A 117,874-nucleotide genomic window follows, 5' to 3' on the forward strand; every position below is an offset into this window, starting at 1 on the left:
TCCTGTGCGTTAGAGGAGAATTTGTGTTTGATTGGTCTAAAACGGGTCTGGCGGCGGGGTGTTAACGGCACGGCGGCTTGAAGGTTGTAGAGGTCAGCGGGGGTCATGCACACACACTCACACACATACTTTTCTGCAGTGTGTTTGGATTTTTTTTGGCATTGATCAGTGAAACAAATGCAGAATTTAAAGAGAGATTGTTCAGAACACTAAATGTAAAATCAGGAGTCCCTCATTTATGCCCCGTGTGTTCCAATTGTGGATACACACACACACACACAGACACACACACAGCGTATCTGTCATACGTGAGAACATATATGTGTGTGAATGACATGAATATCTGTATTCAGAACTGAACGTACAGCACGTCTCAGTATATTACACGTATATGGAACATACTGTATGAAACTGTACACGGCATCTTTATATATCTGGCATGTTCGTCTCTGATATCACTGACAGACGATGAGGAGGATGATGAGGATGATGACATGTATCAGTTGCAGACGCTGTATGTGTTGAACATAGACCAGTACAGATACACAGGATGAATATGAATATGGAGGTTCAGGGCGACAGAAAGTGGCTTTAGATGGGATTAAAGAGTGTGTGTGTCACATGTTCAGGTACGTATGCAGCATGCGTACATGTGTAAGACGAGCTTCCCCTCTATAGGTAGCTCCTTGTGCGCTTTAATGCCTCCACAACAGAAGTGCAAACGTGCCGAGCTCAGCAGGACCCGGCCGCTGATCTGCACAGCAAATTCAGCAACAAAGAGTCGCTTTCAGCTCGGCTCACCGCTGCCAGGGTTGGAGTCTGTCAGCCGCTATGGGAGCCAGCGCCGTTGCCAGGGCCGACGCTGGAACGATGCTCGCCGTGCGCCCCCGACCGCACTGCAGCTCCACCTGCATCTGTGGTCAAACACACACACACACACACACACACACACACACACATACACACACACACACACACACACACACACACACACACACACACACACACACACACACAGCCCCTCGGGCCCACCGCATCACTCCAGTTTGAAGGTGAGTGGCAGAGATTTATATGGCAAGCTCAAAAAGACCAAAAGTGTGAGTGTATGAGTGTGTGTGTGTGTGTGTGTGTGTGCTCTCATACTTACCTAACTCAGCGTCCCTGAGGGTGTGTTTGGCTGCTTCGGGCCCTTCAGACCTCCCTGTCTGCTGTGTGTGAGCATGCGCTGTGTGTTTGCATGCATATGTATACGTATGTGTTTTCTGTTCCAACGTGTGTGTGTGAGGACCTCCCTCCTGGGTGTTAATTGGCCTGGACTCTCCCCCATTAGGTGCCGGACCCTGGCCAACCCCCCCACCCTCCCCCCGCCCCTCTCGGAGCCTCTCAGCCACGTTATTAAACTCTGTGGTTCATGAAACAGCTTCTCGTCCCACCTTGGCTTGTTTTCACTCGATAACTCAGGTCACTTTTTTTCCCCTCCTCACTCAAGTTTTTCTGTAAGTAGAAATGTCAGAAAATGTCAGAAAAGTAAGCAAAAATGTTTTCTTTTTTCCTTTTTCTCCCCTCACAGCGCAGCAGATTTTCTCCCAAAACATTCAAGAAGAGAAACGACTGAAACATCAAAGCTTCTTCATCATTTACTGCCTGTAAGAACAAAGAGGAACCAGGACTGAAGCTGAGAACCTTCACATTCTAACACTGAGGACAGGAAAGGTACGAGTCTGACCCAGCAATGCCAACATGTACGTTTCTATACATTCACTAACTCTGTCTCGTCTGTCTTTGTCCCCGCAGATGTTGGCGTCTCTGGATGACCTGCAGGGGGTCTGAGTCTATCGTAAACAAGTCCAAGTCCATCATGGCCCCTCATAGTCAGACCACTCCTCTTCTTCATCTCAGTCGGTCAGATACATTACTGTGAGGAAGTCTAAGGCACAAAATCCATGAAATTATAAGAGTCTGAAGTTGAAATGTTGACTTAAAGAGGAAGAAACTGAACAAAATGCATTCAAATCTGTGAAAAGTTTCCAATTATCGATCATATTCTGACTGTGACTCTTTCTTCAGACAGGTGAAGAGGCTGTTGACCTGCTGACCTGCTGACCTGCTGACCTGACTGGATCATCTCATGAATGTAAGTGTGAGACTCCAGACTGAAGTTGTGATCAAACTGACTCACTAAACTTCTTCTTCTTCTTCTTCTTCTTCTTCTTCTTCTTCTTCTTCTTCTTCTTCTTCTTCTTCTTCTTCTTCTTCTTCTTCTTCTTCTTCTTCTTCTTCTTCTTCTTCTTCTTCTTCTTCTTCTTCTTCTTCTTCTTCTTCTTCTTCTTCTTCTTCTTCTTCTGCATCCAGACCCCCACTGATGATGATGATGATGATGATGATGATGATGATGACTGATTCAGCATCAGCATCATCTTGGCTCTTCCAGTGACCCTGAAACAAACCAACAGGGATGAAACTGAACCTCTGCGACGGAAGTGATAAAGGAAACAAGAAGTCCATCAGAGTGAGAGCTGAGGCTTATTTCATGCCACATTTCTTCCTCTCTCTATCTCCTCTGCTCTATCTGTCTTCCTCTTCGCCACAGTAGGAATGTTAATGTCCCGTTCCAGCTGGCTGAAATGGTTTCTCTCTGTGTGTCTCTGTCTGGGCAGGGGGACATGTGAGGGACATGGAGTCAATATTCTGATATCGAGGGTGACTCTGCTCTTCTGGGGGATTACAACGGCTTTAACTGGCGGATGAAGGGGAAGCAAAGTGGTAAGTGACATTTCTGGTCTGGGAATATGGCAATCAGCAGCGTGGACGCCGGCCAAGTCCCCGTCCGGCCCCCCCTGCCCCCCCTGGCCCCCCTCCGGCCTCGGCCAGAAAATGCTAGAAAGGCCCGGGAGAGTGTAAACAAACGCGGCGCTGGCTAGGCTGGCCGGAGCGGGGAGGGGGGAGGGGGGGGTCGAGGCGGGTGGGGTGGGCGGTGGTGTTGGGGGTGAATGGTGCCGGTGAGGGGGTGTCCAGGGGGACAGATCTGTTAACCATCAGTGGCTGCGTTTCATCCTGCCGCCCCTCTCCAGAACCTTCAAGGGAGGCTTTGTGTACCTGCTCCACAGACAGGAGCTGGGAATTTGGGGAACAGGAAACCAAGGCTAGCCCCCCCCCCTCCCTCCCTCCGTCTCTCTGCCACCCCCCCATCTCACCAATACCCCCCCCAGCACACACACACACACACTATATTCACCTCCACTCTGAATCAGCATGTTGTACAGTAATTCCACACACACAAACACACACACACAGAAACAGGACAGGGAGACATTGTCTTGTCCCTCTGTGTCTCTTCATAATCTCTCCTTTCAAATTAAAAGCCCCAGTCAGGCAGCAGGAAGCAGCAGAATCATGCCGTCCTGCCTGCTGTGGACCAAATCAAACCGCACACTGGTATTTAAACCCAGATCCATAATTCATGATTCCTTTCTACGAGCGATGGCCGAGGTTCACTATGTTAATTGTTTCCGTTCGGTTCAACGAGCTGTTCTGGACTTTTTTTCTTTTCCTCTGCAGCCAATGCCAATTCACATCAGCTCTTAGCTCAGGACGAGGATATTATTCCTGACAAAAAGCTACTAGGCCTATTACTGTTACACGCCCAGCAACGCCGTAATGCGGTGTGAATGTACGAGGGAAAACGTGTTTACGCAAATCCGATCACCGCATCAAACGTGATCCCCCCGTATGAAACGTGTCATGTGAAATATCCACAAAAGCCGACGTATGTATCTGTGCTAAACAAAAAGCTTCAATAAACAACTCAGGTGCAATCCAATACAACAACGCCGCAAACGCATCGTCCGAACAAAATGGATTATTTGGAGCTTCACAGGGGAGTATCAGATGCATGGATACTGGGTTGGGTTACTTTATGTTGTAAGGTGTTCCTATCATTTTGCCCCCCCCCCCCCTTACTTATAGAGGATGTATATGTGTGTGAAGTACACCCACAGTTTAAAAGAGCGTATTCAAATGTATTTTAATGTATCAGCTAAACTCATTTCAGTGCTTTTTGGATCAAACCTAAACTTTATTTTGTATTTTTTTGGGACAGAATGTGAAGCAGGGGCGGAGTTGAGCAAAAGGCAAGAAGGGCTGAAGTGAGACGGCCCCCCGTTCATCACATATCTGCTTGCAATAGTTCTATATTTGCAATTATGCTTAGATATAAATTTCAAACCAACCGTTCATTCTAACTTGTACCATTTTATTCTATACTTGGACCCAAAACATGAACGCATTAATATTTAAGACAAACTTGGGTCATTTGGTCATTTTGGGTCTTTGATTACAACACCTGGGCCCCAAAATCCCTATGTCCACCCCTGGAAACTTGCTCATTGTCCGTCCATTGTCTGGTTCCTTATCGCGTCCTTCTCTCGCTCATCCTGACCTGCTCGCTCACATTCTCCCTGCTTCTCCCCCCGGGCAGAAGAAGGACTCACGCTCGCTGTCTCATCAGGTTAATACGCAACGGCGGCGGCGGCGACGAGGAGAAGAAACTCTCCTCCCTGGCACGGAGTTGACACGGATCATAAAGGGTTCATTGTGAATGCTGACTTGTCTCCCAGTATGCTAAATTAAAAAATGGGATGTAACCTAATCCGGGATGGTAGCAGAGATAAGATCTGGAGTCGGCCTGTGTCCCTGCAGGCCCTTCTGCTTCTACGCTACACCGCAAGGGAAGGCAGTGCGGTGACAAGCGGTGTTCAGGAAGCGGCTGAACACCCTGCAGATCCACAGATTATATTTTTTTGGCGAATAAATTCATTCCTGAACCTTAAATTACATTTTCACCTCCTCAGAAACGTCTGCGCTCCGAGCCCCGGGCCCTGTGTGTCTGACATGGAGGGAGGGGCAAGGAGGAAGTGCAAGGTGTTAGCTGACGGCAGTACCAGCCAGTGATCTGTCTGTCTGTGTGTGTGTGTTTGTGTGTGGCACGATGCGCGACATGTTACATGTATGTCCGCACCAGACATGGAAGGTGTTTGCGTTTGTGTATTTTATGTGCGGTATCTGTAGATTTTGCGTGTTTGTGCGTGTAGTGTGTGTGTGTGTGTGTGTGTGTGTAGCGAGAGAGTCACTCTGCAGCACCATGACAACAGTGGGGCTGTCTGATCCTCTCTCTCTCTAATTGTCTGTGACCTCGTAACCGGAGACGAGCTCTCAAGGCAGGAGGAGGGCCTTTCACACGGCAATCACTTTTGGATTTGTCCTCTATGCAACTCCTGAATACCACTGCCAACAAGAGGTGTGTATGTGTGTGTGTGTATTTTGTGTGTGTGTGTGTGTAATTGCAGGTGAGACAACAACAAAAAAAAGACTTCTTAAGATGCAAATCCTCACTGATTGGCAGTGAGGTTTATGTAAGGCAGCAAGGTGTGTGTGTTTGTGTGTGTGTGTGCGTGTGTGCGTGTGTGCGTGTGTGTGTGTGTGTGTGTGTGTGTGTGTGTGTGTGTGTAATTTGACAGTGGAAGCATCGATTATGGACAAAAAAGTGACAAAATATGTAATATATACATTAATTTTAGGGATCAATAATGAGCTTCATGCCTCAGTGACACACACACACACACACACACACACTGTGAGCTGAAGCTTCATCTGCCTGTTTGCTTGGAGGCGAGACGAGGACAGCTGGTTGAGACATTCAAATCAGTCATTTGAATAAGTAAAAGTACGTCTGAAACCAGGCGGAACATGCTGATGAAGACTATCAGAGCCATGACAGCTCTGTGTGTGTGTGAGGAAGCTCGGAGGAAAGAAAATCGGTCCCATCGGTCAATTTAGGACGCGGCAAAGTCTCCTGAACCGCTGTTAATGATCCCATGTGGCTGTTGTTCTTGTAGTTGTTTTTGTCATTGTTGTTGTTGTTTGTTAGGTTCCTGTAGAAGTGTCCCCTCCCCCCTGCTGTGCCGTGTATGCAAAACTCTGTCTGTCCAAACCTCTTCACCCCCCCGTCTGCCCGTCTGTCTGCCTGCCCGTCTGCCTGTCTGTCCTCTGTCTGGGCCTGTGTGATGTCCCTGTCGTGCTGCACCATAAAGGGCCCTCAGTAATGCTCCCCTGTCACACACACACAAAGGTATTACGACCTTAAACCCCCCCTTCCCTCTCTTCCTCTCGCTCTCTCTCTTCCTCCCTCCCTCCCTCCCTCCCTCCCTCGCTCGCTCGCTGGCCGACGCCACTGGCAGCTGGGCCTAGGGGGAATAATTTGATTTTGGGGTATTTTACGCTGGAAAAGAGGCTTTCTTCTTCGTCTTCTTCCACCGAGCCACATTTGCGCTCCTCGCCTCCGCCGCCCCCTGAAAAGACTTTACATGACATTAGCACGTTTCAGAGAGCATTACGGCCTGAAAAGAGATTTGTCTAGACAAAGACGCGGTTTATTTGTAGTTAAAGCTTCATTTCCTGCCCGTTCCCTCTCCTGCTGCACTCTCTCTCTCCCCGCACCTTTACCCCCGCCCTCCCCCCCTCCCGCTCCCGCTCACCCCCGCCGTGACTCCTTGCCCGCGCACAATGCTTGGCGCCCTGACAGGTAAGAGGATTTCAATTAGTTTAGCTGGGAATGGGCCCCGCGAAACGTGATTAATGAAAGCAATTAGTCTCTGTCATGTCTTCCGCGCACTCCTTCTAAATCACCGGACCGCTCTTCCTCGCTTTGACGCTAAGAGCAAATTACATCACCCGGATCTTCTGTCTCTCGGCCTGTTTATGAGCTCCCCACAGCTCGGCGGAGAGGGAGAAATAGAAAAGAAGACAGAAAGATAGAGAGAGGGAGAGAGCGGGAGGGAGAGGGAGAGGGAGGGAGAGAGAGAGTCTGTGTTGTCTCTATTTTTACACTCTGAGTGAACACAACTGTCACAGTGATATCCAGCCAATCAGAGGCCAGTTTGTTAACGAGCTCTAAATTAATCACCCCCCCTCACTCACACACACACACACACACACACACACACCAATGTCTATCTCTTCCTTGATTACAAACATGGACTATCCACAGCGTCGCACACGTCGGAAACGCTACAAACCCCTTGGTGGCGATTACCAGGACGCCATTTCAAACTTCGCCCGGAAACTCTCAACCCCCCGAAATAAAACAAAATTGAATAAAAGGGAATTTTACAGCGGAGCAGATAATGTTTTGCTAGCTGCAGGCTGCAGTGGACGACAGCCAAGAGTAATCACTGCCCGCTAGGAGGGAAACGGGCCCACCTGCTCCAAAACCGCCCAGTGCAGGCCTCCTCCTCCTCTTCCTCCTCCTCCTCTTCGTCTCCTTCTCGCAATTTTCTCGTTTTCTCGTCGTAACTTTACGGCTGCATCCCACCCGTCTCGCCCACCCGTCGTCTGTCATCCTCTGCGGCTCTGTCGCTTACGTTACAGCGACATTACCTCACGCCGGCGTCTCAGAGAATATAGGGAGATACTGGATCTCCATAGAAGCAGAAGCTCCCCATTGTTCTGCCTTTGTTTACTTTGTTTCTGTCAAGTTTTTGCCCAAATCTAACAAATCAACATTTCGGGGGGCATTCAAAACGGCTCAGAGGGCCTTTGACACCTTAAAGATGGTCGCATTCCATTCTGTTAGTTTTGTGAACAGTCCAGTTTTGCGCCATATATAGGCAAAGTCGCTGATGTTCCCAGCGTTCCTCTCGTAGCGTTCTAGGAATCGATTATCGTGACTGTTGACCCCTGAATCTGCTCGAGTGTCTCTCTCTGGTTGAAGCAGAGGTGACGGCCGGTTAATCCCAGGTTTAATTCCCTCGCTATAAACTTGGCGGGATTGTTTCATCTGGCGAAAGGTTAATCTGCTAAATCCTCCTCCGGCTCTTCTGCGGCCCTCGCTAAGGTGCGTTAGGGATGATATGGCTTGCATATTTCCATGTGATCCTATTTCTTCATTTCCTGTATTGGCTGGGAGCGAGGGAACGGCACAGACTGTAACCGGCCAGACATTCTATTTCTCACCCTCTCTCTCTCTCTCTCTCTCTCTCTCTCTGTCCCTCTCTCTCTCTCTGTCTGTCAGACGGAGGATAACACTTTGACAGGTTCATTCCAATTGGAAACGGGGATGATTCCGTCTCTGGCAGCCTCCTTCTCCCGTCTGCTCCATTGTTCTGCACGCAGAGCCCAGAGTCCACCTTCTAATGCGCTGTTTTTCAGACTCGCACACATTCCTGAGCATGTCTATATGTGTATGGTCGAGTGTGTGTGTGTGTGTGTGTGTCTACGCTGCATGTTTGCATGTCTATCTGCAGCGGCGTGCTCGTGTTGCAGGGGCTTGTGTGCCGTCTGCTCCTTCCTGCTGCAAATGGATGTTCCCTACCAAAGTGTCCAGCTTCAGAACGGCGAGATCTGAGGCCCAAAACACGATTTAAACACGAGTTAAACCTACGAGTGTTTCATGCAAACTGCAGCAGCGACCTGTTTGTATACATTCATTGCATGTCACTGTATATGAGATGGGCTCACTTTATGGCATCAGTGAGATTGTGAGATTATGATTCTAAATCTGGTCATATGGGAGTTTAAATGGATTTTGATGGACGTGTCTCATACTGCAGTGAAGGGCCGCCATCTGGGATCAACAACAACAGATTCATCCTGGCAACTCCGTATATGGATTAGATTAGATTAGATTAGATTAGATTAGATTAGAATAAATTGGATTAGAATAAATTGGATTAGATCACAATAGAGTAGTTAGATAGTTACTTAGTTAGCTAGTTAGATTAGTTAGATAACCAAGAATATGAACAGTTGTTAGAGTTTGGTGTTAATTTGTAAAAGGGACAACAATAGAACAAAACTGTGAGATTATTTCAACCTGTTTTAAAAGCAAATCTACTTATTTAAGGGATTTAGCAGAATAAGAATCAAGAAAACAACATTACATTACATTACATTACATTACATTACAGTACGGTCATTTAGCAGACGCTTTTATCCAAAGCGACTTCCAATAAGTGCGTTCAACACTACATTAGATCTCTATTTTGGATCAGTTTCTTGACACTTCTGGCTCAGAGTGAAACAGCACAGCTTCACTTATTTGGAAGAAAATGTTGCACTTCTGCTTTAACTCACGAAATAAAAACAGAATATGGCGACAGAATCGCTGCTTTTGGAAATCAAGACGGTGGCGCCAGATCCGTCCCTGACACGCGGTTCACCTTAATTTTGAGGTCAGGCTCTGCTGCGACGATCTCGTTTTCCTCGACGTCGGAGCGTTGCGTCGGATCAGACGAAGGGGGGCGGAGTTTGGGGGGGGGATTTTTGCAGCGTAGGTAGATCCCTTCATCTCACCTCTCTGTGCTCCTCACCCCATCACTCACGGGATGGAAAAGCCAAAAAGCACCGCACACACACTCTCTGACACACACTCTGATCTTTCTCTCTCTCTGTCAGACTCTCTCCCTCTCTCCCTCTCTCTCGCTCTCTGTCTTGTTGTCTAAGGTTTTCTTGTCACGGAGCCAAACTCTAATTGTTCAAAGCTCTGTCAGACTCCAACGCTTTGATATTTTTCCCAGGCTTCAAAAGAGGCTTGACAATGGGCCTGTGCCTGCAGGGCGCGCAGAGGTAGCCAAGACTATATTAGTTATCACGGATTCTTTATGTCGCTGGCACGGCTCGGAGACTTTTACTGGGTGGAGGAGGGCGTTTTCGGAAGGAAGCAGACTTGTTAGTGGTTTCTCAGGCGGCTTGTTCGATGCCCCAGGTTGTTTTTTGGGTTGTTTTTTTTCTGCGAGTGACTTTCCAACGCCTGCGTAGGTAAATATCAGGGCGTGACTCGGAATGGTGGCGTGTCTGTTGCATGTTAATAATGACTGCTGCAGGCTGAGGTTTTTTTTCCCCCCCTGTGATTGGCGTCGGTTCTCTGCGTGCTTGTCGGTGCTGCGCGCGTTGTAAAACACATCACCGCACGACCCGCTCCCTCCGCAGCTCGGGGTGTGAGACGGTTAAGCGTGTCGAGGAGAGAGACCGCGGCGGGTAATTTGTAACAGATTTGACTTTGGCAGCGCTTCAGTGGGTTTGTGGAGACGGAGCTACCGCAGAGACGTTTGCACTTTCCCTGGGAACTGTCACTTGTAGCATTCTCAACCAGCTCATACCTCCACCAAGGCCTGGTACACGTTCCTAGCCCTACTACCTGCTGTCCTATCACATAGTTTACTTCAGTAGATTGGATTCAAACACTTATTGACCACGTTGTTGATCCGTCACCAAACACAATGACCTCATACATTACAAACAAACAAACAAACTAAACACAAACCAACCTGACCTCCATGTTGGCAGCAATCCCATACAAACGAAAAACTAAGAACACACAAAAGTTGATAATTCCCTATAATATTTGTGTATAATGTCTTTAATTTAAAAATGTCGTATTTCTCTGCTGTTTCTCTTCTCTTATTGGATTACTTGAAATGTAAGTCTGTCAGGGGAACCGGCGCTTAACAACAATAACCATTAGATTGCGTTACGCTTTCTTGTGTTTTACTCCGCATAACATTAGTTCACTTTTCACACAACACTGATCCAATTTCTGTGTTTCTGTGTAACAAGTATTGTTTAGTGTGGAGGTTGCCAGCAGCAGGTTAGCACCTACTCAGCCCTGCTAACATGATATGCATTCACCTCCATGGGGGATTCGCTCCACACGTTCTATTTATGGATGCTGAGTAAAATGACACTTCGCCCTCAAACCCCTCTGTCTGAAGGGAAAAATGGGACGCGCTCCCGTGTAACATCGACCAGGGACACGCCGGGACATGTGACGGACGGAGCGGGAGTCCGACATACGGCAGACATGTTAGATGGTGTAAACAAACCGCCAAATCTGAGAACAGGACTGGATCATGCTCACAACTACTCATGCATTCTCAAGCTCTTAAGGGCTGTCATGGAAGGCCTGTGTTCAATTATCAGGAATAATCAGAAATCAACGTATGTGACTTAAATTTACATCGTCAAAAAATGAAGGATTGGCAACATTTTTGATCGGAAACAGTTGGGAACTCAAAGTCAAATTGTCTATTGATTCATTTCCTCTTTGTCTCAATAGGTGGCGCTCTTTTCTTACAATGCTTCACTGTTACAATAACAAGCTTATCTACCTATTTTTAATGATTTTGTCTTATCAGTTTGCTATTTTATGTTGCTTGTATATGTTTCAGATCAACATATAACACATTGAATAATAATTGGACACACCTGCAATCAATTAGGTCATCAGTGAGGAGTCAGGCAGCTGGCCAATCAGGACGCAGCAGGCTTGATTAGGAGCACCTGAAACTTATTCACTTGATTAGGCAAAGGAGAAGTGGATGAGCTTGTTTTTGAATGTTAAAAGGTTTCAGAATCGACCCATAAGATAAAAAATAATCAGAACACATTCAACAATAGTAATGTGAAGCAGAGGCAGGTTAAATATGTCAAACTAACTTCTCCATTAGTTTAATGATTAAAGTGTAAACGTGTGGAGCACCTTAAGCAGGTAGAACAATGTGTGAAAGTGGCTCTGGTTCCTTTGTTTTGACTGAGTCTCATTCCAGTTCTGTGGGATTTCCTCCAATATCCCAGAGATCCCATCGGACGGTGGTGGGAGCAGAAACGAGACGTTCACTCACTCTCGCAGAAATGGCACCTTCCGCTGGGTCGGGCGAGGTTTGGCCCGGGCTTCAGAGGCGGCGAGCGGAGGCGGCGGGGATCACGGCGAGGCCTGGCTTTGGCAGTGGCAGCCCGGTCGGGTCCCCCAGCTCCTGTTGGGGCTGGGAACAGTGGGAGCCAGCGAGGGGCTGTGATCAGCGGCCAGCGCTTTTCACTCACTCACTCAGCGGGACCTCTGTTTTTACAAGAGCCACAACGTGACAGGAAATGGGAAGCAAATGAGCAACGATGACTCTCACCAAAATAAAATACATGTAAATTCTATTTTCCCAGGGTAAATATATCTCATAATTACATTTTAACTGATATTCCAAGCTGTGAAATGAAGACATATGATAGATTTAAGTTATAAATCACATTCCAACGCAGAAAAGAACCCACCAGTGTTTCAGGTATCAGATATCAAATCTGCATTCATGTTCAGGAAATGGTTCAGACAGTATTTACACAATAGCTGGCCGTCACGCGCATTACCATAAAATCAGGTGTACAGGCGCCAGAAACAGTATACATGCATACACACACACATGCTGACCATAGATCACTCCTCACTCCTAGACCTACAACTCTTTCCTTCCTGTTTCCTAGTCTGTGTCTTTACCTGAAGGAAGAAACGCTGTTGTTCTGCTTCATAATACATTATTATAGCCGAAATCAATGCCGTCTTGTGGAGAAGTGTGTGTAGTTTGATGATTTTCACGGCTTTGTTTGAATTTAAAGTTTACGGTTGGCTCTTTTTATGACCTTAGATCACAGTGAAACCCCGTTCAAAGGCCTTTGGAGGTTAAAATCTCCATCCATTCCTGAAAATGTGGATTTGGCCGGTGGATTTCTTAATGCCACACTCACGCTTGTGCCATTTCCTCTCCTCCTGTTCCACCTCCCCCTCTCCTATGACAGCCAGTGGATTAATGTGTGTGTGGTTGCCCAGAAGACCCTCGCCTGTACCCTCCCTGCAGAGCCTGTCACACCGGCTGATCTATTCCCCCCCCCCCCCTCCTCCCTCTCGCCCGCACCGAGCTTTATGATGGAAACTGATACAAACAGCGTGATAGGGTTTCGGGATAAATTATTCACGCTTCCAATGCTCTGCTCTGCTGTTTCGGTCCAGGTTCTTAGAGGACGTCCATTTTACAAATGGCCCTTTTTTTAGCCCTCATCCTTTTAATTGATCCGTGGCAAAGACAATACACGTGTGATTGAGCGAGCGAGCGAGCCGGCGGGTGGGCGAGGAGTTGGAGCGGTTAAAGTTCAGCTCAGAGCGCACGGCTTCGCCCCGGGCCGGTGGGCGATGAGGCGGTGCTGGCAGGTCTTTGCCGCGGGGCATTAGGTGCTTTAAGATTTACTGCCTGGTAAATGAAATGGCTGTCGGTGGGTTGCAGGGGCGGCACATCCACCAGAGCACCGGCTAAATGTCTCTACCATCTGCCGGGATAGGCCTTTAATTGAAAAGAATTTCTGGACCGAAAGGGGAAGAGCTGGACCAAGTCTCCCAGTCCCCCAAGAGAGAGAAGTAATGAAAAGAAAATAACTTCTCTCCTCTTTAGTGCCTATGGAAGCCATAAAGAATAACAGGACATGGTGATATAACAGACGCACCGCCGTAGCGAGTGGGTGAATAACTTTCGTATTACGGCCGACCATCTGCTAAGACGGTTCTGGAGCGCGGAAGCCAATTGGATTAAACGTTACGGCCACTTTGCTCGCCGCGGCTTTTAGGACTACCTTCAGGTGGCAGTTCATAAAGCATTTCTTTGTCAGATTTATTTAGACATGAAAGATGTGTTTTTACTCTTTTCGTCAGACGCTCGCAGCCCGCGCGCCGACTTTCAGAGTGGGATTTTTCTTTAAACAAACAGGCGGAGGAGGGAGGGAGGGGAATGGCAGACGTCCTGGAGGCCATCGAGGATAACTGATGAGTCTAGCAGGACTGAAAGGCAGAATAACAACGCTCACCTTTAATGTGGCTCATGCCGCGGGGATTGGTCGAATCCCAGACACAGCCGGCGTGTCTGTGTGTGTGTGCGTGTGCGTGTGCATGTGCGTGTTTGCATGTGAATCACCAGAGGATCGCAATCAAACTGCGTTATTTCACCAGTTAAATAATTCTGATTGTGTGATATGTTTGGATTTGGGGGGAAAAATTATGGGTGAAGTAGCACATCACAGCTTCGGCGCGTTCATGTGGCACACGCACACGCACACACACTTGCAATATTACCTTGTGTGATGAGCACTTTGACAGTATGCATGTCTACTCGCGGGGCCAACTGCTGAGCTGGCTTCCTCCGTGACAACCCTCCTGGCTCCCAGACCGTTCAACTATGTGAGAAAATATATCATTTACATCCAAAGGTCCTCTGAAATGTGCTGGAGGAGCCACTTCCACTCTCAATACGCAGTTCACATGACAAGTGCGTACACTGGATGAGGTCATCGGCTAAATCATTCTAAGCACCCAAAGGAATCGCCCACACCCAAGGTAAACAGATATAGATACTAAAGGTAAACAATAAAGAGAGTCAAAGTGTAGGCAACATCAATGGCTAATACTGTGCTGCTGCTGCGGATGGAATAAAAACAAGCGGTAATAATAATGATTTTAATTTTTTTTCATCTATTTTTCCACGTCTCTGCAAACGTCAGCCGCGTTGAAATTAGCAGGCGAGGCCCTCGGCGAACACACATCCAGCGTCTCCTGTGTGTTTTGGCATTTGTTGGTTTTGCAGGCATCGCAGTGGCGTCCGCACATCATACACAGACATACAGGGCGTGGAAACACACACTCACACACACACACACAGCTTGTGGTTTTTGACCAATATTACCCAATTGGTCCAGAGATGGCATGTTCCAGCATCACATGTTGCTCATGAGGCAGGCGATGGAGAGAGTGGCGAGGCTTCCATGCGTTTCACGTTTCTGGCCTTGATTTTAGAGTTAATGGAATAAGATTTGCTCATAGCGAAAGCCGCGAATATGAAGGAAAATGTTCCTGTCAAGCAGAGCTGCGAGTGTGTAATCAGATATGTCTCCAGCCTCAAACGCAGCGTTGGACAAATTGCACGCGGGTAAACCATTTCGTTAGAACAATAGCCAGGAATAGGCTGGGTGACACGGGGTCCGTCCCTGCGTGTCGGCGCGGGTCACCGCTTGTCCGCTGACACGGAGCCCTTTTAGATCAGGTGACAGCACTTCATAATATTGACACATTCACAGCATGAGGCGTGTTATTCAAGAGGTCACTGCCGCCGTGATATACTGTACACACCTGACACGGCGGAGACTAATATGGAAACGGTGAAGCGCCGCTGTCACGAGACAAACTGGGCCAAAGCTGAGCCATGCAGATGTATAATCTACAACGAACGTAAACATGTTTGAGCGCGTATAGTCTGATTAATATGCGTATAAATTGTTGTTCATTTAGGCAATTAAATCCTTTGCTGGAAGACTCTGGGTCAGATACATGAGATTGGACCCAACCGTGGTTGTGGTCTGTCGAATGCAGTGTTGTGTGTTATCGCTAGAAACTGCAAAGCGACTAACCTACTTACCAGAGGGAGAGTCAAGGACAAGCAGGACGTTTGCCAAACTTTGTGCAAAACACACACACACACACACACACACACACACACACACACACACACACACACACACACACTCTCTCTCTAACTCTCTCTCTTTAACACCCTGCTGTGTCGTGTCGGTGTACATATCCCATGATGCATCACTCTCCACGCTCTTCTAGCTAATTAACCTTGTAGGAACTCCAGCGTATGAAAACCCAATTGTTTTTCCCTTAAGATAGAAGGAATATTTTCCATTACTTATGAATCCGATGATGTTGTTTTGTTGCAGCTGCACTCATTTTCAGACACAGAAACATTGACGCATTGTTTTCTTTTTCCTTTTCTAGTCTAGTAATGCTGACGGCTAAATTCTGTCTGTCAGCGCACTTAGCCAATAATAAAACCGTACTAACATCAACAGTCGTGAGGAGAGGCTGAGCTACATCAGGCTTATTAAGTGTTTAGAGGATTGAAGGTGGTAATTTTTTTGCAGCACTTAACTGGTATTATTTTATGTCATTGTAAGTATTTATAATCACTGGACTGACCTTGTTTGCACTTGTAGAAAAGTTGGGATTACCTCAGAGCAATTTGTCAATGTTTGGAAGGCAAATAGCGTAATTATGATGTTGACGGCCCGGCGATGAGTCAAACTCACACTGAAACCTTCCAATTATGTGTGTGAGGTAAAGTGGCCTCAGCCAAAGCCAATGAGAGCAGCCGCAGCTCCGCTCGTCTCCTTAAGCAAACACGCCGCTCAGACATCAAGAGGAAACTTCTCTGTTTGAGCACGTCTGACCTTTAGCGGGCTGCGTCCCAGTCTGTGCCCACCGAGTGCCTCCCCGGCCCGGACCTGCACGGCCCAGACATTTCGCAGTAATCACTAACACCCACGTGAATTACATCGTAAACCTGGCGTGACCCTCGCCCGCCACCGGGGGCTGAGCCGGGCTGATCTGCGGCGCGTGATGGACAGATCAAATGCTGGGAAGAATGTCGGAAAGCTAAGATAAACAAAGGTGTCGTTGATGACAGCATGGGGCATTTTATGAGAGGGAGAGAGAGCGGGGAGGCGTGATTGAGAATGTGTGTATTTATGTGTGTGTTACAGAGAGAGAGGGAGTGAGAGAATAGCATAGGCGGGGGCCCATGTGGGGCGAGCAAAGTCTGTGTTATGCCGTGCCACGGGGCCAGCTGGCAGGGCCCAAAGCTGGCATGACAGAATGTGACAGAGGATCCGGAGAGCAGGGACTCGGGGAATCCCGACACAATAATGCTGATGGCAGGGGCCAAAGCCCAGATTTAATCACAGCTATCACCCACCTGCCAATAGAAAATTACACAACGGATATCAATGGCAGCCTCCCCATAGCGCTGAGCCCCCAGCAGAGTCTCCGGGCTGGACCCAGCTGTCAGTCACTGGGCTTTAATGGTGCTTCCAGCTTCCACACTAAACAATGGCAAAGCTATGCTGAGCGCTAACATCACCAGAAATAAGGGAACGGGATGATGAGGTTTGGCAGGCGGCTCAGGATGATTCCAGCGTCACAAACAAGCATCGCCGACATTTTGTTGGAATAGAAAAATGGATTGGGAGCCAGTAATGTAGTAAATTATGGCTTTGTTGCTTTCCCTCGGCGTCTGATGGGTTGCGCAGATATATTTAGTCATGAAATACAAAAGGAAACATCAGGAAGTGAATGGGAATTTAGAAGGCGACTCCAGGAATATTTCAAGATCATTTTTGAAGATGCTTTTATGATTATTTTTGTCATTTTTTGGAAGCAGCACACTAATACAAATGAAGAATGTGGATATATTTCCTAGATAAATAAATAAATAAAATGAAATAAAGCATTTAGCAGATTAGTATTAAAGTCTTTTATTTCCCTTTAGACCAGTATATCTGTAATACAAACACATCTTGTCTCTGCCTTGTTCTCCTTGATGGAGGTATGCACCATTATTTCATCTCATATCCATAAAGTTTAACTCTTTATTCTGTCTGAAGCAACTTTTCATCCAGACTCATTCCATCATTTTAACCTGATATCACATGAAATCCACATGATTTAATTATCAGTTAAAAGATTTAAATGTAATGTTACAGAACTGATTGAGTTTCTGTGCATAAATGATGAATATGTTAAATATTTCACAACCACTTTGTACCATTTATTGATTTTGTATTATCATCAAATAAGCAGCAGGGACTTAGATGTGTAAACGTGCAGAAACGTTCCGGTTGTTTGTCTAGATTGTATAATATCTATATATACTCTTAGTCGCGTCACGTCTGCTTTTTCTGCCTTGTCAGAAATCAAATCAAGTCCGATTGCACCATGGAGTTGTCGGCGCAAACTCTGATTTTAACCAGAGCTGTTTAGTGTCTCCGGCAGGCCTGTTTCAATCATACGTAATCATATACATACACACTCATTTACACACAAACACACACACACACACACGTCTCATCAACTTAGTCAGCAGTGCTCAGTCTTGACAGGTAACGGTCCTGTGGTTAGGATACCAATCAGTCTCTGAAAATGTTTACGTTCTAACCGTGCTTTGACTCTCAGGTGCCCCTATATAGATCCCTACACCACAATTAAGATCTATCAAAATAAGAGTCATTTTATATACAGGACACACACACACACACACACACTGATGCTTCCCTTTGTTTCTGATCTCTTTCTATTGCATTCATTCCTTTATTTTCACTTGTTCCTCAGATTAAATCAGCCAAAAACTGACTTAACCGCTCACATAATCCTGATTTAGAGCTTTTATCTCGGTTTGGGTGGACTGCGTGTGTTTACTTGTGTGTGTGTGTGTGTGTGTTTATGCTTCTGTGTGTTGGAGCCTGACAGCTATCATTGCTGACACAAAGCGGTTGTTTTCTGAGGGCTTTGCTCCGTTTCATGTTGTAATGGCTTCCCTGTGATGGCGGAGGAGACCTCTGCTCCGCGCGGCTCTCAGCCATGACTCCTGCAATATTTACATGTTTACGCTCACAATTTCCATCTGTTGTTTCTGGAACAATCAGCAGCGGGGGCCTGGAGTAGAAACGCGGGGAACGGCTGTAAGTCGCACTCAACTTGGGTTACATGATTGGGAGGCTGGGCCTGATTATGCTCGAGGAGGAGGAGGAGGAGGAGGAGGGCGAGTTTTCTTTCCTTCAAGGCCCTCTCAAGGTTTCTGACGGCGGGCTCAGGGGATCGGCGCAAGCTCGGGCCTCAGAGGGAAGCGCTTCGCTCAGGGTGAGATCAGTCACTGCAGGCCCGTTAACCCCGCTCACCCCGATTCAACCGGCTCGGCCAAACTCGCTAATGGATTTCAGATACATTACCTCAATCGATCGCAAAAAAAAGTTCAAGCGTGCGCCAAAAACATTTTAATGTGACCGATTAGAAGAGAAATTGCTTTGTTTTCCCCCTGCAAGGAAGTGATGTGATGGAAAAACAAGATTAGGCTCAGAATCGTCCTCAAGATAAAAAGAGATTCCTCTAGGTACCCAAAGTCCAGAGGAGGTACTAAGGGTCAAGAATGAGGATTAAATATGAGAGTAGTTACTTCAAAGCTTCCTGATAGATGCCATGGTAACAAACTAGTGTGCAGAGATGATGTCATATCTGCACATCTGCATACTGACACTGATTCATGTCTCATTTGATGCTTTGTTTACATGAAGATCTAGGGATTGTATGTGAGTTGTGTTTGAGGGAAGGTGTATATTTTTTGTGTAAATAAGGCCTTGTGAGGTAGAATTCCAATAATTGCGCAATAATGAAATATTCCTCTATTTTACCTTCACTGTGTGTTTTGTTTCACCACTCTGTCTTTGTATTCAGTGTCTTATAAGCCACTAGATCAAATCAATATTAGGAATCTGTCAATGTTTCACCAGCTGGTAAAGTAAAGATGCATTAATCATCAAGTATTGATGGATTTCTAGGATAACTGGGATTTAAATATGATATAATATGTACAGTTATGTGCAATAATAAATGTCTCAGTGATGTAGAAGAAGGCAGTTCAATGGTAAACAGTTCATCTAATACCAAGAATATCCAGAGAGTAACTTCATCTTATCAAAGTCTCTGCAGTTACAGTTACCTGCTATAAAAAGAAATGCTAAATAATCATTTAGAAGCCGAGAGGAAACTATTACAACTAAGACGTAAAGTTAACCCCCCTGAGGAAAAGTGGGAGCCCGAGGAGAAAGGGTGATACTGATGAGTGTGTGGATAGAGGGAGAAAGAAAGCAAAGAAACACAGGCGGGATGAAAGCGTGCGCGGGTCCCCAGTGATGTGGCTGCAGACGTAGCGGGTTTCCAGCGTCAGCCTGGCCCAGCGTCGGGTTTCCCCCGTGCCGGAAGTGGCGCGTTTCCCCTGGCGACAAGCTCTTCCTGCAAAATAAAGAAATCATTAGAAAGATGACAGCTGGGGGCCAGGCAACAGAAAAGCCCAGAGGGTGTGGGGCGGGGGTGGGGCGGGGGCGGAGGGGTCGGAGCTGCCACCCGACATTAGCTCGCCCGCGTCCTGCCTCGCCGTCACCTCCCCTCGGAAGGTAAACAACACGGCTGCGACGCGGCCCTCAGACCTGAGGTGCGTCTAAGTTGCGAGGTCTCTGTCATCCTCCATCACTTTCTTACTTTTTCATTCTCTATCTCTGATCTGAAGGTGCTTATCGAAACACTTTGTCTCTCGATAACGTCCCTCGGCGTCTTACACTCCCACAGGATGATGGGGTGAGCGGGCAAGGGAGGGGAGAGAGAGAGGGAGAGAGAGAAAGAGAGAGACAGACAATTATTCCAACATGTGAAACCCCCCAAAAAATCACACGTGGTAAGTCTGGAGCTGAAGGGGGTTCGGGTTGGGGGGGTTGGGGGGGCCTGGGGCTTGGCGGTGACCCCTGACAATCACGGCGTGTGGCAGCCACACCGGGAAGGGGCGCCTGTGTGCGCCGGCGCGGCCTTCTGGGAGACGCACCCCAGCCACATTCCAACCCCAAAGTTCCTCCCCGAGCGTTTCCTCCGCAAGTCCGTCGCGCTCACTCGCGTCTGCCAGGACGAACGTAGCCGGAGAGCCGGAGGACTTAAGGGCGCATTAAGAGAGCTCTGCCGAAAACCATCAGTACTTGACCTCAGCTGAAATGATTACACTGTAAGGAAGATATTTCAAAGTTGATCCCTGAAGATAGTCTCATCTTGTGCTTAAAGGCCTACAGGGGATGAATGGATGCTGCTCGTGGAGGGAATGATGCCGTCCTTGCGTTTAGTTGCTTGTTATTCCAGGAGACGTCTGGTTCAAAGCTGCTCCGCTTCCATTTGGGTCTTTGCCTTCATTGATAACTTTGAAAAAACAAACTCATCAAACGTTCTTTGTTCTGCCCGTCGAGTTTGTGTTTCCACTTTGTGACGCTTTCGACTGCGCCAATCAAAAATGTGTCTTATACTAATTATGAAACATCCTCAAGAAGAAGGAGGAAGATATTTGGCAGTGAAGCTTCATCAGTCAATACTTGTAGCTTTGATGTTTGTGTAACTTTTGCTGTTAATACTTATTTGTTTGTGCTTCAACTATTAAAGTTCATGATATAGAACCTCACACACACACATACACACATATACACACACGCGCACACACACACACACACATTTTCATCAGCCATCATTCTGTGTGTGTGTGTGTGTGTGTGTGTGTGTGTGTGTGCGTGTGTGTGTGTGTGTGTGGTGACCAAAACTTGTCACAGCCTCACAGACACCTCCAGGTGCCATGACTCTGTTGCCATGGCGATTAGGAGCGACATAGGTTAACACCTGCTGGCGCTCACTCATGGAGATTAATGTGGCTGCTCAAACAAGTCACACATACACAGACACACACACACACACACATTGACAGAGAGAGAGAAAGAGAGAGAGAGAGAGAGACTAAAGCCCTGTCCCCTTTAATGGGCACTGAAAGAAGACAGGCTCCATCTCTCACAAACAGGACCGACTGGGCAGCTTGGGGTCGACGCGCCGCTGCTGCAACCATTACCATGTGCTGCTGCATTTAGACATGCAGGCCCGTGCATAAGCAGCAGGACGGCCTCTCCCACCGCCCGCCGCACTGTGACAGACGGCCCGAGTGGCTGCGTGAGGTCACCGCCTTTTCTCCCTAATATCAAATTGCTGCAACTCGTGTCAGGAGGTCACGGTGACTGACAGGCAGACAGATTGGCTGTTTGTCGGGTAATACGCGTTTTACAGAAAGACGCAGGGATGGAATCATCAATCAGACAGCGAGAGAGGCAAAATCAGGAATTTTGGGAAGTCTCCACATCTTGTTTTGATTCTTCTTTCTGAGGAAAACAATCGGATCAAGCGCCATGTGCAGCGGATTATTAGACATGTTTCATGATATCTTGACTCCATTTGTCCTAACAAGTTACTTAGTCTGTTTTTCAGCGTGAAACAAGTCTGAGAAGTGAATTGGAGCGATATCACAAACATTTACGTTGAGAAGAACAAGATGGTTCTGCTCATTCCAAGACGGAGACCGATCTGAAGCATAAGGAACAGCTGAGTCGCTCTGAAATGGAGAGTTGTGGGAGTGAGAGTTGCACTTTTCATAAATTATCATTATAATTATAGTCAATCCATTCTTTTTATGAGTGTATTTAATGTTCAAAGATGATGTTGAGGTGCGTTTGTCTTTGGTGGAGGTTGGTGCTCCGACCCGAGGGGCTGACAGATTAACGACGCAGCAGATCCGTGCAGTCGGGGAGTCAACATTGCATGTCCGCCATTGCACGACAAATCCTCAGTGAAGCAGGACGATTGCAGTTGATCTAAACTGTTTTGAGACTGTTGACACACTGTGGCTCATTTCCATGGCCACTGAGTGTGCCAGAGCGCAGTGTGGTGGCTGGGCCTTATTTACACACACACAAATGAGGCCCCGGGCCGTAGAGGCAGACGTTGCCCTGATGGGCAGCGTGCCAGCACCTGCATATGACAGTACAATCATTCTGCTGGATGTTTTCGCCGTCTAATCTCAACTCTCCAGGCTGACGTCTCCCAGCTCTACGACAGAACAATGATGTAACGGCGTGCCGTCTTGCTTGTAAACGTCTCCCCGGGTGCGTGGCGTTCTCGCCGCGTCGCCCCCCTGAACCCCCGATTCGCCCCTGAATCCGCTTCGCTCCACAAATGGTTTTCATCGGGCTGCACCGCCCCGAGCGTCTCTGGGCTTCCATGCCAGGGACACTAAGCCCTTAATGATGAGGGGATGCTGAGGTAAGACAGGTACGCTGACTTCCCTCCTAAACTCTGATGGTTTTTGGACTCTAACTCCCCTGGACTCCACGTCCATCTGGGCCAAATCACTCACATGGTACTATTTATTTGGCCTGTTAGAGACTCAGGGATAATCGGACCCCCCTGTTTTTCCCCTCTTTTCTTTTTTTTTCCCCCCCTTGTCCTAATAGCAATTGATATGCGCTATTAGAGGGTATCCACTGTGTAGTTTGTGCTCACATGAAAGCGGTGGTCTGTTTACAGAATTCTAAATGATTGGGATTTGGAAAGCATTGTCATCACGGTTAAGACCAGGGAAAGGATACGAGGCACTTAATAACAATGAGGAAAAAGATCCTTGGGTACGCTTCACCGACCGGGCAGAATGTGAAGCAGAACCAGCGCCAAACTCGTACGCTGACGTCTAACCAGTCGGCTCTGGATTGGCATGTTTTCCTCCGACATTGATTATATTCACTGGGGAATTTAAGGAAGTCAATTATTTTCTAATGACTTGAGGTCCTTAGTCAAACATAGTTCATCAGCCAGAGGATACTTGGTTTGTATGTTTTTATAGCAAACTCATTTGAACTCAAAATACAGTAAAACTCATTCCAAAACCGCTCCAACCAGTGTTATTAAAACAAGCTTATTCTGGTTAGACTGGACAGTAATATTTCATTTTTGAGGAGGGTGCTTCCCATCAGCTAAATCAAACACTGCAGGAATGATAGTCATAATAACAGTGTGTTTCCATAAGCGGCATGTTTCCCTGGATCTCCTGTGCCAACTGTGGAACTCTTTAATACGAGCAACATGGAGGATCTCAGCCTGTTTATGATTATCAACAATATGTCGCTCAGCATTAAATGTGAGAGGAGCTGTTGTCAGAGCGCTGTCACGCTATGCACTGCCACCATAATGGACCACAACAACAATGCGGCCTTCAGTCTTTTGTGGAGCAGCCCTGTGGGCCGCATGCACTCACTCCCCACTCCAAAGATCCAGAAATATTTGTTTTGTTTTTTTGCAACGGATCGGGCCCCCGTCGTTTCCAACACTGCAGTGGAAGTAGATGGAGGAGGGACGACGACAAAAGCTCAGAGGTGTAAAAATAGCCCGGAGGAGTCGGGATGCATTGTTCTCCTTCTCAATACGGAGGGAGGAGTGAGAGGGGTCGAGGCTGGGAATCACCCCGAGGGGCCAGGGCGGAGCGGCGGAGGCACGCTAAGGAGACAAAGTCCAGGTGACATCGCAGTGTCAGTGTCGCCCATTTATGCAACAGCCGGGCCGTATCGCTGACGAGAAACCCTGCGGGCTTTGGGTCTGTGTCAATGCGAGTGTGTGATCCTGACACGGAGGGAAATAGTCAAAGTCTTCAACACAAACCTTAAGCTTTGAACAATGTGTTTCTTCTATAAGATCCCACTTATTGTAGAGAGTAAATGTTGCCCCTTTCACCTGCTGATGGACGTGTTTAACCTGAGCCATTGTTCCTTTAAATGGACGTATGAGAGTGACGACTGAATTACTCATCTGAGAATCTCCTCTCCTCCAGGATGAACTCATTCTAAAGGGGACGCGTTCTGCTTTTTGTTTGCTTTCTCTATTGTATGAAAGTCAGGAGTGTGTGTGTGTCCAATATTGCTAAAGCCAAACACAACCCATAGGTCCTGAACTGCGCCGAGTGCAGATGGTGCACGTTACTAACAGGGAAAGACTTGGAAGGATGGAGCATTTTCTTTGTTTACTGAGTTTAGACGCGTTGCTCCGACAGCAGAAAAAGCAGCGAGTGAAGCAAAGCAAAGCAAACACTGAGCTCAGCCCGACGGGGTTCTTTCGCTCACGATGCAAGCAGGTCACGTGACATCATTGGAACCATTCATGGCCGAGGGGAGGGTGTTGAGCCCCGTGAGAGACGTTAACCGCGGCCTTGAGCGAGTGTTTGGCCGCGTCACGGGTGCAGCACGGACACAGCGGAAGTGGAACAGTCACGTTAAAGCAACGCCATGGCTTCAAAATAGCCCAGAAATAAAAATAAGAGGTTGGAACTCGGGTTTAGGTCTCTTGTGGGAGGGAAACGTTTTGTGATGACACACACGCGAGAGGCGTTTTTCAGCAGCAGTCAGTCCTGCAGATGACAGATGACCACTGGGAGCTCTGGTGCTGCCGCTGTCTGTCTCAGGTGTGAGTCTTCTCTGTTTGGAGATCCAGGCCGGGCTTCTCTCCAAACGCCGCGGTGGTCGTGTATTTTCCTATGACGAGGTCGACTCTGGAGTAATGGCTCCATTTAGCAACGATATTCCTTAATGGAAACAGTCTAATTACGACCGCAAATAACCACAAGCCTTCACAAAGGATTAAATACACAACGGTAGAAAAAAGGCAGGTATACTATTTTCCAAATGATGAAAAAGTGAAACATCTGCAGTTCGAAGCAGGTTAAGGGGGAAAAAATGAGGGAGAGAGAGAGAGAGAGAGAGAGAGAGAGAGAGAGCGAGAGAGAGAAATGCTTTGTCACTTTAGATTTCACAGCGCTAGCTTGAGCTCGGAGGCGGCTGGTTTGGATTTCAAAGGCTTTTACTTCCCCGGGAGAAGACAAAAACAAATATTTGTTTTGCGGTTTATTGTGTTTTAATATGGCAGCGAGACGAGACACAAATTGAAGACAGAATAAAGCAAAAGACGCAGCTGCTGAAAGAAGCCAAAGAGATCCGTCTACCTCTGACGACGGCGGACAGGCGATGACTTAATCTCCCTTTGAGGAAGATTTGATATTTTGATTACTACCCAATTTGATTATTTGACTTGTAATCTTTTGAGTATGTTACCCAGATACAGATTTCATAGGAAATTAGAGCTTTGTTCGCTTTCTCAAAGATTTGCTTGAATTAGCTTGTTCTGTCCTTTCAGCTATGGCCTCATTTCAATCCATTCTTACTAGTTAGATGATCTCAGATGTTAGAAGAACGTCCTCACAAACTCTTAAGACTCAAATATATAAAACAGAAACTCCCTTTCCCTCCAAATGAATAACAGCATAATCCCCTCTACTGCTTAGAACATTTCAAAATAAGGGCCCGGATAGAAAACGGAATCCAAACATCCGTGGTTATTATTAGTCTCAGGCAACAGTAAGAGGCAGGTAGAGAGAAATGAGGTCACTGGGGACACTTTGATTGTGAGTGAGAGGCTGTGATCATCACTCATCACCAGTCGTTACACCCCTGTCGCCACTGTTGGTTAAACCCGCTGGCTGCTAAAATTGAATCTCAAGTTGTGTCCTATTTTGGTTGGAGGAACAGGTGATGTGCTTGGCCCCGGCGTGTTCCCTCGCCTCCACACCACCCCCTTGGGGCTGTTAGTGAATGCAATGACAACATAGTTTTCCAAGAAAAGGAGCAGAGCAGCAGTGCAAAGGAGGGCTCCGCTCTACAAAGAGATCAATGCCTGATTTGCCTAGCCGGAGCGCTGCAGGATCGTGGCACGCATGGTTGTGTTTAAACGTGGGAGAGAGACATGTTTCCCATGAGCACGTCAATAAAAGACATTTGTCTGTGCTTTTGTTTGGTAAAATAATTCCATTTTGGACGGCGCGCAGTAATCAGTCCAGCTCTGTTTAATTTGCTGTTGGTTTGCGTAGCGCAGAGCTGTCTGTCTCGCTTTGTTGGCCTTTGTTGACAAATGCTTGACTGACTTGAAAATACTCACTCAAATTAGGCAAATCCTTTGTTCCTCATGCGTCGGGCCCTGACACAGAGACGCACGGGCCGGGGGAAGCAGAAAATATCACTGTGACCATCAAAGTCAATCAGAGTTGGACTGTAAATCTGCAGAGTAAATTCTTTATTCCTCTGGTTTCTAACTGGAAGACAAACAGGGACAAAGGAGCAGCAGCACACCTGGGTTCACCTTCGCCCTGCACCTGCCTGCCTGCTCTCAGTGTAAACTTCTCCCAACCCACCATTTACATGCAGGTTAAATCTTATTCAAATGCTCCATCTAAACAGGGGAGCATTTCAAAACATACGGCCTCAACTGACTTGTGATTATGCGTCAATTTGTATAAGGTCTCCACAGACGCAAACATGGAAATAATGGCATTAATGCTGCAGTCAGTGGCTGTCTGGTTGTTTATACTGTCTGTCTGTCCCTGAAAGATTGCATTTTAAAGTTTTGAATGGATCAAAAGATGGTAAATGTGGCGTTTGCTGGTTTTAAATCTGTCCCTGGCAACCGCAATTGTAAATAGATTGAATAAATAACTTTCCCTGTACTCCCAGCAGGGGTGGGATTGAGAGAAATAATGCGGGATTGCTGTGACAAAATAGTTGTTATTTCCCTGGCAAAGTATCTGAAAGTTTCCTACAATTTTGCACTTATTTCTATCATTAGGATGATTAGGGGGAGAGCAACAGATATGCACAGGCAAATTATGCTCCAATCTGGGATGCTTAGATTTGAATACCAGCATGCTTAACTACAAAGACCACGCTAGGCAACAGCATGAATCACGAGAGGGAGAAATAAGAGGAACGGAGCATGCGGCCAAAAGTTCCACATCCTTGGTTTCAGGGATACAGAGCAAAGTGTAGTGTATGAGTTGTGTATTCTGTGGAATTGTGAAAAGTTAAGGAAGCCAAGAAATCACATTCTGGTTGCGCTTTTGCTTCATTTTCTATTGTCCACAATGAAGAAACTGCTACGGCAGCTGCTCTTTCCTGTGAAAGTGATCAGGTCTTTATGGCTCCCGTCGCTGCTCTTTACAGATCCGTTTCCCAGAGGTATTTGACGGGGAGAGCCAGAGAGGGAGGAAGTGTGGGTCCTCAGCCCCCGTGTTAACAATGGCTCTCCTCAGACCCCCCGGCCCAGGCCCAGCCAGTCATGAAACACCGTGGAGATGTTATTGACCTCAAGGTTAACTCTCCTCAGGTAAGCCTGGGAGATAATGGACAAAGAGCAGTTCTTTTACAGGTGGAGTGACACGGCATATCCGCGCAGCGCAGCTCCTCTCGCATTGACAGATTTTCTAATTCACTGCAGATTCCCATAAAAGTGGGTGGCCAGGGCCAGGTCTCCCCCAACAGAGGGCCCATTCATGCTGGGTGGGATAGGGGGCCTGGCCAAATTAACCTGGATTAATTTAAAAGAGCAAAGGGTCCTCACATCCGAATAAAATGAAGATCAATAAATTAAGCGTCCGGGTCAGGATGTCAAGTTGCAGCGATGATCGACTGACATACAGAAAGCTGGATTCTTTGGCTGGGAGAGGGAGAGAGAGAGAGAGAGAGAGAGGGGTAGATGGAGAGAGAGATCCTTAATTACTTTATTCCAAGGAAGAGAAGTGCTTCCATGCCTCTCTCTTTACATGCTAGAGTTGCGCTCCCATAAACACACTCATGTCAGAAAAGAATGCTCATTACTTCTCTCATTTGGCCTTGGGAGCAGTTACTTCAACAAAAAGTCATCAGAGAAACCACACACAGATTTTTTTTCAAACTCCACAGTAAGAATTAATACCTCTGCCAAGAACGTCATGTTTTCACCTTTTCCATTTTTTTCACAAAACTTGTTGGATTCTAATTGTTTCTATAGTTATCCTCTCTCTTTAGGTCAGTCTGAGTGTTTGGAGGAGGTATGGGCTCAAACGAGTATAATTTACGCCATTCAAGTGATATATTCCCTCAATTATAATCAGAACTTCGTCAAGGCTTGAATCCGTTCGCCTGTAAAGTTAGTTGAAATAAAAGACGGCCCTGTAAAGAATGAAATAGCGGACGGCTCCTCTGTGGCGAAGCATCAAGACCTAAACCTGAACCACGTCATGTCATTCACTGCACGATCAATTATCCAGTAAGGGCAGCCTTGTAAGGAGGCCATCTCATCATGCAGCCATTAATATCTAAACAGTGTCTGCCTGGAGATGACATGCAGGACAATGGAAAGAGGGCCAAAGAAATGACTGAGTGGCCCGGGCCCAAGCTGTTAGGAGATTAAAACCACTTAAAGACACAGGGGCCCGGTATAGCTCCAGGTGGAACGCTGACATCGCTGATACAGAGATTTGGCTTTTTTTTCTTCATGGTTATCATATTTTAAAGTCAATTTAATTTCCATTATTTGACACGGAGAGCAGAAAATACGGTGGATTTTAGTTATGGGAGATGTTGAAACTCCTCCAACTCTTCCCATGTGGAACCTTTAGCATTCAGAGCACGTGTGCTTTTATTTTTGGCATGGCATGGTGATATGCTACAGTATATTTTACTCCATTCTTTCACATTCTCCTGTGTTTCTGTTTCATTTTTCACTCGTCACTCCATGTAACAGCTTTTGTCTCGCATGCAGAAAACACAGAGCGGACAATTTACCTACGTGAAAACCTGAATTGGGGGAAATTTCCTTACGTTCGCATATGAAAACTGACACTAATCCAGAATATAGTTTTCCATTTCTGGATTGACGCTAACAAGGTTTTTTTTTAATAGTTGAATTTCCCCCCAGCTGTCAGCTTTGATGCCCGCACAGTGGCTGGCCAAATGAAATACCAAACCTGTTGCTGAGGCAGGCTTCGCAAATATGCCAACAGGATACTTCCTCAGATTAGCAGGGCTGTTTACACAGTCCCCTGGTAATCTGGGCCACAGGGGACATACCTGTACTGTGTCAGAGACCCAGCTAGAGTTACACAGTGGGACCAACCAGCCACAACGGCCCACATCAGAATACGATCCAGAGGGTCCAGGGGGACTGGCCTGGCTCCAGAGGGGTTGGCACTGGGTACAACTGGCCTCGTCTCCCCCTGCCAGACAAGGGAATGAGCAGAGGGGTGGTGTGTGTATATCTGTGTGTGTGTGTGTGTAAGGAGGTAGGAGGCGTACTGGCTGCCACCTCCACATCCTTCCTTCCTGTTCGTGTTTTTTGGGGACATACTTTGGTAATTGGCTTGTCCAGTGGCCCATATGCTCAGGTACATCCATACACACATCATCTGCAGGGAAACTTTCACACACACACACACACACACAATCGTGCAGGCACGAGGACCAAGCTTTCCGGGAGGTTAAAAAAAATGGAGCTGTGCAGTATGAGGCTGAGAGAGAGACAATGACAGCACACAGACAGGAGCATACTGGTGTTATTGTGCACTAAGGGGAGGAGGGGAGTTTTAATGGAGCCTAAAGCTGATGGACAGATAATAGGAGACAGTTCAGTCCATATGACTTCTATGTATTATCATCAAATGTACACACATGCACGGACATGTGTGTGTGTGTGTGTGTGTGTGTGTGTGTGTGTGTGTGTGTGTGTGTGTGTGTGTGTGTGTGTGTGTGTGAAAGTGAGTGCTGTAGACGGTGTCCTTCTCTTAGTTGCCCCCACTCCCAGCTGCTTCCCTCCACACACAGATGTCTGAGGACAATAGACAGGGATGCTCACCACCTGTCCACCTAAAAATACACACAGACACACACACGCACACACACACACACACATACACACACCCAATCCCTTTTCTTTTCCGGCACACTTACAACAATTGTTTTTCATTTGATAAAGCCCCAGAGGAAAGAGACAGTATAACATATAAGGTAACAGAAAGGAACACACACACACACACACACACACACACACACACACACACCCACACCCACACATGCTTTCTTGATGATGTCTCGTTGGCCTAAATCTGACCCTAGTATACTGTTTGTGTGTGTTCTACTTTGTAAGACTTTGACTCACCTACATTTATTCAAAATTATATGAATTAATACTTCAAATAAAATAGTAAATCAAGAAAGTAAATTGAATCAAGTAAATTCTATTTGAGGTATATTTTTCTTCTCTTGAATTAGTAAATTGATTTATGTAAAGGATTTATATATTTCCTGGTTCACGTCTGCTTTACCTTTGTCTATTTTTTATCTATCTATTCATCCATCCCTCTGTCCGTCCATCTGTCTGTCCCTCCGTCCGTCCGTCCGTCCGTCCGTCCGTCCGTCTGTCCATCTCTCCATCCATCCGCCCTCTAACCCGGGCAGCTTCCAGAGGGATACGGTACCAGCAGTCAGCAGTGCAGCACACAAAGCCTCCCTTTATCACACCGAGGGGTTCAAACTCAGAGTTCACTTTTCACAGGCTTATCAAGATCTTCTGCAAGCGTGCTGAAAAGCCACTCCTGCAATGTAAAAAAACACCCCTGGGATTTCACAAACTAACCCCCTAGTATCCATCTGACACACTGTTTTCCTACAAATACGCTTAATTCCAAGTCGATTGCGGTATTGGAGAGCAAATACGATAGAAGAGAAACATCAAATACAGCAAAAGTCTGCAACCTTTGAGTAAGAGAAGACGTGAGAGATACAAATCTGTTAATAACAATGAAGGTGATGATGATGATGATGATGGTGATGGCATTAAGCGGCCCACCCTCCCTCCATCCAGCTCCCCGCCCCCTTATCCCTAATGGGAGCGCAGCTACAGGGCGTGTTGGGCGAGCCAGTGAGCGCAGAGGATGATTCTGGAGTAAATCACTTGTGGAAAGGTGAAATGTGGCCAGCACGAGTCGGCCCTAATCCATGCCAGACATGTGCAGAACACCAGAGGAGCAGGTGCAAACAATTGAAGCAGCTGTCAGTGAGCTGCCGTGATCTCTTTTGATATCTTAATTGTTAGTCAATCCAAGAGCAATTTTGGCAACATTGCTGTCAGCCCCGGGACTTGCCCCACTCAGCTCCCATCTGTCAGGGGCTCGCCGGGGTCTGTAGCCCCGCCGCTCTCTCCCTCCTCGACTTGAGGGCCCGCGTCTCTGGGATACGTGTCCGGCCCATCCAGCATGTCCGAGGGAAATCGGGCCTGATTGCTGCCATTTCCGCTCACTTTGGCGGGTTGGGTCGGGGGAGCAGGCTAATGCTGATAATTGCCACGTTTCAAAACTACTGGAATCCGTCGGGCCTCCCACCCGACTCTGTCCGGCCCTGTCCCGACCCCCTTGTCGGTTCCATGTTCCTAAACATTGTGATTAGCATAAAAGCGGAGTGTGTGTCAGTCTAGATTCAGGTCTGGGATGTGAGGCTCTCCAGATCCCCTCTTATGGAGCCGTTAGGACAGGGGGGCGATCAGGAGCTGCGTGGCTTGAGGTTCACAGATGTGAGGCCGAGCAATCAGAGAGCAAACCGCACCATGAAACACACAGAGAGCAAAGGAAAAAAAGCTTTCACCTCAAACAACTGCGTTATTTGACTAAACTGACAAATTCAACCTTGAGATTGTCAACAGACACTGAAAAACACACACACGCAGGGGCCGACACACACTCGCAGACAGCCGAGGGGCGTCATTATAAAGAGATAAGTCACGGTGCAGTGACAGTGAGTGACCTGGCTCGATCCGTTCCGTATGAGGTGAGGCCTGACTCCGGGCCCAGTCTGACCCTAGCCTTGATTTATGCGGCCCTGGTAAGCCGGGGCTATTTGAGGGCCCAGTGAGGAATGAAAGTGTTAACGGTGGGGTGTTGGGGAAGGTGGGTGCTGAGGGGAGAGTTATAAGTTTTCTCAGCTGAGTGCCGCCCGAGCTTTGGGTTTCTTGACATTGTTTTCATCCTGGAGGAGGAAGGAGAGAGAGCAAGGATAGGTAGGGGAGAGAGAAAAAGTGGAGGAGGAGGGAGGCAGAAGGAGTGGGAGAGGGGGGGTGATGGTGTGGGTGAGTGGGTGGGGGGGGTCCGTGGAGCCCACAGGCTTGAACTCCACAGCTGAACCGCTGACCCCGACCATCCATCAGTGCAGGGGTGTGACAAGGCAGGGGCAGGGGTATGTGACAGGAGGGGGGGGGCCCGGGGGCGGAGAGGGCCGGTGACGGGGAAGAGAGAGAGAGAGGGGACGGAGGGGCTATAATGGGGTTTGGGACATGGGAGGGGCCCCCGTCACTGGGGAGGAGGACGAGGAAGGAAAGGCCAGTGTACTGTAGAAGGATGGAATGGGTTAATGGGCCGGGAGAGAGAAAGAGAGCAGGAGAGGGAGAGAGGGATGGGGGGGGGGGTCGACACAATGACATAGGTGTGTGATTTATGCGTGTATGTTGCCCACTCATATTGCAACAAATCATCTGTGACAAAAATGTAAATGATGACGACTTCCCTGAGCCAGGAACTGCATTTTTATACTGTTTCCACATTTGTGAGCTTTAGGTAGAGCTCTGATAACTCCAAAGGGGCGACTGGACCCTCCCTGCCCCCCCCCCCCCCCCCCCCCCCCTCAAGTGGAGGCTCCCGCTGCCAGCTTCTTTCAGCTGTTGCCTAAGACTCACTGTCACTTGGCTCCACACACACACAATAAATGGCCAGTGACTCCTGGAGTGGATCTCAGCATCCGTCCTCAGAGGGGCTCTGGCCCCCAGCCAGACAGCCCGAACTGGGGCCCCTGTCACACTGACAGACTAGAGCAACACTAATGGTTAACTCCGAATAGAACCCAGAGGAGGAGTGTATCGTTTTAATACGATCCAGTTTGGAACTCCATAACACATATTCCAGTTTCATTAGGGTCCAAAGATGGAGACGTGTGTCGGCAGTATCAGAAGTTATAGAGGTGACTGTGTTTGCTGCCTGACACTGTGTAAAAGAGTGTGTGTGTGTGTGTGTGTGTGTGTGTGTGTGTGTGTGTGTGTGTGTGTGTGTGTGTGTGTGTGTGTGTGTGTGTGTGTGTGTGTGTGTGTGTGTTGGGTGGTGGAGAATGAAAGTTCACAGCCCTCCCAGTTAGGTTATGGCACTGCAGCACGGACAAATCCATGAGCAAGCGAAACCACTGTTTTAAATAGCAGGTATCTGGTGTCAGCGCGCCCTGAGAGAGGCCCGCTCCTCTCCATCAATATGTTCCTTTGCCCTTGTCTGCTCCTGATATCTTTATCTTGTCAGGCCCTCTCTCCTGTATGTTCCACCTCAATGGCTTCCGTCTGCGCTCGCCCCCCCTGTCCCCCCCTGTACAGATGGGCCGCCGCCGCCCGCAGCCGCCGCCGCCGCCGGGGCCGGGGTCCACTGTGGGCCCTCAGAGGCCAGGTGGCAGAGGTGGGGCAGGAGCTGGGGAGGGTGGGGGGTTAAGGTGCAGAGCTGAAGGCAGTCTTATGTCAACCTGTAGTCTACTGGGGCCTCATTACACAGACGCCAATGGAGAAGCTTTTAGAGGGTAATTAGAGCATTACAGATAGCCGGGGGAATAAATGAGCGCTCCCGGAATAAATGAGATGTTAAAATGTGCTGCTCTTTTTTTTCCCAGGTAGTTGTTCATTTGGGAATATTCTGTTTTTCCCTCGGAAATTGACAAATACTGTTTATTGATATCTGGGAATGCAACAATGTGTTAATTTCCCTATGTTGGTAATTTTAATTGATCTGTTTCTGTCATAAATCCGTTTATTCCGGTCGTGTCGGTAGGAAGCTTCCGGCGCTCTTTCCTGTAATTTCCAGCTTACTCCCCGAGATGAAAATGGGAGCTGGATTGTGGGAAATGACAGATGCGGAGCTCTGGAGGGCCAATGAAGAGGTCATATGTCATCACGGGGTCGCACACGCCCTTTGAGCTGCGGGGCCGGGAAAGGAGAAGGGAGGGGGAGAAGGGAGGGGGGGGGTCGCCTTCCCACACTATACCTGGAGAGACCGGGCCTGGGAATGCGGCTCCCCTCACCTGTCTGTCTCTCATTCTATCTGTCTCTCTGCCTCGACACGGCCAACCTCCCAAATTAAACTCATATATTTCCATTAAGAACCAAACACTCCTCCTCTATCGTCCACGCGTTTCTCCTTCACGTCTCTTCTGTCGCAAGGTCGGAAACAAACCCTGCCACTGCAGCTTTATCAAATGTTAAACCTATAAATCATCGCCACCATCACTGCCATGTTCCTCTGGCTGGTATGTCCTGCCCCGTGTTAGAGTTTCTGACAGAGCGGCGCCTGCACTATATTTCATCTCGCTCTCTCTTCCTGTCTCACTTGCTTTCTCACTTTCTTCCCATCAATTCTCGTCTCTTGCCGCAACCTGCAGTGCGTGTGTATGTCTACGTGTATGTGTGCGCGCGTGTGTGTGTGTGTGAGTGAGAGAGAGGGAGAGTAACTCGGGGCCTAGTGTGTGTGATTTTTTTTTAATAGCTGTCGGTTACCTGCTCACATATGATACCCCTGCAGCTTGCTGGGGCAGATGGCTATTACTTTCCAGTTGTGAAAATCAAGCTTAAGCAAACATGGGCAAGACTGGGACTCGCTGGACCAAGTGTAGTATCACTCTGATAGATAGTATGGGTCACTGTTTGTGTGTGAATGTGTGCCTATGTGTGTGTGTGTGTGAGAGAGAGAGAGATGAGGGCTGATTCTCTGGCGTCTGTCATGCGCAGCCTATCCTGTGGAAATCATTAAGTAGGAGCACTAGGCCGTCACTTCCTGGCAGAGCATGAGAATGAAGAGATGAAGAGCGTTTATCACTTTCCAGGACAGGTGGGGGGAATTATGGAAGGACGGGTTAAATAAGTATTAGTGTTACACCTCAATCCAGCGTTTGATTCTGCTTTAAAATACGCAAATATTTGGAATTTAAAAGAGGATTTGACTTCAAGACATTCCTCGCTATCTGTTTCTTCTTCTACGGTTGCAACAAAATATAAATTACAACTTTTTTATAAATCCTACAAAGGCGAGCGGCTACCAAGTGTGTTTTTCCAAGCTGTTTCATTAATTGTGAGTTATAGTTGGCCACTTCATTTTAGGGATGAAACCCGAACGTCTCGCAGTCTTGAAACTCAATAGTCCTTTTAGTGTCAAGGTTGGCTCTGTCCTGCTGCCTCTCTCATGGAATCTGCCGTCATGTGATTTGCCTCCAGCGTCCCAAACCGCCGAGATTATCGATCACTCGGTGTTGTGAGTGAGACATTTACTGTAGCACCGGAGAGCCGTGCGCGGATCACTTCTTCTCTGTAGCGTCGATCGATAGATAATATTGTGGTAAATTATTCAGCCACTTCGACATGACGACGATGTTATCTTCAAATCGCTTTCATAATGATAAATATAATAATTATAATAATCGTAGCAAAAATAATAGTTATAATACGTGGAACGGGGAGCGTGAACATGATAAATAATAAATAATCCAGTCACATTAAATATTAATATTAATTATGTTAAATATGTTACGTATATCACCGTTATCTGCTATTTAATTTACCGTAATGCGGCAGTGATATCGTTATTCTGAGTAATGCATTACCTTCGCTAAAAGTAATAAATAAAAAATGTAAATGTGTAATTTACACTCCTGTATCTTTGCTGTGCGGTTTTTATTTATTAACCATAACGTGTCACAAACTAATTTCAGCAATAATAATATATTGAATTTTATACAGGTTTGTCTTTATAAATCTTAGAAATTATAACGACATAAATATCAGTCAGTATCAATCTGACATCGTAAGAACACACTGACCATACATTTACACGAAGCTGCTTTTGAATCAAAACAATTGACGCTGCGTAGCCACTGCAAGAAAAATATCAACTCTAATTTTGTATTTTTAATTTAACGTGTTATAGTAATTATGCCTCGTTTTTTTATTTAAATGTAAAGTTACGTTTTTATTTTATATCGTGTTCTTGCATTATTAATTTCTTCTTTTTTTTTAATCAGATTCTGTAATCTCGGTGTTTCTCTGTAAAACAAATCTGACCGCTTCAGCAAGATGCGTTTCAATTATTGGCCCAATAAAGCCAAATTAAACAGTCGTGAATTGCCGTAAAGCAGCGTGAAGCTTTTATTAAAAAGGTAATTTGGCGGAGCTGTGTTTGTTTGAGGCCAAATGAAGCGTCGTTGTCCGCCGGCTTCATTAGCGCGGAGTGCTGATGAGCGTAAAGAGTCCGGATCAGGTGTCTCAGTCTGACCGCTGGCCTTCGCTCACGTTCGGTCAGCCGCTGACTGAAACTCGGGAAGGCCTGGACCCAAAACCTCCATGAAGGGAGACGGCTTCCGTGTACGCATACCGCCATCTACTGGTCAGACAGAGTACAGGTCAGACTGGAACAGGCGGTCCAGCGATTTTATATTGTTTCATACTTTAAAATATAGGTATTTACTATTGGTACATACTTTATTAAATTCTGAACACATGCATTATAGTTTATTATAATAGTAACCAAGGCAACTGTTCTGCTTTGGATACATTAATCAATGTTTGTGAGAGAGAGAGAGAGAGAGAGAGATGATGATTTTCCAAGACGTAGATTGTGTTTTGTTTTGTTATTCTTAGTAAAGTAGTAGTAGTATATTCTGCCTATGTACAGTATAGTCGTCTACATATGTGCTTACCCCCTACATGTAATCATCATTGTCATCATTGTCTTTTATGAATTTGCTGAGTTTGATTCCTGTTTCCTCTTGGCGTGTCTTGTTGGGTGAAGTCAGTTAAAGGTGGGCAAACAGTTGTTCACCCTTTAACATCTGTGCTCTCTGCTGATGACCTCACCCCAACCTCTGCATTAAAAAAAACCCAGCAAAGCCAAATACTAACCTAACAATCCTAAAGGGAGCTTCACAATAATCCTGTTTTTGTATGTGTGTGTGTGTGTGTGTGTGTTTGTGTGTTTGAGAGGGGAGTTCCAGATGTGCCTTCCTGAACTCTATATACTACGACTATGACTACGCTCTATACAGTTGAGCCCGGTCGGCTCAGGGCCCTAGAGTGGCATAAACCCAGCGTTTGCTTTGCTCGGTTCATAAAATGATCAATAATAATCATAAGTCAAAGTTACGGCTCGGGATAATTTGTTAATACTGGAACCCCGGGGAGTGTTTGTTTGAGGTCCCTGTTGCCTTTTTAAAAGCAGGCACTTCTTTCTTCCCTTCCTCTGCATTTCTCGAGCTTTTACACAAACCCACTTGGATGTCTTCCAGCTCAGCTCTAGTAGACATTTCCTATAAAACACTAGTTTGTATCACTTCCACTCCATCGGTCAGCTTTCACCCAGCCTCACCTCTGACCAGACTCCCGCATTTCAAACCTTCATAAACTTTCCACAGATTTCTCCAACAACATAAACTCTCAAACATCTTTGGCACAAATTATAGAGTATGATCCTTCTGGCACGGGCAGCATACAAAATAAACTGCCTCTAATTGTGATGCCTTGACCATCTTCCCCCTGACTGTTATTTAGCTTGGCTGCTGCCTGAGGTTTTGTGGTCTCAACCCAAATAGCTCAGTCGGTGTGAGTCGCAGAACACATTATTATTCCCGCTGCCCGCTACGCTGCACATGCTAATAAGGGAGGACCTATGGGATGTTTTTTAAGAACGAGGAGACGGTGATGTCACCCCCGTGCGCTTTATCTGAGTTTGGGATCTGAGCTGGGTGTGGTTTCCTCCCCTCCGAGTGGAATGGTAGAGATTCTGGGGCCTGTGACTGAACCCCGTCGCTCTGCCAGGGAGACCCGCTGAAGGAGATTACTCAGTTTCCACACCTTTGTTGCATTAGGGGGGGCAGTGTGAAAGGCCGTGCACTGTGGACATCCCCGAGCAACGCACGGTGACAGCTGTGGCACCGCTACGAACACGGGCAAACAGGCGCTTTCATTCATCTGATCTGGTTCTGTATTTCTTGCCCTCTAACACGGAGCCAGATTAGTAAAACACTGAAATCTGCTCTAATTCATGTCTGAGCGGAGAACAGATACCAAATGTAGCTGAACAATGTCCTGTCGGAGGTCAACGCATGAATCAAACCAAACTAATGATCTCTTCACACACACCGTATACATGTTGTGTCATTTATTATCAGAGCGGATCAACGGAGCAAATTACAATCACGAAACGAGAACTCGCAATTTAAACAAAGTGGCACAGCCTCGCGGAAAATCATTCTTAACCTACAATTAAAGTAAGTCGAGGTATTTCCTCATGGTTTGGTAAAGAGATGGTAATCTAAGTCTGCAGCTATACTCTGCATCCTCACAGATACGGAGCATGAACTGCTTACGTACCCGCAAGAAGCATCAGATACTAGTGGCAGAGGAAGTACTCCAATCCAGCGCTTAAGTAAAAGTACTAATACAGGATCTGTTACAAGTGAGAGGCTCAGTTCAATCTTTATTATGAGCCGAGGAGGCAATTAGGTTGCAGCATGGGAAGGTGATAGGAGGAAGGCAACACACTAAGATACAAAATCCCCAAAACAGACTTTAATACAGTAAATACAGGCAGAAATGCTGATAAAAATATATGATATATAAGAATAATAATGTGTATTTATGTTCAAATGTTCAGAAAGGCCTGGAATTGTATGAGTAAAACTAAATATGTTCAGTCTTTAGGTTGTTTTCAAGTCCAGTAATAGCACTCAGTGTGAAGAATGAACTGATCAGGTGTGTAAGTATTGATATTAATTGAGAAAGCATCTAAACTCTAAAGATTGGAGGTTTTGACATCATGACAGACGTGATGAATGAACATCCTGACGTGTGAATCACCCAGATCTCCAATTTGGGAGAGTTTGTGATGAATCAATGTCATTTCTTGCTTGGAAAACTCAAATCCCACAACAGGTGAGAGGGTTGATCTAACATGCATGTCATTTTCATCCTTTCAGAATCAGTTTGAAATAGGATTGTTTGCTCTTCTGCTAAATTCTGTTTCCCTAATCCCTTCTTTTTAAAGCTCCTCGGAGAACACAAAAACATATTTCATCAAGTTAAAATGCTCATAAGTTTGTGTCACTCTTAACCGCAGGCCATCAGACGAATGCAGCGCAGTTAGAACGCCAGTGTATCCTCCTGAAACGCACTGGAGCGTAGTGCAATTAATACAAACCTGATACAGACGTGCAGCAGGAGAGGAGGGTTAGACATGCAATAGAGGAGGGTTAGACATGCAGCAGCAGAGAGGAGTGTTAGACGTGCAGCAGAGAGGCAAGCTCGGGGTGAAGCGTAGCTCTTGTTACCTGGCAGAGCAGGAGGGAGGGTGACAGCCACTCAGTGTCCATGCCAGACTTGGTCTGATCCCAGCGGGCGGCGGCGTGGGCGTTCTCCAGTCCCATTTTTTTTATTACCCTGATAAAAATGACCTTCGGGGGGTAATTGTGACAGGCGGCTGCCCCCTTTTTCATACCCGCTGCTACGGCACTGGGGAGAGAAAAATCACATATCGACATTTCTCACACCGCTCCGTCCCTCGCACTCTGTCCGAAAATGCATTTTATGGACGTAACCCCCCCCCCCACACACACACACACACACACACACACACCCTCACCCACCCACCCAGCCACCCTCACCCCCTCTCTCCCATTCACTGCAGATGGGTTAAATATTACATCAAAGCTCCTTTAATGTTTCACAGCGCCTCTCACGTTTCTCCTCAGTATCGAGTTCAAAACTAGTGCAGGCTGCATTTTTACAGTAGATTTAATGGATCAATGTCCATAATCACATTAGCACTGGCTTAACGTATAACAAATTTCACCGTACCGGCATCAAAGCCCTGACCTCTTGTTATAATCAGGCATGGCATCTTTCCCTCCACTCAAGATCTGTGGGGGTCTCCTGATAGTGGGCGAAACAGAAAATTATCAAGGGGGCGATAAGCTGCAGTGTTTGCAGCCCAGAAAGTAGTTGTGTGAGAGAAAAACATTTGTCCCAGATGCTTTGTGCTTGTTTTCATGGATCACCCTGATAATCCTCTTCGTCTTGAGCTTCTATCTAAAACTCGTTTCCGATACTGTTTGTGTTTCTCTCTCAGATCCATCACTCCAATCAGCCAGGGAATCTTTGTTTTCTTTAGACAAACTCTGGTATTTTCCCTAAAAAAAAGAAACAACTACTTCCATAAGAGTCTTCACTCAGCACTCCCTGCCACCACGGCAACAGGCCCATTGGTGAATAATACAGATTGGTGCAAGATTCAAACAGACAAACTGCAGACAAACTAGAATTGATGGCTTCCACTGAGCCGCTCGGGGAGCCGGCCATGACGTCAAAGGAAAAACATGTCGGGTTCCCCCAGCCAGGTTAATCAAGACAAGCCTCCGCTGTGTGTGTGTGTGTGTGTGTGTGTGTATGTGTGTGTGAGAGCCCATTGCTCATTCATAATATGCAATCGTATTTTCCGGCTGATTGTTTTTGCCATACATAGGCTGTATGCATGAAATCTCTGCCCATATTCCTTTGCCCACCGCAGCATAAATAAACAGGAACTCTCTATAATCCATCATCCTGTGTGCTGCGGGAGCGTGCCCAACACAAACACTGCTTCTGTTTTCTATCTGTACGGATGTATGTGTGTGTGTGTGTGTGTGCAAAGGAACAGGGGGGGAGCGGCTGTGTGTGTGTGAGTGTGTGTGTGAGGGCTGGGGATGGGTCGCAGGCTTTTATGTTAGTCCTCGCTGATTGTCCATGACTGTGAAACATAAACCTCCTGCTCAAAATGAGGATTATACAAATGAGTTTCCTCTTTTGTTTCTTTGTCCCGCCGCCTTGGACAAGACGCAGAGTGACCCCGCACGCTTTGTTTCATTAGTCCTACACGCTTTGAAGTCGTCTGGAGACGGCTTTCATCTGAGGTCAATGAGGCACCGGGGGGAGAAACAAACTCTGAAGCGTTTTATCTTTGGTAAATCTTCACAAATAGAGCAGAAGAATACAGGATTTGGACTGGATTGGCTTGGCAAATCTTGAATGATGGAGGCGATTCGTTCCCACTTTTTGATTGAATTCCCGACCTGCCGGGAAGCCAAAAGTGTAAGAATGTGGTAACTCTGTGCAGCTCCCAGGTACGATCACACTCTGTATGATCCCAGCTGCTGCAGTGTGTGCAGAGGTGACAGGATTCTTCACTGACCCCTGTGAACCTGCATTGATTGGCGGCGACCTCATTTTCCAACGAATCAAACTAAGACTAATACTCTGGTAGTCTGATGTTGTATTGATCGTTGTTGTGGCACATCTGTTGAACGTTACGATACGAGATGTTGAGATGAATCCACTGCAATCCTGAGGAATTCTATCAGAAATGCTGCTTCCTTTAACAAACCAATGTACACACACACACACACAGAGGTCATACACAGAATCACATAGAATCTATCTGCTGTAGGGGAATTGGTGCCTTATGTGGGGATTTATTGCAATAATTGACCTCATCCAGTTCTCCTGAAGTACAGATTGACTCCTTTCTTACAGTTCCTCTGGAGCGGAGCGAGCACACACTGTAGTAACAATGCTGCGGCTATTGTATGTAACATAATGGACTTTTACAATATCCTCATTCATGGGCATGAGGACTTTATTTACAGAACTCTGTGAGTAACGCAATGCCACTCTCTGATCACACACACCGGCCCACTGCATGTAATTATCCCTGGCCTGCGCTCCAATCTGTCACTGCCTAAACCCATTTGTCCGTGTGTGTGTGTGTGTGTGTGTGTGTGTGTGTGTGTGTGTGTGTGCTCGTACAGTGATTAAAGAAACTTCTGTGCCATTGCAAGAAGGGGGCTTCTATCACTCCCCGCCCTCTTCGACATTCGGGGAAATTCTCCAAGAATGAGGCGAAGAGCTGATGTCAGAAGGAGCCAGACAGACGTGTACAGATCGCCAACATAGCTAATGCATGTGAGGCGCTGGTGCAGCACTCAAGTCATAATAATTAAAGACATACAGCATCTTAGGGCTTCATTAATCACGGTTTATATAGACTTTGAAGCCCTAATGAAAAACAGCCTGCCTCTGTGGGTTTATTGTGTCTGTACAAATTGTGGGTACGGCGAGCGGCCCCTCCTGACCGGCCGCTACAGGATGTGGTGATGGAAAACAAAAAGATAAGATTTGGTGAAAAGCGGCAGGTTTAGCGATGGTTATGGAGAGGTCAGAGAGCGGCGGCGGCGGCGGCGGTGGCGGTCGCGGCGATGGTGGTTGTTTAACGAGACACAGAGCCGCAGTGTGTGTGAGTGTCTGTGTGTGTCTGTGTGTGCACCTTTGATGCGTTCTGTATTTACCAGAGATCCTCCTTGTCCCTTTGCCGAGCAAGGCCACTGGATTCATCTTTGCAGTGTCACGTACAATGATCTCTGATTGGTCTCTCAGGTTTTCAGCGGGCCGCTCAGCCCTTCTGGAGGTGCATTACAGCCAGATCAGAGTGAGAGATTACTGGGTATTAAGCTCTCAGTGCCAGAAGTGGAAATTGCGAAGTGGTTGTCAACGCCAAAGTTCTCTCTGCTTGTTTTCTCCCAGAGAGAGGGAGGTAATGCTTTCTTCAACACGTTTCTCCCCAATGGGTTGTGACTGGTGTCTGGCAGCGTGATCGGGGTGAGTCACAGCCAAGAGCATGCCGAGCTCAACAAAGACGGGAGGAAGGCAGAGAGCTGGGTGCTCTCAGCCCAGGACACATCGTCTTCTCCCAATAAAACTCCTTCTGGCAGGTTTACGTTGCATTAGTCCGCTGAAACGATGGAAATACACAACATGGCAGCCATTATCCAAACGCCAACAATGAGGCTTTTTGTTTTCTCCCACTGACGAGGAGTCACAGAGAGACGCCTCCCTGAAGGTGCAGTGACCTCCTTTATTGGTCTTGGTTCCAAAGCTGTGATTCTGATTGCTACTTCTAAAGATGCAGATGGTAGGGGGGGGGGGGGGGGGGGAAGCTTTTTGGAGGTTTTGACCTGAAGAGTTAAGAGTTTGTCCATTGGAGTTTAAGCTCCTCTGTGAACTTTATTCTGTGCGGTAACTACCTGGCAGTGATTCATTTCCTCTCCGAGACGAGTTCCCCGCTTAAATTTGTCATTTTATGGAGTGCCTCTGACGGAGCACAACCGACACATGAAAGTTAAAGTGGCCCCGTGGAGTAAACAAGTCAAAAGCTCTGAATTTAGTCGAATCAAAGGAGGCCAAAAAAAGACTCCCGTGCTTATTTTGGAGCCAGGAAGCATCGCGCGGCTGTGGACCCTGCGGTTTGTCAGCGTTCCTCCCAGGTGAGCTCACACTGGGCCAGTCAAGCGCGGCCACCCCTTCCCCTGCGCGGGCCAGGGAGAAATGGCGTCTTTAAACTCTCAGGCCTGACTCATGCTATATTTTTCTGGTAGTCAAAACAAAAATTAGAGCCAGTTTGTTTGCGGCCATGAGCCCACCGACCGTGTTTGTGGTTTCACAGGAGAGGGACGAGTTTAGTCGCCACCTTTAGGCTGCGAAGAATGAGGAGGAGGCAGCAGTAGAGATCAATTAATTAAGGATTTTGTTATCATTTGTCAAAGGCTGGAGAGAGACAGGAATATCAGGTAGATCACTGAAATTATTCAACTTGAAAAGGTAAAGTTACATTTTAAAAAATCGCTGAAATCACACAGTTTATGTATTTAAATTAAATACATCACAAGAATTGTTAGATTTGATCCCTTAAGTTACAAAAAAAGGCTTTTCTCTTCTCTTGTTTCCTTAATGTGGACCAGCAGTGTCCTGGAGTCTCGGTGCGCCTCAAGCTCAGACAAAATCAACCCTAGACAACAGCGCCACCCTGTGCTGAGTATGTGTATTACTGCTTTTAGAGAAGTTTGGCCTTCAGGTGTGAGAGACGGGACGAGAATGACAGAAACCAGCTCATTCTAAACACTATACTTTATTATCAATGTGTTGTCTGTCCATTAAAACTGGCAGATATATTAAAATATATATATTAGTATATATACATATTTATATTAGTAGATATATTAATGATAACTTAAAACATTACATTACATTACATTACATTACGGTCATTTAGCAGACGCTTTTATCCAAAGCGACTTACAATAAGTGTGTTCAACAAAGGTAGATAAAAGAACTTCAGGTCACAAGAAATCGTAAGCGCATTTCCTTCCTAAACCAACAGCTAAGAGCATAACTAGAGCTAGAGTAGAAGTGCAATAAGTTAGGTACTATGATGAATGAGAAAAAACAAAAAACAAAAGGACAGATTAGAAATGAAAGATTAGAAAAACAATGACATAATAATAAATAATAAATATCCCCTTCATATAAAGTATATTCTACACAAAATACAAATAAATAAAGCAATGTTTCATGAATTAATTGGACAATATTGCAGTCGTCAGTTGGTTTAGCCGGGCCACAAGAACATGATGAGTAAGCGGCACTAATAGAATAGGTCATAATAATAGTAATACTAATAATAATACTTATTTCTTAATTCTTCAGAGAAAGTACAGATATACTCTCATCAGGGCTGTATGAAGCGTCTTATTCTCAAAGTGCTTAGTGCCTCCTTTCCTAGGCCGTCCAGCTCATCTGCCTCCTGCCACTTCCCCCTGGGGTGCAGGTGGACGTAGTAGATCATGAGGAACACCAGCCCCAGCACCATACCTCCGAAAATGACACCGCTCACTGTCAAAACTAACTCCGTCTGCATATCCGGCATCAACAAACTAATCAGGATGGGAGTCAGAATGCTTACAGCAGAGTAGAGGATGTAATAGACGCTCATGACCATTTTGGTGTCTTGTCCTTTGACGTTGAAAAAGGTGAACATCAGAATGACTCCGACAATCGCCCTGTAGAACCATTCAAGGCTTCGGCATGAGCAGAACTTTGTTTGGAGGTAGTGAGTCCAGCCTGTGGCGAGCAGCCAGATGAGGGCGAGGGCTATAGCACTGTAGGTGCTTAGTATGAGCAGCAGGGTGTAGCTAAGGATGTGGCTGGTGATGGTGCAGAGTTTGTAAAGGAGGTAGACGACGGTGGGGAGGCCGGAGGGCATCTCCCTGACGTGGGGCAGGGACCTTCGCAGGCAGCGGCGATAATCCACCAGCGACCAGGCGATGTTAAAGAAGGAGAAAGCCATGGAAATGCCTGAAAGAAAAGAGTGATGCAGAGAAACATACACAAACTTATCTTACGCTCTATCTCAAACCCATACAGGTACTCACACTGCAGAATGGAGATTTCACCAAGGCCCAGTGTGATGTACAGCTGCAGAAGGAGCTGAGGAACGCTCTCCAGGAAGGCCTCAAACAGCTTGAGCATGCTCAGATCGGTCGCCAAGCCAAACAGACTCTGGTGCACGTCTCTTGTCTCCTCTTCCGTGTCGGACGTCTTCTTCCAAACCACAGCATAGCCCTTTTTCAGCAGGTGGTAATACCTAACACCGTGACAGACAAACACAAACAAGCTCAGATAATATTCATTTGTTCTCTGTCAGAAAGCACAACATGCAATTGTGCGTGTAATGTCTTGGTATTGGTGGTTAGTCCAGTCTGTAATGCCGTTCCTCGTCCTTTGTGGGGAACCTGCATATTTGACATACTGTACATACTGTAGTGAGTCACACTAGGCGAGCACGGATGTATGGTTGACAGCAGGAATCAGTCTTGCTCATCTAGACGTTTCCTGTCCTGCACGTGATGTTCAGGATCACAGTTTGTATTCAAAGCTCTGATCGGGTCATAATTATCGTCACTTTTGCTTTCATACCTGGTGAACATGCCCAATCCGAAGAGATGGAGGCAGACGAGGCTCCTTCTGGACATGCCGGATACGGACGGTATTCCTTGAGGATTCCCCATAACATCATTCATGTCGTCCTTGTACCAAACATAACTGAAGATCTGTGTCACGAGCAGCCCCGCCAGAACAAACAGAACAGTCAAGCCGGTCCAGATGAAGTGACTGTTCTTAAAATACTGCACTGCCAGTCCAACGTCTGTCCAAATGTCCACCGCGTACAAGATAGATCCAGAAAACGTTAGAAGCCATCGCAGTTTAGTGTAACGATTGTCTGCTGAAACCATTTTTGAAAGGTGTTGTTATTTGTTTAGGGAAATCCCTCATGCGGCCGCTTCTTGCCAAGTTTCGGTTGAAATTCTCTGGAGCTGCTCGTCTCTCTGTGAAGTTCTGCTGACATTTGGTCCAACCTGTGAAATCAATCCAATGTGATCAACAACACTACACACATACACAAACATTTGTTCTCAATTCTGTGCATATCTCTAAGAATCTAAAGGAATTCTGTGCTTGGGGAAACATATCTGCTTCCAAACAACTGCTGCCTCGAACTCTCCCCACCCAGCCCTTTGATCTCCCACATGGACACATTTTGATATGGAATCCAGATAAAGGGGCACATACATATGGAATAGAACATATAATCAATAGGGTTATCAGCAGGAATGATACACTCCCGCCTTGCTGATTCAGACAGCTTGCATAACATGTGTGTTGATCCCAACACCTGTTTCTATTGACACAGCCACAGCAACAGCCTGTGGAGCCTATTACTCACTTTGCATTCTGCTGGTTTCATTATTTTCAACTGATTAATGATTTGCCGTTTGTATTTAAATGACTGGTATTCATTTCAACAGTTTCTAGATAAACATCAGCCCAGAAATAAATCTCAAGTAATCTCAGGTAAACACCCTGACAACTGAAGCTGAAGACAAGATAGAAGATTGAACTTATCAGTACTTACTAGTATCTTTCTTCCATTGCAGATTGCTGTGTAAATCTACTGAAGTGAGCAGTTGTGCACTCTTGACAGCTCTCTTTCTCTTTTCCTTGAAACTCATGACAAGCTCCGCCTCAGTGATGTCACTCTGAACTAATGAAGGCGAGACAGGAAAACGTCATTACATTCCAGATCATGTGCGTGTGCGTGTGTGTGAGTCTCAAGGAGTGTTTCCCAGCAGGAAGCATTCTGGACATTACAGAATCAACTCAAAAGCTTATGAGGATTAACGACTGATAAATGATTAAAATCTGCTTTATTTTTCAAGATCTGTTGTTTCAACAGAGCACATAATATCTGTTAGTACACAGGGTGTGTAGAGTAAATATTCAATGGCTGTGAACACAACGGGTGGGTGGGGTAGAAGCAAGATGACAGAATTATACTTCACTTTCATTTCTATCAGGTAGTAAAGTGACTAATATTTGCCATCACTCTCTCATAAGAGTTTACAATAAGTCATCTTTGTCTTCATTTATGTTTGTTATTAATTATCGATCACTACTAACGATACAATTTTGGGGCTGCGATGTTGTGAGAAATCCAAGTGACTGCTGTATTTCCTCCTGACACCACCGGACATTTAGTAATAGAATAGAATAGAATCTTTATTGGGTCAAATCACACATGCAAACACGTCATGACTTCATTAATAAAGCATAATGTGACTGTGTTTTTCTCTTTATAATAACCTTTCAAGTCTTAAATAAAGAATTCATCCAAAACAATAATCCCTCACATCTGTAAACATTGATAAATTGTCAATAAATGTACTTTGGTCTATTCTCCAGAGGGCCAGTGGTCAAACATTGAAGGATATGTGGATCTGTTATAAACTGTGACAAAGGTTTCATGCTGCTGATCATAAAGCAGATCATATTGTTAAATGAATATGATACAATATTTCTTCAATCATAACCCAGCAGCCATTCGAATAGTAGAATTAAACTCTCTTATACACTCCACACCTCTAGGTTGCGATAAAGAGCCCGATCTGTTCTTCCTTGTGTGTGTGTGTGAGAGGCGGACAGGCGCAGCCGCGTCCTGCGTGGACCCTCCCACTAACACAAGAGTGACACGCCATTCAATCGCTGCCTGGCCCTGTGCTTGTGGGGAAGCGACGGGGGGAATCTTTGAGCTTTTCTTCTCCTTCACTACGATCACAAATAACCGTTCCGGAGCCAGACACCGACACCAGATCAGCACCGCGTCCGAATCCTGTCGCCATGGGGATCCGTAAGAAGACCACCAAGAACCCGCCGGTGATGAGCCACGAGTTTGTCATCCAGAACCATGCAGATATTGTTTCCTGTGTTGCTATGGTGTTCCTTCTCGGGCTGATGTTTGAAGTAAGTACCGGTCCACATGTTGAATGGGGTTCGGATGGTGGGATGGTGTGTGGGAATGCAAAGAAAACACGGTGGAAGGAGGATCTGTGCATCTGATCCCGACTAGACCTGTTCTGCTCTCCTGGAAGCTGACATGGCTGATGTGCTCTTCACACTTCTTCCTCTCTTAATCGAAACTTTTTCACTCCACGTTTCCCTTTTAGTCTAATTATTTCTTACAGCCCGATGTCAGAGTTCGAGCAGTTTAAACATTTTATTCTCTAAATAACGACGCGATCGCTCGTCTCTCCACTTTCCATCTGGTTGCTTCCCATGTTGTAATCGATCCTTCAAATCGCTCAGGCCCGAGCTTTTTATTTGGTTGGTTATATTAACCAAATCAAAGTTGTGTGTGCGCGGTAATTATGCACATATTTCACGTTTGTTTTGCTGATGTTTGTAGAAGTGAGTCAGTGTGAGTGGATGCGATGTTGTGCAACACTTGTGCACGGTTAGTTTCTATGCGTGGATGTGTTACGTGGCAATCACACAACGGCTGTGAGGCTTCATCAGAGAAAGCGAAAGTTAGCGTCAGAGCTAAAAGAGTGTTTGGAATACACACCGATGCTACTTGTTGATCACATATGTTCATATTCATACTGTGTGTGAATGTGTGTGTGTCCGTGTGTTCAACTTTCACTTCAATTTTTGATCAGTTCAAGTCCGTTCACTGAAAATTAGCGCCATTGATATCAAGGTAGCTACAATTACAACTACACACAGTCTGTTTTCCAAAGTAAAACTCCCACGGTTTGCCAGGTGTCAGCGTGAACGAGTCGTGACTTAGATAATGGCTCATTTTGCTTCTGTTATTTTACAACGATAATACCAAACACTAAACGTTTAACAATATTGTATATGTTTGATATACACTTGTTTCCCAGGCGCGCCTCTTATTTTGAAAGGAATATTGTACATCCGGTTTTAAGCTTGTTTGTTAACGTTATGACGCGTCATTCCAAAACACGTTTATAGTTCATTTAATGTTACTACCGAGTATTTATGATCAATCCATGACGAAATGTAGTTAATCAATGTTTACAATCCCACACCAGAAACTCTGTATTAAATAATTAACTTTGCAAAAATAGATTTTCTGACTTTATGCTAAAATCATTTTTAACTAACACGTCATACGGTATGAATTATGATCACAATTCAGTTCTACAGGGGAATCTTTCAACCATAAATGCAAACCTTGAGTGTTCGTAAACATAAAGTATTGCCCATTATTTCCTGTATATTAATTGCACCTTCCTCTTTCTACACAGGTCACATCAAAGTTTGCTGTGTTGTTCATAACCGTGCAGTACAACGTCACCATGTCAGCAAGTGGTAAGTTTAAAGGCAAAATGGAGAGATCGCTCCTAATGAGACGTTATGCTGAACAAATAACTTGTGTACACTATAATTCAAATGCAGGAAGTTACACTTGCTTGAGTATTGTGTCTGGAACAAACGTCTCGTGGCTTAAAGGTTGAGTGCAGTCATGTCTTGGTGTTTCCTGCTGCAAGCTTCTCATTTGGATTCTAGAGCGGTACTTACGTGGCCTTACACAAACCCATTTACCAGCTCTCTCTTTTTTTCCTCCCTTTGCTGCTAAAATTAGTCTCCCTGATTTATAAAGTTCTCTCGTGGCAAGGTTGTGCCGGGCAAATTTGGGCTAAGGTGTAATATAGGCCTCTCCATTCACATCCTGCTCATTTCAAGGTTAACAATTTCTTTGCCAACTTCAGATAGTTAAAGGCACGTACGACCTCGAAGTGTGTTGTGCTGTACAGGCTGGAGGCTCGTGGGCAGACGGATGGTGATTGGGTGCTTATCTGAGAGACCTTAACCACTTGTAACTTATTTACAGCGCCTATCTTATAAAACAAATACAGAGCGCTACCAGAATCTGCATAGTGTATTTTCTTTATTTGTGCGGATTATTACAGATGATTAGATTAATTTCTAAACACAGTCCAATAGTCTATTCATGTATCCTCATGTTATGCCCAACAAACACATGCATCAATGTGCTTAAAGTCATGAATTAACCGAGTCTCTCACAGATCCAGATCCTGAGCTCGTGTAGATAACGATGAACTTTAGAAAGACAAAGGAGGGTTTGTGTAACAGATACAGTGCTGACATGCTGTCAGTGAATCTGGCATTTTAACAGTGGACTCATACCACACAGCAGACACACTCATTACTATACAGCTAAGCATTGAAGTAGAACCATAAAGGCTGAAATGACCAAAGTGAACTAAAACTCGACAATTCATGCGCATGATCGAGGTGAAAAGACTATTTGCCTAAATGCCCCTGTGTGTGTGTGTGTGTGTGTGTCTGTGTGTGTGATCCAGAGGGCCAAGAGGAGCCGGCTGTGAGCCAATTCCACCACGGCATCAAGGACTTGGCCACCACCTTCTTCTACATGCTGGTGGCCATCATCATGCATGCTATTATCCAAGAATACTGTTTGGATGTAAGTAAACACCGCACCCAGGCAATGAACACAAATTCCAAATTGCCACAAACCGGTCTGCAAGTTTCAGTTTCTTTTTCAGAAAATCAACAAGAAGAAGCACTTCTCCAAGACTAAGCACAGCAAGTTCAACGAGTCAGGCCAGCTCACCGCCTTCTACCTGTTCTCTTTCGGCTGGGGCGCAAACATCCTGCTCAATGTATGTATAGCAGCTAATGTATATTCAAATTGCACTGAGCTTATATTCTGTGCAATCTGTTTGTTTACGTACACTTGCACGTCTCAAAAAGTCCCACACTCTTCCTCATTGTTTTTCCAATGTCCGTTTGTTTTTAGGAACATTTCCTGTCCAATCCTGTCAGCCTATGGGAGGGCTACCCACACACACTCATGCCGTAAGTGTGCAATGCTAACGTGTGTGTGTGTCCAGTGCAGATCGTGTAATTTTGCAGTTAAACTCACTACAATATTGTTCATTCCACGCTGGCAGAATTCTTAGTTTTGTATTTGTTGCTTTTATCCAGATTCCAGATGAAATTCTTCTTCATTTGTCAGATGGGCTACTGGCTACACACTCTCCCGGAACTGTACTTCCAAAAGACAAAGAAGGTGAGTGTTTTGAGTGTGTGTGTGTGTGTTGACTGATGGTATTCGCCTGTGTTTTTTCACCCCGAGGGCTTCTTCCTGTTTGACTTCCTTGCTTATATTTACATTGTTTGCTCTTTCTCTAAAACCCGTCTCTGTTCAGGAGGATATTCCGCGTCAGCTTGTCTACATCTTCCTCTACCTGGCCCATATTGCAGGCGCTTACATTCTGAAGTAAGTTATTATGTAGAAAGTTGAGTGCAAAGGAACACTGCAGGGAATCTGAGCGCCAACCCAAGGCTCCCTGTGGTGTCTCCCTCTTTGTTGTCGCTGTGGGTTGTAATAAAGGGGAACTGTGTCTCTGTGTCTTCCAGTCTGAACCGTCTGGGTTTGGTCCTGCTGGTGCTGCATTACTTTGTCGAGCTGCTCTTCCACATCTCCCGCTTGGTTTATTTCAGCAATGAGAACAGACAAACAGGGTAAGTTCTCCTCCCTGGGTTTTGTTTTGCACTCATATACTGCAAATATCAGTGAAGTCGAAGCAGAAAGATTCCTTGAGCTGCCTGTCTTCAATTCAGCCTCGCCTTCTTTCCCCCCTCTTGTCTTGTAGTTTCTCCATTTGGGCCGTCTTGTTTGTCCTTGGACGGCTGCTCACTCTGTCCCTGTCAGTCCTCACCGTGGGCTTTGGCCTCGCCACAGCAGAGAAACAAGGCCTTGATTTAGCTGAAGGAAACTTTAATGTCCTCTTTATCCGGTAAGAGAAATGTGACTGGATGACTGAAATAAATAATGTTGCCTGTGGATTTGTTCTGATGCAAGAACAATCCAGCAAAATCCAAACTGCATTTTCACCGATGCAGTAGTTTTCTTATTTCCTGGGGACAAAAGAAGGTGCTCCATTTTGCAATTTGACTGAAATATTTAGGCCAACCATTCCATCTAATTATTAAAAATGTAACACATCTCTTCCCTCATTTTACCATCCAAGACTTAAACCGCCTGCTTTCCTCTCTTCACTAGGATAACCGTCCTGGCTGCAATCTGCCTCACTCAGGCCTTCATGATGTGGAAATTCATCAACTTCCAGCTCCGCCGGTGGAGAGAGCATGCCCAGACTCAGGTTTTGACAAAGAAACAAGCTCCTTCCAAGAGCAAATCAAAGAAGGACAAAGGTAAGCAAACAAAACAGGCACACAAGAACAAAATGCGTAATAGATGCAAAATGGCCGCGTTCTCTTTCGGTTCACACAACTCATTTTTTGATCCGTTTGCTTGCAGCCAATGGAGTAAACGGTGTGAGTTCCCACGGAGCCGACTCACCACGAGCGAGGAAAGAGAAGTCGTCGTAAATACATTCCCGTCAGCCCGTCCAAAAAGCCCCCCCCCTCCCCGTCCCCCCTCTCCTCTCAGATCTCCCACTCTCACTGTGCCTCAGTGGCTGTATCCGACCACCTGATTCTCCACCTCTCTGCCATAACAAGCATTTCTCAGCTCCCACAGGACTGACCTCTCAGCTGGACTTGGAAGGCCCAGAATGCAATTTTTTTGCTTTGCTTTGTCGCCAGCTGTCCAGCACGCCTTGATTTACCAGTCATCGCTCTGCTGTGCCATTCCGGGTAAAAAAAAAAGGAAAAACCCAATTTAGCAAAAATAATAATAATAAATCAGAAAAAAAGACATTATTTAAGAAGTGCCTATTGATGCAGATTGTTTTGTACAGGGTGTGTAATTTTGAAAAATATCAGGAATGATGACTTCAGTGTTTGTTTTCCCAGAGTCCAGTCATTTCATGCTTTTTCTTCAATACTCCTCGATATTCCAGCTCGTATTTTATCTTATTCTGGAATCCCCCCCCCCCTTCTTGTATTTATCACTGTTAGTGCAGATCCTCTCTTTTTGTCACAGGCTCCTATCGCTCCTTTAAAGACCTCATAAACATTCTCAACTGTTTATGAATACCCATATTTGTTCCATTGGTGAAGGTTGCTTTTAGTCTTGTTATATTTTCCATCTTTACAATATAAATGGCATTAAGGCTTCACATTGTTTGCTCTTCATAATCTTGTGATTTTTCAGCGAGGCACTCTTGAGAATTCTCCGTGGTTTATAATATTGACTAGCCCAGACACATAAATAGATGAAAGCACGGTAGAATAAAGAGATAATTGTCATTGTCCATTTTTGGATCTAGAGTAGAAAAGCATATAAATATAGATTCACGTTTTGTGCTTAACAGACAAATTTGAGCAAAGACTTAGATAGGATTCACAAGTACCATCTTGTGTTTGTATTCAATATAAACAAAAGAATCTATTCATCGTCTTGAAATTACACAGAATCTATTCCATTTCTGTTTGAAGTGCTGCAAATCGAACACTTTATTTTTGAAAACTAAAAAGGAGAAATCTACAAAACATCCATTTGTGCAGTTGATTGAATCCCCATCTTGTACAATCCCTCTTCATTTGCCGTTTTAAGTGGATTGGATCTAAGTATGTGTTTGGCCTGACTTATTATTTCTGTCCATAAGAATCATTTCAAAATCATTGACTCGTGGACTGGGAATAAGAAAAAGGTTTTGTTTGGCTGCGTCCGCTCCTCCCATTACTGACTGCCAAATGAATACTAATCTGATCGACTCTTTATATACTATGTGCTTTTTACTTAAATGTTGCCATAAAAAGAATTTACGAACCCATTTAAAGCAGTCACTTCTTATTATAAAGAAGAAACCTATTGCATTTGTTCCACCGAGTCAACCTTGCCTTCAGCGATCATTTGTATGTGGTCGTCTCAACATGTACTAATGGGATCAGGGTTTATCCTGCAAATGCAAATAACATTCTACAGTAAAAGAGGTAATTATGGCCTTTGGGTGTATTACTATATATGTCTTTGTTACTTGGACAAAGGAGCACCACAACATGCAAGCTGGGCACTCATCAGAGCACATACCTCCACCTATACCTACTATACTGTCCTAAAGGGAAAGGAATGACTTGTATGCAATCTGCATAACTATTCACATCAAAACTGCCTGGGTGAACTGAATCAGCCTCATCTCAGGGTTAAGGTTGGTAGTTGCATTACTGGTCAGTGCTCAATCACCCTGTCCATCAACTACACCACCACCGTTCCTGATGACTGGAGCTCCCTAGGATCCCCTGATGTTTCACCCCCTTCACCTCAGCCCAACCTTTTACCCTGAACTCCAGCCTCCCCTGACGCTCCTTCTTCACCCTGCCACAACCCTTACAAGAACCCAGTGCCAGGGACAAATCTATAGCTATAGTCAGATGGTTGTTTGTAATGCAGACTGTTCTTACAGCGCTGAGCTGAAAAGTAAATATTTGAAATGTGTTTTTAATCCACCTACTAGATTGTGATCCATGACTGTAGTTGTGTCTATGGATGCAGTTGGAACAACAAATATGAATGTAACAAATGTAGCATTATGTAACGCACCATAGCCAGTCTGTTGTAAGGTTACATTCCATAAGTAGCTGCAAGCTTAACTGAACAACGTTTAGTACATCAAGCAGTCCTAACTTTATGGAATTGTTACCTGAAGCTTGTGGAGATTCCTTCACTGGAGCTAATCTCAGGCCCTTTGCATTACAGCTTGCTGACAGGGACAGTTGCTTCTTCTCCGGCATGATGCAAATGCTTTATCCTTGGAAAGGAATTCAGTACTTTGTGGTTATATTCACGTCAACAATAACATTTTTCATGATGTCATAAGGGGCGGTGCTATTCATGTCAATTATAACATCCTTCATGATGTCACTATGGGGTCAATGCAACTGTGACATTGTTTATGATGCCATTCTAGGGGCTGCTAGGGTTGTTCTGTTCATGTATCTCACAATTTAATAATGTCAATAACAAATAAAAGACTACATTTTATGTGTAAGAAATGAAAAGCACCCTATGCAAACTCTGGACCCCTGAACTAATTTAGTTTTTGTCAACACCAAACACAGACCTCAGTGTTAGGATATGTCAGCCACAAGCCACCTGGGGGCGCTGCAGCACAATACTTGATGGAGTAAAAACGTGCCAGTCCGCTCGTCGCAGCCATGGGTAGTTGACCTGACAGTGAGCAAGGCAGCTAAAGAAGTAGGATACGCACTATGCTATAGATTCGTTACATTTACATTGTTGTGTTTGTGTTTAAATGCGGTTTATAATTCGAACGTAACAACCAATCGTCGTCAACTCCTTTCTCGTTCACTGACGCAGTTACTAATCACCCAATCGATTACTTTGATTAAAAATGTACTTTTATGAATCTTTTAGGAATGTGATGGAGTCGCAGTTATACAGTCCCATCTGTAATCTCTTGCAAGCCCTGTAAATCGCGCTGCTTCGTTTATTCGCCTCATTTTATGGGCTGACATAAATCTTTATGACCTACATTTACATTATATATATGTGAGTGTGTGTGTGTGTGAGAAATAAAACCGAAAGACGTGTATATACATGTATAATAAAGGTTTTTTTAATATGTTGTTTATTTTGTTATATTGTGAAATTTATTTGAGATTAATATGTTTTAATTTACCCACATTTATATTAAAAAAGACCACAACAAACACTGCACTTGATTAAAACAGTAACGCTATCAGCGGCACTGTTGGTGTTTTTAAGGTCGATTGTCCGATTAAATGTGTTCCCCCATCACGACTCATCGATTAAGCGATGTTGTCGAGTCAAACCTCGGCTTCTCCGTGAAGATCGCCGTGTCACTGTATTGGTAAGTGGCCGTATGGTTGCTTACGGATCCCGGCGGTAAGTGAGCCGATCCTGCCTCAGCCCCGTGATGTGGTTTGGTGTGGGGGAGGACGAGCAGCAGCTACCAGCCCAGATAAACACTCAGCATTGGTTTGCAGGAGGCAGGAGTAACATGGCGGCACAGTTAGCCAGCAGAAATGTTGTTCCACTACCGCGAAGGTCAGAGCTGCTGTGTGATTAACGGATTTTAACAGCGAGGATACAACACAAAGTATTAAATCGTAAGTAGCTACGCGTGTTGGTGCTTGTTGGTGTGACGGGACGCGATGTTTTCGGTGTGAAATCGTGATCCAAAATCGAGGTCTTCAATCTCGGTTGGCACGGGCTCTCCCTTCGGCGTTAGCATGTTAGCCACCGTTAGCTCCCTTAGCTAAAGCCGCCTGTCAGTGCTGTTTTCTGCAGCGAGCGAACTCAAACCGCACGGCTACGACCCCCGGGGGGAGAGCTCGCTAACGAGTTGTTGCAATTGTTTATGATCCATTTTAAGTTTGGCAATGGCGCGGTTGTGGTGTAAAGTATAATATAGCGTGCATAGTACTTTGATAGGTCATTGTTTTTTTTATGCTGAGTGAGCGAGTGACAGTGCAACACAAACCAGAGAGCGGAGCGAAGTTCGCCTGAACAGCAGTATTACGTTTGTTAGCATGCTAACTGTTTAGCTACTCCGGGCTGCTTGCTTGCTTGCTTGCTTGCTTTGGACGTCGTAGTCAGAAAATGAGTCACAGCGGTTTCTCACGACCATGTGTTCGAGCTGGCTGGCAAATATGTTTGTTTTATTCAACAACACGCTTCTAAATAACGCGTCCCCTTTAGGTAAGTTGACCCAAACGACTCATTTGTGTGTTTAAATAGGACGCAGAGGTCTTATGTTTGCCTGGCGACGTATTTTTAGCCATTTTTTTTAGTAGTATAGCCTCGTTAGCAGTCGTGATGTAATTCTTCTAACCGCGTCACTTGCTGCTTCGTGTAACATTAACAAGTTAGTTCGAATGTTTGGTGAAACTAATTGCGAGAACTTTCCCCACCGACTTTAGTAGCGACTACAGGCATATTGCTGTCGGGAGCCATGCATGCATTCCAAAGGGGGAGGGAAACTCTGCATAATGTTTACACTTTGGCGTGTAAACGCCGTAGAAACCCAGGCATTGCTTTGCGAAAAACCCCGATATTTAGTTTGAAATGTTATTGTCGAGTGTCTATTATGCACACGGGGCTTTATGAACAACACTAGAGGCTCTGAGTGGAGACTTGAGTATGAATTGAATAGATGCTTTGAATGCTAATGCTATGCGAGTTATGGGGGAAACGCTGCTGAGAGGTTTAATTCCTGGGTTGCATTGTTGTTGCCTGTTGTGAGTGCCCTGCTCTCCTTTTAAGGGCTCTCCTGCTTGACTGATTCAGGACTATACAGGCAGACAGCTTGTGCCATTTCAATGATTGTCACAACTCCTCTCTTCCTAATGCCTGAGGAACGTAGCCTGTGGAACCAGTTGAGCAGTTTTTTTCTTTTCTGTTGCATCAATCTGCCCACCTGACGGTGCACACCGCTCACGTCACATCACTGATATGGGGGCTTAAACGGGGGCATGTTGGCCAACTGTGGCTCGGCTCCAACTCCAGGGCTTTTCAGGAGGATGTGATATGCGGTGGTTTCTAGTCAGATGTTGGAATAAGCAAAGCCATAAGTGTGAAGGAGCCACGGTAGGACACATGCACTCACTTCACCTGCATCTCTGTGTTGCTGTTGTTGTGTAATTTTGCAAAGGCTCATACCAGGAGGCTGAATCACATGTTGGGTTCAAGGCATCAGACCTTAAGATATTTGACTTTAATTTGTAGAGCACTGAAAGAGTTTAACCTCTCTCTGTGAATGGGTAGCAGCTAATCCGGCTGCCCTTGGAAGGCAGGACAAGAGGAGGAAATGTGAAGGAAGGAAAATTGCTTCTCAAACTGACCTGATTCCTATTGAGTGTGTGTGTCAGATGAGGACATGGATCTTGCAAATTAGCCCCTGCGCCTGCTGTCACAGTAACGATGCATGTGTTCCTGCGTTGATGAAAGCGCGGCTTATATAACACGCATTCCTACATATTGAGAGAATGTATTTGTTTTTGTTTTAAAAGCTGGATTCAGATATGCTAAACCAAAACCGGGCAATGCCATAATTGTGTTATGCCTGTGTTCCTGGGATCACGACAGCTCAGGAATTCATGAGAGCGTGTGTATGTGCATGTTTAGATAAGGACAACGGGCGAGTGGTTTCTGTAATCATTTAATGGCGTGTTGGGGTAGCATGACCAGGTAGCCCCTCGGTGGTTTACTGCGTGTGACCTCATTGTAATTTGCAACTATAGCAACAGGTGTGTGACAGTAATGACCGCATGACTTGGAGACAATGTCTTCATGTCTCTCCTGCGCTCTCACGCTCTCTCTTGTATTTTGCCCGTCTCTCTCTCTCTTATAGTCGACTTCATATGTCGCCGATTATTGAATTGGGTTAACATCTTGACACAATCGCTGCTTAATATAGAGAGAATGGTCAGTTCCAGTGCATTTGGAGGCAAACCTGACCTTTGCCCTATGATAAGTGGCTTTGTTGCGTCACATTGAGTGATACAGTAATCATTCGACCCTTGATCTCTTGCATACTGCTCCTATTTGATTTGCCGTCTGGTCCTGTCACACTCGCACTGTTGTCCCACGGTGATTCTAATGTCTTTCAGCCCCACTGTCACTTTAATGGACTTTTAAACATGATTATGGATTAATGCCAGAAGTACACTTTGAGTTTATTGCAACCTTATCCGTGCATCTAGCTGTGACATCATCATAGATCATCGCAGGTTTGACCAAATATTAAGATTCTGTGTAATTTATGTCTCTACTGACCCTTGGCTAACTGTAGATTGAACTGCTGCAGAGGTCGCAGCGCTCCATCATAACACACCGGCTCAAAGCCTCCTCAGCTGCAGACTGACAAGAATGATGAAAACCTGGAACGCTCCGATTGTTTTGATCCCCTTTGGCAACGCTTAGTAGTATTTCAGGTCCTCTGGTGTTTTATAGTAATTGCCGGGATTCTGGCATGTTTTGTAACGGGTGCGCACATTTCCCGCCATATTTGGCAAACGCACGTCAGGTATGAATTGTTGCACGCGAGGACGATTCTCACAAGTGTTTTCTGTCCTGCAAGAGTGTGTTTTTCTTTGTGTTATTCAGGTCAAAAGTAGGTGTTGATGCACTCAATATTGCTCCTCATCATTCAGATCACTCAGCCCCATTGTGTTCCAATCACGTCCGTGTGTAATCAATGGGATTCGGTCCGTTAGTCTAACTGATACAACCCTTTTTTCTCCCCGCTCAGATTTGGGCGAATTCCAAATCACATGAGGTCTACAGGAAATAGTAATTGAAGTCCAGTGTGAATAGTGCATTAGGGTTAATTTAACAACAGAACATATTTCAGGCTTGTAACCAAAGCCCCATTAGAATCATAATCACTATTGATCAGCAGGAATGCTCGGCTTCAAATAGCGAACTCACCTCTGGGCTTTTCAAGCCTCAGTACATTCCCCCTCTCTCCCCCCCTATCTCTCTCCCTCTCTCTCTCTCTCTGGAGTATCTCAGCAAATACATTACAAGTCAAGCCGCTACAGAAAGGTGATAGTGATATCGTCCGAACGTGACAAAATTACAGACATTCTAAGGAACGTCTCCTTTCGAGCGTGGCATCAATCACTTTTCCAACATGGTGTAATTAGTTGCGAGAGACACTGTCGCTATTGTTTCCACACGGCTCCCTTTGCGGACCAAACGAAGTTAACTAGTTTGAAACCAGGCAGGAAAAGGTATCAGTGTCTCTTTAGTTTAGTCTGGGTCACTCCAGAGCCACACCATGCCCCCCTGTGCTGCTCAGGCTCTTTAATAAACGCCTAATAATAAAACAACATGTAGCAAATCATCTGGCTTCCCCTCAGGTTTATGTGTTACGGATCATCAATAACAATGTATTGAATGGTACCTGTCTTTTTGCGTCCCTTATGTGGGCCGTAGCGTGTTTTTTGACGTGATGCGCACCGTATTTAACCCCTCCCCCTTGTCTCTATTTGCCTCGTCTCGCTGGGCATCTCACCCTGCTGTCTCTGCGTTGGTGTTGTCATGGAAACAGCCGTGTGACAGGTCCTGGGTGGGTGTGAGGGATGAGCTGCGGGGTAATGGCCAAGTTTTTTTTTTTTTTTACGGCGGATGCAGGGAGAAGGGGGGGAAACCGGCGGCGAAGACGCATCCAAAGCAAAGCAGGGATGGTTGATGAGAGGCTGAAAACGGATTTGGCTCGGGAGAAGAAGAGGAGGAGGAGGAGGAAGAGGAGGAAGTGGGATTGTTTCACTTGCACAGTGCTTCAGAGCGTGTTGTCATTGTGGTGTTTTGCTGACCCCAAATTTACCTGTCAGGAGAATAACTGGGCTGATTAATGGCGTACGGCTCGGCTATAGGATCATTTAGTCATCGCTCCAGCTGAGATCATGAATTATCCACACACACACGTCGTCTTAATCAATAGAAGAGAGCTCGATCAATATAAAGAGAGCTGCTTAGGACAGGCTGGACCTATTTTTCTGGCTTTATTATATAACACTGTTGGATTTCTTGGAGCTTTTGTTTACACACTCCAGGCCTGGCTCAAGGCTTTATGTAGAATTGCATCTTCCATTTCCCCCTCCAATGTCTGTATTAGTAAGAGAAACTGCAAATAAAAAGAGAAATTGTAACGCACAGTGAACAGCAGCATTGGAACAAGTTGGTGGTTTTAGTGTTAATATAGGTTTAGGACTCTTAAGGTTCAAGCTCTGTGGGGCTCAACATCTGTGCTGCTGAAGTGTCCTTGAACAATTCACTAAGCATGTTCCAGGTGGAGGGGGGGTAGGTAGGTTCCAGCGGTGATCAATAAAGATCATGTTACAGTGACAGCGTTGACTTTAGTACACACCGATCAGGCACTGGCGATTTCTCTCCTAACACCAAAACTCACCAAACATCACAGGACGGTTTGGCCCTCGGCGTCTTCACCGGGGGCTCCAGGGATCCTTGAGGCTCCCGGCATTCCAGCGATTTCAACAGCCCACTTATGTAGGTCACCACAGCAAAGTGAATATTGATCTCGCCAAGCCAGATGATATTGTGGTGTCTGCTGCTCATCGCTAAGAAGAAGAAGGTGCCCTCAGCCCGTTTGGCTCAAAGTGTCGACAGAGGTCGCGTGTTTCTCCGCGTCTATTTCCTGCGCACCTAACGCTGATTTGAAAACGCAAAGCGAGGTGAAGTTATTGGCGATCGTAAAGGTTATTTATGTGGGACACGCTAGATGCAGGGGCTGTAATTTGTTCTATTGAGAGGCATATAACCAACCGGTATAAATCAGATTTAAAGACAAGTCTCAGGAGTCTTAAGAGATTCGTCTTGGTCTATCAAGACTAAAGATGGCGGATCAATAAAGTATGAATTGGTATTGTGTCAACGGAGATATACAGCGAGACGGGGAGTGCGGTCGCAGCTAAAAGCCAGGGAGAATGTTCTGAACCGTGAGCTGGTTTCCCCTCTGCTACAGCGTGTTTGTGGCACTGGGTGCTGTTGAGGGTGCAAGCATGTGGTTGGCACGACTCCCGCTGCCCAGGGTGGAATCCTTGGCAGAGAGAGAGAGAGCGAGAGAGAGAGAATGGGATTGAGCAAGGCTGTTTGCCGGAGATGGGTGGGTGGTCCAGAAATATGCGGCGTGAACGGGTTCCCGAGGAAATTTAGGCGCTGTACTCTTCAGACGGAGAGACTTACAAGGGGCGAGAGTGTGTAAGTGTGTGGCACAACGGGCAGAATGCCGGCGTTTCACGTTCAGCCGTCACAAAGCCAAAGCCAGAGGAATGTGAAGATTCAGGTTCAGGCTTTTCATTGTGAGGGTCAAACTCTTTCTCTCCTCTCCCTGTCTCTGTCTCTTCCTCTCCCTCTCTCTCTCTCTCTCTCTCTCTCTCTATCTACGCATGTGTGTGTGTGTTCTCTGTGTGCGCTGACTCAGCACTGTTCCTTCTGTGACCTGTCGTATGGATTCTACTTGCTTTATCTTCAGTGTTCTCATCTCCTTAGTTGACCCGTGTGTTCCATACGTCTGGTTCAGGCGGAGGTAAATACCAGAATTAGGCCCGAATCGTAAATTTAGCTCCCTTTGAAAAGATCAGGCTCAACAGTAGGATTTGTACAAATGCCAGCGTATTTATAGTATTCCTGTTTGGGTTGTTGTTTTAGGTTTTCCATCTGTTTTGTAGGTCTAAATAAAGCAAACTGCTCATCAGTAAACAGTGGATAAAGAATGAGTTTACATCTTTCAGCCAAATCCTAACCTGGTGGCCAAACCATGCATTTATTACTGCTGCATGTCTGTAATAATGTAAACGTATGCACAAGAGAGATGTGCCTAATGTGTGGGATAAGCATATAAATGTGTGAGGCTGAGGTGTTCTGTGATTGATTCAGACACTTTGAGCATTGTTATTGACTATTATAATGATTCTTTAATTTCCAAAACGTCCACTTGCCTTCCCCCTGTTAGAGATGCATTGTAAAGAATCGCATTCATCTACATTTTCTCACATTTCTGGCTGCAGTAACCAGCAGTTGTTTTGCTCTTTTCCCTCTGCCGTGATTCATCAGTAATCAGAATGGATTGTTTCATCACCTATCATCAGGATTACACACGGCTCACTCCTGCGGGAGGAGACGGAGCGGAGAGTGTTCCACTATCATGTAACAGAGAAGTGAAAGAAGAAGTAATGTTAAGTTAAGTCACAACGCCCGGGCGGGACAAATGCACAGAAGGGATAAATAGGATTGTGCGGATGTGTTGTGTAATCGGAGCGTGGGGAGGGCAGTTGAAAGAAATCTATGCATTGCCACTTTGAACATGTGGAGTTAGTGAGAGATGTCGGAGGTCTGCTTGTATTCAGTCAGCGCTGGACGAACCAGACGACTTGTCGGCCTGCAGTTTCTCCTCTTTGTTCCTCGGTTCTCGTAAGTCGGGGGGTTCCTCCTTCCTGGCACTCGGTCCAGCGACACTTTGGCACCTTCTCCTCATGTGCCTCCTTCCACCTCCTGACAAACGGACTCCAAAGCGAGTTTCCGCCAGGGCCGAATGTGAAGTGAAACGTGAAACCTGCAGCGCTCTTGTCCTCCACTTCACCACCTATATAATTTAGTAATGTTTGCGTAATCTACTTGCTTCACATACGAAGGTTTTAAAGGTGTTAGGAGTGTTACTCTGTAGCTTTTGGAAAGACGTTTGCTTTGCTGGATCCGCGCACGGTGACGCAAAATCCCCCATAATGCCGTGGGGGGGGGGGCGTTGCATATGTTTGAAGTGTTTGCCTTCTCAGGTGTCTTCATTCACGTCCGTACTCTAGAGATTTGTGGTTTTTGCACCTGAAGATGCGGCCTGTCAAAACAAACCCACCGCCCACCTCATCTGGCAGCGGAGTAAGGAGAAATAGCGGCGGTGGCGAAGGAGAGAGAGAGAGAGAGGAAGAGCGGCGATGCGTTACAGCGATGTCACCGCCGCTCGGCCTCAGACGGCGGCTGACATGACCCGAATGTGAAGAAGCAAATCAAGCTCGGAACTCGAAACACAAATTGGATCAAATTTAAAATGAATAATTGAACAAAGCGATGAACGAAAGGAAGCCACCGTACTCTTCATCTCTCCCTTCATCGCATCGCCACCATTTTACTTGAAGTTAACATTATGAATCATTAATACCTTCCTGGCCATCGCACACGTTCAAGACAACCGGCTCTGATTCGCTCTTATGTCGTCTCCTTCTCTGCTCGGTGGTGATTAGTATTTTATGAATGCAAACAAATGAATGATATGTTCACGTCTGTAGCGTTCAGTTTCCTGTATCGTCATAGTGATGGACGCACTGTGTCCCTGCAAATGAAGACCAGAGTCCCTGTTTGTCCCAGGCACTTCATCAGGAGTCGGTGCTTCATTATAGTGGAGACGGTGGACTGATTAATTAGACTAAAGTGTTTTTATGTTCTCCATGCAGCAAAATGTACCTGAAACGCCGTGTGATTAGTGATCCGGCCCCGACTGTGACAGGAAAGCCTCGCAGATGAAGCATAGCCCGGCGCCCATCACCGAGCGTCTCTCCGTGACTCAGTTTGCTATATAAAAGTCAAACAGCCGTAGCCGGAGGGTTTACCTGACCTGGCTGTCGCCGAGCGTTTCGGCAGAAGAGCGCGTAAACCCAGAGAATGACGAAGAGGGAGAGAGTGCCGCTTCCCCCCTCGCTCTCCGCTCTGTCTGCTCCAATTACATGTTCCACCGCCAGCACAGCGCTGCTCTTAATCAGGTAATGCCCGGGTTTGGAGTCATGCTCATAAAAAAACAAAAAAGAAGTCCAGCAAAGACACATTATTACTCAGCTCACACTTTGCTTCGCTGGAGCGGAAACGCATTTCCTCAATCTCCGCCTCCGTCCCGTCCGCACCGAGCCGCTTCGGTTCAACAGCGTGTTTATTTGTAGATTGCAGTCCAGACACTTTTGTGTGTTTCTTCGCCGTGAACATGTCACACTGGCTGATAAAGTGACATCGGCGCGTCAGCTGATCTCTTCCTCCCCCCCTCTCTTATCCTCAGTTTCCTGCCGCCGTACAGCCCTCAGGCCGCCAGAGGAACTAATTCCCTGCTCACTGTGACGGCCAGTAAGACAGACACACACACACACACACACACACACACACACACACACACACACACACACACACACACACACACACACACACACACACAACGCGGTCACACTACACATGCAGCTGACATACACAGTCGCCATAGGGATGAACTCCAAATCACTCGTAAAGGAACAACAGCAGTTCTCGCCACATCATTTCTCCCAGTTTAACACTTTTTTTTTTAAATGTCGGTGTAGTTTCATCCACACACACACACACATTCACTTTCTGTTTGTCACCTCTTACAACACATCTTATCAGCCACATTAAGGTCCTCACACTTCCTGTTTACCGTACCTGAGAGTAAACTAAATGAGCTGGCTGTTACTATTTCAGCGTAATTACATATATTTGTGCACAGGGCTGAAGAGGACGATCGGGCTTTTGTGTCCGTGTGCTGATGTAGTCCAGACTCTTTTTGCTACAGCCAGTACATAAAAATGTCCTTCTTGTAACTTCAGACTTCTTTCCCCCTCCTCTGTCACGACTCAGAAGTTAAACTCATAAAACATTCGGCAGCGAGAGTGGAAGTCGATTAAAAGTCATTAAAGAAAAAGTCGGGCAACAGATTTCATATTCAACTTGTATTTCAAAGTGTTGTGCCAACTGTGTGTGTGTGACAGTCATCTGAGGAAGCATGAATGGGATCACAGTGGTTTGCTTTGAATTCTAAACGATGTCATTTCCATTTACGCCGTCTTCTCAGACTTATCGCCCTTTCACTCCCTTTGCTGCCACCCTAAAGGAACTTAATCAGATTCATTGATTGATTATCGGTTAGGAGGATGTTGTCCAAACCTGGTTGCGGACCAAAAGGAGGCCACTGGTTTTCATTAGCCCCCGTACTTATTGAATCCCGGGCCTTTCAAACGGCGCCCAGCAGGGTCTCCATTGGCGTTTAGCCTCTGTGTGACCCGGCCATTACGCTCACTTTCTACACCACCAAATATCTACCCTTTGTCCCATCTGATCCTTATTAGCCGGCTCATTAGCATTGTTAGCCCGGGCCCTGGGTGACAAAGCCCTTTCCCCCGCTCTCTGCCAGCTCCGGCGAGGAAGAAGGGGATTACACCTCCCCGAGTGATACGACTTAGGAGAGTGTATCGCATTCAAAATGCATGAACGTGGAAGTGTAATCCAGTCACCCGCACTTCCTCAAATCTACTGTGTTGGCGTCCAAACCGCTCACACTTCAGTTTCAGTTCACAGGCATGAAAGCCGTCTTGTGAGGGGGGGGGGGAATGTGAGGTTTTTGCGATTGATTCGCTCCTGCGTAATGAAACGGAGCGACGCAACAAGTGGAGTTACATCGACTGCAGCGCGTTCAGGGCCAGCTTGAACTCTTAACCCGATGATCTTTGACCCTTCCCCCAGTAAATACCAGCAGATGGGTGGAGAGCGAGTGGCTTAATGAGATATTCCATGATCCTGTTTCAGGCTTTGGCAAAGGTGGCAGCGTCACCGTGCGAGCGTGTGTGTACAGCTGTGCCGAGCGCGCGCGAGCGCGTGTGTGTGTTTGCCTTGACGTCACGTTAAAAGAAGTTTAGCATTTGGAAAGCCCTTTTCGTTTTCTATCATCTCTTATCTTATCTTAAGAGAGCCTCTGTCGACTATTGTGCCAAGGTCAGTTGCAACATCACACTCCATTGATGTTGCAACCGAAGCTGAGCGACAGACTTGGCAGCGTGGTGGCGTGTGTTTTTGTTTAGGGTCCCGCCGCGTGTTGTTTATCGCTGTTGTGCCAATGAAGAATCACCTTTCAAGGAGCTTCAAGTTCCAGAAGGCGGAAGTAGCGTCGCCTTTCCCCCCCCACAGGTCTTCTCGCTTCACTAGTTTGCACACACAGGTGTATACGCCTGCGTGCTTCTGCTGTGACTGAATACCTTTCACTGTTCTTGGGTCGCACCTGTAGTTTCCTACCAGGGATACACTTCAATATTGCAGGTAGAATAGGCTGTATGATTCTTCTGACGGTGTCTCTGTAGTTTATTAAATCCTGTTTTATGCTTTAAAGTAACCAGGTAAATGTTAGAATGGCCCATGTTCACATTCTGCCCCATATTCTGTCCCCAGCCCACAGATCAACAGGAGGGCAGGGCTGAGACGGCGCATGTGACGGAGCCTTAATGCTCAGATGAAATTCCTCTAAAGGATGAGAACTAAGAGCAGTGCAGTAAAAGGAGGGGAGCAGGCCGGGGGACGTACCTATGAGTTATGCATTTTCATTAAACCGACGAGAACCACTGTGGCAATTAGTTTAGACGTGGGTGCAGAAGAAGGAGCGTCTCAAGGTTTTTGGTATTTGAACCGGAACGTTCCCCACCTCCTCCTCCTCTTTATTTGGAAAGGCTCCTCTCCCCTCGCAGGTTGTTCACACACCCTGAGTATCACTTTCCACTCGGCTGGTTAGTTATGGAGCCGGTTTGCCGGTTATGTCAGCGCATGACATCACGTGACAGCATTCCTCAGGACGCTCACTTGGCAGGTTTTTGCGAGAACCCACCCCACCCCTACCCCTCCCACCCGGGGCCGAGAGAAGCTGCCGGTCTCACCTTTTATACTAGCCTACTCCTGCTACCTGGCTAGCTGTTGTCGCCTTTGCCAAGAAGCCCCTGCAAAGTTTTCTGAGTCACTAGTTGCATTTTTCTAATTATCCAAATGGGAATATGATTTTAATTGAAACCTTTTTCCTTGTCTAATTAATTGTGTGCAATGATTAAAAAGGCAAGATTGTCGGCGTCAACGTAATAGGCTGCGAGGTCTCCGAGGAGACGGAGAGACCCTGTAGACACTCAAATTGCAGCTCCACATTCACTTAATGCAAACCGTTTACGTTGCATTACAATACTTGTTCGGGGCTGTAAGTCCATTAGCAGTTAATTAGAAAGCTTTTGTAGAAAAAGTGCCTTAAGTGAAGTGAACTTGTTGGTGCTTAGACTTGATCTTTCCACTCTGAATGCTTCCAGAATGGCTCACGGCTCACAGTCTTTACACTTGTCAGATATTGCAGTGACATTCTCTCAGATGGGTCTTGGTCTTATTAGAGTTCATGATTGCGTCCTGGCGTTGGTGTCGTCGGCCGCCGCACGTTTCTCTCACTGCTGCGCCTCGTTGTGCTTTTCCACGCTGTGCAACTGTTTGTCCCACCATTGTTGTTCTCTTTTCGCAGGGAGAAGTGGATGATGCCTAAAGGTTTTCTAGCGTTGCCGTCTTGCAGCAATGGCCTGAGGGACTCTCTGGACTGAAACCAAGGTGAGAAGAATGCCTCGGCCAGCTCTCCCTTTACGCAACACCACTGTGCAACTTGGCAGATAAACACCGCAGTCCAAACACCACAGCAAGCTGCACAAAATGGACAGTTGCACACATTTGGCTATTTTCTGAACTTCACTATTTCCATTTAATTGAACCAAAGCGAGACGCACAATTCTTTTTCTGCCTGTATTAAGTTATCAGTCAAAGCGAAGCTGCTTTCCATTTCATTTCAGCAGAATCGCATTGCCAAATAACCTTTTTTTTTTTCTAATTTTACTTCCTGTCAGCTGTTAACATTGGCAAACGCCCTCAGCAGGAAATAAGCTTGTGCCCATTTATAATGTTTATTTACCCGAGAATACGCTGGAGCAGGACCTGGTAGACTGCCGGAGTAACCTCAAGTAGATGAGAGAGGGCTTTGTTTGTCTGCCTGAACAATTCCAGCCATGTCAGATGCGATGTTGACACATGAGCGATAATACTCACCCAACGCTCCACAAGGAAGGGAATGGAGCAGAGAATAAGCAGAATAACCAGTCTGGCAATTTCACAGGATCACATGATAAATATCAACAAGAATTGTGCTTAGAAATGTTTAATACAATACAAAACAAAGTATTCAATCAGATATGTGTTCAGTGTATGAAGCTGTAGGCTGAAACTTTGACCTTTCCACTACGATCTTGACCTTTTGACCAATTTGAAATCATGTTTTAGAAGCAGTAGAAATCATATTTATGAGTAAACATCAAGCTTCTATTCCTGTCTGCATCACATGTCTCCTCTGAATCACACATGGTCACACACACACAGACGTACAGCTCTGTGTTGTGTCCTTTGCTATACTGCGTATCTGTTGGATGTCCCTTATACAATAACAGGATTTCCACAAACGCACCTGAATCTGCGCTCTGGTTCGGCTCTCAGCCACAGATGAATCGCTCGCCGGGTTGTTTGTGAAAGGTGCTTACTTATACCAGGTAATCACCTCCTCTGCCGGGCCCTCTCTCCTCCTCCTCCTCACAGCCAGAGCCCGGCGTCCTCCTCCTCCTCCACCTCCTCCACCTCATCCCGCCCCGTCTTCCTCAGCTTAATGCTTTTATTATACAGAACGCCCTCCCCTTCCCGTCCTGCGACATCCTGAAGTGACTGTCAGCGTTAAAGATTCATGAGCATGATCAGCTTTCAGTAAATGGGGGGCCTGGCTCTTGGTTGCAATCTGGCACTTGAGAGCCATTACCTTGCAGTGATTCCAGAGTGGACCAGCTCCAGAGTGGAGAGCACGGGCGCACGCACCTCCTCCTCCTCCTGCATGTGTGTGTGTGTGTGTGTGTGTGTGTACGAGGTCGGCAGGAGTCTGTTGATGTGCGTGTCAGAGATTCTCCAGATTGTACGTCGGTCCGAAATGGAATTATATCATCTATTCCTAATGAAACTATTATGGAAGGCTTTAGATGTCCTGTTTCTTGCTCTGGTTGTTGTTCCAGTTTCTCTTTGCTGTGTGTGTCGACGTGTCTTTGTTGTTCTACACACGACGTGAGAATGACACGTCGCTGCTTCGTGTGCGTTTTGTTCGAATCGGCCGAGAGCGATGGTTTCGGTTCTTCCTCCCTCCATCTTCCTTCGCCTTCACGCAGAGCCAAACACCTAGAACATCTGGTTGAAGGTAACGTCATTGTCATGTAGGGGGGGGGGTCACTGCAGACCCCCGCTCCGCTGACAGATCTTCGTCCGGATCGATAATGTGTTTTAATTCCTGCCGTTTGTCTCTTAATTCGCTCTGACACGGCCGCAGCATGTTTCTGTGTGTTTTGGCGTTCTCAGCACTTCCTCTCTCACCCATGCAAATATTGAGCTGTAAAAGGAGAAGTGGCGAGTCCTCTGGCCCTCGCCCCCCTGGCATGAGTTTCCTGCTAAGTTTTGGGGGATGAACTCGGCCCATGATGCAATCCTTCCTGCAGCAGCGGCGGTGGTGGTGGTGGCGGCGGCCGCCTATATCTGCGCGCCCATTTCTCTCTCTCTCTCTCTCCCTCCCTCCCCCAGACCCGTCTCACGGCGAGAAGCCGCGTGAGGACAGCTCGCACACGGGTGAGACATTGTCCAGCGCCCCCACGGTGGGTTTGTACTTTCGGGAAGGCCCCCCCCCCCCCCCTCATTATTATAGCGCAGGAGACTTCAAACACTTTGCAAATCAAGCTGGATGCAGTTTAATGCACAGTCATGCCCGCTGCTCTCTGAGCTCCAGGAGCTCTGGGTGTGTCTCTATAATCAAAGCCCTGCAAGCCCACATGATTATAGGAATGGCACACTGGCACTTGGCCCCCCCTCCCCCCTCCCCTCCCCTCGGTTGTTAGACGCTGGCTAGGATTGGTGGCTCTCTCTCCCCCCCCCCCTTCATAATGCTATGACTGGAATGGGTGATTCAGTGTTTTAGAAGCCCCCTCCCCCTGCCCCACACACACACACACACCCCCGGGCAATGTGTATTCAGCTCTCCTGCTTTTATGTGGTTATGGCAGCTGAATTTCATTACAGAAAAATTGTCTGGAAGCCATGAAACATGTCTGCAATGCAAGCCGTGCAGCAGCGGATCTGTAGAAAACGGGAAAACGCTTTCAGGTGCATCCGACGCAAAGAGGCGGTCACGTTAGCGGTTTGCATAATAATCATTTACCTGTTATTGCTTTGAGGAACACGCAGGACCTGTGTAGATGTTGAGGATGCACAGATCAGGCGATGTAATGGCTGAGGACGTTTGCATATAAGGGACGCCTGAACGCCTCATATCTACTTACCAAGTTGTATTTTTGAAGTTGCACGCCTCCGAAATATAACAGGACAGCTTAAAGGAGCAAACGTTGCAGGCAGCGTTGCAGGCAGCGTTGCAGCGTTGCAGGCAGCGTTGCAGGCAGCGTTGCAGCGTTGCAGCCATGCAGCTCAGGTTTCACAGCGGTTTGTAGCTTTGGCAGGCACAGAATCGGACAATGTGCAGCGCTCAAACTCTTATCAAGACTCTTTGGCTTACACACACACGACGCACACAAATAGACAAACAGCCTCAGCCGTCGGCGTGGCGAGTTCGAGTCCTCATAGTGCCGGAGCAAGGCAGTGAGGTAAATCACCTCACTGCGTATTACTGGGATTGTTTAAACAAATCTTTCTGTGGTTCTCGGAGCCCGTGGTACAGTTACATCAGGGACAGAGGTTGGACAGGGACAGACGCGTTTACGTAAACAGAGACCCACATACAATCTTAATCAAATTGAATCATTGCAACACACAATTGACTTAATTTAGCCGATTAGAGAGCAGACGGTGTCGCCGGGCAGAGAACACAACACACTGGTTAGATCATCCCAGGTTGTGACGTGAGGGTGGGAGTGTGCCAACGGTCTGACAAATAACTTCCCCGCGTCGCCTTGTTGAATCTGTTGAGCTTAGTGCAGCGTGTCGTAGCAGTGACGTACCGGTTGAAGCAGCTGAGCCTGACAGGAAACGCGGCGTCGCGTGCGCGGCCCTCCGGACGGAGCGGCAACCCCCCACCCTCCCCCGGTCGTCTCGGTGCTCCTCTGCAGCCAGACTGGGTGGCTCCGGCTCGGTCGCGGAGAGTCTGCTCGCGTGTCACCTAAGATACGGCCAATGACACACACACACATACACACACACGCACACACCTACCAGCACTTCACTCAAGTGCAGCTCGGGCTCTCAAAGTCAATTGATTATTCTTTTTTTCTCCAAACTTTGCCTTGTCGTAATGTGGCCGTCCTCCTCATTGACTTCTCCGTCTCTATAAGTCATTTGATTACAGCGTGGTTAAGACATCAGGTCAGCGTTTTGCTTCCCATATCTTTGTCTTATCATGGAGATCGCTCGTCAACAAAAATATTAAGATGCAATTTACTGTGCATCAGTCAATGAAGAGGCTTTATTAAATCTGTAATGAACCCAGAAGCACAGAGTACACACACATTCGTGTGTGTGTGTGTGTGTGTGTGTGTGTGTGTGTGTGTGTGTGTGTGTGTGTGTGTGTGTGTGTGTGTGTGTGTGTGTGTGTGTGTGTGTGTGTGTGTGTGTGTGTGTGTGTGTGTGTGTGTGTGTGTGTGTGTGTGTGTGTGTGTGTGTGTGTGTGTGGAGTTGTTTACTACCCGTGTGCAAGTAGAAACTTAAGCCCTATCATAACTTCAAAGTAGCACACACACACACACACACTGCAGGGAAAGCTACCTGCTGCAGTAAACCACACAGTTTCTGGTATTTTCCGGCCAGATCCCGAGTTTTCCCGTTTCCCATTCTTCGGCACAGCGTGGACCGGGCACACTGAAACACGACCGCACCTGAAGCAGAAGCTGTGTGGATGCTGTAGGCTTGTCAGTGGCAGTAATGTTGTCGTATCGCCTCTCTCTCCCGCTTAACATATCCTGAATTGTCGCAGCTGTTGTGTACATCTCTGCACGATCGCCACATTGCGACTGTGAAGTCTTGTCGCAGCTTAATCGCGGTGGCGGCGTCTCCCTTTCATTCCCTTTTACGATTATGGAAATATGATCCGGGCCAGGCGAAGACGGAGCGCTACTCCTCTTCCCTTCCTGAAGAACGGTCGTTTGAAAGCTGCATGGCATTGGTCCATTCCTGCGTGAATCTTGGCACCTACCCTCACACACACACACACACACACACACACACACACACACACACACACACACACACACACACACACACACACCCTCCATTTGATCCGAACAGCCGATTCGCACCGTCTGCAACCTACATAAGGTAGCCCGTCGTGACTGATGGGCCATGTGCGCCGACATCCAATGCTTAATGAACTTAATGAACTGACAGGATGGTGAACTCTTCTGCCAGAGGCTCTCCAGAGGCTCCCAGTCAATCATGGGAAATGAAGTTGTGTCTAAGTTGACCCATTTCTTTAAGATGTTCCTCTTTTGAATTTTTTTTTACCAGAATATAGTTTGAGAACCCTACATTTAGTCCCCACTCTTCCTCCTCTCTTGCTTCTCTGGCTCTGTTGCCGTTGTCGTCTTCGAGCCTTATTGCCTCTGTGCTCCCTTTAAATGACTCTCCTTAATGAGGTAGAATTGGTCGTGGGGTTTGTGTGTGTGTGTGTGTGTGCGCGTGCGTGCGTGCGTGCGTTTCCGAGCGCAGCCATGGAAATGTTGGTGAATAATTGATAGGCATGTGTCATACTGCAAGAAGATTGGTAGGAATGACGGGGGAGCGAGCGCAGAGACCCACCTGCACCCAGAGCCCATAAACACCACTGTGTTTGTCATCATCAGCAGCTCCATTACCGTCGTCTTAACATCACTGCCTCTGCCTCTCTAATGAGTCGTGTGTTTCTCTGTATATGTGCAGCCGAGTGTGTGGCAGACAGCAGCGTTCCAACGCCCGCTTTACATAACGGGACGTAACGTTGTTTAAGACAGACAGGGATCGTTTGTAATGTAAACAAAAGAGGAAGTAAATGCATAATTAAGTTCCCATATGGAGCAGGGGTAGTGAGTGTCGTCCGGGTGAGTATAGAAGTTAAATACCTCTGATCACGTGCTGTCAGAGTCCAGCCTGTCGGGTCTTGAGTAAGAAGGTCTGAGCTTATGGAAGAACTGACATCGATAATTATTTCAGTGACACGACTCTGAGCAAGTGAGTGTTACCACCCGGCTCCCAGCTGTTTATAGCCGCCCGGGGATCCGGAGCATTCTCTAGGATTAGAAGTCCCTCGCTCCTCTGCCCCCCGTGCAAGACTGGAAGATCGGACCCCTCGGCAACAGAAAGGGACTGGCGGCGTGCTGGACGGGGCCGTCTGGCTGTCTGCGCCGCTGTCATTGAGACGTGCCAGTAGCTCCATTCTGTTATTTGTCTCCATGTACAATGACCCATCATTGCTGCCATGTCAAGGAGACCAAGGCAACCAATCATGTTTCAGCTCAATGGAAGGGGGAAGCGCAACCAATCAGGTCCGAATCCCCCATGGTAACTTGTGCCGGAACGCCCAGGGAAGCGACCAATGGGAGGGGGGAGAGAGAGAGAGAGAGAGAGAGAGCGTAGCTAGCGTGGAAGAGTTTAACGGCCTGCTTGTGTTGTCATTAATAAAAGCGGCTAACCTCTGCTGTAGGCGCTGGGATCATTTCAGTGGACGGACCACGCATCGGCACAAAAACACACCGAATGTCATTCAAAAGGAGCGTGACTTGAGGACACGCTGGCCCGGTGACGCTCGGCCGTCTGTCTGTCTTGGTGGATGGCGTCCCTGCCAACAATAGCATCTGTACACGAGCGGCTGACTGTGTACAGTCACACAGCACAATGGAGGGGAAACGGGCTTTTACCCTTCAGAGTCTCCTTTGTCTCCTGGCCACTCACCACTGCTTTGATTTCATCCATTGGAGCGCAGACCCTACCATTAGCTCAAAGTAGGTCACTGCAGGCCAGAAGGGAGCCAGACTCAACTTTGCATGGTCACTCGCTCCCTCTCTTCTAGGTCTGCCCGCTCCTTGCTAAGCGACGCCGCTCCTCTCCTCTCCTCTCGTCTCCTCTCCGCTCTGCATTGTGCTGTGCTGTACTCTGTGCCTCCTTATGTAACGGCCGAGCGGCGAACACAGTGTTTCATAGCCGTTTCCATGGTTAGGGCGGTTGAGAGCGTAGCGCGGCGCGGCATGCTCCCCCACCCCAACCTCGCACGCCAGGCGAGGCAACAACTCTCTCCTCCTCCTCCTCCGTCTCTGTGTCCCTTTTATTTCCGTCCCTCTCTCTCTCTCTCTCTCTCCCCCGGTTGTTTCCTTGCGCTGGCTCTCCCCCTCCACGTCTTTCTCCCCTCTCCTCCATGACGATCGGAGGCGGCGAGGGCAGCGTGGTCGCTCACCTTACATGAACCAAACCAAAATAGCCGCCGCGCTTTATTTTTGTAAATGCCACTATTTACTCTGGAAGAGGAGATAGAGACCTTAAGGATTCACAGGGGTGCACATCTGCTGCTGCGGAGGAGATCTCCACCTTAACACGAAACCCAACTCCATTAACCACCATCAGATTCTGGCTTCAGCTGATGGCGGTAATTAATAAGACATTACAGCGTTCAATAATGGATCCTCTGTCGTTTAGAGCGGCGGAGTTCGGCCTTTAGAGAAGAAGAATCAAATGAAATATGCCCCGTGTGAATGTGCGACCCTAAGTGACCGCTTTAAGTGTCTTTTTCTTAAGGACAGTCATTGTGCCGAGTGAAACCTTAAGCTGATGGCATCCCGTGTTCATTTCTAGCGGAGGTGAAGATATCAGCATGTGGGATTGTGCTAACAGAAGCCGCTCTGAGCCGGCCTGTCAGTTCGGATCGCACAAAACGGAGCCGAGCATGAATTCCTACTGACTAAAGATCTTTTTTTTTGCCGAGGCGCCGTCGCCGTACAAAACGAAGCGATGATGGCGGTTGAATCTTATGTGTTGTGACGTTCCCTTGTGCCGGGCGCAGGTAAGCACACACACTCAGGCACTCAGGAAGCTTCTCACACACTGTATGTTGTGATTGTAAACTCGCTCTGCTTTTTTCCCTGCGAGCTGGCGTCTGCTTGGTATCCTTTCCTTTTTTTTTTCTTCTTCTTCTTCTTCTCTCTCCCCCCCTCAGCACATGGTTGAGCGCACAGTCTGGTGCTGTGGGCTCACCGCCGTGTTCTCATTTCACCGTCTCTAGGGAGAGCCGCACCATCAAGAGAAATGATTGAATCTCGTCCTCCGCTCCATTTTTGCGCTCATTTCACCTGGAGTGGATCAACCTGTGGCCCCCCTTTCTTAAACGCAGTCTCTTCCCCCGCGTGCCGTAGCCACACGTGTGGGTTTCGGTGCCTCCGCATGTGGCCGTTTGATACTAACCCGTCGCCTCTGTTTTGTGTTTGTGTTCCAGACGCTGATATGCATTGAGGATGAGTGGAGTCGGTGAAAACTCATCTGACCCTGCCAGGGCAGAGTCACGGAAGCGCAAAGAATGTGCTGCAGAACTTCTAGGACCCAGGTAAGACCACACACACACACACACACACACACACACACACACACACACACACACACACACCACCCTGTGTATTTACCAGGAGAAGCCACAGGATCCTGTTGGCGCTTTGCTGAAATCTGCAAACTAAATCATCAGAAATCATGAGAATTCCCTTATAGAGAACAAATGAGCGTCTGCCTGTGTGACCGTGTGCACAAAGGAGAATGAGGATGCAGGTCTGGAGCTTTATGTTGACCCTCAGCCTCTTCCCTCCCCTCATTCTCCTCCGTGCAGGGTTCAGTGGCGGCGCTGCACGCTGTCATTAGGCAGTTATGAAAATGAGAGGGTTCTTGATCCGTGTGCGGAGATCTCTGACAATAGCACGTTGAACACCTTTGATGTCGGCTTATTCATGCTCAATAGCTGCGCTCTGTTCACACACACACAAATAGATGCATGAACATGTTTACACGCCACCTTTGTCCTTTCCGAGCGACGGCGTCTAACCCCCTTCGCTCATCTCCCTCCCCCTCCCCCTCCCCCTGTCTTCTTTCTGTCCCCGCAGTCCCAAGCGGAGTAACGAGAAGCGCAACCGCGAGCACGAGAACAAATACATCGAGGAGCTCGCCGAGCTGATCTTCGCCAACTTCAACGACATCGACAACTTCAACGTCAAGCCTGACAAATGTGCAATCCTGAAGGAAACTGTGAAGCAGATCAGACAGATAAAGGAGCAAGGTAGGAACGCCGACCCAGAACGGCCAAATGTGATGCGTCTGTCTGTCTGTCTGTCTGTCTGTCTGTCTGTCTGTCTGTCTGTCTGTCTGGTAAAGGGGATTGGACCCAAATCACAAAGGCAAAACGTACGTTCCAGCAGGCTGCTTATTACTGAGGCACTTCCTTTGCAGCAGCTGAGCACCACCAGGTTCTCCCCATCAGCTTGAGAGCCTCCTATAGTGTGTGTGTGTGTGTGTGATGTACAGCACAGCACTTTAACTATAACACATGCACACACATATATAACACTGATTCCATTTGCAGCTCTTTAAACTGCAAATAAGGTGGCAGAGTCTCATCTGTTCTCCGAGCTGTGAATATGTTTCAGGACCTCGTTGTGGTTTCAACAATGCAGAACGGGCACAGTTCACACGTGAGCCACTATGAGGGTGAGAGCAGCAGCAGCTTCCTCCTCCTCCTCCAGCGTAGTCGAAGCGTCTTCATCACACCTAGTAATTATCACGGTGAAATCCGCCGCTAATGCATATCGCAAATAATAGCCGTGGCTTTTTAACGTGGATGTTAATTGTGTGAAGTCGTTCGTTCGCTCGCTCGCTCGCTCGCTCGCTGGCAGCCCGGCGCTGACATAAGAGAAGAAGCCGCGAAGATATACAGTTAATAAAGCTCATTGGATGTAATGTTCCCTCTATCCTCTCATCGTATAAGATGTGTAAACCTGGCAGTGATTTGTTGGCGTCCGCCTGCATTTCCTTCCCCGCTCGGAGCCAGAACATCGGGTAAATGGATCAGACCGCTTTGGCTACACTTGCCAGCTCCCGTTTCATTTTTAGTTGTCTTAAGCAATTAGCGGAGACCTGTCTTTGTACCTGTGCCATGTTGTTATGCTGAGCGGTTCCACTTCCTTGTTCCTGTGAGGAGCTTCTCTTTAGAGGACAGCGTTTCCAGCACGTGTGTGTGTTTCTGCAGCTAGAGACGTCGACGCTCTGCCCCTGACGTTACGCTTCCGATCGAAAGGCGGTTGTTTGAGTCGCGGCGCTCTGCTCAGCTGAGTGAGTCGTGCCGAGCAACGCCGGGCTCCTCCAGGTACATGTGAATCAGACGGGGCTGATGATGTCAGCGTGTTTGGAATGACTCACTGAGGCAAAGCGTTATGTAATGCTGAGCAATGTGTGATGCAAAGAGTCGCACACAAACCCGCTCCCTCCCCCCTCCCTCTGCCTGTCACTCCCCCATTTTTGATATTCCACCCTTCCTCCCACTCTTCCTCCCTCCCTCTCCTCTTCTTTTTTCACCCTCTTCACGCCAGGCTGGAGTAACATCCCCTGCCTGCCTGCCTGCCTGCCTCTGAATGCGTAATTGTGTTAGTACAGCAGCCACAGAGGGTTGACTACACAGCGCCGGCTTCTCCGCTTTTGTTTTTTTAACAGAACCTCGGTGGCACAACTGCCGGCACCTTGTTGTAGTAAACGTCAAGCGCTCCTGTAGCTCGTCTCGCACAGATCAGCAGGGCGGCACTTACAGACGCCATTTCTTGTGAAACGGCGTCTGAAGTCGATGGTGCGCAACGTGTAGGCTGTCTGTAGTTTGAAAACACTACAAGCCTCTTCTTCCCTGACTGAGCCTCACTGAGCCTTACTGAGCGTGTTCTAGTGCAGTAATGTGACACATGGAGCCGCTGGTTGGTGTGGCAGAGCTGCACAGGAGTGAAGGAAGGCTGTTCACTTCCTCTCGTGGCGCCTGCTTACATTCCCCTAATTGAAATGGAGGCGGACCTGTGTGCTTAACCTCTGCTGTTTCTCCTGATTCCAGCTTTTCTGCGTCTTAAAAGGCCCATATGTTGAGTAATGATATTTTTATGGAGTCCATAAAGTAACAGCATAGCCAAAGGGTTTACTGCTTCCTTTACACTCTGATTGGCTGGAGGCCTCTGAGACTCACTGGACTCATTCTATACATTCTGTTTGGTAACGTGCTCAATGTTTGATGATCCAGGGAACATCTAGAAATATACGAGGTGTAACAGGAAACGACTACATTAGCAGGTGTCTTGTTAGCGATTATGTAGCAGTGAGGAGCAGACGCGGCCTCGGTGAGTCCAGTCAGAGCTCAGAGCTGCAGATGGAGGGAGAGCCGGCGAGGGCCGCCATGACACTGAGTGATGGGTCTGCACCCAGGGCAGCTGTGCTGGTGTACTGGAGCCCGCTGGGCCGGGAGAGGTCCTGCTGCTGCACACATCATTAATGCCCAAAGAGATGAATGTGTGTGTGTGTGTGTGTGTGGGGTTGCTCATGCCTCCAGAGCAGGGAAACCCAGTGTTTGTCTCTGTTGTCGCGTATCTATTTTGAAAGTCTGACATTCTTTCCCCCTTAGTTTCCACACACACACACACACACTCCTTCACCATATGGGCAAAGCCTCACCTTGGCGTCCCGCGACACTTAAATGTGTCCACCCAACAGCCCACTCATGTTCAGTCACTCGTCATCTCCAGAAGTAGGGCAGCCTACGCTCTGAACATAAGGCCGCTCTGCATGGCTATTAACCCCCGTCACTCAGAGGGAGAGAGGGAGGGAGGGAGAGAGAGAGAGAGGGAGAGCGCCGTAGTATGAGTACAGTATAGAGCACTTACACTGAACACATCACAATGCTTTGTCACTGCTAATTGATTGTATTTAATGGATTAATAATAAATGACAGACCCCCCCCCCCCCCAGTTCCATTTTAAGCCAAGCCCAGGTGTGTATAGATCTAGATGATCTAGATAAGATAGATACAGGGCTGAAGTTCTGCTGCTCTTGTTGTTAAAGCCCAAGTTGTTTTCGCGTTCTCCACTTTTCCATTGTAGCCTCCTTTATTTTTTTCCCTTTTTGCACATGACAATGCAGTCTGTCCCGTGGCTGCCACCAGCGTGACAGCTGTGTGTTCTGACACACTCGCTTAATGCAACCTTTCACACCGCTCGCCGCCCAGTTTTCATGTATCTACACCATGGCAACGTGTTTTGACGTCGGCACGGTTTTTACGGACGCTTTTAAACCGGGGAGAAAGACTCGTTAAAGAAGAAAGAAGAAGAAAATGTGTCCGCGGCGTGACCTCTTTAAACCGCACGATCCAATTTCAGCCGGAAAGGGGAAATTGTTTGTCTTTTGTTCTCACAATAGAAGCTGTCACGCTCCCGTCAGTGTCACCGTCCCTTAAGATGCCTGAAACTAGAATAATGACTAAGTGGTGTATCTCTATGCGCTCTATATCTCTAAACCTGTTAAAGTCGGAACGTTGCCTTCAATACGTGTGTGTGTGTTATCTTCTTCTCTCTCTCTAAAGCCTTTCTTCTCCCTCCGACAGAGAAAGCGGCGGCAGCGAATGAAGAGGAGGTGCAGAAGGCTGATGTCTCATCAACAGGACAAAGTGTGATCGACAAAGATGCCTTAGGACCAATGATGCTGGAGGTGGGTAGATGATGTCCTTCCCTCCGCCGTGACGCCTCTCCATTGTGCCGTAATCTGGGAGGACGTCGTCGTTGCGGCGTATCGCACACAGCCGACACTCATATAGGTTATACCCCCCCTTCCTCTTCCTCCTCCGCCGCCCCCCCTGAAGCCATGACGGGTGTATAATGAAGAGCGCTCCCCCCACAGGACAATCACAGATGGGCGAGTAGCGGTTGTGTGAAGCAAAGGCTGCCAGCGTCTTGTATCTGCCCTGGTTTGGCTGTAAATCACCAAGCCGAGCAATGGCCTCGTTGTCCCATGGAGGGCCACTAAAGTGCTTACGTATAATGGGAAAGAAAGCAACAGCCTGGCGAATGAATCAGTTCATTGAGTCTGTCCTCTCGCAGGCTTCCTCCCTCCCTCCCTCCCCTCTCTCTCTCTCTCTCTCTCTCTCTCTCTCTCGGTAGCGCGCGCACTTGTTCACTTCTCCTTTCTATCTCCCTCCCTTCTTCTGTTCGTTCCCCTCTAGATCTGTCCTGTCATGGAATATTTATAGCTCTCCCGCTCCAGCGTCACTGAATCGACATACTAACTCGCGGCTAAATATAGCCACCACCGCCGCGCAGCCCCTGCATGCTTTCCCATCTGTCAGCAGCCCCCCCCCCCCCCCCAAAACACAGCGTCCGTTCACACCCGCTCTGTTTTCGCGCCGCGTCCAGCCAAGTCGGCGGGCCGGCTCGGGCGCACCGTTACGATGCTACGAGGACAATGGCTGTCAGGGCAGGAAAAGGCGCCCACGCACCCCGTGACCCTTCTCCCAGGCTCTCCGCCGCCCACTCCCGTGCAAACACAGACGGCGAGAAGGCGCTGGAGGAAAAACACCAGCGTGCTCTTGGTTTAACCTCCCGGGAGACAGTGTTGCCTGTTGTCACGTGGCCACGGCGCCGCGCAGTTCCGCATCCTCGTACGGGCGCCGGCGCCAAAGCAGAGATGATGAAACCGATTGAAACTCGGCGAATCATTGAGCCGCTACGGACCCGCTTGAGATGTTATCCAAAGACGGGGAGCGCTCTGTTGTGAGAGCGTATGAGAGGAGAGTTGTATGAGAAGAGAGACCCGGTTTAGAAAGCAGCGGTATCACACATTCTCAAACAGCATATTGTTTCCCCCCGCAGTAATCGCTCCTTCATCAGCCGTAGTTAGTGAAATGATGCAGTAGCCGTCGTCACGCCTAATTAGCAGCGGCTTTGTCTCTATTCAACGCAGCAGAGTAAACTAACTCTCGCACAGTAACAGCCCAGAAGGGGAAGGGGCGGGTGGGCCGGGGGTGTGTGTGTGTGTGTGTGGGTGACCAGACCCTGTGGAAGGTTATGTAATGTGGAGTCATATGCCAGCTCGTGGCCTAGGTACAAAATACAACTAGCAGGTTGAGAAGACACGGCTCAGGGCTCAGGGCTGTAGCGGTCTGAAGGGCCGGACCCCCCGTGTTAACAGCTCCGTGCGGGACTGAATCAGTGTGTGTTCATCCAGGGCGCTTTAAATCAAAAGTGTCGGCCAGTGCCATTACGCAAGAGTGTCTGGAAAGAGAAGAGATGTAGTGGAATAGAAACGTGTGATCTGTTTCTGTTTGCTCCCCGATCGTCCAGCACCGTCTTGAGGTGAAGGTGCAGAGAAGACAAAGGGTTAATTCTTCCCGGAGCAGGAGACAGTTTGGCAGGAGTCTCTCCGTCTCTTATCTCGAACACACCGGCCCTTTACAGCTTTACATCCGCCACAATCCCCTCTTTAAAGGCTCTGGTAGATTTGATGGTCTAATTGACACCATCTTGTGTGTAATGGCTGACCCGGGGCAGTATTCTTTCAATTAAGCACTCCTCCTCCTCCTCCTCCTCCTCCTCCTCATCCTCCGGTCTCTGCAGACGCCTGGCTTTCATCCTCCTCCCCGTCAGCCGCGCCGCCGCCGTCAAGAATCTGCCTGCGTGATGAAGGCATCTCATCTCCTGTGCCGCGTTAATCGCCCGGTTGTTGGCAGCGGCGCCGCCACATATTGCCGCACTTTGATAAGGAAAGCGCTGACGTTTCTGTGTTTGTGTACGGAGCGAGACGGTCTGACGCAGACGCCGCCGCACCAGGGCTCGCCCGCCCGCCCGCCCGCCCGTCTGCAGGTTGCATATGAGCTTCCTGTGCCCACTGGGGAACGCAGAGAAACAGTTCCACACTTTGTTTCACGCTTTGTCCTACATTTGTCAAATCCGCCGCCGTGCTGTCGACTCTCAGGCGGCCCACAGACAGAAACCTCGCCGGGTGAAGCGTAACGTGGAAACTGAAACTTCCACCTCCCCGCTTCTCGAGCTGCCACGTCGGTTTACAGAGTGACAATTCACGATTCCACATCAGGCAGCGTCTGAAGCCAAGCGTTTTTAATAAATGTTTGTTTTTCTGCACACCTCTCATTCTCCACTATCTCTCTCCCTCCCTCCCCCCTTCCTCCCTCTCCTCCCACAGGCCTTGGACGGCTTCTTCTTTGTGGTGAACATGGAGGGAAACATCGTGTTCGTGTCTGAGAATGTGACCCAGTACCTGCGCTACAACCAGGAGGAGCTGATGAACACCAGCGTCTACAGCGTGCTGCACGTCGGGGATCACGCCGAGTTCATCAAGAACCTGCTGCCCAAATCCCTCGGTGAGCCCACGCCGCTCTTCGTCTCCCCCCCCGGGGCAATCGGATCTCGCCGCCGCCGCGGGGTTTGCTTAACGAGCTCGGGCGGATTTGAAACGTTACGGGGGAGAGACGGCCAGAGTAAACTTTGTTGACGCTGGCCATGCACGTAAACCTGCACGTTGTTTCCTTTTCTCCTCTGCCTGCCGTTCAGCCCAGACTCTTGCTCGTGCTCTCCTCCTCTTCCTCCCCTCCCCTCTCAGCTAATTAACTTCCTTTTTTCGGCTTCTCTCCCCTGTCAGCAGCATTGCTTCGTTCCCACATTCTCATCTCATGCCCTTCCTTCCCCTTCTGTTTTACTTTCTGCTGCTCTCTTTCTCGTTCTTTCTCTTTCATTCTCTCTCTCTCTCTCTCTCTGTTTCTCTCTCCCCCTCTCTCTCTCTCTCTCTATGTGCTCTTGGCATCTCATGTCACAGCCCCCAGATTTATGGCCTTTTCCTCCCCCCTCCTCCCACCACATTGTTCATCTCATGGAAAACAGGCCACTGTTTTAAAGACGTATTAATTAGCCTCTTTTCTTTGCACCCTCTTCTTTCTCTCCCGTACCCACCTTCACCCCTCCATCTCTCTCTCTCTCTCTCTCTCTCTCTCTCTCCCTCCTCCCCACAAGATGAAGACGGTTTTTAATGTATGTCAGCGCTCCCCGTCAGGAGCTCTCTCTCTCTCTAAGTCCCCTCTCCCCTCTCCCCTCTCGTCTTCTGCTCTCCTCTCCCGGTGCGTCAGATTGAGGTCTTAGTGCCCGGCCATCTGGGTGCGAGAGGAGAGGAGAGCAGAGCAGAGTACCCTGGAAATGAAACGCTGGGCCGCGTCCCAGATACTGGGAGATTATCAATGCGCTGAATAAGATCACAAACCAGATGGAGAGTGATGGGAGTTCGCAAAAGAGTGAGAGGAGTTGCGTGCGTGGCTCAGAGTCTCTCCGTGTGTGTGTGTGGGTCCTTGTGTGTGTGTGTGCGTGTGTGTGCTGTGCGTATTCTTCCGTGTGTGTTAGCTCGCGCTTGTGTAGCCGTGTTGGAGAGCAGAAGAGAGATTGGCAAGGGTGTTTTAGAGGACATGCATATGGAGGCCTGGCTGCGATGCGTGGCTGCAGATAGATGGCATCAGGCTCCGGGTTCCAACTGCTCATTATGACTGATCTCTACCCAGCAACTCCTCTCTGCTCTCACACACACTTCTCCGTCTTGCTCACATTACGTCTTCCACTCGCCGCCGCCGCCGCAGCTCCGAGGTTTAAATTTTGTCGTGAATCAGAAATGCGCAGTTTCCTGTTTAACCTCCGCCGCTCCTTCTTTCTTTCGTCTCCCTCGCAGTGAACGGCGTCCCGTGGTCCAGCGACGGTCCGAGGAGGAACAGCCACACGTTCAACTGCCGGATGCTGGTCAACCCGCACGGCGAAAGCCAGGACGAGCAGCACGAGCACGAGCCCCAGCAGCAGAAATACGAGACGATGCAGTGCTTCGCCGTCTCCGAGCCCAAGTCCATCAAGGAGGAAGGAGACGGTACGCGAGGAGGGGGGGAAGAGTAGGCGGGGCCCTCTAGAGCGGCCTCGGTGAACAGCCGGGGTTAAGAGCTGTCGAAATTCTGTATGAATAACCTCCAAAAGGCACTGGACCTTGATCGGCCCGCTGCTATATTCCTGTGATATTTACTCTGCCGGTCACATGTTTGTGAACGCTCCATATTTCTCATCCACCCAGGAGCCAGGCCATGGAAGTGTGTGTGTGTGTGTGTGTGTGTGTGTGTGTGTGTGTGTGTGTGTGTGTGTGTGTGTGTGTGTGTGTGTGTGTGTGTGTGTGTGTGTGTGTGTGTGTGTGTGTGTGTGTGTGTGTGTGTGTGTGTGTGTGTGTGTGTGTGTGTGTGTGTGTGTGTGTGTGTGTGAAAATAGGATCAGCAGTTACATTTGTAGGCAGTTGACCTGCCTTGGATAGAGGAAAGAGTTTGAGGGAGAGTTTAGAGAGACTCACAGATCTGAGGGCCGGACCACCCAAGAGGCCCTGTTTACAAGTCGAGGTGTGTGTGTGTGTGTGTGATTTTGCGAGAAACGTGCATGGGATTCTGGGTATTGCTGGGCGTAGGAAAGCTGGCAGACTTTTCGGGGTCACCCATGTGCCGGACGTGGTGATATGTGTGTGTGTCATGTGTGTGTCATGACTGAGGCGTACTTATCTTTAATGTCTGGGCCAGGGGGAGTGTCATCAGTGTGAGCCCAGCCAGAGATACACACACACACACACACACACACACACACACACACACACACACACACACACACACACACACACACACACACACACACACACACACACACACAGATAGAGATAGAGAGAGCTACCTTCAAAGGTCACACTTCATCATTTCCCTTGCCAGCAATAGCTGCTCCTCCTCGTGAAGAGTGGAGCCGTGATCCCTCTGCTCATTAATAACTGTATTAATTATGCTGCCTGGGAATAACATGCATTTCATTTTCTTACCCTCCCTCTCTCCCACTCTCTCCCTCCCTCTCTCTCTCTCCCCCTGTTTCTTCTCCTTTACTAACCACTTCCACCACCGCCGCCACCTTCTCTTGTCTTTGTTACATCCTCTACCTCATCCTTCCTCGCCTCCTCTCTCTCTTCCTCTCTCTCTCTCTCTCTCTCTCTCTCTCTGCTCTCTCTCTCAGATTTGCAGTCGTGTCTGATCTGCGTGGCTCGCCGGGTGCCCATGAAGGAGAGACCCATGCTCCCTACGCACGAGAGCTTCACCACACGCCAGGACCTACAAGGTACCAAGCACAAACCAATACTTCACCCAGAAACGTTTCAACTCGGGACCAATAACAGTCACCTCTTTGGAGTGTGATCTGTGTTTGATGACCCGTTTGGTAACGCACTACAAAACATTGCCCTGCAGTAGAACCTCTCTAGTACCCAGACCCAGTCACAGCACTGGTTCATCCGTGTCCCACCGGCCCATAAATCATCTCACACTACACTTTAGGTATTTAAAGATTATTACAGCCTGTGTGTGTGAAGGCCCTTAGGATGGAACACATTAGTTGTTAGCCCCGCCCACCTCTGTCTGCACTCTGGGAGGTAAAGGTGTTTGAACACTGGAGACGGAGACAGCAGTCTGTCTCCTACCCGTCTTCTCTTTGATGTGCATTGTAACACCTGCGCACACACACACACACACACACACACACACACACACACACACACACACACACACACACACACACACACACACACACACACACACACACACACACACACTTACTACTGGCAGATAATAATTTAGCTCCCCCACCCACGCTACTGTAGGCGTGTGTGTGTTTGTATACCTGCCCGCGTACACGTCTGTGTGTGTGTGTCCCGGGCAGGATCCCATGATGTCCTTGCTGGGTGCTGACTGTGTGTGTTTAGGTGACAGGTCTTTAGTCAGTTCCTATGGCTGTGACTCACCCACAATGCATCATTAGCTCCATTTAATAACGTACCCTGGCACGGGACGACTATTCCGTTACACATGGGTGCAGGTGCATGCTCACGTTTCCGTGTGTGTGTGTGTGTGTGTGTGTGTGTGTGTGTGTGTGTGTGTGTGTGTGTGTGTGTGTGTGTGTGTGTGTGTGTGTGTGTGTGTGTGTGTGTGTGTGTGTGTGTGTGTGTGTGTGTGTGTGTGTGTGTGTGTGTGTGTGTGTGTGTGAGATTCTAAAGGTAGTTACACCCTGTGCCATATCCTTCTAATCTAAACCAGCTCTCCTCTCTAATGCCGTCGCGTTTGCGTTGTTTAGGTAAGATAACGTCCTTGGATACCAGCCTGCTGCGGGCGTCCATGAAGCCGGGCTGGGAGGACCTGGTGCGGCGCTGCATCCAGAGGTTCCACCTGCAGAACGACGGGGAGATGTCCTTCGCCAAGAGACACCAGCAGGAAGGTACGGCCACTGTCTGCACTGAGCATCCTTAGCTTATTAGGATAGAGGATAGATAGTGATATAGAGTTAAGTAGGAAAATACATTAGATCTGTGCCCCGGGTGTGAGGTGTAACATTTCATTCCACCTCACAAATCTCGCTGCAAAGGAGAGTCTTCTTAGAACAAATTGAGACAAATAACTCAAATCAGCCAACCTCCGTGTTTAATATTTAAATTCTTCTACAAATTACACCAAACTTTACTCATTTGAATACAGTGTTGCCATTTTTCTGAAGACTTGTTTGCAGGTTTGTTTGTTTAGTTTGCAGTGAAATGCCAAATACCTGAAAAGCCTCTTCTTCTTCTTCTTCCTCCTCTTCTTCTTGTTTTAATTTGATGGCGTTGTCTAGACATGTGGCCTTGTGCCTGTGTTGGTATGTGGAAGGTTGAAGCTCCATTCCGTCTCCGCACTGTCACGGCTCAGTTTGTCTCTCACTCAGTCACTTTACACAAAACTCCCAACTGTTTATGTTGAGCATTTTTAAAAAGCTTCATTTCTCCACCTGGACAACAATGTAAGAGTGGTATTTCCTTCCTAAACTCATCTTTTCAGGGGTTAACATGCCATCATAGTGTGGACTTGGTGACCCACACAGGTCAACGTGTGTCATTAGTGTCAGCGTGGTCTCGGTGTCACTCGGACATCCTGCCACCAAAAAGTGCATCATTCAGCAGTTGAGGTCTGAGTTGAGCCTCGGTGCTACAAATGTACACAAATGTCGCTCCGGTGCAAGTAAAAGTGTCTTCACTCACACGCACGGGTGTGTTTCCACAGTGCTGCGCCACGGCCAGGCCTTCAGCCCCACGTACCGCTTCTCCCTCTCGGACGGGACCATCGTGTCGGCCCACACCAAGAGCAAGCTGGTGCGCTCCCCCGCCACCAACGAGCCGCAGCTCTACATGTCCCTGCACATTCTACAGAGGTATGTCTTGCCGCTCGCTCTTCTGTCAGAGAGCGAGAGACGGATCGGTGTTGTGCTGCTCGGGATACTTGTCACGGCCTGTTAGTGCCCCGCAGCACAACCTGGTGTCTTTCTAAAGTGAACTCTGTGTGTGTGTGGAATGGATTAGATGTGGACTCGGGCGTCAGAGTCTCAATGAAGACAGGTTGAGCTGTTTGTGTTGTTTGTGTGTGTGGATGGCATCATTTAATAAACTGACTTCAATTTAGTTTATTTTGTTTATTTGGCCTCATTTGAGTAAGCTGTCTATATTTAAACACTCAGACGTGTGAATTAAAACAGATTTTATAGTCTGAGGTTCTGAAGTTTATCGCTGGCATCTGATGTTTCTCCATTAAAGGGAAGAGAGATAAGCTAACAAACCTAATTCTGTGTGTCTGTGTTCCCTCTCCAGGGAGCAGACGGTGTGTGGGATGGGCCAGGACATGGGCCCGGGCACCCAGGCCACAGGGATGGCCCCCAAACCCATGAACTCCTCCACTCCCTCCATGACTCCTCCCATCCCAGGTAGTTTGCCGGGTTCGGGGCCGCAGGGTCAAGACACCACCATCAGCAGCAACACCACGCCTTTCTCTCCTCCCGGCCCCGCCGGCCCCAGAGAACCCGCGGCGATGGGGGGCCACATGCAGGGCTACCGCTTCGGATGCCCCCCGCTGCACAGCCACACCGGGGGCATGCAGCCGCCTCAGCAGGGCCCCAACTGGAGGATGAACAGCCCGTCCCGCGCCAGCCCAAGCCCCGCCGGCGGACCCCACCAACCGCAACAGAACTCTATGCTGTCACCCAGGCACCGTGGCAGTCCCGGGGGAGCGGGCAGCCCCCGTGTAGCAGGCGGCCTGCATTCACCCTCTCCAGTGGGGGTGTGTGGGGGAGGCGGCCCTGGAGGTGGAGGAAGCAGCGGCGGCGCGGCCAGCACGCACGCAAACAGCTACACTAGCAGCTCTCTGTCCGCCCTGCAGGCCCTCAGCGAGTGTCACGGCGTCGGACACGGGCCGACCCATGGGCCGACCCACGCGCACACGCTGGGGTCACCCGACCGGAAATTAGGTTCCCCAGCTGGAGTCACGCAAGGGTCAGGGGTCAACACTCATATGATGTCCAAACTCGGAGGAAGCGGCGGCGCTCCCGGCGGCGCGGGAGACTCGTTCGGGCCGCACGCAGAGTTGGGACCGGGCCAGACGGAAAGCAACTTAGCCGAGCCTAAGGAGGAGCGGGACAGCCCCCCCGAGAGCCACGACGCACACAGCCGTCTGCACGACAACAAGGGTCACACCAAACTGCTGCAGCTGCTCACCACCAAGTCGGAGCCTTTGGAGACGCCCCTGTCCCCCGGCGCAGGAGGCGAGGGCAAAGACCAGGCCGGGTCGGGGGTCCGGGGCGGTGCCGCCGGAGGAACCCCTCACGCCACCTCCCTCAAAGAAAAACACAAGATCCTCCACCAGCTGCTCCAGAACAGTACTTCTCCCGTCGACCTCGCCAAACTCACGGCGGAGGCCACGGGCAAAGAGGTGGGCGGAGACCAAAGCCAAGGCACGGGCAGTACCACCCCCGGGGCCGACATCACTCCCAAGCAGGAGCCGCTCAGCCCCAAGAAGAAGGACAATGCTCTGCTACGCTACCTATTGGATAAGGACGACTCCGTACTGAAGGACAAGGTCCCGAAGCTGGAGCCGGGGGAGGTGAAGGCCGAGGGGGGGAAACATCCCCTGGTCAAGGCAGAGAAACAAGACACGGGATACGACCGGGCCGAGCAGGTTTGTAATCTTTGTTTCTTTAGTGTTTCCGAATGCTTCTTCTGTGCTCGTTCCCCTCTCTGTGCACGCCGAAGTGGAGCCGGCCCAACAATCACGTTTGTAACCTCATTTCTATCTGGCCAGTTGCACAATCACCAAACTTTGCTGCCCCGTTCTGCTCCACTTGCCTCCCTCGCTGTCTGAGAGTGTTAATCTGGGTTAGACAGCAGATGTTGCCTCCACCAAATCCCACATCCACAAAAGACTTTACAGCTAAACACACAAAATACTACAAGCAGAGAGGGGGCAGACAGCTCTTACGCCGCTATACTGTACGTGCAGTCACCTTCACATGCAGCCTCCGCATGTACACTCGCCCCACCTTCACATCAGCACATCTGGGCCTCAGCTGCCTGTGTGCTGGCAGGCTCGGGGAGCAGACCTGCCAGCTTCAAAACAACTGTGACATTTGGAAGGAAACCCCGCAGTTCTCCACCTATTTGATCCCCGGGTTGCGTTTGGCCAGAATCGTGACGGCTTGGCAAAGCGCTCGAAAGTCCGAACGGGCTCTGGAAGAGACGGAGAGGGGGGGAGAGGGGGAGAGAGAGTGAGAGAGAGAGAGGAGGGGAGGAAAGAGTGACAGGGAGCGAGAGCACTTTAAAGGGAGAGCGTTTCTTATGAGAACCTAATGTTACTGTGTAGCAGAGGATGCATAAAGCCTGTGTTGTATCAACGTGAGCCACCTTCTCTGTGCCTATACGCACCCGTGTGTGTGTGTGTGTGTGTGCGCACTCGGAGGCTGAGGCCATTTGACGGATAAGAGACGCTGTCGAAGTGAACAAAGGAGAGACGAGGGAAGGTGTAGATATCCCCAGGAGAGTCCGGTCTCGGCAGGCGGAGTGAAAATGATGAGCCATATGTTCCTGTACGTCCCCTCCGCTGCCATGGAGATGGAGGAGAGAGAGGGAGAGCCGCGCGTAGAACGAGCGACGCAGAGAATTAATGCAGGGAAGAGAGCGGAAACAGAGAAATGTGCGGCCACACCGAATGTTTCCTACGTCGACAAGTGACCAGTATACAACACACACACACACTCACTCATGTACACTAATTGATTTCAAACGGTGCCTCATCACAGAGACGTATGAACAAGAGCGTTACGTAAGTGCGCGGGGAAGAATCAGCTGTTTGGCCATACGATGAAACAGATTTTATGAGCTGAAACTCCTCTCATTTTCACTTGATTCCACCTCACCCACCGCTCTCTCTCTCTCTCCCTCCCTCTCTCTGTCCTTCTCCCTCCATCCCTCCATCTCTCCGCCTCTCTTCCTCTCATGATTGTTTGAGGGCTGAATTATTGATGGCCGGACCGGAGCTAAATGAGAAATCAGAGCAGAGCAGAGCGGCGGTGGCTTAGCTCATGGCCGATGACGGGGAGTGAAGGCATGGTGGACTCCTCCCCTGGGATTCTATACACTTATCTCTGCGTTCCGAGTGTGTGTGTGTGTGTGTGTGTGGGCCTACTTTAAACAGTATCACGGTGGCTGATCTAATAATTTTGTATTTGCTGAAGAAGAAAACTCTGCGACGGAAAGCCAAAGTGTAGCTTCTTGATAAATATCGGGTGATTGCGGAGGAAGTTGTCTTTTGATCGACAGGCTGTAATCTGACACGGAAACTTCAGATGGGTTTCATCATCGCAGCTGACACGCCTCACAAATAGAGGAACTACAGAGAAGTTTCCCTGCGATAAAGCTCAGCAGAGAATGAAGTATTTGTTTAGACCCGTGTTGACACTCGCAGGTCTCAACAACCTGAACCCACCGTGACCCGGAATACTGAGAGAGGAGGAAAACAAATGGCTGAGTCAGCGAAATTATCCCACACCAGATTGCCTCATATTCCTTTTTCACGCCCTAATGTCACCGCCAGCCTCACTGTGACTCCTCAACTTCACAAATCTTTCAAAAGTGCCCCCAAATTTTTTCCACACCCTGCTCCTTTCTCTCGTTCTCTCTCACACACACTATAGCGGCACTGACAGCTGCCGCGGAAACTTCAAAACAGTCGCCGTTGCCAGATAGATGAGTCGTCGGCGTCCCGCCTCGGTTCAGTTACAGGCTTTTTGGATTGTCAGGGTCTAGTGTGCCAGGACGCTCTAAGGCTTCCAGGCTCCTTAATGCATCCAAATACAAAACGTCACTCCAGTCACAGTGTGAAGTCACAGCGGCGAGTATGACAATGATTCAGTACAGCAGCTCTGAAGTCCTACAAAGAATCCCATTAAAGCTTAAAGGAAAAGGTAAAATACTGCACCAATGCTGCAATATTAAAACAATCAAACCTAATAAGATGGCATCACTCGCCAGCAACGAAGGAAAACAAGCGCCCCTACATTCTGACAAAAGACGTGATTTGGCGCTGAAGGGGCTTTTCCTTTGACGGAAATGCGGCGGTTGTCTTTCACACCCGACTCCTCGTTTCTTTTCCTACACGCCGTCGCCGACTCGGCCTACGTAATGTTCACGCCGAGTCTACATCAGGACGGGTGCGTATAGGAAAAGGAATCGATTGTTCCGCGTGGGATTGTCTCACGTCATGTTCAAGGCCCCTCAGGTCTACAGGCCCCTAAGTAGGGAGCAGTCGAGAACGGCGAAAACTGCACCGCATGCATCGACGCGCTGAAAAAAGAGGAGTGAGGGATGGGTAGAAATGGGACCTATTAAGGGTAAAAACAACTAGAGAAGTAGAGAGAATTGAAAGTGAGAGGAGGAGGAGGAAGGGAGCAATCTGAGAGTGTATAGGAGCATTACATCATGCCTGACCTCATTAGGGCTTTTCTCTCTCTCTCTCTCTCTCCCACCAACCACTCTGCTTCCCTCCCTCCCTCTCCGTCTCTCCTCCACATATCCTGTACGTTTGTCTGCTGCTCAGAATGGCGGTCGAGCGGTGCAGCTACCCGTGCGTCTCTTCATGTGGACGCGTACGTGTGTTGTTACCAGCAGGACCTTCCAAGGCGGCGGAGCGGAATCGTCTTAATAATAATAATAATAATAATAATAAGGCAGGCAGTCGTGGTCAGGCCTTGAGTCCTTGGCTGCCACAGATATCCTCCCCTTATCTGTCCCTTTCCACGGCGTTCACATGCCTTACAGATCTAATCCCCATATTATCTAGAACATAGAGGATCTAACAGAAAGAGAGCAGGCGTGTGTGGATTCCTACTGTACAGTATGTCACCATGAGGCGAAGCCTGTGGTTTCAGGTGTGCTGCTCTCTGGCGGTGGCTTAGCGGCATTACAACTTATTTATAGTAAGTTCCTCAGGCTCCTCTCTCTCTCTCTCTCTCTCTCTTTCTCTTTCTCCCCCCCCTGTTAAGCAATGCGATCGCCCATGTTGATGTCTCAATGTGGTATATTGATTAATACGCCTTAGCCATAACATTCTTTTTCTCTCCTGCCATTGTAATGCAGTCTGTCGCAAGAGCCCTGCAGTAAACGCACCAGAGGACCTGACGCCTGTGTTTGGGTATTTGAAGGTCCAAGCTTATGGAGGCTTTCTATTGGATAGCATTATACTATAAGTTCAAGCTGTTGTTTTGGCCATGTATCCTAAGACAGAAGGGTGTAACTTTAAAATGACAATCAAAACTACTTTCCAGGAGCTTTGTATTCAGTCATTGTTCGTGTTTTCACATTTTTACAACCTCTGCCACATAAACAATAACATCCTCTCTCACATATGTTAGCTCTGACCTTTAGGTACAGTGTTGTTTAGTTTCAGACTCATATTCTGAAGCGTGGCCTTGGCCTGGCGTCGTCTCTGTGTCAAGATAGTTGCGCGAAAAAAAACAAATTAAACCAAAGCAGTGTAGATAATGCTGTGCGGCCCAGCTGTATACGATTACAGCCCTGGGTCACGCTACGGAGTCTCGCCACCGCTGTTTACACTCGTAGAGCCGAGACCGGCTCAAACTTTGGCACCAAAACGCTGCCACCTCTTGTTTTCCTTTTCCACCGTATTACTCAGCAGACGGCAGCATCAGTAGTGGCGTATGTTCTCTGTCTGTATTGTCACCGAGCTCACGGGGAAGGATGAAGAAGGTGCCGTTTGCGTTAACGTGGTGTTTTTGTCGGCCGTGTTTGGGTAAAGGGTTTGTTGTGTTGCGTATCCGCACGCAGCATCGGCCGATAAGCGGCGTGTTGTGTGTCGGGCTGATAAGCTAAGTCGAAGTGAAGTGTGGCCTAGATTCGGTGGAAAGTGGTCCATCTCCTCCTGTGCTCTGTGCCGTGTTATCAGCAAGGAACGCTGCTCTTCTTCTCTCCCACATGAAGACGGCGACACATTCAAGTGACAAAAACCATTTCAGATTTCACTCAGAATAAAAGTGCACAAGTCTGACACGTGTACGCCGGCTCAATGGAAACCTCTGCTCCCCTCTGCTCCCCTCCCCTCCCCCAACCACAGCTCACCCGACATTTTTCTCCCGTTTTGTCCTCAGTCGTCGGAGCTGGATGACATCCTGAACGACCTGCAGAACGCCCAGCCGCAGCTCTTCTGCGAGCCGCGGCCCGTCTCGCTGCCCAGCCCCATGGACAAACAGAACATCATCAACGACATTCTACAGATGTCGGAGAACAATCCTGCCCTGGCAGCGCAGCAGCAGCAGCAGCAGCAGCAGCAGCAGCAACAACAACAACATCGAGCCATTGGGCCTGGCATCGGTCCAACTAGTGAGTCTCATCCAATACTTGTGCACTGCAGCTCATACACTCTTCAGGCAGGGTCATAAATATGCCAAAACCACATAAAGTCCTCTGCACTTAACACAAATAGTAAAGTTGTAAATTCAAAAGTTTATCCCCTATAGAGTTTACATATTGTTCTGGAAGTTTCTGGACTTCATTTGGATTAAAGTTGAACCGTGTTCCTCTCCTGCCTTCAGACTTTGTCAGTGTCCGACCAGGCCAGCCGGGCCGGGGTCTGCCTGTGAGGAGTGTGTCTCTGGACATGAACGTGTCCCCCCAGCAGCCCTCATTACAGTACCCCATGAGGACCACCAGCCCCTATGCTCTCATGCAACAGCAGCAGCAGCAAGGCATGGTGGGAAGTCACGGTATGATGCCCAGCCAGGCTGCCATGGTCAACACAGGTGTGTGTGACAGTTGAGTTTGTAACGGATGTTTTTATGTTTTGTTAAATGTATGTGTGTGTGCTGCTGTTTCCTGATGTGTGATGACAGCAAAACAAGTGGAAGACGCACGTTTGCAACAATGTTGGTTTTAGTTTAACAATTACAGCTGATTTACAGATTCTGTGGAAAGCTCCTGTTTTCTCTGTGTGTGTGTGTGTGTCTCTCTGTCTGCCTGTCTTTTTCTCAGCCTGTGACATATCATGTCATGACACAGTGACTCACTTCCTGTGACAGGAAGCAGATACTCACCCACGCTGGCACAAAGCTCCCCTTCACTGTCACTCCCACATATTAGCTGTCATCATACAACCCCCTGCTCTGCATAGACGGCTTTTCCCCTGATTTGTGCCGTTGCATCAGAGCTGCGGCGCGCGTCCTCTCTCCGCTTAAGTTCCTCACCGTCACGTCCTTCTCACCCTCCGTTTCTTCTTGCAGGGCTCATGGGTCCCGGTGGGCCGCGGCCAAGCATGCAGCAGCAGGATGGCTGGGTGGGCTCGGCCTCCGCCCCTCCTCTGGGAGCATCTGGGCCCGGGCAGCAAGGTGCCATGCAGGGCAGGATGGGCCCCAACAACGTCCCCATGAGACCCAACAGCCAGCCAGGACCTAGGCAGATGCTCCAGGCCCCCATGATGGCCAACGGTGAGACCCTGGAAATGCAAACCCCATAGTTTAAATGCAGTTATAGAAATCAGATTGACCCACCAACATAAAGCTCACCCTACACTCCCTGAAGCTACACTGAGTCAAACACTCTGCTGCTCAGCATGGAGCTCTGCTGCCACCTAGTGGCATGTTACAACACCTTCATGTTACATCTTAACTCAACCTGTGTCTGAGATATTCATGTTTAAACTGAATATTGACCCCCATTCAGTTCTCATTTTTCCCATGAACCAAAGTGCCTATAGTTGTAATGCACATCAGCTGATAAGTTAAGTACTTAGCTTTAATATCTTCTGTCTTTGTCCTCCTCTTAGCTCAACCTGATATGGATATTGGCATGGTCAGCCATTTCTCCCAGCAGCAGCCTCCACCCAACCAGACGGCCCCCTGGCCAGACAGCATGATGCCCATTGAGCCGCCACCTTTTGTAAACCAGAGCAGGTAAGACACCTCTCCTGCTCACACACACACACGGGTCAGGGTCTGAATCACAAATTAGAACGGACCAAGTTTGTTTCTGCTCATGGTGACTAATCTTCTGTCCTCTCATCCCAGGCCCGTGCACCCGGCCCCCCAGGATGAACTGATCTGTGGCCCAGGGCTGGGCTCTGGTGAGGGGGGTCCTGTGGATGAAGGGGCCCTGCTGTCTCAGCTTTACACCGCACTCAAAGACTTCGACGGCCTGGAGGAGATCGATCGGGCCCTCGGCATCCCTGCTTTGGTAGAACAGGTGACTTTTATCTTTCCTGTCCTTTACAGGCTTCACCTCCTTCTGTCATGAGTTTAGTTTGTTCAGTTTGTTCAGTTTGATCTCTTTGCATTCAGTTGCATTTAACTCTTCTGATTCTTCTACTTTTCCTGTCTATCTGTGATGAACATAGAAGCACGTTCCAAATGTTTCTTCCGGTTTCAGAGCCAATCATTGGAACAGGACCAGTTCCCGCAGGACCCCTCCATAATGTTGGAGCAGAAGCCCCCCATGTACGGCCAACAGTTTGGTCCCCCGCCATCCCACATGGCTCAGAGGGGCTATCCCGGCGCCCCCATGCAGGAGCCGGGCTTCCATCCCATGGCTGGTCAGATGGGTCCACGGCCGGGTTACCCCATGATGAGAATGCAGGCTCGGCCCGGACTCAGGCCCGCCGGGGTCGTCCCCAACCAGCCCAACACACTACGGCTGCAGCTTCAGCACCGGCTACAGTCACAACAGGTACACATGCACTTCCTGTCCCCTGTACTGCTGGGAGTCAGACTCATTTCTGTCTTATGTGATCACTCAGGTTGTGTTGGAGGTTTTGGAAAGAGTGACATTTTCTACCTATGTGTCATCCTCCTAGAATCGCCAGCCAATGATGAATCAGATGAGTGGCGTCTCAAATGTGAACCTACCTCTTCGAGCCAGCGCTCCAAACCAGGTAGATCAACCTTCAAGCAACCACAAGATGTGATTAGTGCCAGTACTGCGGTTTCTTGGTAAGGCTTGAGTTTCACATTCCTCTCTTCTCACTTCCAGGGGACCATCAATGCTCAGATGTTGGCGCAGCATAAGCGGGAGCTGCTCAGTAACCACCTCAGACAAAGGCAGCAGCAGCAGCAGCAGGTTCAACAGGCCCAGCAGGTCCAGCAGCAAAGGAGCCTGGCTATGAGGGCCCAGGGCCTCAACCTACCGCCCAACATGGCCGCCGGAGGCATGAGTAACCCCCGGATCCCCCAGGCCAACCCCCAACAGTTCCCCTACCCGCCCAGCTACGGTACCAGTACAGGCCTGGCCTCGCCACCTCCTCCTACCAGCCCCTTCTCCTCCCCTCTGTCCCCCAGCCTGCCTTCTCTTCCCCCCAACCCCCAGCTCCACCTGCATGGCACCTCCTCCTCTTCCTCCACCTCCTCCTCCTCCTCACAGATGATGATGGGAAACACAAATATGATGGGCGGACAGTACGGGGCCGTACTCAGCCCCCAAATGCAGCACAGTGCCTTTCAGTTTCCCAACTCAGGTACTGCTCCCACACCCGCGGCCTTACCGCACACTTTCACCCTGCCAACCCTCCTCCGTGTGTGTGTGTGTGTGTGTGTATTTTTGTGTTTATGTGCCCCATTGTGTCTCCTGTCGCAAAACATCACATAATTATTTCTTTTGTTGCAATCATCTGATTTTGTAGTTGATGAGCTGAGACTGAATCACACTGTAAACACACAAACCTTAACTCTGAGTGTTTACATCCTAATGTACCGTACATGTATGTCCTCAGTCCTAATCTTATACTTAAGCTCTACCAACATGGTGTCCTTAGACTGAGAGCATACAGTCTCTCCACCAGAGGGCACCAGGAGCACATGTACTGTTATCCCCTGACCCACTGTTCTTATAAACACACTGACCCTGAGTTCTGCAGTGACATCATCAGTCTGACGCTGCGTTCACGTGATGATCTCTCATAATGATGATTTATCTAACAACACGTTTGAAGGATCCTTAACTCCTTAATGTGATGGAGCGGGTTCGTACAGACTTCCACCAGCCTCTGCCACCCTCCCTACTGTCCTCAACTGTTCCCTCGTCCCCTTACTCCCTAGTTCCTTGCCTGTTCACTGCTTACGTGCATGTGTTTAACACCCGCCGCCTGCCAGTAGTCCTGCGTGCAACCAGCCGCACTAATCCAACTTCATCTTATTGAGAGTTGTTCTGTATATCTTGTGGGTCCCTGTGGCATGTTTGTGTGTTTTTATATTTAAGGATAAATGTTCCCACACTCCTCCTTCCTTGGTTCAGTTAGTTCTCTCTGCACACATAGCCTTGTTAACCCGTCTCGATGCCTTCATCACAGGTATGAGCCAACAGGCAGACGGAGGGTTCGGAGGACCCGGCGCCCCTCAGAGCCCCATGCTGTCCCCCCGCATGGCCCACGCCCAGTCCCCCATGATGCAGCAGGGCCAGGGAAACGCCACTTTCCAGAGCTCCCCTGACATTAACGGCTGGCAACAGGGGAACATCGGCAGTAACAGGTGAGAGATGGTTAAAGATTCTCCTGTCCATCCCATAATAAGTGTTGTTTCTGTGTTGTTCCTGTGTTCCATAACGTGACTGTTTCCATCCCATCTTGATCCAGATTGCTTTCGCCCCGTCTCCCCAGTATGTTCGCTCAGCAGCAAGCGTCTCCCCAGTTCTCCCAGCAGAGTAACAGTAACATGTACAACGGCAGTGGCATGAACCTCAACAGCGTCTCCATGGCGCCCAACATGGCGAGCGGCAGCATGGGCCAGATGGCCGGGCAGATGAGCGTCACGTCCATGGCCTCGGGGCCGTCGTCCGGCATGTCCTCCATGGGGCAAGAGCAGGTAAGGGCCGGACCGAACCGGACTGGACAGAGGCGTGACCTCGTTGGCCCCTCGTAGGGATCCTGTTTTATGAGTCGGACGCGCAAAATGGAACCCATAAGTTTTCCCCTGTAAACAAGGGACCCAGAAAAAAACTAAAAGCTTGAGTCTTTCTCTGATGTGCGTCTTTGTCTTATGGTGAGGCCCTAAGTGTCTGGGTACACTTATTGAACAGCCGCGCTAGTGAATAATTTACCGGGCTAGTTTACGTAACTCCTCCGGCCAGAGTTCTGCTGCTCGGCTTGAACTTAGAGGACAATGATGTAATTAGCAGCGGGCACTTAAGAGCCAGACCAATTAGACCGTATAGACGTTACTGTATTACGCTCAAAGGCCGGCCCGTCTGGACTGCGGCCTCCTCGGCTCGGCTCGGCTCGGCTCTCACGCGACACGGAAACTTCTGCCCGTGCATGACTCTGACACACACACACACACACACACACACACACACACACACACACACACTCCCTTTGTGGAGAGATGACAGCAGGTGAATCGTATCCGGGGTGAATGTTGCTATGTAAACACGCCGTCACTGCTGATTGTCATTAACTCAGCGCTCGTGGTGTTCGTCTTTCTTCGCTCGCTCGTTCACTCGCTCCCCCGTCCCGTGGGCTGCAGCGTGTGCGTACGTGCCTGTGATGCTTTTAAGCCCAATAAAAGTCCATGAATATTTAACCAAGGTGCTGCTGTTTGATCGTCTGCACTTCAGACTGTTAACATACCAGTATATCTGTCACTAGATTTACTCCCTCCCGTCTTGTTTATAGAAACATATTGGCACTCAGATTATTTCAATTATTTACCCTTGGGCCATTAGCGCAGGCTGACCTGTTTTAGGTTTGATGGCGGTTTCTAATCATTTGTCTCCTCCTGTGCTTGTGGCTGATTCTCCTCCAGGCAAGTTCAAGGTCCGCAGGTTCACGTTTCGCACTCGCCTGACCCCCCTCCTCCTCCCTCCCCCCCCCCACCCCCTCCTCCGGTCGTGCACACGGAACTAACGGAGACAATGTTTGTCGTCCCTCTGCAGAAATACTGTTGACCCTCGTGGAGGTTTCTGCCTGAACCCTCAGTGATCAGCTGATCCATGGAGCACGTCGGGCCTTTTCTAAAATTGTACAACCAACGTAAGCCCCCCACCCCCCAACCTCCCCCCTTTGAAACCACCCAGTGTGGGGGGGCAGGTACGCCCGCCCTGACCCGTCTCCCCCAGCCCCGCCCCTCGCCGTCGGTCCCGGTCGTCGGGCCTCTTCAGCGGCCCTGGAGGAGCCCGGATTCCCAGATGGACGCTGGAAGGTTTTGGGAAGAAGGATGGTGGATCTCTTGTCCAACACGCCTAACCCTCCTGGAGGAGAGCCTTGTGATGAGCCAGTCTGTCTGCCTGTCCAGCTGCATTCACCGTAGTGTGACTTACTGTCGGGCCTCCCAGTTGGGGGGACACTCGCTGACTCAAGGGGGCAGCAGTGGGTGGGATCCCTCGTTCAGATGAATGTATTCCTCTCAGTGGACAACGGCCATTTACAATCTCATCTCAAATTGACATACACTGATTTTGGTTCTATTTCCTGCCCATCTCACACTTTTGAGACCCCCCCTCCCCCCCACATACGTATTTCCAAAATGGCAGCAAAGACTCCAAGTTACGTTCTGATTGTGGGTGGAGCTCAAACTTAGCCGGTTTTGCCTTTTTGCTGTTTATTTTATTATTATTATTATTATTATTATTATATAACTTCTTTTATTTGTTCTTGTGAGAATTAAGATGTAGAATGAAGATATATGGTTTAAAAAACTGATCTTGAGCAACACTGCAAGAATGGTTTGAGTGGACTGGTGATTTGTATGAGTAGACTAATTTAGTCAAGAGGTTTATAGTGTATTTAATTAAGTTTTATTTTTCTGTATAGATTTGTTTTAATTATTGTAGATGATTCTTTATCCTGGTAGCAACGAGAAAAAAATATTTGTGAAAGTGCGAAAGAGGCACTTTGTATCATTTTAACAATAATGGTTGTATTCTTTCTGGAAAGATTCTTCTATTAACCTGAATCATGAGTTCAACCTCGGTCCTGTAGTTTCAGAAGAAGAAGAAGAAGATGTCAAAATTACATATGGTTTTAAAAAAAAAAGAAAAAGTGAATTACAGAGATTGTACATACCAATAAGTGAAACATTTTCTTTCCTATTTATTTTGTTCCTTCGGGTCGTGGTTGCCCTGCATCCCTCACTCTCTCACCCCCGTCACCCCCTCACCCCCTCGTCTGCTCACTTTCTTTTGGTTTATGTTCCTCGGGGAAGAAGTGGAGTCGGAGCGTTGGCGTTCCCGACGACGTCCTGGTACGACGCAGACGGTGTGTGTGTGTGTAGGGGGGAGGAGGGGTGTGGGTGGGGGCGGGAATGGATGGGAGGGGAGGGAGGGGAGGGCGGGGTTGCTGTGTATACAGTGTACAGATTATCGCTTGCTTCTCTGCCTTTAGCGTAGGATTACCACACACAAAAAAAAAGAAAGAAAAAAAAAACCCAACAGGAGAAACGACACGACACACAGCCATACTACAACTCCAAACAAAGTAACAGACAGTGTGTATGTGTGTGTCCGTCCGTGTGCGTGTGTGTCCTTGTGCGTGTGTGTGTGTCCGTGTGTGTGCGCTTTCTATGTTGTCCGGAGTGAGGAGACGCTTCATTGGAGCTGCTAGGTGCAAACTGTTTCTGGTGTGATGTAAACAAGCAATAACAATGACTTGAGAATCTTTTTGGGTTTTTTTTTTTTTTAGGTTATATTTTTTGTGTTTTGTAATTTTTGTACAGATTCCTGGATTAAAGGACACGTTTTTGCTCCATGTTTGGATGCAGTATTAAAAACACATAGTTTTTTATTACAGTTTGTACCAAGAAAGTCTACATCCACACACACATGTACACACATGAACACACACATGCACACACACACACGCGTGTCTCCTGTTTAGATTATGCAGCGCTGGAGGGAAGTAGTTGGTGATTGCGGGCTATGGACCCTCCCCTCACCCCGATACCCCCGCCTCCCCCCACCCCAATGTTGACCTTTGCCCTCTGTGCCTCCAGCCGATCTTCTATAGCAGAGGTCAGAGTTAAGACTGCACGGTTCACCAGATCTGCTCTGACAGACACTTAGCCATATTTTATGACCTCAGGCAGCAACTGTAAAGTGTTGAGTGATGCTATGCCGCTCCTCTTTGACCCGGTCAGGGTTTTGGTTCGACCTTTAAAGATCAAGCGCACGTCATCTCCTGTAAACCTCAGAAATACATTTTCCTCAAAAACAAAAACTTTTTATATCAACAACTCTAAACCCAGGGCAGACTTGGAGCAAAGCCAAATAACTCATCTCTCAATTGGACGTGGAATCCTACCAGCTTTTTCCTTTTTAGTTTTGATCGTTCAAGACTATACAGAAAAGTGGTACAGAGAAATTTGTGATGATGTCACTTCACAGGGTCTACAGGAAGAGAGTAATTCTGAATGTATCGTCATGGAGAAGGCCTAGAGATCTGACTGACGGGGGGTTACTTATCAGCTGATATTGACCAACATGATGTCATGTAGTCGCATCATGGAATCCTCAGCGTTTTAAGTAGGAATCGCCCCTTAATGCTTCTTTTTTAAATTTAGCGTTCGCTCCTGTAATACTGAATTTGAAAACTGTAGCAAGTCAACTTTGGGCCAAAGTACGTCTGGATTCCATCACGGTGTTTATCCTGCACGCTTTTTGATAAAGAAAAAAAAAAGGTTTTGATTGTAAAAACACAGGAGTGGTGCAGAAGAAGCCTTTCAGAGCCATGACTCACTCTCAGCCCGGCAAATTTCCAAAGATTGTCACGATTTTGAGAAGAACTTAAAGCCATGTGGTAGCAATGCATTTTTTAGCATTTATAATGAGGACAGGTGCAAATGAAACTTTTGCCCCAAATATATCCAGGCTTTGGACCCACTAAACAATATGTGTTTTTTCCTCTTTACTTATGGTTTTGGAGAACTTTAAATGCCCTTTTTGTATCGTCTGCCAATTTCTTAGAGCTAAAACCTTGAAATGCTACAAACCCTAGCATAATGCCTTAGATTTCGTCCGTTCTTGTTCTTGTACATTCTTCTGCTTTCTGTATAAATTTGTATAATGACTTGTGTACAATATTGAATGGGTGCATCATTGTTAGATCTCCATCATTGCTCTCTGTTGTCTGTGTTGGGTTGAGCACTGTATTATTTTCACCCCTTCCTCCTTCCCCCCCTCCTCACCCCTCCCCCCCTCACTCTCTGTTGAGCTATGTATGTACAGATGATACATAGGGATATCGAAGCAATATGTAAAATACTATGGACTTTCTGGAGACATCTTATTGTTTTTTTTTTTTCTTTCTTTCTTTTCTGGATTGTTCACAGAAATCACACTGTACACCCGCTTCGACCTTAGTGTGTGTGTGTGCGTGTGTGTGTGTGAGCGCGTTTTATGCAAAAATTAGATAAAGAGAAGTTAAAACCACAGTTATGCAAGTTGTGAACTAATATGGCTTCGCTGTTGCTTTTTGCCTTGTAAATAAAGAATTCTGTTATTGCAATATTTAACAGAGTGACTGCATCATTTCACTATAATACAATATTTACTAGACTGTAATTCATGTTAATGTATAGAAAAAGTATAAATTACACATTTTCATCAATTTATTGTATGAAGAACCGAGACTTTAAGAACATTGAAGCATTTATATCTGCATGTATATCTCTAATGTATGTATGTATATATGTGTATCTATACATATACTGCATGTGTCTGATGGTATCCGTTAATAATCTTCAAATCATGGACTGTATGTATTTATATGATCTGCATTTATATAAATATATACAATATATAGATCAGAAATTAACATGATACACATATTTATGCTTTAATGAATATGAAAGTAATTTCTTGCTGAATTCCTAGAATAAAAGCTATTTGTCTTTTTGAAATGATTCCCCCCAAACATTAATCTATAGGGGTCCCTCAGATAACATCTCAGTTGTGTGTGTGTGTGTTTAGCGGGGACTCGACATGGAAATGTTTTGGAACCTCTTAATCACCCTCATTGTGCCGGAGAAAGAGCAGAGGAGCTTTAGGTAAGTGAGGGTGAGGGTGGGTTGTGCCTGAGAAAATGTATTCCTCCGGGGCTTTCACATGCATGAGGCTCCCGGCCAATAAGGAGGAAGGTGCCGGGAAGCGTCTTCATCACGTCTGACTGTATACAGGAGGATGAGCTGGATGCCCTCAGATGACCACAGAGAGGCAGAGTGAGAGCTTTTCCTGCACCCCACACACACACTGCAGCTGTGAAACCTGTAGGACTGGAATCTGGACTCCATCAGTTTGTTTGTGTTTGGGAACATGACGGAGCAAACTTCAACGTGAATCAGTTCGGCTCTAAAGAAACTATAGGTAAGTGATATTTACCTCCTTATTCCTTTATTTGGTTAATCACTCTTGGTCATTTCTCTCTGCTGGTGTAATGTGAATGATCGTAATTGTCCAGACCATAAAAAGCCAAGCATCATTAATGCTGACCTCTGCCTCTGGCCCGCACTGTTCTGTATAATTAGTGTCGTGACCCTGATTTGTCTGGGAAACGCGTCCTAAAATCAACACACACACACACACACGCACGCCGGGTGCCAGGGAGTCATTTACAGCCGCTGTGTGTCCTCTCAGCTGGAAATATTGCAAAATCGGCTCCAGGCTGCCGTCTTCATTATTTAATAGTGATTTGTTCCGATATTTGCATCTGCAGGAATCTCTATTTGTAAAAACAGTTGCTTGTTGTGTCAATGACGTCAATTCGTGTTTTAGTTTTTAAGTTGCCTGTCATCCCAGCTTTCTTTAGTTTGTTATTTTATTAAAGAAAGTCCATACAGCACTTGCTTGTTTAGATTAAAAGAGACATTTAAATTCCATTGCGGTGAGTCTCTTTGATGTCACGTTTCCTTTTTTATTTCCTGACATTAAACTTTAATAACTGACCCCCTCCCTCCTGCTCCATCTCTCCCCCTCTCTCCTCCCCGGCAGATTCCTCCTCTATCCACCGCTTGAACCTCCGCTCCGCCGTCATGTCGGTGTCCCTGTCCAGCATCCCCGTAGTGCTGAAGGACAAAAGCTACCAGGCCGGCATGCTGAAGGGCAGCCCGGCCCGGGGCTTCTACCCCGCTCCTCTCCCCGGACACCACCACCACTACATGGACTTCTTCCCGAGGACGCACGGCTTCCTCCACCCGCTCAAGTCCCTCGGTCGCCTGGTCTCTGACACCCAGGCGTCCCTGGCGCTCAGCCTCCCCGGCGGAGTTCCTCCGGTCCTCGCCCAGGTCGGCCACCACCACCACCACCACCACGCCTCCGTCCTCCACGAACACATGTTGAACGCCTCCGGAATCCCGTACCTGAGTCAGCTGTTGCCCGGTCACCCTCTGTACTCCAAACCGGAGGAGCTGGCCGCCGTGGTGACCGAACACGCCGCCGGTCCCCTCTCTTCGGACTTCAGCAGCCCGTCCAGCGAGCGGTCCCCCTCCGCCTCTTCTGCAACCACCTCCCCGCCTAAGGAGAGCTTGTTTCGGCTGCGCGCAGCGGAACTGTCGCCGGAGATAGCGCGCGCCTCGTACAACTTTAGCGAGGACGACTTGTTCATGGTGCTGTACGGTTACTCCGGCAACCAGGAGCGCCGCGCGGGACACGCTATATCAGGGATGTCCCTACCCGGAAACTCAGGTGAGAATGGGACACAATGACGTTTCCATAGTGATTATTTAATAAGTCAACGAGCGCTTCTTATTGTATCGTTTTTATTATTATGATTGTCTAATTTGAGTTTGTTCTTTGCAGTTTCTGAGAGCCAGATGCTCCCACTGGACAAAGCAAGTCTTGAACTTCCAGAAGGTAAATCAACGTCTTTCTTATGTTCTCATGCTATTTTAAATGTCTTGTTTCATTCCATCACATATATAAGTTATACACAAATTAAACCTAACTAAAACTTAATTAAACCTTTATTGTCTGTGTTTGTGATTTCATGACTTGACGGATGGTGTTTGACGGTATTTTGTCCCTGTCTGTCCCTGTGTTGCAGGGTTAACAATCCAGCAGGCCGCCTGGGGAAACGTGTCCCACAGCGGGGTTTTCACAGACAATAGCAGCATCCCTAAAGGGACGCGCTTCGGTCCTTTTCAGGGGAAACTGGTCAATACCAGCGAGATCAAAACATATGACGACAACACGCTGATGTGGGAGGTAATGAAGTCTATGCAGTCTGGATCTGAGCTCCTGGGGGGCTGAGTCCTGATTATTCCACTCGTTTATTTCTGGAAATGTATCCTTAATTGAACGCACCCCCTTTCCCTCCCCCAGGTGTTTGAGAAAGGCCGGTTGAGTCACTTTGTGGATGGCAGAGGGGGCTCAGGGAACTGGATGTCCTTAGTGAAGTGCGCTCGCTTCCCGGAGGAGCAGAACCTGATAGCGGTCCAGGTCCAGGGTCAGATCTTCTACGAGGCCTGCAAGGAAATCCGGCCGGGGCAGGAGCTGCTGGTGTGGTACGGGGACTGCTACATGCAGTTCCTGGGGATCCCGCTCACACTCAAGGACCCCACTCAGGACAACAACGCTGTTCCTTCCAGTGAAGGTCAGAATTTAACGCTGTGACTTCCATCTACTGCCTGCTCGGTTTGTTTTGTTTTGATCCCTCCATGCTCACACACATTCGTCTTTGTTTGCCACAGATTCTGGCGAGGGCTTCAAGTGCGACAGATGCGGGAAGGTGTTTGCCTACAAGTACTACAGGGACAAGCACCTAAAGTACACACGCTGCGTGGACCAGGGCGACCGGAAGTTCCCGTGTCACCTGTGCAACAGATCGTTCGAGAAGAGGGACAGATTACGCATCCACATATTACACGTTCATGAGAAACACAGGCCTCACAAGGTACGGAAACGAACACTCGCACACACATTTATGTTCTGTTTTGGTGTTTGGTTTATCTAATAATGGTCTCGATCACTATCATACTTAACGTTTACCGTTAGATGCGTGTGTGCCTTTGTGTGTGTGTTTGTGTTTTTGTGTGTGTGGTGCTGAAAGAACAGCTCCTTGCGTCACTTACAGGACCGGATGCTTCTATTTTTTTACTATGCCTCGTAAAAGCAACAACCGATTGTTTGCGATGACCGTAAACGCATCACAGCAGTTATATTTTCTGCAAACTATATGCATTATTTCCTTTACAAACTCAAATCAAACCACTTATTTTAATGCAATCATTACAAGATCTTTTCTGAATTCTCTCTCTTAAAAATATATGCAGACTTCATGTGGAAGAATTCAGTAGAAAACAACGTATTAGACGTTTGTCTTTATTTGTAATTGTATTCATTTCTCCTTTGTTTTTCCACGCAGTGCTCCGTGTGTGGAAAGAGTTTCTCCCAGTCGTCCAGCCTCAACAAACACATGCGTGTACACTCCGGAGAGCGGCCGTACAAATGCGTCTACTGCAATAAGGTAAGCAGCTCATCATGGCCACGCAGTTAAGAGACTATAACTGCCTGCAAAGATGCTGATTCCCCCTCTAATTATCTCAGTTATTCAATTATAAAGCTCAGAAGTGAGATTTCAGTAATGGGCCTCGCGTGTCTTTGGTCTTTGGCTGCATTCCTGCTCGATTTCCCTTTTGGTTTTTTGGGGAAATAAAATAATCATGGCCTTTTTTGTAGTTGTTGGTCGATGATTAGATGCAGACATTCACCTAATGGCAGCGTTAAATGCTTTTATCTCGCGTTTCCCTCCTTGTTTTTATTGCTGTTGTGGGGCAATAATAAAGTCCAGGCGCTCCAGGCCTCCTTGTGCTCCTGCTAACTCCCTCCAGTGTCCTCGGACGCTTTCTTCGGATCCATTTAGCAGCTCCGTCGTTTCATTGCTCATCTCTTTTCTACCCGGAGCCTCGTCGCCTTTTGTCCCCGTGGACGGCACACGCTCCACGGACACACTTACATGCTAATTATCGCCAGATGTACACCCACCCTTTTGTCTGCGCAGATTATACTTTTAATTTACGACCCCGGGATGGGCAAAAGTTTTTTTTTGGTGCCCTTTGTTCTCGATATCCTCCCCTGGTTTGTTTTATTCACCCACGGGAGGTTTTGTTTAACCTAATCCGCATTGTGTTGCCGTGGACAGTTTGAGCGATAAGCCACGAGTCCCGCAGTAAACAGCTACAGGAGGCGTCACGCTGCTTTCATACGGAAATCGCTAATGTTAAAGTAACGAGCCGCTCACCTATTCATCTTTAAATTGCGTCTTTTATTGCGCAATATAGGTCATAACAATCCAATAACTATAAATCAAATCGTGAACAAAACAAACATTCATAAATATTTCTGTTGCTGATGTATGCGGAATGTAAACTAAACAAATAACAAAATTGTACAAGGACAGAAAAAAGAATTACGTTGTTGTTTCTTCATATTAATTGTTATATGTACAGGTGGCCTGCGTGGTTAAAATGTATAATATAAGCATTGTTGTGAGAATTCGGCCAAAATAAATAAATCAAACTCGATTTAAAAGGTGTTTGGAACGTTTCTCGACCAATCACAGACTTCTCATGGGAGAAATGCAGGGAAAAGAGCAGCTATTTTACTATTAATGATGGCGCTATTCCATTTAGCTCAGCCTCCATCCATTCTCATGAATAAACTAGAGTTCTGACGCTGACACACCTAAATGGAATGCAGCCATTAATGTTATCGGTTCCAATGGCAAATTAAGACGTTTAAATCAGGAGCAGACTTCTATGTTGCCTTGTGTTAAATAAAAATCGAAATATTTGTTTTTAAATATAGAAAAATATCTCTGATCCGGTGTGTTTTGTCCTACTTTTAGGCCTTCACCGCCTCCAGTATTCTACGCACACATATCCGCCAGCACTCCGGGGAGCGGCCCTTCAAGTGTAAGCACTGCGGCAAGGCCTTCGCCTCTCACGCCGCCCACGACAGTCACGTCCGCCGGACCCACGCCAAGGACAAAACCCACGCCTGCGACATGTGCGGGGCCTCGTTTCAGGACGAGCAGGAGCTCAAGTACCACGCGAAGAGTCACATAAGTAAGACATTGAATCCTCCAGCCTCTCTTACACGCACGAGCGGTACAGACCCGGATGTAAATTGACATTAATTATTGTATTGTTATTATTTAATTCAACAAATTCGTTTATATATATTTTTATCCACATTATCTCAATAATTCAGTAATTCATCAATCCTTAATGTATTGATGAATTACTTTTAAATGAGAGAAAAAATTGTTTGAAAAATAACAGAGTAATAGTTTCAAAATGACATTACATATTATAATTAAAGGCATTGTATACACAAATGTCTCCTTTTAATATATATTAGATTGCAGTTGTTTATGTTTATTATTGGTGACCGGAAAATGTTGGTGTTTTTCTATTTATGATATAAGAGCCGTAGCGAGTCTAATTAGCGAGAGAATGAACTGTTGCAACAAAAAAAGTGTTAAAATATTGAATCAGTTTGAATTCCGTATTAATTAAATTACGTATTTGTGTGTTTCCTCTCAGAAAGACCACTCTTGGAGAGCACAGTTCTTTCTTCTTCTCCGGTGACCGAGACACTGGAGGAATCCGTGTTTCCGGTGAAGGACAATCAAAAAATTCAGAAGAATTCCGGCCAAAATTTTCCTTACAGCGGTTTAACAGTTTTAAACCCGGAATATCGTCCCTGGAATTAGGCTCAATCACGGCGTATCCTCCTGAAATACATCTCAGGAGGATTCGACCACGGTAGAAAATAAAACAATACAGGAATTATTGTGGTGAAACCATGCGAGATAGTGAAGGAATTAGTCCTACAAGAAAAGTAGGAAATTACAGGAATATGACGTCGAATTGATCAAATAATAATTTAAAGGCAAAATGTGTCTAAATCTATTTATATTAATATGTTGTGTTCTGGTGTTTTGTGGCTTCAAGCTTTGTCACTCTGCAATGATTTAATAAGCCAAATGTTATGCCATAATTATTGTTGTTATTACTTTCTACAACAATAATGATGATAATAATATGTGCGGAAACATTTGGCTTTTGGTTTTCTGGCATTGACTATAAATGCTTGAAAAGTGATTTTGTATCATTGTAGGTTTGTCTTTGTTTATTTGTGTATAAAATAAATGTTATCCTCCCTCTTAATTTATAATGAATGATAATATTTTTTACTGTAATTTACTGTAAGGCTGCAAAAGCAATTCAAAAATTCCTTGTTCTTTATGAGCATCGGCTTTTTCATGAGAAACAAATAAAAAATCAGAGCATGGAAACTTTGTTGTCTTGATGTTATTTTGGCATAAATGATATAAATCTGAGTTTAAAAGAAATAATACATAAAATGACCAGAAAAAAAAACCTTTCATTTTTAACATTAAATTGAGATAGTTAGTCACTTATTTCTTTATTTTATGCTTTCAAGATTATGTCTAATCCTTCAAAAAATGAGATGTAAAGAGCCATAAAAGCTTTAAAAAGAAGAGTGGATGAAGCTGAGAGTTACGAATGATGCACCGTGTGTGTCTTTGTGTGTGTGTGTTTGGGTCTGCTTTTCACCTGTGCATCTCTCCATCCATCGGCGTCAGATGTTTGTAATGGATTGTGAAAATGAACAGACCCCACCGGAGCAAATGAATGACAATGGAGTGGAGTGGTGAGGTGAGGTGGTCCGCACAAAGGAGCCCACCGTGACTGACATCTGCCCTCACACACTGTCACCAACCGGCCCCCACGTGGCCCCTCAGATAGATAGAGAGATGGATGGATGGAGGGATGGATGAATGGGGTAATTTGGGGAAAGCACCAATTGGTAAGTGGTGGTGGCAGCAGCGTGAGGTCTGACAGATGACACACTGTCCGCTCTTTGTCTCTGTGTTCTGTTATGTCACCTTTAACCTCTGTGTCGCAGAGAGTGTGCACACGTAGTCGTGATGAGGCTGATACAGTGCCTGATTGCCTGATCAAAAAGAGAGGGAATAGAAGGAAAGAGAGAAGGAAGAGATGGAAGGAAATGGAACCAACAAAATCAAATCGTGACCTTAGATTTTATAATTTTCCTGTTTCAAGTCAGGATCTGAGTGAAATGGAGCTGCAAATCCAGCGACATCTTCATCTCCTCTGTGCCTTCCCTGTTTGTTTTCTCAAACGGATGGCTGGCAGCCTTCTGAGGTCAGGGGTCGCCTCCTTTCCGAGTGTTTAACAGCCTCCCTCGCCCTTCAAATAGCAGAAACATGGGCGCTTGAACGAGTGTAGATCAACCTCCAGCGGACCCGGGCCCCTCCCATGTATACAACCCCCGAGCCTTCACCGGGGGCCCCGCTGTGAAAGGAGCAGATACTCCCCTTTGTGGTCCTTTGAGAGCGGAGGGGTGGAGGAGAAGGACGGCACGGAGGGGAGGGGGGAACAAAGGAAGAAAGAAAAGACAGAAGGAGAGAGAGAGGAGAATGAGCTGCCAGGGCTGAAATAGTGAGATTGTTAGCGAGCCGTGCTAAAAGACTGGTTTTACTAGCGCCTCTCTGATTGGCTGATTTAGCACCGAATGCCGGCGCTATGGAAGAATTTTTATACGGATTGATTTCACACTTAACATCCTGGCGAGTTAACGGGGCCTCCGGGGAGCGATCCATCAGATTAATCTCTATATTAATGTGATATTAATGATGTCATCTCATCGAGGAGGCACTCGCGTTTTATCGTCCGGGCTTGGCTGAGGTTCATTCCCACTGAGGCCCAAAGCGAGTGGCCATAACTCTTCCACTCCAGACGGTGTGTGTGCGCGTGTGTGTGTAGACCACGGCTCCCCGGTCAGTGTGGCCACGGCTGAATTCAGTGATGTCATGAATTAATAATGTTTATTGATATAAAGAGGAGAATGATGTCGTGGGTTATGATTACATCTGAGAGCCACCTGTGGGCTTCATATACATAGTAAGATGATGAAACAACTTATCTCCTCCTCTCCTCTCTCCTCTCTCCTGTCCTCTCCTCTCCTCTTCCTCGCCATCTACTAATCTCACTGAGCTGAGTGGTCAAACGCTCTGATCTATTAGCTTCTATTGATTGCCTAATAGCTGTCAGTGTAGTGTAGTGTGTGTGTGTGTGTGTGTGTGTGTGTGTTGGTTGTAGACAGGCTGATGTGGAGGCTACAGCCTGTGTTCCAGACAGGCCACAGACTCTGAGCTGAGTGGACTCATAAACTATAAGCACACCAGCTCTCTGTCCATCTGTCCCTCGGTCTGCCTCAGAGCAGCCGAGCCCAAACCACACCGAAACGATGAAGATGAAGGATAATACAGCAACTTGACACTTTTGTTCTTGTGGCAACTGTTTTTGCTTTTACAGTCTCTCTCTTACACGCACACGCACACACACACGCACGCACACACATACACACACACCCCTCTGCTCTGTCTCTTTCTGTCGTAATCTATCCATTGAAACAAAACTGCAAAGAGGTTTGTTTTGTTTTGTTTTGTTTTGTTTTGTTTTGTTTTGTTTTGTTTTGTTTTATTCTATTTTTTTCTATTTTTTTCTATATTATTAGACACATTTATCCTCTGTAGCCGTGCATCAGCTTGTTTGGCCTTGGAGGAGGAATGAGCTCTACTCATCGCCCTGCTGGACTTTGTTCCGTCTCTGATTTCATCCTGAATTTTACCTTAAAGAAAGACTCATCTTCACTTTTATCTCCCTGAGCTCTACTTACTAAAGAATCTGTTGTTCTTTTGCCCTCCTCCTCCTCCTCCTCCTCCTCTTCATCCTCCTCCAGTGAAGTGTGTGTGATCAGCTTGTGTCTTTAGCTTTAGGTGCTGATTTCCACTGGGACGACGGCGGACAGTATACAGGAGCAGAAGACACACAGAGATGCGGCAACTGGATGCAAGGCAGATCAAACACTGGGTCTAAAGCCCGTCCATATTGTTACCAAGCAATGTGTGTGTGTGTGTGTGTGTGTGTGTGTGTGTGTGTGTGTCCTCTCTATAGGTTCATGCATGAGGAGGGCAGATGGCCTTATCCTTCTCTGCGGGGGCTGGTGTGAGGTTCCACTCTGGTCCCACGGGGCAACACAGTTTGGCTTTACCCCCCAGAACAACCCCTAATACCCCCCATCTATCTATCTATCTATCTATCTATCTATCTATCTATCTATCTATCTATCTATCTATCTATCTATCTATCTATCTATCTATCTATCTATCTATCTATCTATCTATCTGTCTGTCTGTCTGTCTGTCTGTCTGTCTGTCTGTCTGTCTGTCTGTCTGTCTGTCTGTCTGTCTGTCTGTCTGTCTGTCTGTCTGTCTGTCCATCCGTCCGTCCGTCCATCCATCTCTCTGGTCTTTGAAGAGTCAATCTGCTTGTCGGCTGACATCTTCCATTGTCATTCGCCGTGTTAGAAAGTGTTGCGGAGCTTCTTCTTCTCCGCGTGCGTCGGCGCTTTACAATAGTTCCCGCCGTGCTATTTGTGTGTCTTTCATTCGCCGAGCCATTGTGCGATCCCCGACTGTTATTCCTGAGGGTGATGAAGGCATCGGCAGGGTTACAGCACCGCCTCGCTCACTGACTGTGTCCTTCTGCAGGGTGAGGAGAAATCTTTTAATCTAGATATCCTGGTTGTGATCTATTCCAGAGGCAGCCGGGGGGCGTTGTTAATATTTCATGATGCAAAGTGGGAGATTTCCAAGGAGGTGAAAGAGAGTGAAAGAAAATCACATCCCAGCGTCTTGTTCTCCCTGAGGGAAAGGATTTACAACATATGGACACTGTACTGCCACATGCACGGGCCAGGTGACACCAGGGCCTCCAGGATGTTTGCTGTTAGTCCGGCTAATCCCTGACTAAGACGTCAGCTCCACGCCGTCCTGTCAACCTGGGGTCTGTTTGCTCTCCAAGTCTTACTGGAGATGAGGGGGGATAGAGGGAAAGATGGAGTAAGAGAGAGAGAGAGAGAGAGAGAGAGAGAAAGCTGGTGGCCTCACCTGTGTGACAGAGGGGGAGTGAGAGAGAGATTTCATAGTGGATTAGCGAATAAACACTCTTGTCCTCCCTCCCCTCCTCCCCTTATTCCCTCATCCCTTCTTCCTGTTTCCTCCAGGATGCTCAGTCACAAGCCACACAGGACTGATAATGATCCGTTCATATGTACAGTACAACCCTGCAAACCACACACACACACATAGGTACACACGCAAACAAACAAACGCTAACCTGTACTGTACATGCTTAGAAAACACGTACACACACTAACACACACACACGGAGGAGAGGAGGGGGGGGCTTCATATCCATCAATAGCTGTCAGTCACGTTTAACGAAGCTAACAGCGCTGAGACAAGAGAGGACAACTGCTTTATCAGCCAGTTAGCTCCCTCCTCCTCCACCTCCTCCTCCTCCTCTCATCACCCCTCTAATCACTCGGATACCATCAACTCACAGTCAGATGTGAGGGAATTGAACCTCTCCAGCCCCGAGGATCCTCTTCTAAACCACCAGGTCATTACAAATCTGAAATCTAAATCAGGGTTTAGTCTCCTGATGCGTCTGGATGAGCTCCTTCCTTCCTCCCTCCATCCTTCAGGGAAATCTCTTCACCAAACAGGTCTCCCTCTCTCTCTCCCTCTCTCTCTCTCTCTCTCTCTCTCTGCCTGTCTGTGTTGCTATCAAACCAACACCTCCATTGTTACGCCGGACAATTAACCATGACCCTGGGCACCTCCCTGTGGTCTGAGAGGTCAAAGGGGAAACAGATCCACGGAGGGGCCCTGAGGTGTAGCCGTGTAGCAGCTATGCCCTGAGGCCAGAATGACTGTTTAAGCACCCGGCGTTCTGCTTTGGTGGCGAACATTAGCGGGTGCAGGCTTAAAAGGTCTTAAACCTGCTCATCCGAGTACGCGAGGCAATGACTCAACTGACAAGTGCGCTGACAGTGATGGAGATGAAAAGTGTGGAGGGATGAGTCGGGGCGCTGAGTGAGCGACTGAGTGCACTACCGCAGCTAAGAGTTCCTGGGTTCATTGTCTGTCTGCGTGTTTGCGCAAACATGGCCGACCCCGCTCTGCCGCAAAGGAAAATAGAGTGTCTCCCCTCCTCCCCCGTCCCCCCCGAGCTGAGTCATGATGGCTTTTTGACAGTGGAGATAGAAGACAATTGCCCCCCACTGTCCTGCTGAAACATTCATGAAGCCTTATGACCCTCCACTCCACCTAATGTACCCTAACAGGCCTTTACTGCTCCTTTCTAGCCTAGCGCCACCTTAGTGCTGCTTCCTGGCATCTAACTTCTTAACACCCTGCAGTCGCTCTTTCAGCAGTTTGTAGAGAGGGGGAAGAAGCTTCGTCCCCTCCTTAAACAAGTGGACCTGACTGGACAAATCAGGTCCTGCAGCTCTCAGCATGATTTCCCCTCCTTTGTGTCATAAATCAAGCGGCAGGTGCTGGAGGTCACGTGGATCCTTAGAAAACAACTTTGGTGTGTCGGGGTTGACTTTGTTGTCCGCCCCCAGTTTGGTTCTCGTGTTTGTGTCATCTCTGTGCTCTCCTTCACGTGTGGTCATTGACCGCCGGCCCTTGTAATCGGAGCCCTCAGGCGTGCATTGATCTGTTAAGGTTGTCACTTAAAAAAAGCCCCATTAGGGTTTAAGGTTTTGACATCAGATATCAACATCCTTCAGTGTTGTGACAGGTTTAAAATGACGCAAAGGGTCGGGGACGGTGGGGCGGTGGGACTGTAGGGTGAGGAGGGGGGACGAGAGACCTTGAGAAGGCGGATGAAGAGCGGCAGACTGATGAATTTACTGAAAAGCAGCTCTTCGGTGAGGACAGAAGTCAGAGGAAGAGGCAAAAGTCAAGGAATTGAATGTATGACCTCGGCTTGTCATTGGGATTGGACGCCGTGTCCTCTGTGTCTGTGCGTGTGTGTGTCCACCCTGCCTGGGTCCACAGGGAGATCTGGCTGGAGGAGTGTGTTTTACTATTCTCCCGGCCTCCCCACTGTGTTTACCTCTCCGTGGTAAAAAATGCCATATGCTAAATGGCTTTGTGTTACGGGCTCTGGTTACCGGGCGGACGGTCGGCCCCACACACACTCAAACGTCAGCGGCAGAGGGGCCCTGAACCAAACCCAGGCCTATAAAGTGGACCCCCATTGATCTGTTTATGCTTTTTTAACAATCTTCAATCTTCTGATGGCCATTGATTCATCTGGAAACACCAGAACAATTAATTAGCGACGGCAACAATCACATCTGCCTCTGTGTGGTCAATCACTATCAATTACGCCCTGTGACAATTTCCATTCTTCTTTATGGTGTTATATGTATTCAATATATGAAAAAGACACAAATACAAACTACTGTACGCATCCCAGACTAAATTATCGACAACCGGCTTATTGACTGAGGTAATAGAAGTCACAGAAGATGGCTGAGAGTCGGGATACGGTAAGAGAGAGTCTATATCTCTGATAATGCACATTCATCAGAGGAAAACTGCAGAGCTCGGCACCAATTTGCTTCCCTTCACTATTTATTTTCCAGCCCGTGCCAATAGCGTTTGGTTCCTGTGAGTGACTGGAGTCCAGGTATCAAACTTCTCCCTCTGATTCTTTATGGATTTTCTAAATGGGCTCCTCTGCATGTAATGGACATGTTGCAGACGAGGCCGATAAAAATCCAAAAGCAACATAAAACCCACTTATCTTACATTTTGATCTACTTATATTTTGTTTTTTCCCTTAACAAAACTGCAAACTTGAACAAAATACACAGAAGACCATTGGGGAGAAGAAAGGAGGCTATTAGATGAAGAACAAGGATGAGGAGGCTTGTAAAGTGTAAGAAAGGAGGAAAAAGAGGGAAAAGGAGTCTTACTAACTATGAACTAAAGGGAAAATGCAGATTGAGAATAAACAGGAAGTGTAATGGCCGACGGTCTTCCAGCTTCAGCGTCCCTCACTCCCTCATTTTTCAGAGGCACCTCTCCTCGCTCGCCGCTCTCCCGCTGTGCCACGCGACTCCGTAAGCCCCGGCGTCCAATCGATGTCTGTGAAATGGAGCCGACCTGCAGTCACGTTAATGGTCCGCATCATCTTAAAGGGCTCTTCCCAGAAGACCCTCCTGCTCACACACTCACACACACACATGCATGCGGGCAAACACTCCGGCGGTTGCAAAGGGGAAACAGAGGTCAGAGCAGAATACACTGCAGCAGGCCTGCGTGTAGCTTAGCCGGCAGCTTAAGGGGTAAAGGCTGAGGTTACATAGTAGAGCGGCTCATTAAGGACCCGGACAAAACCAGAGCGAGGCTGGAGGTCCCATGTGATCTGGACCATCACTGACACAGGAAGAAACCATTTTCTAAACATGAAAAATGAATCAGACACCTTGGAACAGCCTGTCTGAGTGACCGCAACACATCAATACTGCCAACTTGTAGCACCAAAGATCAAATATTCTGCTTAAAGATGATCGATATATGAATGTAAAGACAGGAAAGGGTTGTTTTTGTTGGGGATATTTTGGTAAATCTCAGTTATAATCTCCCAATCTGAGGCTTAAGGAGGAATGTCACCTTCAAACATTCACCTCTGTGTAGGCCGGCCGCATGCTGACCGCCTCTATTGTCGGTCAAATTAGCCTCAATGATG

The 117,874-nt window shown here is 47.6% G+C and overlaps 4 protein-coding genes across 14 annotated transcripts; 3 read left to right on the plus strand and 1 right to left on the minus strand.

The window, feature by feature from the left end:
• Positions 1-44,387: 44,387 nt before the first annotated feature.
• Positions 44,388-47,164, minus strand: xkr9 (XK, Kell blood group complex subunit-related family, member 9). The gene is made up of 4 exons (XM_076171302.1): positions 47,052-47,164; positions 46,055-46,494; positions 45,511-45,722; positions 44,388-45,433 (listed from the first exon to the last, which is right to left on the minus strand). Exons 2-4 carry the CDS (start codon positions 46,369-46,371, stop codon positions 44,808-44,810), a joined length of 1,155 nt encoding a protein of 384 aa, XP_076027417.1. The 5' UTR covers positions 46,372-46,494; positions 47,052-47,164; the 3' UTR covers positions 44,388-44,807.
• A 972-nt stretch (positions 47,165-48,136) lies between these two features.
• tram1 (translocation associated membrane protein 1) lies at positions 48,137-52,894 on the plus strand. Its single transcript, XM_076171298.1, has 11 exons — positions 48,137-48,436; positions 49,747-49,810; positions 50,827-50,948; positions 51,031-51,147; positions 51,285-51,343; positions 51,473-51,557; positions 51,697-51,767; positions 51,908-52,012; positions 52,144-52,287; positions 52,554-52,705; positions 52,812-52,894. Exons 1-11 carry the CDS (start codon positions 48,314-48,316, stop codon positions 52,880-52,882), a joined length of 1,113 nt encoding a protein of 370 aa, XP_076027413.1. The 5' UTR covers positions 48,137-48,313; the 3' UTR covers positions 52,883-52,894.
• A 3,319-nt stretch (positions 52,895-56,213) lies between these two features.
• Positions 56,214-103,723, plus strand: ncoa2 (nuclear receptor coactivator 2). 11 transcript variants are annotated; one of them, XM_076171282.1, is made up of 23 exons: positions 56,976-57,140; positions 64,412-64,717; positions 68,269-68,351; positions 76,270-76,377; positions 76,922-77,094; positions 80,440-80,543; positions 83,031-83,208; positions 84,555-84,743; positions 85,904-86,005; positions 87,014-87,154; positions 87,970-88,117; positions 88,551-89,910; positions 94,391-94,622; positions 94,835-95,041; positions 95,519-95,722; positions 96,061-96,187; positions 96,302-96,476; positions 96,660-96,956; positions 97,084-97,161; positions 97,260-97,740; positions 98,572-98,749; positions 98,854-99,082; positions 100,022-100,129. In XM_076171282.1, exons 4-23 carry the CDS (start codon positions 76,289-76,291, stop codon positions 100,061-100,063), a joined length of 4,734 nt encoding a protein of 1,577 aa, XP_076027397.1. In that variant the 5' UTR covers positions 56,976-57,140; positions 64,412-64,717; positions 68,269-68,351; positions 76,270-76,288; the 3' UTR covers positions 100,064-100,129. The 11 variants fall into 11 exon arrangements, with proteins under 11 accessions (XP_076027398.1, XP_076027402.1, XP_076027405.1 ...); XM_076171283.1 differs by lacking the exons at positions 56,976-57,140; positions 64,412-64,717 and adding an exon at positions 56,214-56,289; XM_076171287.1 differs by lacking the exons at positions 56,976-57,140; positions 64,412-64,717 and adding an exon at positions 56,320-56,548 and having other exon boundaries at positions 98,878-99,082; positions 100,022-100,130.
• Positions 103,724-105,238: 1,515 nt separating this feature from the next.
• prdm14 (PR domain containing 14) lies at positions 105,239-110,068 on the plus strand. Its single transcript, XM_076171334.1, has 8 exons — positions 105,239-105,890; positions 106,005-106,058; positions 106,249-106,409; positions 106,527-106,797; positions 106,895-107,097; positions 107,569-107,670; positions 109,051-109,270; positions 109,751-110,068. Exons 1-8 carry the CDS (start codon positions 105,239-105,241, stop codon positions 109,918-109,920), a joined length of 1,833 nt encoding a protein of 610 aa, XP_076027449.1. The 3' UTR covers positions 109,921-110,068.
• The last annotated feature ends 7,806 nt before the right edge of the window (positions 110,069-117,874 follow it).

Source organism: Genypterus blacodes, unplaced genomic scaffold (genome assembly GCF_046128005.1).
Source record: "Genypterus blacodes isolate CSIRO-AG114 ecotype Tasmania unplaced genomic scaffold, CSIRO-AGI_Gbla_v1 ptg000245l_1, whole genome shotgun sequence".
NCBI lineage: Eukaryota > Metazoa > Chordata > Actinopteri > Ophidiiformes > Ophidiidae > Genypterus > Genypterus blacodes.

Coding starts and splice junctions, on each gene's coding strand:
- ncoa2 (XM_076171283.1), top strand. CDS start 76,289: ATGAGTGGAGTCGGTGAAAACTCATCTGACCCTGCCAGGGCAGAGTCA. Junction 86,006..87,013: donor CACACGCCAGGACCTACAAG/GTACCAAGCACA, acceptor TGCGTTGTTTAG/GTAAGATAACGTCCTTGGAT. Junction 99,083..100,021: donor CCTCCATGGGGCAAGAGCAG/GTAAGGGCCGGA, acceptor ATTCTCCTCCAG/GCAAGTTCAAGGTCCGCAGG.
- xkr9 (XM_076171302.1), bottom strand. CDS start 46,371: ATGGTTTCAGCAGACAATCGTTACACTAAACTGCGATGGCTTCTAACG. Junction 45,723..46,054: donor GGATTGGGCATGTTCACCAG/GTATGAAAGCAA, acceptor TCACGGTGTTAG/GTATTACCACCTGCTGAAAA. Junction 45,434..45,510: donor TGAAATCTCCATTCTGCAGT/GTGAGTACCTGT, acceptor CTTTTCTTTCAG/GCATTTCCATGGCTTTCTCC.
- prdm14 (XM_076171334.1), top strand. CDS start 105,239: ATGTCGGTGTCCCTGTCCAGCATCCCCGTAGTGCTGAAGGACAAAAGC. Junction 106,059..106,248: donor AAGTCTTGAACTTCCAGAAG/GTAAATCAACGT, acceptor CCTGTGTTGCAG/GGTTAACAATCCAGCAGGCC. Junction 106,410..106,526: donor ACAACACGCTGATGTGGGAG/GTAATGAAGTCT, acceptor TCCCTCCCCCAG/GTGTTTGAGAAAGGCCGGTT.
- tram1 (XM_076171298.1), top strand. CDS start 48,314: ATGGGGATCCGTAAGAAGACCACCAAGAACCCGCCGGTGATGAGCCAC. Junction 52,013..52,143: donor AATGAGAACAGACAAACAGG/GTAAGTTCTCCT, acceptor CTTGTCTTGTAG/TTTCTCCATTTGGGCCGTCT. Junction 52,288..52,553: donor TTTAATGTCCTCTTTATCCG/GTAAGAGAAATG, acceptor TCTCTTCACTAG/GATAACCGTCCTGGCTGCAA.